At 45.1% G+C, this 144,179-nt stretch overlaps 2 protein-coding genes across 2 annotated transcripts; one reads left to right on the plus strand and one right to left on the minus strand.

Annotated features, from left to right (window-relative positions):
* Positions 1-2,880: 2,880 nt before the first annotated feature.
* Serinc5 (serine incorporator 5) lies at positions 2,881-96,968 on the minus strand. Its single transcript, XM_038323473.1, has 12 exons — positions 96,784-96,968; positions 53,793-53,960; positions 35,880-36,058; positions 35,415-35,497; positions 33,642-33,735; positions 27,599-27,810; positions 25,388-25,483; positions 22,626-22,752; positions 13,749-13,815; positions 10,220-10,259; positions 9,483-9,627; positions 2,881-7,012 (listed from the first exon to the last, which is right to left on the minus strand). The coding sequence occupies exons 1-12, from the start codon at positions 96,808-96,810 to the stop codon at positions 6,865-6,867; spliced, it is 1,386 nt and encodes a 461-aa protein (XP_038179401.1). The 5' UTR covers positions 96,811-96,968; the 3' UTR covers positions 2,881-6,864.
* A 44,505-nt stretch (positions 96,969-141,473) lies between these two features.
* On the plus strand, positions 141,474-142,243 carry LOC119809224 (transmembrane protein 160-like). The gene has a single exon (XM_038322087.1). The coding sequence runs from the start codon at positions 141,474-141,476 to the stop codon at positions 142,050-142,052; it is 579 nt and encodes a 192-aa protein (XP_038178015.1). The 3' UTR covers positions 142,053-142,243.
* Positions 142,244-144,179: the final 1,936 nt, after the last annotated feature.

Here is a 144,179-nt window from a genome sequence, read left to right on the forward strand (position 1 = left end):
GGAACTGGAGTTACAGATACTTGTGAGCCACCATGTGGGAGCTGGAAATTGAACTTGGGTCCTTTGCAAGAACAAGTGCTCTTAACCACTAGACAATCTCTCCAGCCCCTATTGTATTTTTCAAACTGACTTACAAGGGCATATTAGTTACTAAATATACAGATACTCCATGATACTCTTCATATTTTCCTGGCTTGTCGTAACTTTGGTGTGTTTATATGTCTATATGCTAAGTACCAGCAGTTCCACCAAGCCATGTCCCTAGTCCTCAATAGGATCTAGGTCTCAACACTTATGTATCTGTGCTCTCCGGCACCTACTGCTATACATGCCTAAGGATACCATTCATCCCTTCCTATGACCACATTTCATACCACACCACGAAAGAGTTCAGCCATTTCAATGCCATGAAAAGCCCTCTAGAGTGCCAAAGCCTCACCAGCCTTGTCTTCCACCTTCATCATTCACTAATTTTCCCGTCACCCCTCCCTGAGCACCAGAACATGCCCAGGATCATCAGAGAAGCATAAAGCATGGGAGATGTATGTCCCAGTGTGGAAGAGAAGGTGAATAAGCAAAATATGAACAGTAGTGGGTGCTGGGTGCCTTAATGGGAATGGACACCATAGACTGTTTGAATATTTAGCCCCCAGGCATTAGAACTATTTGGAAGAGACCAGGAGGTGTGGCCTTGTTGAGGAAGTGTATCACTGGGGGAGTAAGAGGGCTCACAAGACTAGCTCCAATACCAGTGTGCTCTCTCTACCTCCTGAGTGTGGATCAAGATGTGAGCTTAATTGTTCCTGCCACCATGCCTTTGCTCCACCATCGTGGACTCTAACACTCCGACACCATAAGTCCAATTAAACACCTTCCCTGAGAAGCAGCGTTTTCTCTGTGTCCCCATGGCTGTCCTGGAACTCGCTCTGTAGACCCGGCTGGTCTTGAAACTCAGAGATCCACCTGCCTCTTCCTCCTGAGGGCTGCGATTAAAGGTGTGTGCCACCACTGCTAGGTGCCTTCTTCTGTAAGTTGTCTTGGTCATGTTTGGTGCTTCAAGTTCTACAACAACAGAAAAACAACTACGACAGAAGGTGACGGTTCTATGTAAGCTGACAGTGGAGGAGGGGGTCCAGGAGGTCACTGGAAAGGCAGTGTGGGAGTGTAAGATTGGGAAGAATGGCCCACGCAATTCTAGGGAGGGCTCTTTCAGAAGACAGCGTGTATATCTGATGACCTTAAACAATCTGGAAGCCAAGGATGCTGGAGCAGACTGGCCATGGAGAAAGTGACAGAGGTACCGTCAGCAAGGTAACTGGAGCAAAGGCAACAGGTCACGCAGGCTTTTACACACCACTACAAAGGCTGGCTTCAACTTTGAATGAGACAGCAAGCCATTAGATAGCATGACGAACTGTTTCCCAAGACAGATGCTAAAGCACATAACTCGGTGTTTTACAAGATGATCTTGCTACCCTCCTTTGCAGAGAAAATACACAAAGAATATGTGGTATACATGCAGCAGAATGCTACCCAGCCTTTAACATGAAGGGACTCCTGCAATGTACACTACCTGAAAGAACTTGCAGAACCTTGGTACATAAAAGTGGAGGTGTAGGCATACGAATCAGGCCCTCTAAGTGCTGGGACTGTCCTCCAACCCAAGCGTCCACCATCTTGGGCAGTTCAGTGGCACCCCTTTCTTGTTGACTGTCTACTCCTCGTCCCAGAGGAATGGAGAGGGTCACAGAACCCTTATCTGACTATCCAGACACTCCACCTTAATTTCATGTGGCCCTGGCATGGGCAGTAGGCTCTGCAGGTAGATAACTGGAGGAAGAGGCCCCATCTTTGTGGGGGGAAGGAGCACCTATACCCCTTACATCACCACTCCCAGTGCTCTCTGAAGCCTAATAAATTGTTTCCCTAGAGTGAACTTTGACAGGATCATGCCTGTTTGTGTCTGGGACCTTAGGAGAAGGGAAAAGTGTTTATGATCTTCAAAGAAGGAATTTTAGTAACAGCAGGCTACAATGAGACAGGGTGGCTGGAGCTGGAGTTCAGTGCTACAGTACCTGCCTACCCTGCATGAGTACCCGAAACACAAATAGGCAAGGTAAACTCAGACACAGATCATAAAGCTGTGGTTACCAAGGACTTTGGGGTCATGTTAGAGAACTCAGAATTTCACCTAAGAATAAGAAGTCCAAGAGAAATGTTGTAAACCATGGTGACTCCACTTACCAGTGTATGTAAAATTGCTACAAGGGGGAACTATGCGTTCTTACCATAAGAAAGAAGTAATGCTTGTTAATTAGCTTGCTTTAGCCCGTCTATGCTGTGTAACAATCTTGGCACACTGTAAATATGCATTACTCACACTGGTTAATAACAAACTGACTGGTCCATAGCTGGACAGGAAGAGATTGGGTAGGAGAGCCAGACTAGGAGGATGCTGGGAAGAAGGGCGGAGTCTGAGGAGTCCTGAGCAAGATGATGAGGAAGCAGGAGATGTGCATGCTGTACTGAGAAAAGGTACTGCCACGTGGTAGAACACAGATAAAATGTGGGTTAATTTAAGTTGTAAGAGCTAGTTAGTAACAAGTCTAAACTATCAGCTGAACACTTATTATTAATATTAAGTCTCTGTGTAGTTATTTGGGAGATGCTGGTGGGACAGAGAAACTCCATCTACAATTCTATTTGTAGTTCAAGGCCTTAAACTTGATACCATAAATAATACATTTCATTTGTTAAGTATAAACTATCTGCATAGTTGTCAAGATGTTTGATCCTTGATTGACATGTAAAGGCACAAACCCTGCCACAGGCTAACTGGAGGCTTTAGTCATGTGTCTAACAGAAAGAAAACAAACAACATGGTTTTTAGGTTTAAATTTTATTAAAGTACAGAGTTAACAAGTTTGAGTTTTTTTTTACATAGGAAAAGGCCAGTCAATTTCAGGTAGTTCATAGAAAAATTAGCATTCAAAAAAAAGGTACAAATCCAAATCCATAATTGGCATTGTGGCAAAAAAACAGCAATTTTAAAAGGTAGCAAAATCTAACCATGTCAGAAACTGTATAAACCAACAGTAGACTTACCATACTAATTGCATTCAAACTCCAATATAGAAAAAAAGTAACCACAAAATTTGGCTACAGCTAATTGTTTCCAAAAAAAATCTTTTTAAAAAATTAACAGATATGACTATAAAAGTTTTTGTACTTTTTCTTTGCAAAGTAAAAAAAGTTTAAATCTTTAATAAACGAAGACAAAATGATCCTCTTAAAATTTTTATAAATAGCTCTCAAGACATATATTACTCATCTGCTGCAATCTTTCTTTACCTGAGAGTTTCCCAGGAGCCTTTCTCCCAAAGGATTACCTTAACGAGTTCTTCCAGCATTTTGCTCATGTGAATGTGGTTACACTTTTGCCAAAGTCTTTTTGGGCAAATGCATTCCTGATTTACCTGCCCTATCCCAACTAAAACAAAATCAAATACACCTCTTTGGTAAAAGTCAAGTATCTTGGCCTTTCAAAATAACTGTCTCTGAATGATTCACTGATGGACAGCATAAAAGAGCGAGCTAAAGACCTTGTGAGCTGCTCTCCTGTCTGCTGATGTTACCACGACACTAGAGAGCCCATCTCTGTAAGAAATGAAAATGTTTACTAATTAAATTCCACACACACACACAAAAAAAAAAACCCTTCAGATTCTAGGCCCAGGTGCCAACCTCATCTCTGATGAAGGAGGAGGGCCCAGCATCCTTTCTGGGCATTCAGTCTCATCTCTGAGTATAAGTGGTAGGTATTGGTATACACCAAAACAAGATCCTGCTTAGAAAGACAACAGAAGAAGAAAAGCCCAGCAAGTTTAAATATAGGCTCTGGAGCTCCCTTCCAGAGAAACGTGAAGCACCAATGATGGGCCATCTGGCAAAACTTAAATAAGTACATCGTCTGAAAAAGGCAGAGGGTGACAGTTTGGGAAGGGGGCAATTAACACTACAGTGACGTCATCTGTGAAACTGGAAACATTGCCGTCATGTGGAAACTCCTGCTGGCCATTCCTTATGGGAATCAGAACCCCAAAGTCTCAATACCCTACACTCCCTCCAATTCCTTCCCCACCACAGTTACCCAGATATAAAACTTCCCCAAACCTCTGGAAAACAACTCCTCTGCTGACTTCCCAAGAAGCCTGGAGCAGCTACCCAGAAATACAAAAGCTTGACTCAGCAATGATTGGCAGGCTTTCCAAGGGCGAACACGGGGACAGTCTCTAGTCTCTAACCAGGCGCTGTGTCTAAGCACGACTGCCAGGAGAATCCCCTCCTGGCTCAAGTGTTTTACTCATAAGACGAGAGGGAGGGGACACTACAGTGTCTAGCGCTCTGCTGCCAGGTCTGCCACAGTAGAGGGTCAGATCCACAGCTTCCAGGAGTGGAGCTTTATGGTCCTGTGAGCGTGGCAAGAAGCAAAGGGCGCTACCTTTAAAAGTTACTGGTAGATAAGGCAAGTTAACACCGCCGTTGTTAATTCAAAGCAATTGGCACACTTTCCAGTTTCTCAAGTGCAAAAAGCTATAACAGGGTCTTAAACCCACACACGGACTACCACCTGAGTAGTTTCTAATCACGAGTGTCAGCTTGCCATTTTGAGACAGGGTCTAGCTGCCTAGGACTCACAGAGATCCCCTTGCTTCTGCTGAGATTAAAGGTTTAATTCTTAATGTCTATCTTACTAGGTAGCCCACAAAACTCAAGTGTAGCCATCTCACTTATGACTGTCAGCGGAACCCTAGCAGCTGAGAGTAAAGTTGGGCGTGGTCAACCCTTCTCGCGGGAGACCTAGCTTCTGAAGGGGAGGGCACGTACCCCACTACCACTTGGGCAGCTGGAAAATAAGTGGGGCCTGGCCAGCTGACGGAGAAGCCACAGGGAGCTGCCGCTGGCACTATCCTGTGTCTCCCTGAGCTGTTTTCTGCAGAGGAAAGGGGACTGACAAGGACCAGCCCAGGAATGTGTGGCTTTGTCAGCTTGACCTTGATCCGCTATGAGGGCCAATTCAAAACTCAGATCCGGCCGCCAGACTCAACAGAGAAGACAGACCTTAGCAGGAGGAAAACATTAAACATCACTGCTCCACCCCTACCTCAGTTCCCCTCTGCTTCTTCTCACAGGATGGGTCCTTCAGGCTGCCATGGAGCTGGCTCACACCGCCCATTTTCTGAACCGGTCCCCGTTGATGGGGCTCCCATTCCCATGGTATTCACTAGACTTGTTTAGAGTTAGTGTGTAGCTATATCGTTTGTGATTTTCAAGTGTATTTAAACTGCTGATCTTAAAGAGTCCCTGACCTATACAAGGAATTAAGATGATATTTACAAACAAGGAAGGCATCCTTATTTGTGTACCCTTTAAGACTAGATCTCAAACACTGTCAACCAGGCAAGTTCTTCAGAGAATCCTCCCATATTTACTCCCCCGTGGCACTTAGTAGGTGGACACAGGAATGAGGAGAAACAATAATCCACATTTTGGCACATGGGAACCGGGCTTAGGTGGGTCCCAATTCTGCCGGACTTGTTCAGATAGGCACAGAAAAGAACAGCTAGACTGAGCCCTTCTGAGAGGTCTAGAGAGTATCTCTACTCTACATGAAAGCAGAATATGCCTCCACCAGCATCTTCGGCAGACTTGGCACTGGGGAATCTCCTAGACTACGAACATCAGCACTGAAAACGCATACCTGTGAGCACTACTTTCCACAAGTGTATCTGGCAAATGTCTGTGGATGGAATCCTAGGAGATGCCCTCAGCTACCCACCTCTGCATCTCAGTCCAGTTCCTCACTCCCACAGCCTGTCTAGCTCTGCCTGGTTGGCTCTGCTGAAGCTCCTCACCCCAGCCCTACTACTTCTACGATGCTAGCACTGGGGCACACTGCAAGTGGGGAAGGCCTCGTGGTAGAGGAGGATGGGCAGGGGCTGCCCGTAACACTCTGAGAAGGGTGTGACGAGCTGCAGCCAAGAAGCAGTGTTTCTGTTAAGATCCTTAAAGCATTACTGTTAATAACAAGTAAGAGCTGTAGTCCTCTGCTGCTCGGGCAAAGAAAATAACATTGACTACAATCATATGAACACCACCATAAATAAGAGCCACAGTTATTGCAGACTCAGACTGGGTAGGCATAAAATGGTGGAGAATTCAATGGAGGTGAGATCAACTTGTGCTTTTCACATTATTACAAAGATTACCCCAAAAAGAATGAAGAACCTCTGCCAAGGGCAGAGGGGAAAGGCCCTAACTCCCAGCATCAGGACCTCACAGGAAAATGCTGCGGCAGGGACACAGGGCCGTAGTCTGAGGGTGGAGGACCTTCCTCTTGTCCTCTACAAACAGGGAGCCGTGAGGGCTCCAGGAGGCAAACGTGAGTGACAGAGGTCAAGACCCATCTGAGGGCTAGGGCCTCAGGGGGTTTGTTTTTGCTTCTTTATACCTGGTATGAGAATGGCAGGCTATACAAGGCCATTTTCATCCCTGTGATGGGTGCTGCGCCCCGAGTTCTGTTCTGGTTAAAACACAAGAAAAACAGTGACAGAACTTTAGCTACCACATAGGGGGTGGCGTAAAGAACTGCACCTATGGGCTTGGCTGAAGATTTCAATTCTGGCAGGTCAGACTGAGGAGCTGACTGGGAGACTTTGCTTGTTTCTGAGAGTGTTGTCAGACCCGGGGAAGATAGCCAGAGAGCATCAGCTTTTCACAGGGCATCAGCTGCTGCTCACACCCTGATGCACATGCTCCAGAGCGGGGCGCAGGCCTGCTTAGCCGAGGGGCACTTGGGCATCCTCACACCAAGAACTGCCTGGAGGGACAGCAAAGAGGGGCCACCAGGGTCCACAGGTACAGTACCACACACATCCAGCAGGAGGCCATCTTGACCCAGAAGGTGGACCAGCTCCCAGTGAAGAAGGTCTCAATGGTGGCATTTTCGTAACTGTTGAGGAGAGGACACAGGTGTGGTGAGAGCGGAAGAGAGCTCCTCTGCTAGGCACTTCCTGCCCCAAGCAGCCGCCAACTCTCTTAGCAATTAATGGGGTTGTAACTCATATACATTTTAAATGTATCATTTGGTGACTTTTCAAAGACTCACAGGCTTGTAGAGTCATTGCTACAATCAGTTCAAGAACATCGCCATCTCCCCAGACATCCTGTATCCCTTAGCTGCCCCCCCCCCCATTCCCACTGTCCCCTATTACCTGCATTCGTTAACTATTTCCTGTCGGTAGGATTTGCCCTTTCTAAGCCAATTCAGGTAAATGCAGTCACGTGGTCTCTTATAATTGGCTTTTTAAATATAGCAGAATTGTTTCCAAAGTTCTTGGTGCTATACCATGTACCAGCACTGACTGAGTCCTTATCTGAGATGCCTAGGACCAGATTCCAGAGTTTTTCACCCTGGGATATTTACATGGATGTTAGCAGTTGAACAAGTGCAAAACTGGAAATGGGAACTCTCCCATGTCATGTTAGATTTGAGAAGATACTGGATTTCTGGGTTGGGGATACTCAACTGTATGTCACTCCTTTTTATTGATATGCAGTATTTCATTGTTTGAGACTACCACACTCTGTTATCTCATCAGGTATGGACATTTGAGCTATCCCAGACTTCTGTGTTGTTATGAATTACTATGACATGAGCATTTGCCTATAATTTTTTGGTGTTTTTTCCTTTTTGTCTTGGATCTTAGGAGGGAAATTGCTGGATTATACTATGATCTTTGTTGAACCATGCAAAGAACTGCCAAACTATTTTTCAAACTATTGCCAAACTTTATCTTCCAATGTGGCTTCTGTTGTAGGATATCTGTACACTGTGCGAAGATGCACTGCTGTGGTTGGCTTAGTGAAGAGTTGAATGGACAACAGCTAGGCAGGAAGAGGTTACTCAGGACTTCTGCGGACAGAGAGGAGTCTGGGAAGGAGCGAGGCGTGGTGCGGGAGAATTGTCTGTAATCTGTCAATCATGTTTTAAATAAACGCTGATTGGCCAGGCAGAAAATATAGATGGGAAAACCACACAGGAAGTAAAAATGATGTAATGAGAACAGGAGAATTCTGGGAAGGAGGAAGTTGATTCCTCCCACTCTCTTGCCCAGATCACCGAAGCAGCAGGATGTGATCTGCAACCACTGAAAAAGGTACTGAGCCACATGGCTAACATAGATCAGAAAAATGGGTCAATCAAGATGTGAGAGTTAGCCAGTGAGAGGCTAGAGCTAATGGGCCAATCAGCTTTGTAACTTATAGAGATGTAGGTGTGATTTTCTTTGGGGCTTAATGGCTGTGGGGTACCTGGTGGGACAGAAACCCAAACAAGCAGGCCTGGCCCCCTCATGTTACAGAGGCGGAGACAAGCCAGTGAGACTCTGAAGAAGTCAGACATATGGTACAGAGTAGAGGTAACAAAGATTAATAAAAACAGATTAATCTGAGTTATAAAAACTAGTTAGTGAGAAGCCTAAGCTACAGGTCAAACTTTCATAATTAATAGTAAGTCTCCATGTCTTTATTTGGAGGCTGGCAATCTAAAGATAGCCCAACAAGAAAGCTTGCTACAGGCTTCATTTTACATTCTGAGCAAGATGGAAGGAGAGCTCTGGTTTCTCCCTAGCTTCTCCTTTCTCAGATGTTCCAAGTCAAAAATTCCTCCAGGAGTTTTCAAATGATCACTCGGAAACATCAAAGTCTACCCCTCCCTCAGAAGAATGTCCTCCAGGGAGTGTTCTGACCCTAGGTTCCAGACCGTGACTCCTGGTCCACGGTACCCACCACCTGACACAGTGCACAAGTGTGGGTCAAGGTCTGTCTCCTACTGGAGTACAATCTCTGGTGCTTACATCAGTACGGTACATGAGAGCCACACAACACCTATTAACAAACACATGGATGCAAGCGGAAGTCTGGGTCTGTACAAAAAGTATGAATCTCCATGTAGGAATCAGATCCATTAGGCATGGGCAAATTAAAAACTGGAAATAAAACATACGTATTTTGAAGTAGGAAAAACCCCACTATATTAATCTTTCTTAAGACAACCTTTCATCTATTACGGCTAAGGTTCTCCAGACTTGCCAAGTGGAATTAGCCCTTCCCGTTTTGTGTGCTTTCTTTCCTGGTACAGAGATGGGACTCAAGGCCTCTCACACGGAGCTCATGCTCTGCCTGAGCACCCCCAGCACCTGCTACTTCTTAACTGCAGTGAGCAGTGGGTGCAGGAAAGGTGCTGTTCCACCAGGAAGAGCGGTGAGAGCTGGACAAGAGTGGACTCCACACTTTGAGAACCACACTGAACTTGGGGTTCGTTTGTTTGGTTTGGTTTTGTTGCTTCTCAGACAACTATTTAACTCGATAGATATATTTACTCTGAGTTTGGCTTTAAGGAATTCAAATGGGACACTCACTGGAACCAGCTGGTCAAGGTCATCATCACATAGAGGGAAGCCAGCAAGAAGACAAAGTGGAAATAGGAGTAGCTGTAGACGGTGCCTTTCTTCTCGTCATAGATGACCCGGGGCCCCTCCTTGACATTCTGCTGCTCTTCAGTGTCTGCAGATGACAAAGGGTGCCAAGGGCAGCGGTGAGCCTTAGGGGGAGCCAGCAGCTCCTGCTTGTACCTTTCCATCCTAGGTGCTGCTATGTGGAAACAATACAAACTCCACCTGCACCTCCGTCACCCTAGGAGATTCCTTGACTAGACAGGTCAGCAAATATGTTAATTCAGTAAGGCAGAAGAAAGCGTTCTTAAAGACACAGAGACTATTAGAAGCGTAGCAGGAGGGTGACCCATGCGCTTTCAAGCCCCCAGGACTTTCCCTTTTATGAAGAAAAGCAAGCAGATGAAAAGAAATGGTACCCAAAGGAGGTGTAGGGGCCTCTTGACATTTTCTTATCATTCTTTTAAAAAAGTACACATGTTGTACTTTTTTCTCTTACTTAAATTAGACATGAACCAGAATGCCAAAAACAAAATGCAGCGGCCCTTGAGGAAGGCGTAAGAAGTATCTAAACAGTGAGCCAGCTTCGGATGAAGCATGGTTTAGGTACCAACATAGTGCCCGAATTTCAGATGCTTACAGGGAGAAATCCCAGTCTGCAAGGCTACGGTCAGGCATAGAAAAGAAATGCTGACTGAACTTACCCTCTCCATCTGGGCCGAAGCAAAAACAGCACCGGGCTACCTGTGAGAACAAAGACAATGGAGTCAGACGCCTGTGTTTATGTCCCTAGCACTGAAGGCTGCCACATGGCAAAACTGCTATCAGAAGCACATGCTGGCATCTCAAAAGGTTTGGCTAAGTATTTGTCCCAAGATACACTGGGTACAGTAAGAGGGAATACCGTCCTGGGCATGGGGATGTCCTAGCTAGGTACCCTGGAAACAAAGCCTGTGTACCAGCTCCTTCAGGCATATCTTCTGTTGCAGAACTGCTTTGTCCTGTAGCAGCCCTTTCTGGGCATCCTCTATGGAAGAAATGATCATGGAAGGCATATAAAGACCCAGTTAACAGGCCAACTAGGACACTCTGGGGCACTATATATGCTTGGGAACATGCCCTGGGGCTAATCCAGCTTATACTGTCCTTTAACTTAATTTATACGCTGTCTAATTTGTCACCTTCCTCTCTTTCTCCCTTCTACGTGTGCTGACCCCTAATAAATTACCCACTTGAGCCACTCTGCCTCGGTTTCTACTTCTGGATGGCTGCACATGCAGCAAACAAGCCGAGGACCTTACTTGTCTCAGACTTCCTAGTGCTCATTCCGCATGCTCCCCATCAGTTCTGCGCATGCTACCCATCAGTTCTGCTCCTGCCTTGGGCTGGGACTGGGATCCCAGCTGAAGATGCTGAAATGGGGCAGGTGAAACAGTTTCATGACAGAGCTGGGATGAATGCAGAATGGAGACCTTGGGATCTGTGAGTCACAATAACAGCTGGCATGTGGTATTCAGGGGGCCAAAGCTAAAGAGCGTGACTTGGGAAAGGGAGAAAGCTGAAGAGCAGGGCTCAGGCAGCTGCTGGGCAGGGGCGCTGCTGATCCTGACCCAGCACTCAGGAGGCAGAAGAATCCCAAGTTCAAGGCTGGCTTGAGCAACGTGGTGAACTCAAGGATAGCCTGGGTGGCACAGCAGATTCAAACCAGCTTGGGCTACACTGCACGATCCAGGCCAGCCTGTGTTATGTAGTGAGTTTTTTTTTTTTATAAAAATAGAAACAAAACAATAAAAATAAACAAATCAGACTGCTGAGCTGACTGCAGATACAAATAGCTGGGACACTAGCTTTTTCAGAACAATTTGAATTTTATATCTTTTTTCTTACTTGTTCAGAACAAGAAGCTCAAAGAAAAAGAAATGAAATTATCTAAGCTTTATTACATAATCACAGAGAGACTGATAAACAGAGTAAGAAGCACAGAACATGCCAAGACTGCCTGGGAAGCCAGGGCCCTTGCTGTCTCTAGTGGAAGACAGCTGAACTACAGAAACCTGAGCGTCAGCCTTCATCCCCAGTGCTCCCACTCAAGGTCAAGCCCTTGCCTCCCCCCACCCCAACTCCACACCATGTGGATCATGTGAGGCGGTCTACAATTCACCAACAGCAGTGGGCTCTCTTTAGTCATGCTGAGGTCCTGTTTCTCTTGAAGCTTAAGTTACCACAGAAAACACCAGCTCGGATTTTCGAAGGTATATCCCAGGCAACTCTACGTGGGAGCATGAGCCCACTGCTTAGAGGCAAAGGGTGGGCAGCTTCCCTCTCTCAGGAAAAGAACAACATTCTCTCTTAAACCTAACCTGGGACTCGCTGCTGTTTGAGCTTGAGCTGTATACAATGGGGACATTGAAACCTTAATATCCACCCCCTCAGCAGGTGGCCACCCAGTCAGTGTGAGAACAAAGGAACAAAGGCTTCTGGAGGACACTCTGCTCTGTAAGGGACAGCAGCAACCTATTCAACCCGCACAGTCTTCTCCTGTAAGTGACAGAAAGCGCTGGTGGAGTAACAAGCCCTCATTATGGCTCCCTATCTCCAGGTCAGGCGCTGGAAGGGGCATCCTAGACAGCCAGCTGCAGAGCAAAGTGCCCAGTAAACGTTATTCAAATGGAGCCAGTGGCCAGATGCCAGGCAAGGCCAGCAGCAGGGACCAGGGACAGCAGCTGTGCTCCTACGCAATGTGCTGTCAAGAACATTTACCCTGGGGCCACATCCTGGAAAATGGAAATCTCTTTTCTGTAAAGTGCAAAGAACAGCCCCTTACTGGGCTTCTGTGAGGACTTAAATGACACACAGAAAGCTCAGAACAGCACCTGGCCAGTGCTAAACAGCTTAGCCAATCACTGGACTGCCAGGTCCTTACCAATCCTGGGTCAGGGCTGTCTTGTCTTAACTACCCTGCAAGTTTGAGTCTTCTGACTATGGTTTATGGTTCATCAAGAGCTCCAGATAAAAACCTTCTGCACAGGAAAGGAAACAACAGGGCTTTGTTGACTGATGGTCGGCTGCTGGCTCCATCCTCACATCGACATGCTGTGAATGGCCTCATTGGTGTGTTTACAGTTCTGAGGTCTTTGCTGCAGGACACATGTGTGAAGGCACTGGTGTACAACTGAGGTGTCAGTGTCTGCAGGGCACGTGCAGTCCTCTCCCTGCCTTCTCTGTCTTCCTACAGAACTGCACGGCTACGCTCTCTATGGAGAATACCAATGGGTGTCAGACAGGTGAGCGGTTTAAAACAAAAGGAACATCTGTATCCTGTTACAACCAAAGAGAGCAAACAAGGAGGAGCTGAACAAGCTTCGGCTCAGACTGGGGGTGGGTGCCAGGGTAATGGGCAAGAGGCCAACACTGGTGATGGAAAATTTAAGAATTCTTTCATTTTAATACACAGGACAAAAATCTTATTCTTTTTCAGACAGAATAGAACCATGAATGCCGGGGGGGAAAAAAAACAGCACAATGCAAAGTAAAAATGAGTTTTCTTACTGGCTTACTGAAGCCATATCAAGGGCAGGTCCCATGCCCTGCAGTAGATGGCCAACACAAAGCAAACTCAGTGGTGTCTTTGGAGATGTGCTGGCTTATAAGGCTTTGCTTGGGCATTTTCTACCTTACTTGTCTTTTGCTTAACTGTTATGGTTTCTGATTTTATGTTTGTATGGGTTTTATGTGTGTGTGTGTCTGTTTGAACACATGTGTGTGTGCATGTGTGTCTCTGAGTATGTGTATGTGTGCCTGTGTGTGTCTCTCTCTTTGAGTATGTGTTTTGTGTTTTGTGCTTTGTTTTGTTTTGGTTTTAAATTGGCCTGTTGCTTTCTAAGGAGAGGGAGAAAGAAGAATGGAGTTGGATGGACGGGGGTGGGCTCTGGGAGGAGAAACTATGGACAGAATCTACTGTACCAAAAAATTTATTTTTTGTTCTTTAGTTTGGTTGGTTTTTGTTTGTTTGGTTTGGTTTTTTGATACACAGAGGGTTTCTCTGTGTATCCATGGCTATCCTGGACCTTGATCTGTAGACCAGCCTGGACTAAAACACAAGAGTCCTCTGCCTCCTGGGTGTTAGTATTAAAGGTAAACACCACCACTGCCTGACAAAATTGATAAAAAAAAAAAAAGACACTAGCGCACAAAGGCTGTCCTATGGAGCAGGGGAAGGAGGGAGGAACTTACTTCCAGTTCAGGAGCTCCGTATCGCCTCTGCAGAGCGTCCGAGCTTGACCTCGTGGTTGATGTCAAACTAGGAAGAAAAGTCAGAGAGCACAGTGAGAAGCTGTCATCTGGAATGGAGGGGGCGCTGCCTGGCTGAGGCTTACTGTGCCCACAGCTCCGGCGTCTTCGTGCAAGCACATCTGCCCCCCTTGTCTCCATCTGGGGGTTTAACTTTGCATAAAGTTATCTGGGAGGCAAAGGTATGTCTGAAAAGATGTGCTGAACATGAACGCATCTTCCTCCCTCGCTCTTATTTTCTAAGTAATGATATCTTACATAATTTACGCTGTATCAGACATGCCATCTAGAGGATGTATGCAGATCTTTCGTAAAAATAATACTTACACCATTTTATATGCAAGGAACTTGATTTGGTATCTGGGGGAGGAGGGCACTCCTGGAACCAACCCCGCACCAGACACCGAGGAGGAACACAAGCTACTGTGATATTTCATTTGTTATCCAAGCTTGTTGGCTGATTCTACAATGACCTTTTTATGTCCACGGTATTAGATCATTTCATCCAGACACAAGTTTGCTGATATCTCTGGTCTTCTATCTTGGTATTCAGCATGGGTTCCTGCTGCTCCTTGCTCAAATGCTAGAATCACTTTGTAATTTCACCCCCCCCCTCTCCCTCCCCCTCCGCCTCCCCCACTTCTCTCTCTCTGGTGAGTGTGAGTCTCACTTAGAGATCACAGTTACGGGAGGACCGGGAGGAGATGAGAGAAAAGCAAAGGGCAGCAGAGCGACACTTTCCCTCTGAAGTTTGTTAGAGGAATTACTGGCCTGTATTTTTATTTTTGCTTTTTTCCCCTTTAAATCCAGGCGATGCAGCTCAGTTAGCAGAGTGCCTGCATAGCATGGTCGAATTTTTTGGTTCAGTTCCCAGCACCACATGAACTGGGGGAGATCATACAGACCTGTAACCCCAGATTTGAGGGAGTGGCTTGAAGATCTGGCATTCAATTCAAGGTCATCCTTGACTACACAGTGAATCTGAGACCAGACAGTAGACCCTGCTGCCACACGTTCCCCTCCTTCCCTCCACATGAAAAGGTAAAATGATATGTAGGACTGACTTGCAAAGGTAAAATTGTCCACTTCTCCTCACGTAAGAGCATGGAAACACTTTAGACAAACCAAGACGCTCAGCATCTAGCCTGACTTTATGCACTTATTTCGATAATTCCTGAAGGCCCTAAGTGCTGTATGCGGCAAACCTTGTTCTGAGTGCTAGGAGCTCCTCCCTGAGAATGGAGCTACCCTGCCTCACACAGAACCAAACTTACAAGGACACAGAGGTTGACTGCCGCTGCTCAGGAAGCTAGGCTCCTAGGAGACAGGCAGGAATCAAGATTCGTGTCACCAAACCAATCCCAGGAGGTGGCAGGGTCTTGTGTGCTTGCTCTCAGACAGAACAGAGATCAATGAACTGCGGAGAAGCAATAGACCCCTAGCAAAGAGGTCCTCTGGGACCCAGTCCCTAACCCTCCATGCCTCCACTCTACTTCCCGACTCAAGACAAACCCCACCAGTGCACTTTCAACTGCTGCATGCCAAGTATGCTTTAGTACAGCAGGAAGTTTCGGTAGGGAAACCCAAATTGTAATTCTAGTGTGACATCAGTATCTGAAGTTGTCAACTGAAAACTAAAGAAGAGTCTTTGGAGCATTGTTAATAAATACTTCATTTTATAAATTCTTTGAAATAAAAATTTCAGAAAGACAAAACTTTTGATTCAAGGGCCTTTGCCACCTCATTTACCCTCAGGCAGCACTAAACCAGGAAAGGCTTGGCTTCTCTGTCTAAAACTCCTTACACCCAGACCAGCCCTAGGGACGGTGTCTTCCTATATGCAGAGAAGATACAGCTGCAGTATGAGCCTTTTCCATAAAACTCTTGAAAATTGCCAGGCGGTGGTGGCACATGCCTTTAATCCTGGTACTTGGGAGGCAGAGGCAGGCAGATCTCTGTGAGTTTGAGGTCAGCCTGGTCTACAGAGTGAGTTCCAGCACAACCAGGGCTGTTACACAGAGAAATCCTGGCTCAACAAACAACAAAACCCAAATAAAACTTCTTGAAAATTAATGAAAACAATGGTTATGCAAGCTCTTAAAGCCTAGAATATTCTCTCTCTCCCTCCTCTTCCCATCTGTGTCTGTGTGTGATGTGTGTGTCGCTGTGTGCATGTGAAGGTCACAGGACATTTTGGGTATAAGTCCTCATCTGTCACACTTTGAGACAAGGTCTCATGTTCCAGGTCTCTTGTTGAGCTTCTAGAAATTCTCCTATCTTCTCCTATTCCCCATCTCACTGGAGAAGCACTGGGGTTATAGACACACGCTGCGTCTGGTTTTAGGAATTTGAACTCAGTACCTATCTCCCCAGCTCTTCAATTTTGTTTCTTTGAGGCACAGTCTTACTATGCAGCCCTTGCTGGTCTGAAACTCACTATGCAGTCCATACTACCCTGGAGCTTATAGAAATCCTCCTGCCGCAACCTCTTGAGTGATGGGAACACAGGTGCCCACCACTCTACCCTGGAGCGGAGCAAGGGTGAGAAGACGGGCAGCAGTACCGAGTGATGTGATTTTTCGCCATTGAGAGAATAGCTAATGCAGCACAGCTTATTTAGGGTCTCTGGATCCCACCCACAAAAACCCAAGTTCCTTGTAATCATTCACACATTCACCAAAATGTTGCCTTCCTTTCCTCCTCACGAGAAGCCATCGCAATACTCCAAACTCTGCCATATTGTCAGAACAACACACAGTGCACATTCCTCCTGAGTACCTGCTTCAGTTCTCGCCGGAGAGAGCCGAGGTCCCGTGGGTCCCAGAAATCCCAGGAAAATCCCAGACTTTACTATTAGAGACCCCAGAGCTCTACTCACCCTAGGAAACTGACAGGCAGACCGAGGACATGCCCAGGCCTCTGCCCAGACTCTGAGTGACAAGCCTATGGCGCTCCCATGGTGCTGCAATCACTGATACGTGGCTACCAAAGACCAGCATTCGGTGGGAGCCAGGGAAGGCTGCCCCGGGCTCCTGGTGCACCGCCGTGCAGAGTCTGGCTGGCTGCTGAGGCAGTGGCAGGATTTCGGAAATTAAAAAGCAAACCACGACCATTCCTTCCTTCTTAAATCAGAGTGGCAGGCCCAGAACAAACAGAAATAACACTCCTCTGCAATTTGCCATTTTTCTCAGCTGAAGTCAGCCTTCTTCACCAAACATCATACCAACCTCCTTCCACATGGCGTGCTGGGCTGCTGTGAACAACCAGGAAGTTGCTTAGCTCTTAATATAGTCTTAGCTTCCCCACTTTTATATTCAGTGGGCATTTCCCTAGATGGCTTAAATACTAAAGGGTTATTTTTTTTCTCTTAATCATAACTAACATGAGAATAACTAAGTCTAACTGTGCAGGTCACCCAGCTCAGGACCCGCCTTAGCAATACCATCCCAGGCCATGGCTGGGGCAATTTCTGTCACATCCATAGAGAGCAACTATAGTGGGCTATTGCTGACCGTGCTTTTCTAGGGATGGTGGGGAAGCATTTGGAACTTTGGGCTGGAAAGGCCATTAGTTCTCAAAGCTTAGCTGGTTAGCATAAGAGGGCCCAGCCCATTGTGGGTGGGGTCATCCTGGGCACCTGGGTCTGGGTGGTACCAGAAAGAAGGCTGAGCAAGTCATGAGGATCAGGTCCGTAAGCAGCGTTAGTCCACGGTCTCTGTTTCAGTTTCTACCTCCACAGCCCTTCCTTGAATTCCTGCCCTTTATGGTGGATTATAAGCTGTAGATAAAATAAACCTGTTTCTCCATGCATTTGGTCACTGTCTTAAGTTATGGCTTCCATTGCTGTGATAAAACACCACAACCCAAAGCAAATTCAGGAGGAAAGGGTTTACTTCAGCTTACAGTTCCTCATCACGGTACACTCAGACAGGGCAGGAGCCTGCAGGCAACAGCACATGCAGAGGCCATGGAGGGCAGCTGCTTGCCACCTCGTTCTTGGCTTGCTCATTTGCCTGCACAGGAGTGGTTCAGCCCACAGTAAGCTGGGCCCTCCCATATCATTATCAATCAAGAAGGTGCACCACAGGCTTGCCCCAGGCCAGGCTGGTGGGGACATTTTTTTCAGTTGAGGTTCCCTCTTCCTAGATGACTATCTCCATCTAGGTAGAATGGCCATATTATCTATTAATAGTAATAGAAAGCAAGCCAGCACATTTGGAAATCAGGAGCCAAATACATCTCTTTTTTTTTGTCATGGTAATAATAAAAATAGTAACATCTATCTATCTATCTATCTATCTATCTATCTATCTATCTATCTATCTATCTACCTATCGATCGATCTATACTATATAACTATCAATCTCTCCACATAATCTAGCAAAGGAGGCTCAAGCCAATGGCTCGTAAAGCTGAGGCAGAGTTGCAGATGATATTCCATTCTTTACAAGTACAAAGGACTCCAGGATCCTCCCCAGGCTGAGAACTTTAGCTGAACATAACAAAACAGCATTCTGACTCTGAAGACCAAGGATGACGTTAAGGACTTTCCAGTTGTGTCCAGTGGAAGCTAGACTTTGTCACACATTTCAGGAGAGGGTGGGAAGGCTGGACTAACCGAGCAAACTCTTAGGGAACCCTGGCAAAAGGGCCATGGTGAAAGTCATCCTGGAGTCCTGGCTGAGGTGATTCTCCACAGAGGTAACTCCTTGGTACCAGGAAGGGACTCTAGAGAGAACATGGCCCAGGAAGCAAGGTTTGGACAACACAACATAGAGCAAATTCTCAGGAAGAGCCCTGGCAGTAGGACCTGGGCAGACACAGTGCCTGAGGAAGCATTTGGCAGTGAAACAAGGGACCCCCAGAGACCACAGACGAGGTAAGCAGGCCATAATTTCTAAGACCAAAATGTAACCCCAGACAATCCTGGGTCTTACACTGAACACTTCTTTAATTTCTTATTTCTTTTCTTTTAATCTGCACACTACCTAGTATTCTAGCCTATATAATTTCCACCAAGAATTTAACTATCCCTGTAATCATGTTCAGACAACAGCTTCTACCCAGACAGTGTGGCCTCACTTGAGAGCGTCCTCCAAACCCCCATGCTTCATCAGTGTGAGCCCTGGAGACAGATGAAACCTCCATGGCACCGGTGCCTTCCCTTAGCAGCAGGGCCTTTCTTCAAGGCCCTGTGAAGTCTGAGTTCAGTCCCCTTGACCTAGAAGCTAACCCATTTGTTTATAACATCCTACAAGCTGACTCCTGGCGCTGCAGTGGTGACTACAGCAAGCATCTGATCTCCAGACTTACAGGAAACTGAGCCAACTCCTGAGAGTGTTCGTGCTGAGTGTGACGGAAGCATCCCCTGCACGCTGCTGCGCTGGGTCTTCATTCCAAGCCCCTATAGTTCTGTGGTTTAATTACCAGCACTAATACCAATGTTTGCTGCTGGCATTTAAACAGGATAAATAGCAGCTGTCAGCTTTGAAAATTGACATCTTTGGGGAACATCAAACTACCCTCTGCTACCTCCACTGTGACGGCTCAATTCTCAAAGAGACTCTCTCACTCAAAAGTGATCTTTCTGGTTTTTCTTGTTGCTACAGTGCTAGGGAATAAATCTAGGATTTATACATATAGAATGGCAGGCAGATTCACTTCCACTTAAGCCCCAAATTAAAAGTGATGGGGGCAGTTTCAAACCCAGATCCTTGCAAAGGCTGAGAGTTAAGAATTATTATGCTAAGTCGTGGGGCCATTACACCCTCATGGGAAATGGACTTGAGTCCATCTTATTAGTGTGTTTGTGTTTGTGTGTTTGTGTGTATGTGTGTGTCTATGTTTATACAAATGTTTCTGCCACTGAGCCATACTCCCAGTCCTAAAAGTGACTTCAAAACAAAACAAAACTGGGTTTTGCTAAATTGCTGAGGTTAGCCTCAAACTTGTAATCCTCCAGTCTCAGCCTCCCATATTAGCTGGGATTACAGTCACACACCAACATACCCAGTTGTAAAAGTGAGTCTTTACAACTGGAGAAGCAGGGGGAAAATGTGAGTGGGGGAAAAATTCATACTGTGAGACGCCCCAATGACTGTCAATCTATGCAGTGTACCCAGGAGGACTCTGCTCTTTCCACGGATGGTCAAACCAAAGCTACACCTCTGGGCTAGCCTAGGAACACCCACTTCCCCACCCCAGCTTTATTAGACACTGACTAACCTTCAAAAAATACAGTATTTTATTCTGTTAAGTACCCTTACAATTCCTTCTGATAATATCAAAACAGATAAAAAGAAATTCTATTTCACTACAAATAAACACAAACCGAAACACCAAAAAACTAAAATAAAGGAAAACACTTATTTCTAATGCTACTACGACAAGTTTCATCTCTCTTCCTGTGAGTTTCTGGTTTTTTTTAATTTGTTTTGTTTTTAAATATTTATGAGTATGAGCATTTTACCTGCAATTATGTCTGTGCACCACATGTGTGCCTGATGGCCAGAGTGAAACCGGAACTAGGGTCCGAGGAGACTGTAAGCTGTTATGTGTGCTGGGAACTAAACCTGCATCCTCCGCAAGAGCATCAAGTGCTCTTAACCACTGAGACTCTCCAAGCCCTCTTCCTGAGAATGTTTATAAACACAACTGGACTTGATATTTTGTAAAAGAGAATGAGCTATAAGCAGCTTAGTAACCTACTTCTCTCTTGACCTACCGATATTCTTGAGATTTTTGTTCATTTTTATTAAATATGTCTGAATGTTTTGCTCGCATGTATCTCTGTACAGCATGTGTGTGCAATGTCCTAGAGCCCAGAGGACTTCAGATCCCCTAGACCTGGAGTTACTACAGCTGTTAGCTGCCAACTCACTGAATGGAAGAGCTCTGGAGGAACAGGCCGTGTGACCTGCTGGCCACCACACCAGCCCTGCTCACCAATGTTCTCACACGCTGGCCACCACACCAGCCCTGCTCACCAACGTTCTCACACGCTGGCTACCACACCAGCCCTGCTCACCAACGTTCTCACATGCTGACTACCACACCAGCCCTGCTCACCAACGTTCTCACATGCTGGCTTTCTTTCTGCTGCTTGATGTGATAAACACTGTAACATAAAGCAACTTGGGGAGAAAAGGGTTTATTTCATCTTTACACTCTGACATCAGACAGAGCCCATCACTAAGGGAAGTCAGGACCAGAATTCAAGGCAGGAGCTGCAGCAGAGACCATGGAGGATTGCTGCTGACTAGCTCCTCATGGCTTGTTGGGCCTGCTTTCTAATACAACCGCCAGCACAGAGGTGGGATCACCTCCAGAGGGCAGGGCCCTCCCACATCAATCCTTAATCAAGAAAATGCACCCCAGGCTTTCCCACAGGCCAACCCGATGGGGTCTCATTTTCTCAGTTAAAGCTCTTTTCCCCAGATTACTCTGGCTTTGGCAAACAACTAGCCAGCACATAGCCAGTAAGGAAAGTGGATGCATGAGGTATGGGCTCACCAGAAATGTAAAAAGACTTGAATCTCCTCGCTGTTTAATTTTGTGTGTCTGTGCGCACATGCAGAGACCAGCACATCCTTACTCTGTGAGGTAGGGTCCCTCACTGAACCTGGAGCTCACTGACTAGACTGCCTGGCCAGCAAGTCGGGATCCATCTGCCCACATTCCCAGCACCAGGCTAGCAGTGTGGGTCACGAGCACTGGAGATGCGAATGTGAACTTAGGTCCTTCCTCATGCTTGCGTGCCTTCCCTTTACTGACTGGGCTATCTCCCCAGCCTCAGCCCTCCGTTTCAGTGCAACAGGCACTAGGAAGACAGTGGATGGAAGTGAATGTCAGAGGGCTGCCTCAGACACAAGGAAAAGACTGTCACGTAGCACAGGCGACTGCGGGTCAGTGCTGGTTAGAGAACCACCGCTTTAACTACATGGCAGACATCCAAGCATTTCCTGGCTGGTCACAGCTCTGAGCAAACACATTCTGCATGATCCTTGCTGGCCCCTTCCTCTCAGAGAATCTGTAGAGAGTGTGTCAATGTACTCAGACATTTTCTTCACCCAGGCTGTCACCACCAGGATTGTTCAGTTTCAGCAAGAGGAAAATTATAATGTGCCCATGACAAGCTGAGTTTCTTACACACGGAAACCAAACACAAAACATGCTGAAGTAAAACCTCATTCTGAAAAGGCTCCCACCGAAAGGAAGCTTCATTACCAGTGAAGTGCATGCCCAGAATAGGTAACCAACCACTTACTTCTGTTCTTGACTTTTCTCTCCAGCAACCTCTGAAGTGTTTTTACAGTAGAGGCTACTTGGCAAGGGATGGGAGACACCCTGCCTATATTACATATTTCTCACAGACCCTGGGAGATGCTGCCTGGCCAACTTCATAGCACTGATGGTCTCAGCACAGGAGAGGAGGGACAATCCTGTCTTTACTCGACCATGCATAGAACAACCAGGCTTTCTCTCCACCAATAATAAAACAAAATGCTATTTCCCTTGGATCAGAGTTTTGCCAGAATATTCTGGCATATACTATGTTTTTGTCTTCCTCACTATGTGTTCCCTTACTCTTCAAGGATGCCACAGTAATTAATCTTCAAGCATCTTTTAAACAAAGCATTGCTTCTATTTAATTTGCCCCATATAATGTAGTAAAGCATACACAGATTTCACGTAGGAGGCCACACAGCAACATCACTCTGTCACTTGTGGCTATTTTTCTCTTATGGGCAGGAGCTGAAACAACCTTTTCCCTGTAACATTAAAGCCTGTAAGCAGAACTTCAGTACCCCTAGAACTTACCATGAATACGCGATGCACACAATCAAAAGAAAGGTGCCCAGCCAGGTCACCATGTTTTCATCTCTATGCAGGTCTTGGCCGAAGTCAGGCACACATATGGTGACATTCTTCCCATGTTCATCTTGAACTTGAAAATACAAAGCAAACACAGTCGTCACATTAGGAAGGTTGACTGTAACCTATAACGATCACCTGGGAAGATCTGGATTGCTCTGGCATGACTCCTCTCAATACTGAGACCTTCACTCTGGGTCTTCCACTCTTCCCTCTGATTCTGCATGGCTGCACTTTTGCTAGTTCAGAACACTGCTCTCCCACATCTGCACACATGTGAACACCCTACACCCTTTGTGTTCCAGTTATGTGTTCAAGGATGCGATGACTCAGGAATCAGTCACTCTTGCTCTTTTCCTATTTTAAGCAGAAAACAGTAAAAGTGAAGCCAGATCCATTTAAAAAATATTATTATGCTTTCTTTTCAACTGGATCCACAGGCTCTGAAGAAAGGGCTAGAGCACAGGCCTCCTGGCGTGAACAACCCACTTAGAGACAGGGTCATTGGGTGCCTGAAACTGGGGCTCCTACGCCAAAGAAGACAGGTTACTACAGTTGCAACTGGCATTCTTTTAAAACACTGAGCTTCAATTATAAATATCCAGCTGGATCTGATTGTCAACTTGACCCCAAAACAGAAAAGTATACAAATCATTCTGCAAACACACATTCTAAATGGGAATTATCACAGGAGTTCACCTCAAAAGAGTAAATATAACCGTGTCAGCTGTGGTTTTCAAACCCTTGATTTTGGAGGCCAGTGCGGGCAATGATTTTTGTGAGATTGAACAAAGTTTAAATTCAGGTAGTACTATTTAAAAGTATTTTACTGTTTGGGGAAAATATTTGCTATTTAAAAAACCACTGTGAACAAAATCTCCATTAAGTTAAAAGAAGAGACTAATACGTAAGCAACCAGAAGAGGAAGTTTTAAGAACCCGGGGTAAACAAAGTCAGGACTGAGCTTTTATTGTGTACAATTAAACTCAGGATAAGCTATACTTACTATAAGACCTCCAATTACTACTTCCTACCATCACTATGAAGGCAAGACCCAAGTTGAGCATGGTGGCATGTGCCTATAATTCCAGCACTTGAGAGGCTGAGGCAGGAAAAGAGCAAGCTCAAGGCTAGCCTGAGCTATGTAGTGAGTTCCATGTCAACTTGATTTTATAGTAAGGCTATACAGATAAGTGCCTGTATCTAAGTAATTTGTTTTCTAAATTTAGCAACTATTTTCTATCCGATTAAGACTAAATTTACTTGATTTATAGAAAATCAAATATCCCTAAACATTCACACATTCATGCATCTGTATGTATATGCATATGTATATATGTGTATATGTATACTTATGTATGACAAAAGTGATAGATACAAAATATAATGATCTAGAAAATCGGTATGAAAATTTTGTTCATAAGGTTGGGGGCTCATAATATTTTATTAGAATATAATACTACTTATATAGGTTAAAATCTTACTTTTGGCACATGCACTTGGTCCCAACACTTAGGAGGCAAGACAGGTGGATTTCTGTGGATTTGAGGCCAACCTGGTCTACAGAGGGATTCTAGGTCCACCAGGATTATGTAACCTGCCTTTAAAAGCTTTCAAAATAATCACTATAACCACTTTTCGCTAGTAACAGGTAACACACACAGAACTTGCTGTCTGTCAGCCACTGTTCTGAGTAATGCACACATCTGAACATTTTCACTGAGCTCTTAAAACCACACATAGAACAGCGCCCCAACAGTCACACTCCTTGCTCTGTGTTCTGTTGTCTCTGTAAAGGAATGCTGTCTAGGACACGCTTTGAGCTTCCCTGCCAGCCAGACAGATCCAGGTCCAAACTGTGGTTTTTGGCTCCCTCACCTTCACACTTTGTCCACCCCTCTCACTGTCAGAGAATAACTTGACATGGGAAAAATTAATAACTAAAAAAAAAAAATAGAAACAAATGAAGCAAAATAAAACAAAAGACAACAGAATAAAATGAAGTGGTTCTTGACAAAGCAGAATCACAGAATGCAGAGGAGGCCCAAACACAGCTGGGAAGGTGAGCTGCTGATCTCTGGTCATGTCTTTTCTGCACAACAGGAAGACTCAAAAGATGCTGGTGGGTTGGAGAGGGGCTCAGTGGTTATTGGCCTGGTGGTTCTTGTTCCCATGCCAGGTGCCTCACAGTGGCCTGAAATTTAGCTTCAGTGGATCATATGTCCCTTTCTGGGCTCCTGGAGCACCTGTACTCACACATACATGTGCGTATGCACACGCATGTGTGTACACACACGCGTGTGCATGCACACACATACACGCACAATGGAAAAGAACCAAATTTTTTTTAATGATTTATTTATTTATTATGTATACAACATTCCTTCCCTGTATGCTTGCAGGCCAGAAGAGAGCACCAGATCTCATTACAGATGGTTGTGAGCCACCATGTGGTTGCTGGGAATTGAACTCAGGACCTCTAGAAGAGCAGTCAGTGCTCTTAACCTCTGAGCCATCTCTCCAGCCCCAAGAACCAAAATTTTTAAGAGAAAAAACTTCGTTTTTGCAGTTAATAGCTTTATTTCATTAAAAAGCCAAGATGATCTTGATTCACTGACTTACAGACTCCTGGATAGCTCAGGCATTTCCTGCTCTAGGGAAATGAAGTCACGTGTACCATTGGCACACTCCTTAACAATGTTCCTTACCTTGCTCTTCAGGCTTGCTGGTCAGTGCTGAGAAAGTGAGGTATGTGACATAGCAGCTTATCAGCCCCGACTGCAACAGCCCGGAGTGTGGCTGTCCTGGAACAAGGCACAAAGGCAGGCTTGAAGGCCCAGCAGCAAGACACAGGACATTAAACAGGTTCCCTTCCTCACCAATGAAGCTCCTTAAACTTGTACACCCACCTTTACCAGCGAAAAGAAGAATCTAATGATGTGTTTGTCTCAGAAAAAAAAATTGGGTAAGGATATGCCTACTGATATACTATTATTTTAAAAACACCAACATCTCCATAAATAATGCTTCAAAACCTATAGCTATGCAACACAATACCCAGACCCGTGGAGGTTTTTAATTGTATGTATGTATGTGTGTATGCATGGAAGGATGGATGGATGGATGGATGGATGGATGGATGGATGCAGGCATGCAGGCGCACAAGCGCCATAGCATGTGTGGACGTGGGGAGGTCAGAGGACAACTTGCAGGAGTCGGTTCTCTTCTTCTACCTTGTAGGTTCAGGGATTAAATTCAGGTTCTCAAACTTAGCAGGAAATGTCAAACGCTGAACCATCTCTCAGGCCTCCTCTCCCCCTGAAGTTTGTAACATTAGTTCATAAACCACAAGATCAGAAGAGAATCAGCATCACTGCTTGGCTTAGCACGATAGACAGACAAATTTCACAGACCATGCACAGGTGCAAGAGGATTAGACAATCCACGAAGCACAATCACTTAGCTGTCGAGAAAACAAAACAAAACAACGACAAAATACTCTCGGCTACACTAAGTACAAGGCCTAGCCTAAGCTAAAAAATAAAAGCTATGGGAAGTGGCATTCACTGGAAAAGGAACTTTTAAAGTTACAATATTTAAGTTACAACTTAGTATTGGAATCATTTAGGGTAACTACAGAATCTGAACACATGACCTCTCCTTGCTGAAAATTCCAACCATCTACTAACATGAAAGGATTCAGGCTTCCTTCTGGTTAAAATTCCTTCTTAAATTACTGTTATTCAATTATAATTATCAATAGAAGTACTGTAATAGGCTCTCACAATATTGCTTTTTGGAATAAGACAGCCTTAGAACTAATGCGCTAAGCAAAATAGTTCAAAATGCTCTGCCTGTTTCAGAAGGTAGGACTGAGCCCAAAGAAGCTTTCAGCCAGATTACTGATAGCTTGTTTCAGAAAACTCTTTACTGATCAGTTGCAGATATTGGGAGAATAATCACCTCAATTTCTGTAATGCAGTAGAAAACTTAATACAGATAATATCTTAGTCTTGTTATAATTATTTGCTACTCCTTAGCTGTTTCCTCTTTCCTTGAAGGGGATGAGTCTCAGAAGCCCAGACTGGCCTCAAACACCCCTATGCAGTAAAGGCTGGCTTTAAATTTCTGATCATCTCGCTTCCATCTCTTAAGTACTGTGATTACAGGCATGTGCAAACATGCCTGGCTTTTCAAACCCACAGTGTGGAAAGGTTTAAAGGGGCTATACAGCTACTGTCCGTATTTCATTTTCCTATCCATAAATCTGAATAACATGTGTAGACTAGTCACTTATAGAGACTGGGTACACGTTTGTAACTCTGAAGGCAGTATGGCTTCAACACACAAGGTTAAGGTGTGAGAGGTACTTTATTGATTTCACACCTCCACTTTCTAATGTGCTGTCAACTCTGTCTCCTCTGTGGCTCTGAAACAGCCTGAGCAAGGCCAGGCTCACACAGTTCTGCTCACTTCACTTGAGTAGACTCTGGTCATAAGACAAAACAACCGGGTAAGATTTTCTATTCCAGACTCATGAGCCAGGGTGTCCTCGGTTCATAGTTACCTGCCTAAGACAATCCCAGAAACAATTCCTTTTGGGCCCCATCATTTAAATTTCACCAGGACACAACAAGTCAAATTTAAAACTCTCTTGCTTCACAAAGACTTAGCCCATTCCCAGGGAAAGGCTCCCCATAGTGCACCGTCTATCTTCCGACGTATTGCCTTAAGTTCAGATCTTTCTGGACACAAAGTAAACCTGGCCATCACTTCCAAATAACCATAGAGACTATGAAGACGAGACTTTAACATCCACAGGAGGTTAAAGAATGACTTGGGCTTAAAAAAGGCACCACTGTGTGTGTTCAAAATCACAAAGGAAAAATACATACAGAAAAAAAGAAAACCACACTTACGATTCTGGACACAGGGTGAGATGGCTGCCAGGGAGATCAGCAGGCACAGGCCGCCGTGCGCTCCCAGGAGGATCTTGTTGTCAGTGCAGCCATCCTTCTGTGTGTAAAACACCGCCATCAGAACCAAGCCTCCAACAGCGACAGAATACATGATGAGCGTCGCCAGGGACAGCGAGGCGTACCACAGCTTATTATTGGCAGTGCCTGCATTCCTGTTTCTCCGGGAAGGTGGTAGAGGAGGTAGGAGAGAGAGAGAGATCAAGTCAGTGAAGGCTCCCATTCTCCAGAGATAAAAACATCCCTCAGACACTGACTGACAGGATCAGGCCACATCAGGGAAACAGGAACCACGGATCAGAAGACACCTTCAGCAATGATGACACTCTACCCCAGCTAGAAAGTTCTCACAATTATGCAGACTTGTTGACTCAGGCTTAGAGCTATCTCTAAACATGAGTTTCTTCTCCTGACCCAAGTGTGTTCAACACCTAAAATGAACATCCTCCAGCTTTACCCTGGCGCTCTCCATGCTGAATGCTAGCAGTGCTGGGGAAGGCGGCAGCAGCACTGGGGCATGAAGTGGGACTGGAAACAGCTCCACTCCCAGAAGCCTGGGCAGCCCCAGTTCTTTTCCCCATGTACTGAGAAGGGCCTGTATCAGGACCATTCTCCGAAATACCACGAGGAAATATTACAGTAAATAAAATCAGGGAAAGAGGGGCTGGAGAGATGGCCCGATGGTTAAAAGCACTGACTGCTCTTGCAAAAGTTCTGAGCTCAATTCCCAGCATCCATATCAGGCTCACAATTTCCTGTAGCTCCAGCCCCCGGGAGGCCGAAGCCTCCAGGGGTAGCTGCACTTGCATGCACACACTCCCAGAGAGACAATGCTCACATGGCACAACTTAATAAATCTCTACATCAGGAGAGAAAAGCTGTCCTGGGGCTGGGGAGGTAGCGCATTCAGGAAAAGTGCCTGTCTTACAAGCATGAGACCCTGAGCTCCCTATCTAAAAACTGGGCACAGTGACATTTACTTGTAACAGAGTACTGGGGAGGTGCAAACAGCTCGATTCCTGGTGTTCTCTGGACATCTGCAAGTCCAGTCTACATGGAGAGTACCAGACCAAAGGGTGGACAGCATCTGAAGAAAGATAGCTCACATTGTCCTTTGGCGTCCACATACACATATGTTCACCCCAGAAACATGAATGTGCGCACAAATATGCACACAAAAGAAGGAAAGGCAAGGGAAAGGAAAGAAAGAGGAGAGGAGGTGAGAGGAGGGAAGGGATGGTTTACTGGGATATACCATAAAGAAACTAAGAGAAAAAGTTTTTATAGATATTAATAAAGGTATAAGTAAGATTAGTGGTGACAGAATTCTGTAGAAATTATTCAGAATGAAGAGGAGGGTTTTATAAAAGCTAAGCAAAGAGGACAGAGCAAAGGGAGACTGGATGACTGGCTGTCATCCACCTCATGATTTGGCTGCTCTTGGTGTCAGCATCACACCCCCACAACCTTCAGAGAAGGCAGTTTGCCTAATGTTCCCACAGAGCTGGAAAGGGTTCAAGAAGCACAGCTAAAATGCTTTCACAACAGAAAGGTCACTCTTGCCAGAGACAGAGAAAATAGGAAGGAAGGCTGAGATAATGGCCATCGCAGTCCTGACACTAGGTCGGGCACTCTGATGACCTCAGAGTTACTCCATAAGAAAGACACACAAAGAAAATGAGAGAGAATAAGACACTGGGGGTGGGGGGCAACAAAATATACCGAATGACAAGGAGACAAGGTGAAGTACACACCGAAAGGTGAGCACTGCACTGAAGGGAGGGGCAGGGCCCTGCTTGCTCCTCCTCTGGTCTTTGGGCTGTTAGCATGTGAGGGATTTCCGGTTTCATTGGTTGCCCAGGTTAAGAGTTTGGCCCTAGCCTCTCCAGAATTCCACCTCGGAGGTTGGCCCCATGTGAACCTTGGCAGATCACAATAACTCTGTTCACTTCCCTCCCCTCTAGCCTACGAAAATGGCAACCATAATCTTATTGTTGGGAGAAGAGAGCACAAGGACCACAGGTGATCTCCTCAGATCCACATTTTCACCTCACCACGGGATCCACCCACACTTGAACCCTGGTCAGACCCGGCTCCACCCCCAGTGCAGGAGCACCCCACACCAGGAGCACCCCACACCAGTCTCCTTAGCATGCACCCGGCCCTCTCTAATCTTTGTCTTTTTAAGAATGATTCAGTTACGTTCTTCCCTTCCAGACTCTACTCTCCCAGCATTTCATTTAAACCAAAGCTGTAAGTCTGGAAATGCAGCACAGTGGTGAAGTTCTTGCCTAGCAGGTGCAACGCCCTGGGTAAAAAACAACTTTTAAAAAAGTCTTTATACTAGCCCTCAAAGGCACTATGATCTGGCCCAGGGCCATCTCTGATATCATCTTCCCCACTCTTCCCACGCCACTGGGCCCCAGACACACAGATGTCCCTCTGTTCCTTAAACAAGTCCAGCAAGCTTAAGTCTGAGCAGGGTCCTCCCAAAGGACAGCCTGCTCTCCTGCACCAGTTATGGTGTAGTTTGCACGTATGAGCCCTTTATAGAATTGTGCGGTTCTGCGTTGGGGATCTACCTCTCCATTACAACACTATCAGCTTTGCAGAGCAGGCTGGGCTGTCCCCTGCCTCACTGCTACCTTGTAGAACGGTGCCTGAGAAGTGAGCCACACTCCCTGAGAATGCCCTAAGGAAATAGCACAGTACAGCACCACGGTTAGCAAGGAGGCTGTCACGCTTGCTGCTCCAGCTTCACCTGTGCTCCTGCTGGCATCCTGCCGGAGGCCATCCCAGTCAGTACTGTGACTAATCACCTTTCCATTTCCGTGCCCATCAAAGTGTTGTCTGGACCACAACTGTCCAAAAGATATTGACCATATGAGGAGTAAGAAGCCCCGGGACAGAGACCAGAAGAGTACCACACTGACTGACTGGCAGAGTCTAAGCACACAATAGAAAGAGGGCCCAGGCTCAATGAGAGGCAGGAACAAACTAAACCTAACAAGGGGAATTTAAAATCTCCAATGCTTTTAACATCAGCTCTCATTAGCAACGCCTGACTATACTAGCTAACTTCTGTTATTTCATCAGTTATTTGTATGGAGGGGCATGTGGGCAGGTGGCACGCATGTACCGTGGCACATGTGTGGAAGTCAGACGGTGATTTATGGACGTTCTCTCCTTCTAACACATGGGCTCAGATGTTTAGTGCCACCAACTGAACCATCTGGCCAGCACCTGTATCTTCCATTAGTTCAACTGTAATATAGAGCTGACCTTTCAAATTGGGAATGTGACCTAGACAGTAAAACATAAAACAAACCATAACTATTAAGCATCCAATCCAACCAACCACAACATTTTATAGTACAGAAATTGGTGTCGGAGATGCCAACGAACATTCCTCAAAGTGACATTCCAGAATGGGAGAGGGAGCAGAAGATCTGTGTTTACTGGTTTGCAGATCCATGGCATGTCTACCTTGTAGTTTTGGGGGTCTTCTCTTTTGATAGATTTATAAAGGAAATAAAAGAGAAAGAAAACAGTGGCATCTAGTAAGCTGTTCCCATAAAACCAGCAATCACATTTTCTGGGTTAGCCCTGAATCAAGTCTATTCAAATCAAAGAAAAACAGAAATAAAGAGGGGCATAAAAGTTAAAAGAAAGAAAACAATTCTAGTGAGCTCCCCAGCTTACTATTACTTTTAGGCTGACAGTCAACTGCAGGTGTGCTGTCAAAGGTTTTGTTGGCATTCTAGCCTCAAAGCAACATTACTGTCTGCAACGGTCTTTATATTTTTAAGATTTGATTTTGTGTAAGTATACAACTGTATAAATATATTCCATATGTGTGCGGTGTCCAAGGGGTCTAAACGTGATGTAGGGTTCCCTGAAGCTGGAGGTGCAGGTGTTACCAGCAGCTGCAAGCTGCCCTGAATGGGTACTGAAACTGAACGTGGCAGGGGGTGGGGGTGGGGGGGTGAGTGGTGTCTTTGTAAGTGCAGTGAGTGCTCTTAAGTGCTGAACCACCATCTCTCTACTGAGTAATTTCTAGAAAGTTTCAAAGTGACCAAACTCTTCCAAAGGGCCCATTAAACTTTGGCATTACTAATCAGCCCCAGAAGAACCGGCCCATGGATCAGTTAAAGCACTCAAGGAGAGGCAGAAGCACAAACGTGCCCAGGGGAACGTGCTGTGTGACATACAAGTCAGGACTCGGTGTCCAAGACACTAATATCTCAGCATAAAGCACGCATGTGTAATAGATCTGCAGAACTTTAGAGGAAAGCTTGCTTCTGTCCATAGAAAGACGGTATATGTAGCACTGTCAGTTAAGACGCATTTCTACCTGGTTATGGGTACTTCTGCACAAAGAACAGAGGGCCAAACAAAACCCCTTGGCTGATCTTTAAGAAAACACTACTGCCTCAAAGCGTGACCTAGAAGATGTGATAGCACAAATCACTAAATTTTAAAAGTGATTCAAAATGTGGACAGCATGCAATAACTAACTCTTACAAGGGTACAAGTCAACTGAAATATGTAATGGAAGAAGTAAGACTTTATAAAATATCAAAATGTACCAGAGATACTTCTGTGTGACCAATCACTATGCTGTAAACATTTAATATGTATTTTCATATGTGTATGTATGTGTGCACACGCGTGTATGTCTGTGTGTGCCTCTAGGAAGGAGGAGTCCGATCCCCTGGAGCTGGAGTTACAGGCAGTTGTGAGCTGCCTGATATGGGTGCTGGGAACCAAGCTTGGATCCTCCAGAGGAGCAGCCAGTGCTCTTAACAACTGAGCCATCTCTCCAGCCCCGACATCTGACGTCTGGTCCTACTGGGCTGTGCTAACCTACTAGCCACTAAGTAGCACAATGGCTGGCACTGCACTGTCTTCACTGATGTGCCTCACTGCCATGTCATTTCATCATCAAGTTTAGGAAACAAAAGCAGAGCAATGTCCAAGCTGAAGACTATGTTCAAGACAGAAAGTACTGAGAAAGTCTGGACAGTGTGCTTTGTCTTATTCAACGTAAAAATAAAATGCACACTCATGTGGCACTGTTGTTATTTGTTGTTGTTGTTCTGTCAAAATTCAGTATTAAAAAGTGATGCCTACAAAAATCTGTAAGAGAGCAGCCATAGTTCATACACTCCTAGGATCCTGGTACTCAGGAGGCAGAGGCAGGAGGATCATGAATTCACAACCAGCCTGAGTTATAGAGGCAGACAGACATAAATAAAGCAATAGCTTTATTGAGTATAAAAGAGAATTATTTTATAAGCAAAGACGTTAGCTCAGTGGTGAACACCTGCCCAGAGTTGATCGCCAACAACACCAAGACAGACACCAAGTCAGAGCCATGGAGCACCCTGTTCTGAACCCCAGCATCAACGTGGCCTCAGTACAAGGACAGGACCCGTGTCTGACTGCCACTTCCTCCGTGTAGCCCAACAAGAAAGAAAGCTATTAATAGGATTTCCCCCGTGGCCTGGGATGCGAACTGTTTTCAAGGTACAGGCACTAAAGAGTCTATCATTTTGCAGGCAAGACAGCTTCCTACAGCAGGACAGCAAGTTTTCCCGACAAGGGGATGTTGTGTGTCTTGGAAAGTGGAGACAACAATTTTTTTTTTTTATAAAAAAAAGAGAATGAGTCCATCTCATTCTTCACAGAAGAATCTCAGGCTCCAAAGGATTTGTGGCTTTTTCTGCTTCTTAACCTTGTAAGACTGGGGTCCTAGATGTAGCATATCCAAGTTACAGATGCACATGTTCCACACAGCTAGACAATCATGATCCACACAGCCAGTCACAAAAGGCACAAGCAAGATGGGAAGGCAGAGAGGATAGAGAACAGTGTCAGAGAAGAGAAAATGGAGAGATCCAAATGGACTGGAACCCAGAGTAACCCTTTCTCAGCTGTGGCAGTTTGACTCCATGAGGGAGAGCGTCCCACAAAAAGCACATACCAGTTCTTGTTCCATTTATGTGCAAACTCGACAATCAGGAGGAGCTGAATGCCAATGAATAAGAAGCTCCCCGCAGTTCCCACGTAGCGCCAGGCTGCAAAAGAGCATGGCCCAAAGGGCAGAGAGGTGAGCACTGAATGCATTGAACTCTAAAGAAAACAAACTTTTGATTCATGGTCATTATACCTCTGATACATTTCATTCCCACACAACCATACAAGGTCGACACTAATCTCATACTCACTTGTTAAGCAGGAGATAAAAGATGTGAGTTGGTAAGATGGTGTCTTTGACAGAATCTAGAATCACTAGAGAAATGGGCCTCTAGATGCACCTGCAGGGGTTTATCTATGTTAACTGAGACTGGAGGATCCATCTTATTGTCAGAACCATTCCTTGGGCAGAGGAGTCTGACTGTGTAAACTGGGAAGCGACCTGAGCACAGGAGCAGGCATTTGCTGCTTTTCTTCCCTGCTTGTGACCAGCTACTTCAGACACTGCCTTGATCCCTACTCTGAACCACACTCTTGAATGTGTCCTTTCTCCTTTAAGTTGCTTTTGTCTGGGTATTTCATCACAGCCACAGAAAGCGTAGTAACAAGGCATAAAGGGCATGGCTGAGACTTAGACATCAGTCTGGCCCTGGAGCACCCAGCTGAACCTCATGTTGAACTGACAGCTGTCTCAATAAATGCAGGAGTTCACAAAGTCCACAGTGGTCCCTAATTCACAAGCAAAAGGAAATATGGCTAGAAAGATCAAGAGTTGAAACCTTATAGGGCAGTGAGTCTTGACTATTCAGTATGGAAATGAGGGGACAAGGGCTCGGGTCTTTCGGGCTCTGCTCTAAAGTGACTATGATGTCGGATGAACCGTGCCATGTGGGTTGCAGACTGTCTATAAAAAGACTGAGCTAGAGCTGGCCTGAGGACTTTAGGTCACCTCTCACTCTAGATTTCTATCTCCAATATGCTAAAATATACACAAAAGGTTTCTCTGTGGAGAATAAAAACTAGTTAACAGCGTTATAGCTAGAAGGAAGACTTGGACACACCATTCTAAAATATATGAACTGACACATCCCTAAAGATGGAGCTGAACCCTAATATCTAGGGCATCTAAGGAAGTATGGCTGGTGCCTATGAACTGCCATCTCCATTAGAAAAGTGAATCGATTTGGGTTGAATGAAGTGTTTAATCCACTTTAATTCCTACCTGATCCTTTCCTAGGAAGAGGCTCTGTTTCAGCTATGATTAGTGCCTTCATATTAAATACAAATAAGGAGTATAACTCAAGGTTGCATAACTCCACATACACTGTGCCTAGAAGGAGCCTGGAGGATGCCTTCCTTGCCCAGTTCTCACAGCTAACGACTGTTTCATGCTGCCAGCTCTATGGGGTACCTGGCGAGAGGAGGGTCCCCTCACGGCAGAGGCATGATCTGATGTGCCACATCTGTTTGCAAGCAGACCTGCTTTACTCTCCAGGCCGATAAGTTCATCATTCCAATTCCTTAGCAGAGGAACAGGGGACAGGGTGTGGAGGCAGGTAAAGCTGCCGTTAAAACGCTCCCACATGCTGCTGGAGCCAAAGCCAGGGTACCGCACTCGCTAGACAGGCACGCTACCGCTGAACTAAATCCCTAACACCTCGACAGTCTTTAACCCAGAAAACAATCAGTAGTTCACAATATAAGACACTGGACCACACTTTTGAAGAATTTTACAGGTGTAAAAACAGAATAACCAGGTGCCCGGAATAGCCATGCGTACCGTTCAGGAAGGTGTCCTGATCCGGAATGAAGAATGCCCCTGAGCACATGGCCCCCAGCAGCAGAAGCTTAAAGAACCAGAAGCTGGGAAGAGAAAAACAGGAAATATATTTAAATGATATTCAAAGTTGGACAAAAGACCTCTCTGACTGTAGCACGCCAGCCACGCTGCTGCCCTTGGCAGTGATGAAGTGACTGCAGAATGCCCTCTCCCATAATTAGGCACACTTGGCACGGCTCTGATTGTACAAAACACCACTTCAGGGCAGGGTGGAAATGACCTGAAATGGCCCCGGTAGAAACAATACTCTCTGTGCACACTGAATTTCTTATCACGCACCAGGCACTACAAACAGCACCACTGCTCTTGGGCTATCAGAGTCATACAACCCATCTTTGTTCTCCAGATCAGTCAGTGCTGTGAGCAGAGGGGTCCTGAACACCCCTGGGAGGACAGAAGACTCACCCGTTGTGGATATAGGCCCGGCAACCTTTGCTGTTGTTGACCTTTAAGGTCAGCAAGCAAAACACAAAGAAGAAGCAAGCCATTCCAAAGCAGACTCGATACACTGCAGAATATCCCACCAGGTTTTCGCAGGTGTCACCAGCTTTAATGCCTTTACAGAAATCTTCAAAAAAAGGAATCTGAGGGAGAAGGAGATACAAAAGTTGCCTGTTAGAACTGGGCTAGAGAGGTGTGTCTGTGACTGTCCAGCCTTAAGTCAAAAACCAAAAATAGCTATGTGCACAACAAAACCGAAACTGAACACAAAACTACATACCCTCTAAAGACTTTAAAGCTAGAGAGCGGGCTCGGCGGTGAGGAGCATTGGCTGCTCTTCCAAAGGACCACAGTTCAATCCTCAGCACCTCTATGGTGGCTCACAGGCTCTGTAACCCCCTTCCAGGAGAACTGATGCTTTCTTCTGACCTCTAGCAGCACCAGGCACACTCATACAGGCAAAACACCCTTACACATAAAATCAAAGACATTTCTAAAGTATAAAGACTTGTTCTTAATTTTATTAAACCCCTTTTCAAAAACACAATCCCAATAACAGTACTGTTCAATCTTTAGGGACTCCAGTGATTTTCATTATCAGAATTTCCATTGCATTTATAGGGTATAGGTGGGTACTTCTTGAAATACACACTATATAACATATATATTATGAGGTGAGAAACTGCCTACAGTCACTCCGAGTGTCCCTCCTTCCTGCAGAAGAGTCAACAACTTAGTTGGTGGTGAACTTTTACTCACCTACAAATAGAAATGTGTGCACACACATTTATACAACACACATATACACATACACACACCTATACACACTCATGTAGTACTATACACATTATGTATACAATTTTTTTTAAGATTTAGAGCTGTGGACTTGGCGTAATTGGTAGAGTACTCATCTAGTATACATGAAGCCCTGGGCTCAACCCGAGGTGTAACATAAAAACTAGGTAAGGTACAGCTATAATGCCAGCAATCAGGAGGTATATCCCTCCAGTCCCAGAAAGGGAGGGTGGGAGGGAGGAAGGAAGGGAGGGAGGGAGGGAGGAAGAGAGGGAGGAAGGGAGGGAGGGAGGGAGAGAGGGAGAGAGAGGGAGAGAGGGAGAGAGAGGGAGAGAGAGAGAGAGAGAGAGAGAGAGAGAGAGAGAGAGAGAGAGAGAGAGCGCAGAGAGGAAGAATCTTTCTTGAATGTGCTGCTGTCTGAATGGAAGGAAAGCATAGCCACAAAAGTTCAAGCAGAAAGACAAAGACAGCACACATTTGATTTTCTTCACAAACATAACTCGAGGCCCTGGAGAGCATCCGCCTGAGCCGTCCCAAAGAGAACCCTTTACTATTTCGGAGTAGAGATGAAAAGTGAGCACAAAGACATGGGAGGCACCCAACGGAGGACACGAGGAAGCCATGTGAGCGTCTGCTGCAGGATCTTATCTATTTATTTTTAGCTGGACTGTAGTATGAATGAGCATCTAGGTTAGAATGATGTGACGGTGAATCTTGACCATCGACTGCATCAGGCTGAGAAACTCCTAGGCGAGCGGAGGAGCACACTGGGTGGGTGGGTGTGGCCCTCCAGTGACCGTCTGCTCATGAGAACGATGTGTGACTGGGAGGAGCTGAAGAGTAGGACATGGAGCATAACTGGAGAAAGGCAGCAACTGGGCAATATCTCAGGCTATATCTTGTTTATTTATCTTTGAGAATTTCATACATTTTAATCATATTCTCTCCATTTCTCTAACTCCTCCCAGATCCTTACCTCCTTCTCTTACCCAATCAATTACCTGTTATCTCTTTCCCCCAAACAAACAAAAAACATCAAGTCCAATTTGTGTTGCCAGTTATTCCAGAACTGAGCCTGCCTTGGAGTGTGGTTGATACACTCAGTGTTACTCCATTGAAGAAAACTGATTTTTCTGTCTCCCAACAACTATCAGTTGCAAACAGCCTCTTGGCTAGATGTGGGACTTTGTCCCCACTTGCCCGTCTCCGTGCTGGAGTTCTGCTTGTGTTAAGTTTCTGCGTCAGTCTGCAAGTTCATACTGGGCACCAGTCTCCCTGCTCGTTTCCTTGGGGTCGTCCACCACCTCTGGCCCTTTACAATCTTTCCAGCTCCTTTCCTGGGCTATATCATGCCCTGGCTTCTTTCTGTGTGTTCCTTTTTCCTACTTTCTGTGCCATGCACCACCACAAATTCCCACAACAGGCCCAGAAATGCTGAGTTAAGGGACCACAAATCCTCAGAAACCATGAGCCAAAATAATTAATTTCTCCTGTAAGTTGGATCTTTTAGTACGCAGTTGAATAACAAAAAGTTCATCAATATAAATGGGGCCCAGAAACAAAATGACTTTCAGAGTTCCAACTTGCCCCAAAGAAAGTCACTCTATATGAATAGTATTGGTGACAATGAATATTGCTTTAAACAGTAAAAATTATATTTACAAAGAAGAAACTTGACAACCTCACTTATTAGACTATTTCATTTATATATACTTTTTTAAAAACTATGTTTATGTGTGTTGGTGTTTTGCTTGCATGTGTATCTGTATGTCATATGAATGCAGTGCATGCAGAAGGGGCATCAGAAACCATGAAACTGGGTATCAGCTGCCATGGGTCCCAGGAACTGACCCCATCTCTGCATGAGCAACCAAGCTCTTAACCACTGAGCCATTGCTCCAGCCTGTAGACTGACCTGCCCAGCACACCCACTGTGGTCTGCCTTTGTTTCCTCTTCCTCTCCCTTCCTTTTTTTTCATCTTTTTTTTCTAAAGATAGGATCTCACCACGCAGCCCGGGGTAACCTTGGACTAACAACAACCCACTTGCCTCCCAAGTGCCGGCTTACAAAACTTGACTTTTTTTTCTTTGAGCACACAACCTCCTGGACCCCCAAACACACCATTATACATGCACACTGGCATGTTCCAACTACACCGGTCCATCCTTCACCTTTACTCCCACCCCTTTCCTTCCTTTTGTTCTCCCCCGGAACACTGGCAGGTAAGACTTCTGCTACCGTTCCCAATAAAGCCATCCTCTGTTCACCCCAGTCCAGCTCTGCTGTGGCCACAGCCCGAGGCGCATCCAAGGGTGAGTGTGTGGCACTGCAAATGTGATCCAAGCTAGAAGTGGGCAAACAGCCCCTGCTCCACATCCTAACCAAGCCTCCTTTATGCTCTGTGGGTGACTTAGCACATTTAGCCCTCAGTAAGTGCTGAGTATTTTTAGGCAATAACCTCCAAGCTGAACAAACCAACACAATTTTAACAAGAGGAATTTGCTCTGATTAAATATTTGCTGTTCCAAACTCTATTCCAGTTTTGGGAAAAGAAAACATGCATCACACACAGAATTCATACTCGAGGGTGTTACCTCTTAAGTCTGCTCTGGGCATCTGAGGACATCACACACTGAGTCTATGTTGTTCTGTGCCAGCCTCTGGGAACAAGGACTTTCTCCAGCCCCATAGAGAAATCAAACTCAAAGCCAAAACCGTCAAGTAAAAATAAATAGTTTGCAGGGAATTACAAACCTGACTCTGCTGCTCGCTTGGGCAAGTCTTGCCTCCTTCACTCCCAATTTCCCTAACTTTAAAATGAAATAATCTCATAGTGCTGCTCAGAACACTCCTCTGGCTAATCCCTGAAGGGCTAACTACAGTCCCTTGCCCACAGCAGTCATTACACTTGGGCACTAACACATAAAGGAGCTTTCTGGAGAGGGAATCAGACATACTGCAAGGATCGCTGGTGGGTACGTCTGATCTAAACGAGGTAGGGTGAGCATCTTGGAACTCTATTTTACTGCAGAGCCACACCAATGACAATGACAGCCGGATTCTGTAAGAACTGAGTTCCAGCAAGGCACAATGGCATCCACTCCAGTCCTAGTATTTAAGAGGCTGATGCAGGAGTAACACAGGTTAGAAGCCAGGCTGGGACACACGTACAAAGCTTAGGGCTAGGCTGAGCTTCAAGGGAAGACCCTATCTCAAAACACGAGGGCTAGAGATGGAGACCATTGGTAGGACGCTTAACAAGCGTGTGTAAGGCCCTGGAATTGATCTGCAGAACTTAACAAAATAAACAAAGTTCCAAAAACATAAACAGAACTCTCAGACCTGGTCACCTCCTAAACAAAGTCCATCTGGGAAATATGTCCAAGGCAGGAGCAGAAGTAACAGCCTCAGGCGAAGGAGATGGCAGCAGCAGCACCAATTACCCGGCCTGCAAAGGTGAGAGGCCAGCAATGGCCTTACCATCTTCAAGTTCGGGTAAGTTCATATCAAACATTACGGCAAGAGGAGCTGAGAAGACGGCTCAATTGCTAAAGTGCTCACTGTGGTAACTTGAGTACCCAAGTTTGGACCCCCAGCACACATGTAAAAGCCAGGTACTGAGAAACCCGTCTTTAATCCCATCACTGAGGAGGCAGAATGGGGGAATCCCTGAGCTTTGCTGGACAGGCAGTCTGGATGATTCACTGAGTTGATGGGTCAGTGAGAGATCCAATAGGAAACCAAATGAGGACACCCAACAGCAACCCCTGGCCTCCATAAGTACACACAAGCACAGGCACCAGCACAATGAACATGTACACACATGGTAAACACACACACACACAGCTACAGAACGGTCTATTGATCTTATCGACTAGGGTTCCAGAAGATACAAACTTAGGAAAAAATAGATTCTTTGGGAGGGCTCTCACAGAAACAGAAGGGAAGGTGGTAGTCACATGGCTCAGAAACAGTATGACGTCAGACAAGAAAATGTGATATTAGCAAAGCAAATTAGTCTTACATTTGATTCTACCAAATTTCTGGAGTTTCCAATTAAATCATACTGCTGACACAGCTCTGGGCATCTCGGCATGAGTGATAAGTTAACTCACAGAAGCAAAAGAACAATATCTAAGAATTCCTCATCAGCTCTCACTTGAGAAGAATGTTCGTGGGGGTGGGGGGGTCTCCCTACTCCCTTAGATTTTCTGAAGAAATTCTGAGAGCAGTATTAGGCTGTCACCAGCCAGGGTGCAAGAGCTGTGAGACAGGAACACTGAGCCAGTCTCCACCCTGTCCTGGACAAAGTGAACACCAGGGTTCTTTCCTTGGTATGGTAGCATCCTCAGCCCTTCAAGGAACCTAAAAGTATTTAAAAACAGCAACACCAACTAGGGCTTGCCTCTCTTTGGGTTAGTCATCTAGCCATATTTGTGTGTGCGTGTGTGTGTGTGTGTGTACACGTGCGCGCGTGCTATCCTTATTAAAAGCTAAAAGTGGGGGGGATTAACAATCCATGGTCTGATTTTACCTGATGCTACCACCTCTCAAACCTGTTCAGAGACCAAATGCACATAGGCAGACTGACAGTACAGTCCACACCCGTCCTCTGTTTGTGGCTAGTGTGGCCACACAGCCAGACAACAGCTCTAGCTGAAGAGCTAAATAAAAACAAGCTTCAGTCTCAATCAGAAAACTCACAGAAGACTAAGCAGGGCTGGAGGAGGGGCTCTGCCAGACACAGAATGGAGTCAGCGAAATTCACCCTCCATTGGCAGAGAATTCCGTTAAAATGAAGGTAGACTACACGAGGCTGAACCACGTGCGTCACAACTCTGAAGGAGAAGCAGGAGTGACTCCCAGTGAAGAACAGTGAGGGCAGGGCCATGAAAGAGGCTGTCCTGATGGACGCAGGGCCCTGGGGGGAGACTTCCCAGTTTTGCAGCTGACAGGCAATCCCAGAAGTGAATCACAGCAACAGTGGGGCAGCAAGTCATACTGACGGCTCGTCCTGCAGGCGCCTGTATCAAGAGGAAGTGGGGGTGGACAGTCCCACAAGGGGGCTCCAGAAAGACAGCTGGAATAGAGACAAGGGGCATGTTGGTACAAGCCTGGAATTCTAGCACTGGGAAGTAGACAGGAGAGATAAGTTTAAGACCAGCTTGGTCTGCATAGCATGTTCCAGGCTAGGCAAAAAAGGGGTGAGGATTTTGGGGGTAGTCAGTATACACATGGTGAAGGAGGCAATCTATGGGTGTTGGTAAAGGAGCAGAGGAAGGTCAGTCCTAAGCCCAGAGAAAGGAACACTTAGGGAGTACTAAGGGCCTTGGAGACAAAGCTCTCTGAGCTAACCAAATCAGCTAAGATACTCTTAAATGTGTGAAACATTGTAACAGATACAACTGTATGCATGGTCGTTTTCTGGGGAAATTTGAAACTCAGTCAAATTGGTTGGTACAGGTGCTCTTTATCCCTTACTACACACGACATGACACGACACGACATGTAATACAGACAGGATTTGATCATTCACTCTTCCTCACCTACTATGTGTGAGTATTTTTCAGGTCACCGGGATATAAGCATCAAATAAAACAGGTGTAAGATCCCCCACTCCAAGGCTAGGGTGTAGCTAGCCCAGCCAGTAGGCTACTTGCCCGGCATAAAGAGCCTTAGGTTTGATCCCACTGCCGTAGAATCAATTGAAATCCAGGCTAAGAAGGAGCTAACCTTCTTGAGAATGGCTGTGCAGGTAGCCATGGCAATATACATACATTGACCATGAGTGTATTTTATGTATACTTCAAGGATTTTCATCTATTAATTTGAATTATTTATGATGGGGGGGGGTTGAGACAGGGTTTCTCTGTGTAACAGCCCTAGCTGTCCTGGAACTAGTTCTTATAGACCAGGCTGGCCTCGAACTCACAGACTCACAGAGATCTGCCTGCCTCTGCCTCCCAAGTGCTAGGATTAAAGGCGTGTGCCACCATCACCTGGTTATTTATGATTTTTTTAAACCTTGGTAGGACATGAGAATCAACTGTCTTCTGTAAGACAGGACACCAAGATACTAAGCAACTAGTAATTCTGAAAGCCCGGATGACTTGCTTCTCAAACCCCTTCCTGAGACCCATGCACAGTGGACATTCAGTGGTGGTTCCAGCATCTCTCTCTCTTACATCAGATTGGGATGCCCACATCCTCATTTTTCCACAGCTCACTACTCCTTCATCCCTAAGGTGTTTAAAATGGATGCATACAAATAAATCATTTTCCCTGTAAATTATTTCCATTTATTCCACGATTCCATATAGAATAAAAGACATGAATTATGCTTGCCTGAATGGCAACTTACCTGAACTTAACCAAGCTGTGGTTGGCTGAGCATAAAGTTTAGGCCACTGAAGTTTGTCCCTCAGAGAAAAAGGGACCGACTGTGACCTACATGGGGCCACTCAGGGTCTAAAACAGGAGCCAGAGAAACTACAGCCCATCGGTCAGAGCCAGCCAGTCTCCCATTTACGTAAATAAAGTTTTACTAGAAGGGGCCATGCTTATTTGTTGGTATTGTTTGGGCCACTCTTGTACTACAGTGGAAGCCCAGAGCCTACAGACTTCACTAGCTGACTTTAGGGGAAGAGACTGCTCACTAATACTGAACATAAACTGCTTAAGTTTGCATTTATATTTCAAAAGCCAAGTGGCAACTGTGACAACTCCCTCCACTTGTCAGAAGCCAATGGAGCGGGAGCTGAGAGGGGCACAGCACAGCTTCTGGCCACGGCCTTTCCCCTTAGGCCCTCACAGGATCTGCTTCAAACAGAAGCTGGCCTTAGTCAATCAAATGGTAGAACCTTCTGCAAGTTGTTTTTTAGCCAACAAAGAGGATGTGTGCTTATTTTTTGATGGACAGGTGAACTGGGTAGAGATGCCCAGTGTATAGAAGCAGCATTAGCAGAAACCTCACATCTGTTCCATGTGTTCCAGAACCACAGCCTCTACAACCAAAAGTAAATCACACTGAGGGGCGCCTTCAGACTGGTGTGCTGACTGCAGACAGCTGTTTCCCTGAACTGCACCCCTTGAGGTCCTGGTTTCCCCAGCCAGAGGGAGCAAGTAGCCTAAGGTCCCCTTCTGAGTCTCTCCAGATATGCCCATGAGGAGTTCAGTGGAGTGTACATGCTTCCACAACTGTGCACATCCTCATGCCTCCGCCTATCAAGTGCTGAGATTACAGACGTGCACCACAAAAGCCAGCTACCAAACTACTGCTGTCCCCTACATGAGGTTCAGTGCTCTGCAACAACCATATGTTGGTTATACTTTATCCCCAGTGCAATCTTTTTGATACCTACACTTACATGAATGGGCAAATCAACAAAAGCAGCAGCAGATTTGAGAAGTTTTTCAACAGTGCAATCAGAAACTGGGCATCATGGTGCTTGTTCATAACCCATACTCTCCAGAGGTTAAGGGACAGAAGAATCACTTGAGTTCAAAGGTAACCTGGGCTACAAGCAAGTTCCAGGCTAGCCTGTTCTACACTACAAAACAAAATAAACACCCTCTCTCCTCGCTTTCTGTGTGTGTGTGTGTGTGTGTGTGTGTGTGTGTGTGTGTGTGTATATACATAATATATGTATATGTATATATATACACACACACAGAATGTACTGGGTAGCTGGTGGTGCGTGCCTGTGGCAGGGCAGAAAGGTCCCCGTTCTTGTACACCTGAGCTACTACAAATCACATTCTGCTGTTCTGTGCACAGTTAGGCCCTGTTTCAAAGTTCCACACTCCAAAAAGAATGTACTGAGATTACAGTTTACCCAAAGTAATATCCCTTTTATTATACTTTGTGAAGAACATCAGAAGAGCATCAAAATTAGACTACATTTGCTCACTTTATTTGCAGGTACAGCAGTGCACACCTGTAATGCCAGTAAATCCCAGAATGTAGAAGGGAGAGACAAAAGGGAGGGAGTTCAAGGTTATCTTCCACTAGGTAGGGAGTTTGAGGCCAGAATGAGCTACATGAAATCCTGTCTTGAAAAACAGAAACAAAAACAATGGATTCCTAAAACTATGGGCAAATCAGCTGAGTAATATAACACAATTCCTATGATATAATAATATCATAGGATATAATATTATATAATAATAATATAATAGGATATTATTATATTGATATATTAATATATTAATGAGATAATAATAGTAACACATTGTAATGAACAGCCAGCATCACTACTTGGAGCTGTATAAAATGAGAATCACTTGAGTTGAGTATAGTGGTACATTCCTAAAAGCCCACCATTTGGGAAGCTAAGACAAGTTTAAGGACAGCCTAGGACAATTAGAGAGACCCTACCTTAAAAGAGAGAAGAGGAGGCTAGTTACAACTTATTTGGTAGAGTAATTATTCAGCATGTACAAGGCCCTGGGTTCAATCCCCAGAACCAATAAACAAGCAAGCAAATAAACAAACAAAATAAGGATTGCTTGAACAAAAGTACCAGCACCACAACAGCAGATCTGATAACCAAGAAGGCCACTGAGTGACAGCTGGTGGCATAAAGGGATAATTCATATCCTAAGCAGCATAGAGTAAGGCAGTGCTGCATAATTTAAAGATATCAATTATTTATTTCTGGAATTTTCCATGTAATATTTTCAGATGTTAGTTGACCCCAGATAATCAATGCCACAGAAACAACACCAGGGTTGGGGTGTTGTTGTGCTCACAGCATTTATATGCTTATTCCCGTTCCATCAACCTGCAGCTGCTTCATTCTAGTTCATTTTGCGATGTGGTGTTTGCTCCTTCAGGCTCCATCTTTATAGCAAACGATGGTGCTCATCCTAACTGTAAGCACTTCTCTGGTCTCTTTATCTGCAAGTGCTTTGATGGCCACAGGGAAAGGACTAAGACAAAAGTCACATTCTCATGTCATCATTCTCTCCCTCTTATGGCCAGGGCGACCTTAAAAAGGGTCCAGCTAACATCCGGTGCCTCCAGGAGTTCTGAGTAAGGGATCTGACAGTCAAGGACAATGACAGTTGCCTATTGCTTTATGGCTCTTGGCAAGCTCGTGGTTACTAGACAAGAGTCAATCTCAGTTCTTGAGTCTGAATCTAACAAAAGCGTCTCAGCACAGTACAAAGGGCGGCCTCCTCAAGTACAGAACAATTTTCCAGCACCACTCACTGTGTGGAGGACGGACCCAGCAGAGAGGAGCCAAAGTTGTGACTTGCAGGGACTATTTGCTTCTGGTTTAGATGACCTCAGACCAAAGATGACATTGCTTTCAAACCTGTGTCCCTCAGACACTGACTGAGAAAGGATGGGACCCAGGAAAATATAAGAGGTGGAGCCTCACTGCCAGCTCCCCTAACCCTCAATCCAGTGAAACTATGATCTACATGAATTGTGTTCACCGCAATTCTACCCAATTGACCCATAAGGCACACTGACATGGAATTCAATTGATGTTCAGGAAGAAAATTTTTGAAAGCCATTTCATTTCAGTTGGGTTAAAATAATAAACTTGAAAATTCTCCAGATTCAAAGAACTGCACTAGCAGGATTTCTCTTTATTTGATATTATTCTCTCCCTCCCTCCCCCCCTCTCTCTCATACACAAACACACACACACACACACACACACAATTAACAATAATAAAGATTTAAAAACCTAACAGGCAGTTTCTGATAATGGAGAGCTCTGCCTGGGGTTTTGACTCAAACAACCCCAGAGCCTGGATTCCAGCACTCTGAACACTCAACCAATAGAAACCACACTCACAATTAGAGCCAGACATTTGTGCTTTAGCATGAACTCCTGCCATTCTGAGCCAGGCAAACCACATGGTGTCTTGCAAAGTGAAGTATTCTTCACCAGTGCTGTTTGCTTGCTTTAAAAAGACAGGCACAGGAGCACACCCCGAGGGCAGGGTCCACTTTCCGAGCAGCACCAAATGAGCACTTCTTTTGTGGCTACTCCACTTCAGACCAACAGCCCTTCTCTGAGCCCTTTTGGCTGTAGGCAGGGAAGGAGGCAGCTGGGAAGGTGACCTTTCCAGAAGGTCACCAGATACTTCTTCCTGCCACTGTGTCCAGAGAACACCCAGGAGTTAAGGAAAGCTCTGCTTACTAAATGGATGTCACCTCCTAGATAGGCTACTTCTCCCTGTCCCTGTATCCAGAGTGTTTAGGAGACATGAGAAGCAAGACTTGCTTTAGGCTAGGACTGCTGTTTTTGTGAGTTTTGCAGGTTATCTGGCCAACAAGCAAACCTAGTTATAAGAGCAAGAAATCACTGGCCAAGCACCCAGGGACCCTGAATTTCAGTCTCTGCTGTAACTAGTGTGTTCAGCCTTGGACAAGACATTTCACTTCATGGGCCATGTCATCTGTCAGACAACTAGATGTGTAAAACAATCCCTTAGGTTTCTTCCATTTTCCAATCTCCTTTATTCTTCTACCAACTGATTCAAACTATACCCTTTAAAAAGCAACCCTGCTTTTTCTGTATAACACTAAACAGGCCCCTGTTTACCATCACCTATTATAGATGTGAGCTGCATTCTATTTTTGTTCATTTCTTTAATTAGATGCTTTAGCTGCAGATCTTAGTTCTTAGGATCACAGAGACTAGCCCAGGAAGGCCAGCCATATACAACATGACAATCATGTCATCATAGTCCTCTTAGTTCTTCGTGCTGATGACAGGAAAGGAAGCAGCTTATCTGCCAATCTGCAGTCTTAAGTATATTACACGGCATTGTCAACTCTAAGAACCACCAAAGTAGTGCAACATGTCATACAAACTAACTAGACAATTAGATGCTGTACTTAGGAAGCCTCTTCAAAACCCAAGCAATGGAGCCTCTGCGGCTGACAGTTAAGGCCATGGGTGATTCCAATGGGGAACTAAAGTAGCAAGGGTGTCCTCACCCGTGGGATCAATTATCTGGAGAAGGAAGGCTGAGAGCAAAAGTCCAGTGTGGCCAACTCATTTGTGACTGAGTAGAACACACAGCACAAACAAGTATTTCCATGGCCTGTCCATGATCAGTACTGACTGTGGTCAGTACTGGACAAAGGGAAGAGAAGGAAGAGGCTAAGAACATCCCCAGTTCTGTTCTGAGCGAAGGTACCTCTACCCTCAATTCTTCATAGAAGATAGCCAGAGGCACAGATGAATGAGCTGCCCCAGGGGAACCACAGTGGTCAGGGTAGCTTCAAGACACCAGCAAAGAGATCCTAACACCACAGACACACCAGGATGGGAAACAGAAAGGCTAATAATAAGGTTGGCAAGGGTACAAGAAACATGAACCTTTACACTTCACTTACTATGAATGCTTCTCATGATGGTGGGGATGCTAATGGTGTAATTACTTTGGAAAACAGTACGGCAGCTCCTCGAAGATTAAGCAAGGTATTTTCATCTAGTACAGAAATTCTACTGTATATACCCAGAAAATAATTATTCACACAAACATGGTGACATTATCATTAAGAGTCAAAAAGTACAAATAACATAAGTGTTCATCAACCGAGGAATTGACAAATAAAATATGGAGTATTCATAAAGTAGAATACTATTCAGCCAACGTACTGACATATGCTACAACATACCTTTAAAAACATGCTAAGTGAAAAACACCAGACACAAAATAGTACAAGTATGTATTAGTCCATTAGCTATTATTATAATAAAATACCTAAGACAAGGTAATTAGTTTAAAGAAAACAGAATTTTGTTTAGCTCATGGTTCATGAGGTATCCATTTTGACACTTACGACTCTATCAGAAACACAATGCTATTCCAAGAGTTGCTAATACTTGTTATGAACTCTGAGATACAAGCATAGTCCAGGGTTGGGGTCTCCCTACAGCATGACAGCTTCTCTCAAGGGAGACAACAAGGGAACTTCCCAACCAAATAAAAGCTAATCTATACACCTGGCCAAATTTTCCAGGCATTTGTCTATACTTCTGAACTGTATGAATGTGGCCCTGGCCAGGAGTCAGAGCAGGCAGAGCCACCATCAGCCTAAGTGCTTTCACCAAAGCCAGGGGAAGAGGACAAGACACTGCTTTATGATGTCAATGGAGCCATGAGCAGAAGCCCCTCTCATCCAGAAGAAAAAGAATAGCAGACTTGTGGCCTGCTGGGGTGTGTCACAGCTTCCCACCCTGCACTCTTGCTCTTAGGAGGGCCCTGTCAGGGTCACAAGGCCTGTGGTGTGTGGGCTAAGAACAGTAGGTTCTTTCAGGTTTCAGAATGCTGCCTGTGTATCTTCTCGAGAAGGAACTTGGAAGAGATGCTAAGGCAGCTTTGCCCTACTTTTGCACGAGGGAAACCCCTCTTCCCATGAGACCACTGGCTCAGAAAAGGGTCTCCTGTATGTTGAGTCACAATGTGGTTTCTGCCTTCTTGAAGCATTTTTTCCTGTGTCAGAATACAGGAGCCATTTTAAGCAAGCTGTTCTTCCCAGTCACTGTAGCGTTTAAGCAAGTACAGAACTTGGGCTGGTTGATGCCTGGGGGCTTTAGTGGACTTCAGAATGTGGATCACAAGAGGAGAAGCAGGTGAGAGAATAGGGCTCCAGATCTTCACTGATAAAATAAGATCTGCCTTCCTGGAGATAAAGGTGACAGTTGAGAGCCCCAGAAGCTAGTCATTTGGAAGGGAGAACAAAGGAAGGTTCTTGTGTGCTCACTGGCAGATGTGGGAAGAGCCTTCAGGGCTCCAATCTTACGTCTTAGGTCCACATTCTCCCTGTATTCCACTTGGTATTGCACTGCTCTGATTGGGGGAGATGTCTGACGTGGTGAATTACATTTTAAAACCCAAATATATGATAATCAGTGTTGGGAACTCATTTGTTTGGTATATAGAGTATGGAACATGACATTGTAATACATTTGTTTTAGATTTGAGTTGTAAAGAAGTATTCATTTTGCTGTGAACTGTCTACTATGATCTTTGTTGTCTTTCTGTTGTTCTTCATTCCTTTTTAGATGGGTTTGCTTGTCTGTGCCATAAGATCTCTCTGCAAACATTTTATTTTGCACATTATTTCCAGAGGGAAGTCTGGGCAGTTCTGAGTGGTAGTGACTTGGAAGATGGTCAACTTTGACTAGTGTCCTCCCGAGGTGACAAGGGTTCTGTGCTTGTTTTCAGCATAAGTCGGTAACACCACAGTGTATGGAGGGTCTCCAAGGAACACAGCACAAGACACACCCCGTGCAGGCCACAAGCTTGCAGTTCTTTTTCCTCTGCCACTCTCACCTCTCAACTCCCACAGGCCAACAAAGGGCAGGCAAGTACCCGCAGGGGACCAGTCTGTGCACTACAAGGAGACCTTTCAGGACCCACCCTCAAGTGCCGCCTGGGCATGAGGTCAACCTGATTCTAGCACAAAACAAGCCAACTTTGTGGCCAGATAGCTGTCCCCTGAAGAGAAAAGGATTTATTCCACCCAGAGTGACCTCACTCCCTATGCGGGAAGCCTGGCCAAGGCAGTTTTAAATAGGTGCTTCAGAGGCAGGCTCCAGAGTTGCACCTCCCCCACTCCATCTGATCTCTGATCCCAAGTCACCCCAGTGTGCTCATGTCCCTCAGGTGCTCCCTATTCCATGATGATCACCTCTGCTTGGGTATCTACAATGGCTCCTCCTTTACCCATGGACCTGTGGGTTCTGGTTATGTGACCCACAGTCTTTCTCCTGCCCCTCTTGTCCTTGCTCTTCTCTGCGTTCCCAGCTACACAGCGCAGTAGCTAAGCACATATTCACACAGTTCAAACCCCAACTCTACCTCTCGGTGGCTGTTAAGACCGGACATAAACTAGTTAAATGACTCATTGCTTCCTCCCTGTAGAAGGGGATGTCAACAGCACCTGCTGTATGGGCAAGGGCAGTGGTGATAAAGGACAAAGACACAGGTAAAACGCTCAAACTAAAATAGTATTATGGTATTAGCCTATAAAAAGCAGCTCTTAAAATACTTTTCCTTATATATGCTACTTCCTCCATGAAGCCTTCCTGGGCAACACCAGGCCACATCTTCCTGTTGAAGGTTCTGTCAGGAAGCACAGACAGCAGATGGAGTTGTTAGTGGGTGCTGCACGTAGCAGGAGCAGGACACCGAACAGGAATCAGGGGTGTGATTATAAAATTCATGCCTGAAGCACACACCTTGGGCTTCTACACCACACATACAATTGCAATTGCAGTGCTTCACTCCCAGAGATGTCACATACTGGCATAGTTGAAAGTTTTGTCTCTTGGACCTAACGCTTCCTTCCATTCTACTTGTACCGAAAGCTTAAGAGCAGGGCTCACACCACAGCCGGCTAAGATACCGACTTCTTACCACAGGACCACGACAGGTCATCAGGCAGCTGCTCAGGCACAGAACTTAAGAAGAGAGCATCGCACTACTAGAAAAATAAAAGTAGGAAATGGTGTGCTGGGGTGTTGCTCAATAGTAGAGGGCTCACTGAGCCTTTTTGAGTTTCTTTTCAAATGAATGAATGTAAAGGGAAGAATGTAACTCAGCAGAAGAGTTAAAATCTATCCTTCTAGCCTTGTAGCTCTTAAAACTTTTTTAATTTAAAAAGTTTTAATTTTAAAATATATACATTGTATATATGTGTGCATGCATGTGAGTGCAGCTGCCTGCAGAGGCCAGAAGAGGGTGCCAGATCCCATGGAGCTGAAGCTATAGGTAGGTGCCAGCTGTATGAAGAGGGTTCTGGGAACCAAATTCAGTCCTCTGTAAGTGCAATATGTGCTCCTAACTGCTGAGCCATATTTCCAGGCCCCATAGGCCCAAACTTCTTTCCCCCAACACACCAAGTTAAACCATGATGCCAGTAGGGCTGGGTGGTAAATATATCAACAGCACAAAGCAAATCTGTCAGAGACTCCTCAAAGTAGCCAAGCCCTTCGTCTCTACCTCCAAACTTTTACACAGAACCTATTTACCTTGTTTTAGGCCTCAGAAAAGTTCACATCTTTTCTTCTGAGAGACAAACCGTGCCCTTCATCTAAGCGTACTACGTCGCCCATTGGGGCACCTTAACTGGAGGCTCTACAGTGGCTTATATTATAATCAAAACCATACGGCTACATTAGAAATGCATTAGCCAACAGGAAGCTCCAACAGGCCTATCCTAACAAGAGGATAAACAGGATAAAAACAGACCAAGAGCTTTTCAGGGCAATGTGGTGGGGCTGGGGGTGTAGGTCAGTAGAGAGATCGCCTAGTTCATAAACAGAAGGGAAATGATTGTTTTATAGCAGAGCGCAATTAAATGGCCACAGTGCAGCACAGGATTGGGGCTCAGTTTGCTTAGGAGCTGCCCCAGCTGAGGCTATCACCACTACAGCAGAGAACAGCTCCATTATAGACTGATGAAGGGCTGAGTGGTGTACGAGAGGGAAAAGGGCCTCGACAGCTCCGCTTTCATTCACCACCTCCCCTGGGATGAGAGCTGCCCTCAACATGCTGCTGCCCTCTCTTCCTGGCTGCTGAGCCCTAGAATCATGCCAGCGAAGCACGGGTAAGTGAGCTGCTGGCTTAGGAGCTCAGGAGAAAGCCCGCCTCCCTGCAAACACAGCTGCATGAGTTCACGTGCCTTGTTGAGTAATGAGCATGGTATCTGGTCCCTACTTGCGGACATTTTAGCCTCTCTTTTCTCCCCCAGAACCTGGGACAGGAAGAGTTGTGTTGTTTATTGGGGTTTCTTGTACCACAGCACGCTGCACTCTGATACAGCTAGTCAAGAGGCCTGCTATGGGGAAACAGGAAAAGGTCCCACATCCGTCTCCATACACGTCACACTCCAGGCATCCCTGAGTAGACTGCCCAAAAAATGGTTGACCTCTTGCCCTAAGTCCCAGAGGCAACACCGTCCAAGTGGTCCGTCTAGAAAAAAAGCTAAAAGCCTCAAAAACCACTTCCTGGTATCTATGGTACTGTCTAAGCTACCTCATCCTTTCCATCAGCCTAAATTACGTCTTCATAACAAGCTGTGACTTGAAACACTGGCAGTCATCCTTACGACAGAGACGGGCAGAGTTCTACAAGCAAAGACTGTGTTTATCAGTAACGGCTAAACAAAACAAAGACCAAACACGATCCTCTGACATCAGTGTTCTCTACCAACAGCATCCAACTATGCCTACCCTACCACTAAGGACAAAGCTACCAGGGGCTGGAAAGATGGCCCAGTAGCTAAGTACTTGCTGCCCGAGTTGGATCCTAGCACCTTGTAAAAAGCTGAGCGTGCCTACCCATGCTTATAACCCCAGCAGTGCAGGGATGGGGAAGACTCACTGAGGCCTGCTGGCCTCCAACCACCTACCCAGCTCTAGGTTCAGTGAGAGACCCAGCCTCAAAGAAACAAGGCAGAGAACGAGAGAAGAACACCTGGTGCTCTCCTCTGATCTTCATGAGTGCTCAGACACACAGCATACCTCATCACATCCACAGACATACCTAGACATCATACCAAACATTAATCGGTTGATTAATTAAAGATCAAGCTGTTGAATGGCTTGCCTGCTTGGCCTGGACGCAGTAGACAAGCTCTCAGACAGTTCAGAGACCAAGTAAAGTGGTTTGAAGGAGAGAAGTGTCCTCCATCGCCTCAGGCATTTGGATGCTTGGTCTCCAGTTGGTTGGTGGTGTTGTTTCGGGGGAGACTGAGGTGGTGCAGCCTTACTGAAGAAGTATGTCATGAGGAAAGAGGGGGCCACAAGCTAATTAAAAAGCCTTGTCAACTTCCATTCTATCTCTGCTTTGTGTGTGCTATGGTTCAAAATGTGAGTTTTCAACTTACTGCGGCCATGCTTACCATGTGCTGTCACACCAACCCACCACAATGAACCCTTATCCGTCTGGAACCGTAAGCACTTCCTTCTATAAGTTGCCTTGGTCGTGATGTTTTATCTCAGCAACAGGCATGTAACAAACCCCAAATTACAGTGGTATGGCACCCGGCCCTCTAAATCGTGCTTCTCACACAACTCCATCAAGAATCGCAAGCTTACATGCTCCTTCATCTGCTTAGTCACGGAGGATGACATCATCACACAGCAGAGGCCGATGACCAGGAGGAAGTACAGTAGATACATGAAGCGGGTGGTCCGAGACTGCCGGATCTTAGGGCAGCAGCCGCAGCAGAGGGAGCATCCAGCAGAACCGCAACAGCAGGCCAGCTAGGGAAGACACAAACATCCTCTCAGAGTGTGTCATTGTGACTTAGCAAGAAACACAAGACTGTTCTTCAGGGTCATGGAACGTACGGCTCTGAAATCGCTGGAATTTCAAGGGTGGATGAGAAGTATCTTGTTATTCATAAGCCCCATAAGCCACACCTGAGTCTATGCTCAACGGCACGACTCTTGGTAAGCCCCTCTCCCCAGTCATTTTAGGACCTGGCTGTCAGAAGTCAGCCACGTGACATTGAAGATTAGAAATTTCAGCTCCCCACTCTCTCCTCTCAGGAAGAGAAGGGGTGATTGAGTTAAATGATCCATGGTTGATGATTGTGACTCAGTTGTGATACACATTGACATCTCTACAAAAACCCTCACCAGTGGATTCAAAACGTCTGTGTCAATAAAAGTATCCATGTGCACTGGAGATGTATCCCATCACTGTGGAAACAGATACTACTAGGGTTCACACTTATGGGGCTCCTCACCCTGTACATCTGGCTGTGTATTTTTAACATTTATGGTAAGCAGGGATAAATAAGTACAGAGTTTTTCCTAAACTCTGTGATAGGTTCAGCAAATTACTGAACCCTAGAAGGAAAGGGTAGAAACTCAGGCTTTTACCCAATCAGATAGGCTATGGGATGTTCAGATTATGAGTGGCCTGAGAAGTTGGGACAACTTTGTGAAACTATATACCAAACCTTGGTAGTGTCAGTTTGAACTAAATTATAGGAGACCCAGCTGGCATCCCACACAGGCCCACTGCTTTACAAACATTTGCCCTTTCAGGTTAAAGGATGACTACTCTCTTGGTCATCATGACCACAGGACATAAGAAGAGCGTGTGGCAGAGCTTTGGCTAGAAGCAGTCTGTCTGGAAAGATGAGCACTAACGGCTTGGGAGATCGCCAGGAATAAGCAGGAAAGGAACTTCCTCAGAAGTACACAGTCATTATTACACGTAAGAGAAAACAAAGGTTTCTAGGATCAGCTAAAAGCAAAAACAGCAGCTAAAAACTAGAAAAGGCGCTACATGAAAGAGTGCATGGGAAGGAAGACATGGGAAACAAGAAGCTGGACCCAGCTATCAAGAGTCAAAATCTAGAATCTAAGTACAAACTGTGTCACCTAGGAACATGTTGGGAGGACATGGATGTGCTTGTAGAGGGGAGCCTGCAACTTGAAACCCCAAAGACAAGTTCATAAGTACCTCTTACACACGTGCTGTTTCTCAGCCTCGTGCCCCATCAGGGGCCATCTTTCTAAGCTAATAAGTGAGGAATGGGCTCAGTGAGCTCAGATCTCCTGCAGTACCACTAACAGTATACAAGGCTTTCACTTGGGAAAACTAGATCTTTGTGCCACATGACCCTGTGTATTGCACATATGAGTAAATGTATGTGGAAGCTAGAAGTCTATACAGGGTGTCACTCCTCAGCCATGTGTCCACTTTATTTTTCAAGACAGAGTCTTACACTGAATATGGGTCTCATCAATTCAGCCAGATGATCTGGCCAGCAGACCCAGTGCCGGGATCATAGAGGTGGGGTGCCACACTCAGTTTGTTACATGGGACCTAGAAATCAAACCAGTTCCTTGTGCTTGTACAGTCAGTACTTTTCCAATTCAACGTCCTCTCTGTTATTTGGAAAACTAGGTCTTTGATAAGACACAAGGCAGCAGGGTGGTGGAGAGCAGTTCAGGCTAGAAGTCAGTCTCTGTGGAGGGGGTTAGGCTCTGCCACCTAGAGATAAAGCCACTTACTTCTTCAAGACTAGATATACTCACTTACAAAGTAACAATGGTAACAGGACATAAGCCACACGACCCTTATACACTGCTGTGGGAAGCCTCCCCAGGTACATTTGACTTGGGGGAGGAGCTGTTACCCAACAGGGCTTCTCTGAAAGGAATTACAAAAACTGCAAATTACATCTGAATATGTGAGTATGAACACTGCTCTATACTGAACCTAAGCCCTAATAATTCAATTTCTTAATAATGATCTGGAAGGAAGTTTGGGACTTTGCAAAGCTTCAAAACAAACACCAGTCACAAGAGTACACTGTAAACACCATGCACAATGAGACTAGTCAACAGGTCTGTAGTTAGGACAGCAAATTATAATGCTATGGCGGATCCCAGAAGTCGGGTCACATCTCAAGCTACCTCCCTTACTCCGTGAAGGCGCCAGTGTTAGAGCCTCTGTCTCTCTGCGCTGTAACATCACTTCAAATTCTTGCTAACGTCTTTTATGCGCCTTACATTACTCTCCGCACATCTACTCAAAAGGCTCATAAACCTAGGTCATCACTATAAAAGAATCAATTCTCCTTAGGCTGAGCCAACAGGTCGTGCTGCGGTACTACTGCTGCTGCATGCGCTTTTTTTTACCAGCCACACTTCCATTTTCTTTACAATTCATTCATCTTTTCTGCTTGTATCTTGTTTGGGCCTCAGGCTCCTCCCACATGCTGGGATTCTAGGCATGCACAACCACACTGGGTTTATAACATGCTAGGACTGAACACAATGTGTTCTTCCCCTCTGCTCCCAAACTAACTGGATTCTCTAGGCTCTCCCTCTTCTTTCCTAGCTTTTGATTAAGTCACACTGTCTCAGATAACCAGATTTGCTGCACTCCAAGTTCAAATGTGATAATAAATACTTAACCCATAAAACTCCTTTAGAAGCAGTTTTCTATAGTTGGGACCTTAAGCATCACTTAATGACCACATAGTAAAACACTGGTGATGTGAGATGTCCTGTATAGTGTTGCTTTTATTGGTTGACGAATAAAGCTGTTTGGGCCAATGGCTTAGCAGAGTAAAGCTAGGCAGGAAGTCCAAACAAAGATACAGAGAGAGTAGGCAGAGTCAAAAAAACACCATGTAGCCACCCAAGAAGTAAGATATGAGGTAATAAGCCATAAGCCTCATGGTAAAATATAAACTAATAGAAATGGGTTAATTTTAGAGATAGCTAGCCAGAAATAGCCTAAGTCACTGGCCAGATATTAAACCTCTGAGTAATTATTTGGGAACAGAGAGAAACCAGTCTAGGGGGACCAGTGGAACAGAGAAGAGCCTTCTGTTTACATATGGTGCCCAAGGAATTTCCACATAAACCTGAGCGAGCTTTTAAAAAGGTTCTAAAATTGAGCCAAGAATGGCTTCCTAATTCATGTCTCTCATTGCAGGTCACAGTACAGAACCACGTCCCCTGGTAACAGCAGGCCTCAGCTAAACATGGCAGACTCCCTCTCTCACTGGCCGCGCATAGTATAAAGAGGCTTCTCCCAGCTGCTATGTGCACACTTGAGAGCACAGCCTCAGACTTGAGAGCACAGCCATGTGCTGCATGGCAGATTGAGGCTTTTACTCAGATGAAAAAGGTTTATGTGCTGCATACTGATCCCCAGAGTTGGGAGGTGAGTGCAGCTCCCACCCAGTGGTCCCATGGCTGGTGGTGAGCATGTTTCTGCCATGTTAGAGGGCTGAGCACAGAGCCAACAGTCAAAGCCATGGCTGTGATATTAGCCATGCCCTCTTAACACATTTAAAACGCTCCTGATCAGAAAAGGATTACAGATACACAGCAGGACAGATTTCAGATAAAAAAGACCTATAAATGTGTCACAATGTGTTTGATAAATATGCATAGGATGGGAAGAGAAGAAGAGGAGAAGGGGAAGGGGAAGGAGAAGAAGAGGAGGAAGAGGAGGAAGAGGAGGAGGAGGAAAACAGTCAGATTAAAATAATTTAAAAATCCTTAAAAATAGTATAAAATATGTATATTAAGCAATGTAAAGATAGAAAGTACACAAAGAGTCTAAATTATGTGTATTGTGTTATCTAAATTTTTTGACTGCAGAGAGACATTGATTCTGGGGGCTGCTAAGCTAAACCAACATACATATTTTAAAGGTATCTTAACTTCAAAATTTGAGTCTAAGGATATGTTACTTTAGAAAAGAAGTTCTGCTTTTGTTTCCACAGAAGATGAGAACCTATTGATTTCATCCAGGCTAATGTGGTTTGATGGAACAAAATCCCCCAAAAGGACTCTGTGAATCCTAAAAATATTTTGCCCAACAAACAGCAGGAAGCAGTTTGGAGAAAACTATACCAAAATTTCCAAAATGATTGTTTATAAGTGTTTATTTTCATTTAAAAGGGGTTGGGTATTGTAAGCAGAGACTGCATGTTCATTTTCCGGCCACCAGACTGGTAAAGTTCTGGCATCTGTCTCCTTCTGCAGCTACATGGTGTCTCCTTGACCCTGCCTTCTTTCTATATTCCGTTTAGTTTTCTCATCTAGCTCTATTCTTCCCTGCCATAGGCCAAAGTAGTTTGTTTACTAAGCAATGGTAATAAAACATATTCACAGCATACAGATTATGGAAGACACTACAATGAGGCAAGCAGTTCAGTCCTACACTGTCACTAAAGCCATGTACCAATGTATGCGCCATATTTGTCAAAAGCTACTCTTTACTTACTGAGCGACAGTCCAGTGGTAGAATTTGCCTAGCAGATGCAGCACAATTGGTCTAAACATAGTATTGCCCAAACCCAGACATATGTACATTCATATGTATGTACATATTGAACAAAAATTCTAAAAAATATTGCAATTCAACAGGAGCCTTTCTCTGCTATACCAAGAGTCACTCTTCAGAGCAAACCATACCAATAAACAAGGGAATACACGCATGGCCTTATGCTGAATTCTGACAAATGCACCAGGAGGAACTGCAGACCGTGTCTCTGAAAGGAACACTACAGTTCCAGGAAACTGTACTCCATCTGGGCTGACTGGCCATGGTTTTGGAGAACAGAGCTTGCTCATCCTGTTTTTACCTCAGACGAACCTTGGCTGGTCCAGCTCCACAATGTCACAAGCTTGAAGAGAAGAAAGAGCTCGTGTACTGTGTTTGTCTCTAGAGGGCATAAGCCTTTGCCAAACAAGCCAGGCTTATAAAACAAGTATCTGTAGGGTTTGTGGCACCAAGACTGACTAGGGATTTGGGAGGCAAAGAGGAGATAGAGTGTCATCAGATAAAGCAAACGACCACTGCGCTGGGGATGCTGTGAGGGAGGGTGATCATGGGAAGAGTCTGATGTCACTGGGGAAGCTGATCCTGGAAGGATGCTCATCAGCACTGGGGAGATGAACTTCTGTGGCGACAGGGTGTGTGTAAAATGTTTTGTGTTCTCTACTCAGTTTTGCTGTGAGCTTAAAATTACTCTTTTAAAGCTTTTTGTTTAAAAATAAAAAATGAACAAAGCAGTGCTGTCCATTCTTGCCTCAGCAATGGATGCTGAAGGAGTAATGTGTGGTGATGAAGCCATGTGGGTGGTAAACTCCTCCAGCCAAAAGCACCAGCATTCCCAGTCCCTGGGGCCAAACTCACAAATCACATGCTAAACTCTTGAATTTCTTACTAGCATTATATCACAGAGCACTATATATATATATATATATATATATATATATATATATATATATATATATATTTGGTTTTTCGAGACAGGGTTTCCCTGTAGTTTCTAGAGCCTGTCCTGGAGCTAGCTCTTGTAGACCAGGCTGGCCTCGAACTCAGAGATCCGCCTGCCTCTGCCTCCCGAGTGCTGGGATTAAAGGCGTGTGCCACCACTGCCCAGCTATAATTTTTATTTTACTTCTTTTATTTTTTGTGGAGAATATAATTACATCATTTCACTCTTCCCTTGCCTCTCTCTCCCTCCCCCAACCCTCCTTACTCTTTCAAATTCATGACCTCTGATTTCATTATTGTTGTTACATTTATATGTCTGTACGTATGTGTGTGTTTATATATACAGATGTATATTCCTAAAGATATAAAAAACAACCTGCTCATTCTGTATAGTGTTATTTGTATGTATGGTTTCAGGGCTGACCACTGGTATTGGATAACCACTCAGTGTGCTCTTCCATAGGGAAGAGTCTTTCTCCTGCTCTTGGTATTCCTTAGTTGCTGTACAGTTGAGACCTTGTGAACTCTTCTCTGTATAATTTTTAAACTCTCCAGAGGACAATGCTTACAATTCTTCAAAGTTCATTCTTGTGGGTAAACACCTACAAGTATTCAACGACTTAGTTACAGACGTTGAGGAAGCCATATAATCCATTTACACAGGCCTAGTGTTAATTATGGGCTATGTACCCAAAGGGATACTGTTTTAAAATGAGTATGTTAACATTACTGAGCCTGTGTCTCTTCCAAAGTTCATGTGTTGAAGTACTGCGCTCCAACACCTGAAACTGTGATTCTGTTTGGTCTTTAGAGGCTTATGTTTTTGAGCAACATCCCTGGAATAGTCCCTATCCCAGTGGTGTGTGTCCTCATCGGGAGAGATGAGAACACAGTCACAGTGACTGCCCTGGGAGAAGATGCTAAGGGGCCATTTATAAGACAGACTGCCAAAACCCTGCTCTGGAGCTGTTAGCCGCTGGAAACGACACTGAACTGTTGTTTGAGTCATGTGGTTGGAGAGCTTGAGTGTGGCCGCCCCCCAACACAGCCCGCATGGCTGACATAAACTACTGTGCAGAGAGGTACACAGAGCCATGTGGGAAGACACAAGGTTATAAACAGACTCCCAGAGCTGGAGAGATGGCTCAGTGGTTAAGAACACTGGCTGCTCTTCCAGAGGACCTGGGTTCAATTCCCAGCACCCACATGGCAGCACACAACTGTCTGTAATACCAGTTGCAGGAGATCTGGCATCCTCACATAGACACACATGCAGACAAAACATCAGTGAACAGACTCCCAGGGGAATGACTTAGATATGGGGAGGGAAAAGCAACATCTACTTCTTAACACTCAGGCTTTTACTATGTGTGTGTTACTTTTGTTTTGCTTTGTTTGGGGACAGGGTCTTACGAAGTCCATGTTGGCCACAAACTCTCTATGCATCTGAGGCGGGTCTTGTACTCTGGATTCTCCTTCCAAGTACTAAGATTACAGGCATGTGGCACGGTACTTGACAAGTTGTCCTATTTCTTTTCTTTTTAAAGAGTAGCACATGAACACTGGGCTGTATGTGATCCTGTCAAAGGGGAAGGAAGGAGGGAGGAAGGGAAATCTATGTATTTTAAAACAGCAATGAGGTTTGAAGATGTTCCTGCAAATGAGTGTGTGAACACAGTATGGACTTAAGTGGTTCTCTTCCCTTCTGAAGAGCCTTCTGTCCCTCAAACACATCACAAAGAGGAATGTGTCACTCCTAGAGTCCTCCCACTGCGCAGCTCATTTCTGAGCATGCTCAACACAGGCTTTCAGAAGTAAAAGGTGCTTTGTCCCTGCCTGGGAAAGGGTCAAAATGAAGTCAGGCCAGCTGTTCTCACTGCTCCCCCTTTTTCGAAGAAGCCAAAACACATCCCACAAAAAGTGAATACCATCTCCACTCTCCCTTCCCGGCCTTGCCCACCAGCCCTGGGAAGTCATCATCCCACGGACTGATGGGAGGCCTATGAGGAAATGTACCAGGAAACATGCACTAGGATTGGGAGTAGCTTCAGGTGCTTCTATTAAGTCAAAACACAATATCCTCATTACCTGGAAGCCCATGCCAGCAGTCCAAACTGAAAATAGCAACGCAGCAGGAAGTCCACAAGTGTCTCTGTATAGGTGCAAACGCAAACATACAGGGGCACCTAACTCACACAAAAGTCCTCTCTGCAGCTCAATCTTCTTTCAGGTTCTGAAGCTCACAGCAGGTAGCTGTGAAATGGAGCAGGAGTGGGTGCGGGTGATCAGGGATGGTGGGGTCCTTGAGCGTGAAGCTTAACCCAAGGGTTTGGGTGCCAATGCTCATGATCACACCAAACTTCCATTCTGGGTCCTTTTCTCATGTCCCTGCCTGGGACATGAAAGTCATGGTCAAGGATGAGATTTAAAAGAAACTTCTATTACAGAGAGAAAAAAAAATAAAAGCAGAATGATCAAAGCTCTGTTGCAGAAAATAGAGCTCTGGGAGGCAAGCAAAGCCCCCAAAGGGACCCAACAGGGGCTGCCACAGAGGTTCATTTGCTCCTGTAGGGAGGGGGTATGCTGAAATGTTTGTCTATGGGCTCTTAACATGACTTAGGGCAGAAACTCAGAAGAGACTGAGGCAAATTTTATTAAGACTGATTAATTCTCTGAGCATAGTGAAGTTGAGTCAATAGCGACCCACATGTTCTATACACCCTACCGGTTCAAGCAGGGAGATTGTGCATGTTCACACTCTTACTTAGAGTGGCCATGCTCCATGCTTTGATACCCTCTCCCACACATCTCTAACTTGTTGCTATGTAACGCCATGGCCAACATTACTACTCACGTTTGTGAGGTCTGCTAGCTGTTAAGACTATGCTGTCTTTGTTCGCGCGTTTACATAACCAGCTAGAACTTTATCACGGGCCTTTTTCTTTTGCTGTCTGTGGATAGTTAAGTCTTATCATAGTTTACCAAAAGCTAACTGTAGTTTCTCTTGGCTACCTCAGGTTTAACTCCTGCCTACAGGTCGGTCTGTGGTGTTCACCTTTTTGAAATAGGCAAAATAAATAGACGGAAAGGAACAGAAACTTTCCCGACTTAAAACTTAGCCTAGTATAACTGCCAGCAAAAGAATGCATGAAAACACAATAGCGTCTTGTGTGTATTTTCCGGGGGCTTCAACTGACCAGCACTAGCTCGGAGCCTGCCTTTCGTCTTCCCTGGTCACCTCAGCCATGTCACGCCCAGCTGCAAGCCCTTTCACTTCTCCTGCATAGTGTTCTGGATCTCGGCATCTTAATCTCACCTCACACTCCTTAATACTAACTTGTTTCTGTTATTGCTGCATAACAGAAGGACTTGTGTAGCCCAGATCTGAAAACTAGAAAGTCAGAGTTTAAACTGGGCAGCCCTAGGACCTGAGATAGATCCTGGACCGCACAACCAGTACTTTGCAGCACCCTCTATGTGTTTATGCAGGGCTCATCCTACGGCACAAGGGTTAGGGAGAGGAGTACCGGTGCCTCCATGGTGCCGGGTGGTGCATGCTGGGTAATATATGCCGGGCAGTGCATGCCGGATAGTCCATGCTGGGCTCTGCCCTTTACAAACACCTATGAAATACTGAAATGGGGTTAAAGAAGGAGTCCTTCTGCTGAGATAGTGTGTACCATGTGCCAGGAGATGGAGAATGGAGAACTTTTCTATTCCACACTGTAGGGAGGACACTACAGTTACACACCATTAATGAGCTATTGGTTCTGGGTTAACTTTCCAGGCCAGGCGGCACTTGGGGAGCCAGCAGACACTGGCCAGACACAGTAGTCCAAGACGTGCCTGAGACAGCCAGAAAGAGGAGGGGAAAGTATGAATGGTGGTCACCTGACCAGGGGGAGCATGGCTAAGCTCTGGGATGATAAATAGCCTTTGTTCCCCCTCTTTGCTAAAGCTTGTGAGCTAAAGATGAGATGGTAGAGTGTTTCTACAAGGAGGGTAACTTATCACCTCCTCAGATCACCGGACCCCTAGCTAAAGCACAACTTAGAGATTTAGCATCCATTTCTGCTCACTGACATGTAGGATAGCAAACAACTCAAGCTCAGGTAGGACGGTTACAACTGTAGCTAGTCCTCCAGTTACAGCTGTCGCTCGTCCCAGACTCACAGACATGCATTAGGAACGTTATTTATCCCACACAGACAAAGCTTACTTATCTGTGTTAGCTAACACCTGCCAATCAGTTACTCTCTGCGAGGGACAACGATTACTGTTACTGCTGCCATGGCTGTCATCTCTGTGAAAGAGCGGAGGCCAGGACTCAGGGATGTGATGCAACTTAAGGTGAGAGCTGGTGAGGAAAGAGCCAGGTTTGCAGCTGGTGAACTGTGCCCACTTCCTCCTTGCTTAAGTGCTAATGGGACAGATCACACTGGCCAAGCCTTGGTTTTCTCTAAAAGGAAGACGGAGTTAGAAGGGATAAGCAAGGAAGAAGCAGTTTTTCTTTTCTGCTCTACAGAATAAGGAGCCAACAAGTCACCCCCTTTCTCTGCTCATCTTCTGTGGCAGCAGGGGACCCGGAAGTGTTCTCTGCGCCTTCTGTCAAGCAGATCAATTACCAAGGCACCATACTCCTTACCTCCTCCCCAAATCCTGCCCTGTACTAAAATAACCAGTTCCTACCTCTGCAGAAATAACCAGGCCGTCCATCCACTCCGCCAGCATTTGTTTATGCATGGTTATTAAGAGCAGCATTTGCAGCACATGCCTTTAATTCCAGCACTTGGGAGGCAGAGGCAGGAGGATCTCTGTGACTTTGATGCCAGCCTGGTCTACAAGAGCTAGTTCCAAGACAGTTAGGGCTGTTACACAGAGAAACCCTGTCTGTCCCCCCCCCCACCACCACCACTACCACCACCACACAAAGAAGAAGTAGGAGAAGGAGAAAAGGAGAAGGAGAAGGAGAAGGAGAAGGAGAAAGAAAAGAAAACAGAACAGCATTTGCTCCTGGGAGTGTAGCAGTGAACATGGAATTTCATTCCTATCACTGGGAAGAAAAGAAAGATATTTGTAAAAATGACTAACTACATGTTTAAGAAAAAAAAAGATGTCAGGCACTTGGTGGCTCAAGTCTACAATCTCAGCACTTGGAAGGCTAAGGCAGGGGAATTGCAGGAAGTCTGAGGCCAATCTGACCTGAGCTACAGAACTATAACCTGTCTACAAAAACAAATAAGATACAGAAAGAGAAGGAGTAACAAGAAAAGAAAACTGACTAAGGGGAAAGATGAAAAGGAAGGAAATTTGAATGTTCGATGACTGGAGTATTGATCAGCTGATCACGTTTCAGCAGATTCACATTTAGACCATTCACATTTAGATATAGCTAGGCAGGAAAGCCAAACACTACTGGGAGGAAGAAGGCAGAGTTGGGCTCCCATAAAAGATATGAGGTAACAAGACATGAACCTCGTGGTGTAAACTATTAGAAATGGGCTAATTTAATTGTAAGAGCTAGTTAATAATAAGCCTGAGTTAGTAGGCCAAATAGTTTGTAATTAATATTAAGCCTCAGAGTGGTTATTCGAGAATTGGCAGGTGGGAGAGAAAGCTCCAGTTATAATATGTAAAGTTGGTACTTGTCCATGGTTGCAGGTATCTACTGTGGGTTTTGACCGTATGCCCTATAATGACTATGTATTCCAGTTGGTTGGAAAAGGGGATTCTATAGGGCTTAAGGTTAAAGGTAAACAAACTTTACCTTTCTCTGAGTTGAAAAAAAACAGGCCTTCCTAAGAGGTAGAACACTGAGAGTAAGCTTCGTCGAGTTCAGCATTACTGATGCTGGGGTGAGGGTGGGAGTTTTAATTGTTGTAGAAGATGACCTGTGCTCTCTCTATGCCACATTCTGCCATGTTCCTGATCTCCTTCGTGGTCTCATCAGCTAGACACAGTAGCAGTGCTCCCTCTCCTTCACAACTCAATCATCAATGCCTCCAGACAACTGCTCCTTGGCTGAGAACCACAGATTTACGAGCCAAGAGCAAGAGTAATGGATTCAGATGGGGTTCATATGCTGTAGTCTGAACCCAGAAGAATATCCCAGCAACATGGGAAAGGTGATTCTGTGCACATAACCACACCCGCATGGGCTCCAACCAAAGCTATCTCCATCCTTTCATTATTAGTGAGGAGAAAGTATGGATGCAAAAGCATCATGTGTGCCCATCAAGGGGCAAAAGCATCGTGTGTGCCCATCAAAGGGCAAAAGCATCGTGTGTGCCCATCAAGGGGCAAAAGCATCGTGTGTGCCCATCAAGGGGCAAAAGCATCGTGTGTGCCCATCAAGGGGCAAAAGCATCGTGTGTGCCCATCAAGGGGCAAAAGCATCGTGTGTGCCCATCAAGGGGCAAAAGCATCGTGTGTGCCCATCAAGGGGCAAAAGCATCGTGTGTGCCCATCAAGGGGCAAGTATCTATGGTAAAATAGACAAAGACGTGGGGGTGGAGGGGGCGGGAAGAAAACCTCAAGTTCTAGAAGAAAATGTTGCCAAGAAATGAATCCATGGAATTCAAAATGGAAAAGTCTGGAGAACGGGAGAAAACACTCATTGAGTTTAAATCACTATTGCAAATTAGTTTTAAACACTCTCCTCAAAAGTGGAAAGAGAATCTTGCTTATCTTACTTTATAAATAACAGCTTATCAACTGGCAATTACCGAAACTCTAAACCCCAAATCTGCCTCCTGTGTCATGGGGATTATGCGGCAATGGAGAGATCTGGTGAGCCCTTTCCAAGAGCCACTGAGTGCCAGCTCAGTTCCCAAGGCCTGCCAAGCCACAAAGCACTCTCCAGGCTGGAGACCAGGTCAGAGAGCCAAGGAGATGGGGAAGTATGCTCTGGTATGGGAACGGCAGTGAGTTCATTTCACTGCTCTGGGAGAGCCGGGCCAGGAGGGCCTGGAGCTCAGGAGTGCCAGTGTGAAGGGCTTCAAGGGGTAAGACACTTGGATGCACCATAAAGCTACAAACAATTCAACATTCGCATGACAAATGTCCGCCAGTGCTGACCCAGGACCTGACATACGATCTCTGCCCTCAGGAAGCTCACGTTCTAGTAAATACATTTTACCCACTTGACATCCTTGGAAAGCCAACCCAACCTCGGACATATCTGCAATGTAGGTGGAAAGCCTTGGATGTAATCCAGTCCTCTCATCTTCCTGAAGTGAGACTGGATGTCCAGAAAGGCTGTGGGTTCAAGAACAAATTTAGTGATGGACAGTGAACAAATAACAACTCGGCATTCAGGTTCAGCCAGTAACTTGGCCTCTGGGCTCCGCGTTTCAGGCTCTGCAGTGCAGCAGACTACGAGACGCTTGAAACTGCTGCACGAAGTCATGGCAGACAAACTGGAGCAGCACTCTGCTCATCCCAGCAAACGGGCAATAAGAGTCTAGTGCACTTTGAAAGGTTTCCATCACAACCAGAAAAAACCAAAGATGGAGAACAATGTCCTAACCCCAGGGTGGCCACAAAACTGAGTGGCTTCCCACAGCTACAGCTGTGTCCTCATCAATGCCTAGCCTTAATGAACCTCCTCCCCCCACCTTCTGAGAAGCAAAGAACAGGAAATTCCCTATGCACCCCTCCTCCATGCAGAGTCACATCCCCTGCCCACACCATAGAAAAGCTGGTACTCAAGTAAAGCCTTGGGACCGTCCAGGGAGAAGGGTTTCTCTTTGTGGTCTGTTTTTGAAGCAGGATCTCATATAGTACAGGCCTTGAGCTCATTACACAGTTGAGGATGACCTTGAACTTCTGATCCTCCTGCCTCCACCTCCACTATGCCTGGTTTTCCTGGTGATGGAGATTGATCCCGTGCTTCATGCATGCTGGGGAAGTACTCTAAGGAACTGAACTCCATCCCTAGCCCCAAGACGGTTCTAAATTTGTCTCACAATGAGAGCTCTGCCCATACTTTACCAACCTTAGATTGCTTAGGGTAGTCGGGATTTCATATACTACTCTCCACAAAATGCTCAATAAACAAGTAAAATGTTCATGTAAATAAACATGTAAATCAGAAAATGAGGTGTCAGGCAACTAGGCTCTGGTTTGAAAATCAACCACTGTGCCATGATGCCAAAGGCAAGAGCCGAGTCAAGAGACAGCCAGGGGAGGAAAGGAAATGCCCACACTAACCCCACAGGCCACCCTCACCCTTCCAAGGCACCCTGCTCTGGATAAAGGGTTGCAGGGACGTGAGAGGGCTTACTGGACAGCTTTCCCTTGTAGCTGGGACAGCAACTGCATTCATTTTCTACAGCCGAGAAAATACTCCTCATGGTTAACCTTACCATCCGTCAATCCCCAAAACATTAGGAAGCCTCATCCTCGCTCTCTTCTCCTCTCATCATGGAAATCCAGCTCCTCTTTCCTCTTCCAACATGAAATGCAAAGAATCAGCGTTGGCTCGGCCCCATAAAAGGTATCACAAGTTCATTACCTTTCCCAGGGGCAGCACTGTTCGGTCACCTAGAAGGCTGTCCCAGGACCATTCACTCCCTTCTGAGCAGTCCTCTTTCCGAGGCTGGGACCCAACACTAAACAGCTGGTGTTGGGATGCTTGCCATCAGGGTGTACTGCCTTACCGGCAACAGTTGGTAGACAACTGTCACATACATGCAACTCCCCCTGTATGACCAACCTGAGAAGTGGCCTATTTAAAATGCACCTACAAAGGAACCACGGCCCAGATGAAAATGCAGTTCAATGGCATAGCACTTGCGTGCCTGGGGTTCCTGTATTCAATCCCCAAAATACAGTATGTCAGTAGGTGAAACTAAGTAAAAGTCACTTCTACCAAAATACCAGTAGAAATAAAAATAGTCATAAGTAGGGCCTCCTGCTTCAACCTTTATCTTCTTTATTCATTAGGCATTGGGGGATCTAAAGAGAGGTTCCCCAGATCACTTTCATGAAATAGATCATTGTTCACACTGGAAGCAGTGTCCCCTCTACCTTTAAAGGCAGAACCCTTTTATCCTCCCTAGATTAAGAAGGCCAGCACTCCAGCATCAAAGTCAACTGTGAGGAGCTCAAGGCCAGGCGGAAACATACAATGTGAGCTGTTAATTGGGCTGGGAGGTAAACCCACCCAAGGGAGAGGCAGTTCAGGAAATGAATCTTAATTATTGTTATTTGCACAGTTAAACCCAGTATTTCTCCAGTCAGCTGGTGGGACGAATGTGGACTGAGAAGAGGGGTACCTTTGAAGACTCTGCACCTGACCTGCCTCATTCCTTCCTTCTTGAAGGAAACAACCCAGGGTTGTTGGTTTTCAGGGAGGCCAAGGAGGGAGCCAGGTTGGGCTAAGTCATAATGCCTCTGAAAAGGAGCTACCACCATCCATGGAGAAGAGGATAGGGGCACCTGACCTGAGCTCCCAGACAGAAGCTGGTGGGGTGAAGGCAACAGAATAGGACATTACTGACAAAACACTGTGTTTCTGATTTGGTGGTGATACGAGGGTGTTAGACTAGGAGAGATTAGCCTGCTGGGTCAGCAGGGCAAAGTCAGGGTGGCAACGAGGGTATGTGCCAGGCACAGCTGGGAAGAGCCAGAGCTCTTCAGCAGCCTTTGTAAGAAATGGAACAGTGAGGTAGAAGGCAGTCATCATGCAGATCAGCCCAGAGCAGAAGAAAAGCAAGAACTGCTTCCCTACATAAGGCAGGAGTGCCTCTGCTTGTGACACTCCTAATGGCTCATGGGCCAGCAGCACGGGCATGCTGGGAGTTTCTAGGTTCCATCCTAACCCACAGAATCACACCCGGAGCCTGTACTGTTAAGATCACTTCTCCAAGTGACCATCAGGAACCAGTCCAACAGCTGTGCAGACTTCAGTTCAACCTGTGATTAAATTACACCACACCACATGCCTGACAGCAGTGTCCCCATATTTATTCAAAAGACCCCTCAATGATGGTGAGCACGGCAGGGAGGTCTCCAGGAAGATCAAATGTAAGTTTGGTGTAATAAGATGATGCAGACAGACTAGGAGGTCATCTTGAAGAAGTCTTTAGTACAGAAATATGCTATCAGACATTCTTGGGAAAGAAAACACCACTCGGGGCTGAGGGATGTAGGAGCCAGCCATGATAAGCTAAATAGAAACAGACCACCCAAAGGAAGTTCTTTACTTTCAACCATTATCACCTGCCAGTGTAGGACTCAGCCATCCATAAGTTTAATGGAGGCCTGAGTCTCAGCAGTTTACCCCCTGAAGCAATACCTGGTTGCAGGAAGAACCACAAACTGAGATTACCTGAGCACCACCCAAGAACAGACCATCCAAAGGAAATGCCTTAAGTTCCAACCCCTGTAGATGGGATCACCTGCCAGCACACACTCACCAGGACACCCCTAGACAAATGTCTGCCAATCAGGGGTCCTGAACCTCAGAAATCCCTAACCCCCACCTTTACTACCATAAAAAACCAACTCTAACTGATCTCGGGGCTATCCAATTATTCCAATACGTTAGATACATGGAAAGACCAAGTTTGCAAACTTGTATAAAATAAAGGCTCTTTGCTTTTACATATGGGACTCGGTCTCCTTGTTGGTTTTTAGGGTACTTCATAGATCTGGGCATAACAGTGACCTTTAATTCTCTGTCACAGTCTGGCTTTCCAGGTTTTCAACACTAAGCTTGAATTTATAAGTTTTATTTCCTTGGGCTTCAGTGTTTGTTTGGGTTTTTGTTTTGTCTTAATAGTTATTTTTTGTAGAACTAGGAATAGAACCCAGAGTTTTGCCAAGCTAAGGAAGTACTACTCTACACTAAGCTACATTCCTAGTCTGCCGAATTTTTTAATTAGATGACTATGTAATTTTTAGTAAATAAAGAATCAAATAATAGAAATTTATAAACCAAAAAATTAAGTCAACTTAATTTGTTAAATTCTACATAAAATATGACTTTTATTTATAAAATACATTCTATCAGTATAAATTAAAGATAACATGGCAGACAATGAGGGCTGCTGAGAAGCCAAGGACAATGACACTGGATTCGGATCCTACTATGCATACTGGCTTTGGGGGGCCTGGCCTGTTTGGATGCTCACCTTCCTGGACCTGGATGGAGGGGGAAGGAACTTGAACTTCCCACAGGGCAGGAACCCTTACTGTTCTCTGGACAGGAGAGGGAGGAGGAGTGGAGGGGGGGAGGGGGACAAATGGGAGGCGGGGAGGAGGCAGAAATTTTTAATAAAAATAAAAAAAATAATGACCCTAACAAAATCAACAATTATCAGAAGAAAAATACCGTGAAGTGAGATTCAAGTAATAGCTTTGATAAAATAGTCCAAACCTCACTCTTGGCTGCTGTTGTAAGCAGACACCGCCCTGCCACTGGGAACGTCCAACTGTGCTGTCCCAAAGACTCACACACATGAGTGGACAGGCCACTGTCCCAAGTGACTTCCAAGGGGAAGATGACAGGTATGGTGTCTGTAAAGACACATAAGAATCCGCAGCTTTCAGTTCCACTGAGAGCAAAATAGAGCCGTGTGGACCCAGTCCTGAAACATGGCCTCTCTCTCTCGTACCTGGACTTCACACCCAGCTCCTTAGACCATTTATGCTTCACATGCCATCCCACGAGGCTAAAACTCCATTGTGATTTCCTCCTACTCTACAAGAACAGAACATAATAGACTTCCTTTCAGATTTTCTGTATTTCCAATGCCCAGGTCTCTGAGGTCTTGCTGACCCAGGAGGGGCTGCCCAATACAGGGCAAGTTAATGCCTAGAAATAGCAAGCTATTTCCCTGATAGCACAGCTTCAAATCAACCAAGCAAAAGCTCCCCCTCCACGCTTTCCTCCCCCCGGCCCTGCATTCTAGAAAGGAACAGCCCTCTACCAATTACCCCAGGTTCTGAGTCAGACTAACACCTAGAGCCCACTGAAATTACCCCGCCACCCCACCTCAGCACGTACACACTGGCCTTATGGGCCTGTCTCAAGGAAGCCACATCAAAGGAACAAGTTCAGCCTGCCTCTGTGGCTTCCCAGGTAGCTGAATGGTGTGCATTCCCTTTCCCCTTGACAGCTCTCACCATTATTTGTGCATTGTAGTTGTCCCCTGGCCTGTTGACCTCACCCACCTGAATAGTAACAGGCATTACATTTCAACACACACACACACACACACACAAAGTTTAATTTTTATTTCTTAATTCCATAAATTTTCCTTAAGCCTTCACCACCTGCTCCCAATTATATATGGGCAGATGGCAAGCAGAAAGAACACAGCACAAACACTAATGGGAAATTGGGGATTCTATGGTATTTAGCTTGCTGTTTTATGTACAAATACACTTGGGGTTTGGGAGAACAGATACGTCATATTGCTGAAGTCATATCTGATGCTTATCTCTAGCTTTCTCACTGGACACAGTACAAGAAACATGCTTTGCAAAGAGCAACACACCCCGAGAACGGGATTTTCAGTGACAGTCAATGCTCTGATGAAATAAAAATAAACTGCACTGTTACACATCAAATTCTGGAAAGCGTCAAGCATCCAGAATGGACTAAAAGGAAGCACAGCTGTCAATGTGGCCAGAAATAGGTGAAAATGAGAGCCACAGAGGCTTTCTGCCCAGCACCCACTATACAGAACGGGGGCCTCCACTCTTGATCATTCCTCCTGTTTCAAGTCCACCCTCACCTCACCCCCACCCTAACCCTCCCCTCACCCCCTCCTACCTCATCCCCACCCCCGTTAAAGGGCTTTCACTTAATATTAACAAGACTATTGTGAATCACAATCCCTTTTCAGAAACCCGAGTCACTGAAAGGTCAGCTACTACAGAAACCTCTTTAGGAATGACCGAAACCCTGATCTCTGGCCCCAAAGTCCATCTGACTTCAGAAGTCAGTTTTCCCTTACCAAATCGGAGATATCTAGAATATACTATTTTGGTCTCTATTCCACCTGACCCCCATAAAAAAAGTCTAAAGTCAAGGAGACCTTACAGGCCGTACCTGCAATGAGGCCAGTGCAGCGGCATGCTGGAGGTTAGCTTCCCTCACCTGCCCCCACTGAGTGCCAACAGGGAACTCACTCTGCAGACATAGCCACCGCCACGGTGTTCAGAAAAGCATTCTTAAAATGTTCTTAAATAATGGAAAATGCATGTGTCAGATAGGGTCCACTTAATCCTCCCAATAACCCTGTTCTACAATGAATCTTGAGTGTCCCCACAAGGCCATGTGTAGCATGCCAGACTATGGGCTAAGAAGAGGAAACAGAACCTTCAAGCAGTGGAACCCAGTGGGAAAACTGTTACGGGGTGGGATACCCTTGAAGGGGTTTGGGGGACCTCAACCTCTTCCATGTCTTCTTGGTATGGTCACATGAGATGAGCCAAACTCTTTCTTATGTATTCCCCTATGACGTATCATGTCATTGTAGGCCCACAGCAACTGAGCAAGAGAGACTGAGGACTGAGCCTCTGAAGCCAAGAGAAAAAATCCTCCTCCCATCTTGGGCATTTGTTAAAAAAAAACTAGGACACACACTAATAGAGAGGGTGGATTCATTTAATCCTTCCACAGCCCACAACACAAATACTCTCAAATACGTCTTACGAATGAGAAAGTATCCCTTTAAAATACTTCGCATGAATATGTGCTACTTTTAAAATCATAACAAAAGTAAAAATACATGACAGTCTTGAAGAATTCAGGAAAATGTAAAATAAGCAGAAGACACGTGACAGGAGAGAGAAATTGGAGCAATGCCAAGTCCATTCACCCATAAACAAGAAAAACCCAGATGGGTGTCTACCTTGCACTCTCCCCTGCACAGCTGTGCAAAGCTCCTCCAGCACAGCGCAGCCGCTTACAAGTAACTAACCTGACAAAAGCGCCTTAAGAGAGGCAGAGTTTATTGTGGGTCCAGCTCGAGGGTCCAGGCCACCACGGCAGGGAAGTCACAGTCAGGAAGCAGGACACTCACACTCAGCTGCAGCAAACGGTGGCTGTTCTCAGTGCAGGGCTTTCCAATTGCTCTGCATGGATCTTGGTGCTGTTGACAAGGAAGCTACAGAGCATCCCAGCCTAGGCTTCCAAGGACTCGAGTCTCATCTCTTCAAACTCAACTTGTTGGTGACACTTGCTCACAGTGGCTTCTGGTGGCTTCTCTTTCCACTGCTTAAGGAAATCCCAGGGGACATGAAAACAAAGATGCCCTTCCTCTGAGGGACAGTCTGCTCTCTGGGAAACTGCAGCAGCTTCATGACTCAAACTTTGTATGTGAGCCCCACAAAAAGAAAAACAATCAATCTATTCCTCCTTGCATTTCTGCTTTCCAACTCCTCGAATATCCTTTTTCAGGGCGCCTGAGGAGGTTTCTAACCACGCAGAACAAAGAACAAACATCAACAAAGACAACTGCTCATTATGCAGTGCTTGCTGCCAAGGCCCGGGACAGATGCTACCCCGTGTGGACAGTTTCTCCCAGCTGGCGACGCAGTCACTGTCATTACCTTCACTGCGGCTGTGGGAAGCTTAGACTCTTAGCAATGAGATGGTCGCAGCTATAGCTCTGCAGAGGTGACGACAGGACCAACTTAGGAGCAAACTTAAACTGTCCTACCAAACTTACCAAAGTGGAAAAGAACAGGAAAATCACACTTTATATGAATACATGTGTACAGGCATACATATGCGTCCATACAAGATCTCCCAGTGGCCTGGAACTGGCCAAGCAGTGTGGTCTGGCTGGCAAGGGAACCTGACGATCTACATGCCTGGCCAGGACTGCGATCACAAGCATGAGCTTTTCTTACATGGGTTCTCAGGTTGGAATTGGGTCTCATGCTTACAAAGCAAATACTTTGTTAACTGGCCTCTCCCTTCTAGACTTAGAACCACACTTAAAAAAAAGAAATCAATAATTATTTGTTACAACCCAATCAAAATGTATTTTTTGTTTAATAAATGACTGTATCAGACTAGAAGCTGACGATGATCCCTATGGCAGGGAAGTGTGCTTCTGATGACTCTAGGGCTCAGGGCAGTCTTACTGACAGATGGACGGTCCAGTAACAACTGCTACAGTAGATGTGTGTAAACAGAACCATCTCTCAGGTTTCCACCAGAATCTATTGCAAGCCTGTGCCAATAACAATCAGATCTCTATGAACATTTGAAGTTATTATTATTCACAGAGATGAGTCAACCACTCAGAAAAACCAGTTGCCAGTCCCCAGAGTAAGTCCCTAGCTAGGTGACAGCAGTTTCACCACACTGAAACCTCAAATGAGTTCTTCTATAGGACATGTTTTAAATAAAAAGAGACATGGCCTGGTGGCTATGAACCCTCTTTGCTCTTGCAGAGGACCTGAGTTTGGTTCCCAGCACCCATGTCAGATGGCTCACAAGCACCTGTAATTCCAGCTTCAGGAGATGTGACACTTCTGGCCTCCATGGGCACTGCACTCAAGTGCACAGACCCACATTCAATATCCTAGTTAGTTTTCTACTGCTCAAATAAAATACCATGACCCAAAGCTTGGGAGAAGATGAGGTTTACTTCACCTCTCAACTCTCAGGTCACAGTCTGTCACTAAGGGAAGGAGGGCAGGAGCTGAAACGGACACCATGAGGAGCACTGATTACTGGCTCAATCTCATGGCTTACCCAGGGTAACGAGGACCACTGCCCAGGGGTAGCACTGCCCCCAGTTGGCAAGAAAATGACCCAAAGACTTAACTACAGGCCAGTCTGAAGGAGCAACTCTCAATTGAGATTCCCTTTTCTTAAATGTCTAGGTTTGTGTCAAGTTGACAAGAACCAACTACCATATGCACACACACACACACACACACACACACACACATACACCATTAAAAAATAATAAAAACTGGAGTATGGTGGTACATGTCTAGCACTTGGGAGGTAAATGCAGACAGATCTCTGTGATTTTGAGGCCAGCCTGGTCTAAATAGAAAGTTCCAGGTCAGCCAAGGCTACTTCAAACAAACAAATAAACAAAAGACAGCAATAACAACAACAATAATAATTGTTTGAGTAAGAAATCTGAGCATTCAGAACTAAACCCGATCATTTGCAGACAGCTGATCTTGTCAACATAATGGAATGAGGGGAAGAAAAGTTATTTCAACCAATGTGACTAGACCTGAGTATCTAAATTCAGAAGAATAAAGTTGGACATCTTCTTGAGTATACAAAACTAAGGTCTACATGTAAGATCTAAAATGGTGTAAGTCTTAAGAGAAAATAAGATTTAACCCTTTATTTGGGCAAAAGGATTTTAGATAAAAGACCTATAGCACAACTCAAAACAGAGGTTTTTAAGCATACTTCACCAAAATTAGTAACTTTTCTGTTATAAGCAGTAGATCAAAAAGGACAATTCACAGAATAAAAGTATTTGCAAATTATCCGCCTCAGAAGGGACATACCTAGAATCCAAAATATATTAAGATATCTTAAAACTCAGAACTGGGAAAGGATCCACATGGGCATGTCTCCAGAAGAGGTGCAAACAGCCACTAGGCTCCTGAAAAGACACTTAGCATCCTGAGTCATGAGTGCTGTGCAGGGACTGTGCAGTGACAGGCTGGCGACACATAGGTTGTGAATGAATTCACAGACCGGAGCGAAGCTGCAGTTGGAGTGTTCTCTGGGAGGGGTGGCTCTGCTGGGAGGCAGGGGAGCCCTTTTCACAGTGGTTAAGAGGAAAGTGGGTAGGTCTTACGGGGCAGACATCTGTGTAGACCCATGTCTGGATGGCTAGCCAGACATCTAACTACTCCGCTAAGATGGAAGCTCTCCAGTGTGGCTTCTCCCTTCTTATGAACAACTATCTGCACAACACAGCACAGTACTCCAACTCCTAATGGTCTGAGTCTGCTCACAAAAGTCTGGAATCCTCCCCAGTGTTGTCTGCACAGACTGCAGCCAGGCTTGTGAGGTCAACTCCTCTGACCATGAGAATGAAAGGAGTTAGCAGGGAACAGGCAATCAGGGAAGAGGCCACGAAAGCAGAGACCATGAAGAATTCTGTTTATTGGCTTAATCTCATAGCTTGCTCAGGACAACCAGGCGTACCTGCTCACATACCACCTAAACCACAAAGAGAGCTAACACCCCCACTCTGCAGCTGGGAGGCCGGCTCTCTTGCCTTTGTCACGCTCCTGAGCCAAGGACCACCTGAACCAGCTAGGAGATGAAGTAATGGGAGGGGCAGGAGAAAATTAATAAAGAAAAAGGGGAAGATCAAAGAGGAGGGAGAGCTCAGGGGCCCTAGAAGAGACTAGCTCAGGGCCTGCTAGATAGCTCTGGTGCTTTCGGCTTCTGCTTCAATAAACATGTCTTCGCCTCTCCAGAGTCCTTACTTTCTTTGTGCCTCCGTTTCAATTCTTTATTGTCCTCTAGGAAGACCCTAGATACCTGGGCAGTCAGCCCGCAGCACCAATATTCTAGGATCCATACTCCTGTTACAAGAACAGCCTGACTTAAGGCAAAAGCAACCTTGTTGTGAGGTTAGAATAGCCCAAGATGGCCCTCATCCTAGAATGGGGTTTATAGTTAGGAAAGAGCAGAGCCAGCTCACACCACCAGGATGCCCTTTCTCTTTAAGAGCACGTGGGACAAGGGTATGTAGAAGTTAGAGGCCTGGGACACTGGTGGTGAGTCAGGAAAGGCAGCAGTTCCTTTCCGGCTTGATGGCACCCAAAGGGTTAAATCTGATGACTCAGCATTTCTACTCCTACATACACACTTGAAAAAAAATGAACGCACATTATTTTGGATTTTTTGAGTGGGCGATTCTCTGTGTAACAGCTCTGGCTGTCCCGGAACTCACTCTGTAGACCAGGCTGACCATGAACTCATAGACCCACCCGACTCTGCCTCTTGAGTGCTGAGATTAAAGGCATGTGCCACCACAGCCCAGCAAATATTTATGTTTATTGTTATGTATGTTTTGTCTGTATCGCCTTTGTGAATGTATGTCCGCACATAGGCCAATTCCCCAGGTAAGTTAAAGGAGGGCCAGATGCCCAGAGCTGGAGTTACCGGTGGTTGTGAGGGGCCTGACCTGGATATGAGGAACCAGAGCTGAACTCTGGCCTGCTGGAAGATCAGGAAGGTCTCTAAACCACTCAACCACCTCTCTGGCCACCTCCCTCACATCTCTAAAAATTAAAACCTAATCTGTTATCATTCTTTTAGGATTAAAAAAAAAGTTTTACACTTTCAAATAATGTTGAAAAAAATTGGCTTGTGGCCAGCAAGATGGCCCTTTCGTCTCTGTAAGTCCTTTAATATTAATGTTTTGGATCATGATCGTTTTTTGTCAGTGATGAAAATTGCATGCTCTGCAACCCTGACAGTTTGCATCCGAGTGAGTCCCCAAAACCCACAGCAAGTAGGAAACCAACTCCCAAAAGCTGTTCTCTAACCTGCACCTGCGCAGCACGGCGCACGCACACCTGCTCTCTAACCTGCACCTGCGCAGCACAGCGCACGCACACCTGCTCTCTCATGCATGGACTCACACCTGCACCACTCACTCTACCAACAACAACAATAAAACAAAAAAGATTCTTAAATTATTTGGTCGGGCGTGTCTGCCCAAGAGTGAAGTAGAGGTTAGGCGTTTGTCCAGCTCCACTTTACGAATAAGAAGGGTCTCTGAACACCTGTTAGTTTAAGCGTGAACCAAGTGCCCCCAAGGGCGAATTCACAGCACTTTGGGGCTAAAAGTGCTTATGTCCCTGAAGTTGTAAGCCTGCTGTAAAATGTTTTATAAAGTTTACATGAAGTGTTTTATGGATCTTTCGACGTTTAGTTTTCTTAAGAGCGCACATATGAAATGGCTCAGTCTTAGCACTGGGACTCCCGTCTCTGTTTTCTTGTCCTGCACCAAAACAGCCCTGGGAATGATACTTGCTGGCAACCCACAGCCCAGCTGGAACGGAGACAAAGCAATGTGACAGCTTAGTTATTATCTTAGCACCCACTACTCTAGGTGGCACACTCAGCTCTATTTATGCCTCAGTGCTTGGGGGGGGGGAAGACTCCATTTACATATGTAAATTGTGGGCACACAGATAAGAATAAGTGGCACCACACAGTCACACCAGAGGTGCAGCCAGACTGGCATCTCGGTTTCTATCGTAGGCAAAAGTGGGCTGACTGTGGCACCACACCCTCCAGCCCTTGACTCTCCCGGGCAGGAATACTAAAATCACTATCAAAACCAAATCCATGCTGGGAAATGCAATTATGTAAGATGCCAGTTTTTACACATTTGGCTTTGCTGAAATAAGGTTTGAAATTTTAAAAAGCAACAGACATGTGTCAAGATAAACCTTGACAGCACAATGAACTGTCAGATGAAAACCTAATGTCCAGACATGGCCGCCTACCCTCCAACCTCCTGAGTGGATCCTCTATAGTGATCCTGCTGCCAGATAACTCTCGGAAACAATCACGCTTGCACAAGGGTCTACACACAGAAGCACGCATGTGCTGTTCTTTGAAAACCAGATACATGGATTCACCATGTTCTGTCCTCCAACCCCTCCCACAGGGGAAAATCTTATTCAACATTGTCACAGTAACCGCTTCCTCTCCATGCGCCCAAAGTCACCTCATTTAAAAAGAAAAAAGTCACCTGAGCCACATTTATGCTTGTAGTCCATAAGCGTTAAGTACATTCACTATGCTTAGTCAACACAGGTGTACCCTTTTGCTTCCTGCCCTCCAACCTTTAGGAAGCCCAATTCTGTTGTTTTGGTTTTTGATTTGTTTATTTGGTTTTTATTTGTTTTCATGTGTATTTATTTGTTTCTGTATTTGTTTTTGTTTGTTTGTTTCGGTTTTTTGAGACAGGGTTTCTCTGTGTAGCCTTGGCTGTGTTGGAACTCGCTTTGTAGACCAGGTTGGTCTTGAACTCACAGAGATCCACCTGCCTCTGCCTGGGATTAAAGGTGTGCACCACCACTGCCAGGCTGTCACTGTTTTTAACTACCTCAGATACTTCATTTGAATGGGGTCATACGAGAATTGTCCTTTTATAAGAGGCTTGTTTTGTTGAACATAACGTCCTTGAGGCTAAAGTAAGCCGGTACTAAAGCACAACCATGTGCCTCAGACACATAAGCATGTCCAAGTGTCAACCACCTTTCTTATTTTTGTCCTTTAATTTTCTAGCTGTCCAGGACTAGGAGCAGGGCAAGTCTGTTCTACAGATCGAAGCTGTAAGAAGAGATCAGGATGCCCAAAGCCCTGAGTGACTAACTGAGCAGCTGAAGCAGTGTTCTACAAAGAACATGCCTGCATGGACCTCCTAGGAAGGACCTGCCCAGGATAGAGAGATGGCTCAGTGGTTTACAGCTCTTATTGCTCTTGTAGAGGACCTGGGTTCAATTCCCAGCCCACCTGGGAGCTCAGTTCCAGAGGATCAAACAGCCTCTTCTGACCGCCATGGGCACTCACCATGCACATACATGGTACACATACACACACATAGGCAAAACATTATAAACATAAAATAATTTTTAAAAAAGGACTACTCTCCAGCAAGACCCTCACCAGCAATGCTCACCTCTAGTTTCTCAGCTCAGAGAATGACATCACAGCTTTTCTTTACTGTGTCTTAGCAATACCTAACAGGCTCTATATAACACATTATGTTAGGTACTATACACAGATATTACACGTTACATACGTCAAAGGGGTGCTACACAGACAGTGAACTGTTCTTTAGACCTTTTACTGTATCACCGAGGCTGGTTAAGACTTCAACCTATCAGCCTCAGCAGTAGTGGGGATGCTCTGCTTTGGTGTTTTTTGTTGTTGGTTTGTGTTGGGTTGGGGTTTACTGGGACATCATCTTGCTATATAGCTCTGGCTAGCTGGAATTTGCTAGGTATAACCATACTGTGTGAACTTGCACTGATCCTGTTTCTGCCTGGGCCTTCTGAGTACTGGGATTCAGGGGCTGGACCTCTGCATCTTGCCTCTGCCTTTCGAGTACTGGGGTACGGACTATACCATTAATCTGACTTAGAATAGATATGTTTTCCATCAGGAGCTCTAGACTTCGCATGCAAGTTGCTAATTTTCATACTCTTCCAGACGTTTTTTTTTTTTTTTTTTTTTTTTTTTGGTTTTTCGAGACAGGGTTTCTCTGCAGCTTTTTTAGAGCCTGGCCTGGAACTAGCTCTTGTAGACCAGGCTGGCCTCGAACTCACAGAGATCCGCCTGCCTCTGCCTCCCGAGTGCTGGGATTAAAGGCGTGCGCCACCACCGCCCAGTTCTTACAGATGTTTTTAAAAGGACACTCATTGAGTGAAAGAGAAAGACCTCTTCCCACTGGGAACAGCTCCAGTCCCGTGTGAGAAAGCTGAAGGAGCAGCAAATCCCACCGGCCTGCGCACAGCAGCTCAACTTCTGCCACTCCACCCTGGGGAGATAAAAAGGGTTCGAGACAGGTCCACTGGACCTCTTGTTTGCACAAAACTTCCATGTGCAGCGGCCCTCACCCCACCCTCCACCCCAGCCACCATAAGGAAATCATTTACTGCTTCAAGCTTTTCAAAGCCTCCAGCCAGAAGCCACTACTGGGCAGAATGATTTGCATAAGGTTCCTCATTGGTTAGCCAGTGCTGTTGAAGTGGCCTAATTCCCCTTACTCAGCAACCTGCAACTTTCCCAGAGTACTTCTTAGGGCAGGACAGCATTGGAAAGGCTGTTTTCTGTTAAATCTTGTGATCCACATACAGGGTAGAATTTTCTGGAACAATAACAACAAAATAAGCAACTGCCTGGGAGTTTACGAGACACAAAAAGACAAAAAGATTAAACCAAATTTATCACATAAAAAAAGGTGAATATGAGATTTAAACCACAAGATTATGTTTACAATTTATAGCCATGAGCTTCGCTGGGTTGCTCTGAAAAAAACCCAATACCAGTCACTGCCTCGCAAGATGTATGTGTCTATTTTATGCTGCACGCTGGTGTGAGTGCAGGAAAGGGGGGCAGGGAGCAGGGCAGCTGTCCATGCAGCAAGCTGCTTAGCAGCAGCAATGTGTACCCTTGACAGAGCCCCATGCTAGGAGTCTGTTTCCCTAGTTACTAGAGAAGGGTGCACATCTTTCTGGCTCCAGAAGACTTGTGGCCTCCCGGACTCTCAGGCTTCTAGAGAGCACCTGGAGGCATGGGCAGCATGCCCACAAAAACCTGGGCGGTTACGGGCTTCCCTGTGAAGGCTCTCAACTCCCGATCTTGTTTAAGGATCAGGTGGACACTAAAACTGCTCACGCAGCAGGACTAACGGCCAGACTGGGAGTTTTTGTGACTTGGACGCTGAGACTCTGAAGGAAATTCCTGGAAAGAAGCTGTGTGTACAGGGCTGACTACAAGTGCGGCGATGTGGAGCGGCTGCAGCAGCGCGGCTCTGATTACGTCATTGCCATGGGGCTAGCTTCAGCTCCGGTAGCCACTGCTCACCCACTCTGCCAGTGATTAATAGATAAAAAAAAAAAAACCTTTCAAATATAGTATTAATTTAGCAGACCACTAACTTCCACCAACCCCAAAGCTAAAATGCCATCAGATAGCATCTGAGGCCGGAGGGAAAGCCCCCTCCGCCTTGCTGTAACCAGCCCCTAGCTCAGGACTTCCTTCCCTCCGTGAACTATAAAAACTGTTTCCATGTCGCAACATGGAACTTGGAGTGTCTGAGTTACTGCTCTTTTGCTGTGAAAAAAATTATGACCAATGCAACTTTTGATTTGTTTTGGTTTTTTGTGTTTTGTTTTGTTTTTTTCAAGACAGGGTTTCTCTGTAGCTTTGGTGCCTGTCCTGGAGCTAGCTAGACCAGGCTGGCCTTGAACTCAGAGAGATCCACCTGCCTCCGCCTCCCCAGTGCTGGGATTAAAGGCGTGCGCCACCACTGCCCAGCAACCAATGCGACTTTTAAAGAAAGCATTTAATTGGAGGCTTGCTTACAGTTCTGGGGAGTTAGTCCACTGTGATTGTAGTGCGGAGTCTGGCAGCAGGCATACTGACATGGACAAGCAGTAGCTGAGAGCTCACAAGATCTTCAAGTTGCAGACAGGAAGGAAAGACTGGATTGGCATGGGTTCTTTGAAACCCCAAAGCTCACCACCAGTGACACACCTCCTCCAAAAAGGCTACACATACTAACCCTTCCTAAACAGTCCACTAACTAGGGACCACGCATTCAAACCTATGGGGGGATATTTTCATTCCCACCACCACATGGGGTAACCTAACCTGTGGTTCCAGGCCATGGCCACTCAGAAGGATCCCAGAAAACAACAACAAAACAAACAAACAAAAAACTATCTCTTATTCTCTTTAAGATGAAATCTGTGTCGTCCATTGACAAGACCACGCTGCCCCTTCTGACTCTATGATACAGTAATGCCTGTGTCCCTCTGCAGGACATAGCCAAGTTCTTTCGGTCCTGGGCAGCTAGCAGGAAGAAGGATTGCGTCAGAGGTCGCTGACAATGAAGAAAAGCTGACTCCAGACAGGAAGATCCTGCCTCTGGAGCTGTTTGCTTAGTACAGTAAAAGAAAGCAACACAGAGATGGGTCAGAAGGGCAGATCCTTCCAGCACTAAATTTCTGGGAGCAGATCCAAAGGGAGCCTGCTGGACCGATACCAGACCTCGCAGCTCAACAGAAGTATGACTTGAGGACATCCTTCATGAAGAAAGCTGAAAGTTCAGGGCTTCTTGGCTGAAAGTTCAGGCCTCACATCTCAACAGGAATGTGCCCGGGTCATCCTCCTTGAAGAAATCCTGCAAGTCCAGAAGTTCTCGGCTATTCTTCCGATACTTACTTTGAAAGTACACACGTTCCAACAGGATCTGTGCGTTAGGGATGATCTGAGCTCAACAGGCAGTTTTCCCTGAGATAGCAGAGAACTGGACCCAGGTGAACTGAGCTGCATAATACTTAAGATACGCACAAGTCAAGTGGTGTTGAGTCACACCAGAGCACACCTGGGCACCAGCCTCCATCCATGGCTCCATCCCCCCCTCCTCCACAGCACCCTGAGGCTGGAACTGCCAACACCTATTTCAACAAGCACACCAAGTCTTTTCAAAGTAAAGTGACAAGTTTATCACAGTTTAAGTATTTTTTTAGCAACCTTGGATTTATAAAAATATCTTTAATACTATTTTCACCCGGTTCTTTTTTTGTAATTAATTTACTCTATGCCTGCATGTTTGTCTGTGCACCACTTGCATGCCTGGTACACACAAAGGCCAGAAGAGAGTGTCAGACCCACAGAGACAGGAATGGCACTTGGTTGTGAGCCACCATGTGGGTGCTGGGAATCAAAACCAGGTCCTCTGGAAAAGCTCACAGTGCTCTTAACTGATGAGCCATCTCTTCAGCCTCAAACATCCTTTTTCTTAAAAAGGTGTTAGCGACAAAGTGCTACTGTTTAATGCTGTGCCCCAGGTTAGCTTCTCCCCATGAGGCCTGTGGCTTCGCTTGCACCGCTCTGCCTGCAGAGTGTGAGCGCACAGTGCACTCTGCGCATTGCTTGCTGAAGCACCACCGCTTCCAGGGCGCTAAGCCTGGGATAAGAGATATTACTTATGACCTTTATTAATGCACTAAATGTCTAAAAGAAAAACAGTGCAATAGATGTTCGTGCTATTTATTAAATATTAATCCTAACTAATTAAATATGCCATAAACCTATGTGAGGTTGCGTGAGCACGTGTGTGAGCAGGCTGGTGGAGGCTCTAAGTTGATATCAGCTGACTTCCTGATCACTTCTCACTTTAGTCACCGAGGCAGGATCCCTCCATCGAGTGCAGCGCTCTAATTGGCCAGTCTAGTTGTTAGCCAGCTTCCCTGCTACCTCGGCTTCTACCTTCCCCATCTTCTCCACTGAGCCATCTCCCCTGCCTAATGGTTGGCTTTTGAAGACAGACTGAAAATATTCCCTCCTGTATCAGAGTAAATTATAACAACACAGAGTACGGTCCAGTTTGTTGTAGCCCTAGAATGAAATACAACCAAGTACTCACAGGGCTTGCTTTTTCTGTGAGTGAAAGTTGTAACTGGAGACTGCTCGTTCTTTTCCTGGCTTTCCAGACCCAAATAATCACACAAAAACTATATCAATTACAACATTGTTTGGCCAGCAGTTTAGGCAGATTCCTAGCTAGCTCTTACATCTTAAATTAACCCATATCTATTAATCTGTGTATCACTAGTCCTTGTGTAAGGCTGGTCCTTCTGCTTCAGCAGCTACATGGCATCTCCCTGACTCTGCCTACTCTCCCTATATATCTCTGTTCAGATTTCCTGCCTGGCTTTATTCTGCCCTGCCTTAGGCCGAAGCAGTTTCTTTATTAGCCAATGGTAATAAATCATATTCACAGCATACAGAGGGGAATCCCAGATCAAAGTTATATTTTTTCTTTATAATCGTATTGCCTAAATGCTTATACTAACCATATGTTTTTAAAGCATAAAGTGCTGAGGTTTTTGTCTGTGCTTGATTTGGGGAGGGAGAAGATTTCATTCACATTTGTGTGTGTGTGTGTGTGTGTGTGTGTGTGTGTGTGTGTGCGCGCGCACACGCAGCATATGTGGGTATCCTTGGAGTCCAGAAGAGGGCATCAAATTCCCTTAATCTGGAGTTACAGGTAGCTGCCAGCCACCTGGCACTGGGTGCTGGAACTGAACTCAGGTTCTCGGGAAGAGCAGCAAGTGCTCAAGCTCTGGACACCTCTCCAGGCACTTGAGTGCTGTTTTAAAGTTAATTTCCAAGTAATATTACTTTAACATTTTAAGAGTCAGGTGGCTGGGGCTAACATGCGCAGCTCAGCAGCATTGGGCTTGCGTGGCATGTCACAAAGCACTGTGCCTTGGTAGTCATCCCCAGCAAGGAAAACAATGTCCCTCTGATATGTACTGTTTTAGAGGCCGACTCCCCACTTAGGTTTGCAGATGCCCAATGGGTAATGGGAAACAGGATGCGTGCTTACTACGCCTGCCTTCATTTTATACCCGCCTCCTTTGCTAGCCCAAATTCTGGGCAGAATCTGGAGGCAAACACATGGATCGTTCAGAGTACTCCTCTGAAGATGGGACTCCTCCCCTCCAAGACTACATACATCAATATGTGATTAAGGCACTTCCGGGATTTGCAGGGCATCATAAACGAGAGTTGCTAACTCTCCACTTTCCAGTGTCCAGCTCCAGACCACAGCCTGCCCTAGTGCAGCCACCATGGTCTGACAGAGAAGCCTCCGGTGGTGGGAACTTCTTGCCACTGTTGCTGCTGCTGGTCAGTACTGAACTCCCAACCAAACAGCCTACATTAAGAATATGACGGCTTGACCATGCCTGCTCCCCCACCTCACCCCACCCCACTCTTTTGGCCCTTCCCTACAGGACCCAAAGCTCTTTATTAGCTCTCTGAAGGCAGGCATGTGTTGGCTGATCCAGCAGCCATCTCAATAAATTGCTTTCCTACTTCGCCATTACTTTTGCTGTTTGTGCTTTGGAGTGGACGGCTGACCCTGTCTATTGGTGATGGTATACACAGCCAGATACGAGCAGTGACATTTTACTGTGGGTGTCCTAGGTGCTTGGGCCCTCCTTTCTTACTAAAACTACTTGCAGGAATAAAACCAAAACTTTAAAAAAAGCAATTCTTAAAATCCATATTTAAGCCCAATTAAGGAACGGACTTCAGCTAGACCTGGACGCTGACCAACAGTAACCTAAAGCTCACTGTATCAACCGTATCACTTGCATTGACACTGGGAGCCTCTCAATGACTTTTCAAGTAACTTCTAGGCAGCCGCATGCTCAGTGCGCAGCAGCTTACATAGGTCTTTGAGTTATCAATCAAATTTCAAACCTCAAAAATTTAGAATAAAAAAACTGTTCACCCTAGGGACTTCTGGGTTCATAAACTGTCCCCTGTCCAGACTTGACAGTGAATTCCATTTCCTGTCAATACATTTTTATTTCTGCTACTGTCCATGTGTTGCTTGAATTCTTTCCCGTGATAGCACAAGAACGGTGACCCAACTTGCCAGGTGCCAATGCCCGCCTGCTGCCAAAGCAAGGCTTCTGGGCCTCTGGTAACATTCCTAGCATGCTGATTGCCCTACCTGCTGCATCCGTGCTTCTTAGAAAACATCTAAAAGAACAGAAAGACATGGGAAATACCTAACCAACTGCCTCCTTGATAACTCAGATGTAAAGGGCTGGCGAGATGGCTTGTCATGTAAAGCAGCGGCTGGCAGTACTACTGTTTCCATCCTTAGATGTTGCACAATGGAAAAAGACAATCTAGTAGGTTGTTCTCTAAATCACGCACACACACACACACACGCACACACGCACGCACACACGCATGTGTGAGTGCATAAATAAACCATAGCTCTAAACTCAAGAACAGGAATTTTTAGATCAATTTAGCCAGTGGTGGTGGCACACGCCTTTAATCCCACAGCACTCTGGAGACAGAGGCAGGCAAACCCTTGAATTCAAGGCCAGCCTGATCTACAGAATGAGTTCCAGGACAGCCAGGACTACACAGAGAAACCCTGTCTTGAAAAAAAAAAAAAAAAAGAGCCTGTCTCAAATAAATAAAGGCAAGGAGTGAAGTTTAATGTTAGAAGATTTGTCTAGAGTATGCAGGGCCCTGGGTTTCCATTTCCAGCACCACAATAATAATAATGGTAATAATAACAATAAGTCATAAAAATCAACAAACACCCTAGCCCTAGCCATTAATTAACAGACATGACTACATATATGTATTGAGCAACCTGACATTTAGAATCATGAACTAATAGGAGAGATTCTTTTCTTGGAAGAAAATAAAAAGCTTATCTTTATTTGTGTGTGCCATGTATTCTCACATATACAGGTAGCCCTGGAGACCAGAGGAGGGCATCAGACCTCCTGGGAGCTGGAGTGACAGGCAGCTGTAAAGGCACCTGATGCAGTGCTGGAGCCAAGCTCGAGCCCTTTGGAAGAGGAAGGGCTCTTTACCACAGACCCATCTTCCCAGTCCCTAGAAGAGACATTTAAAAGCACGTGCACTTAGGAAATCCATCACATTCACTTCCTGTCAGTTCAACAAATCGGGCAGGATGGCATGATGAGAACCCACCTTGGCTTAGACGCCATGATTAGGACAGCACCATCACCAGCAGCAGCACAGTGCTGGGTGTCTGCATCCTAGCCACGCTCATGGCGTGCAACTTTTCACTTGCACCTCCACGTCCAATTCTGCTTACCAGTGCTGAAGAACCTGTCAACTCAAGCTGCATTTCCCAGACTCTGACCTAGAACCTTGACAATGAATATTGGATGGCGACAAATATCTACTCATCTTCCTCTGTGGCCTCTGTGGCAGCCAAAGTCCTGGGGCAGGTCCAATCCTGACTACTAGGTAAACTGCAGTCAAGGAAACTGGCAAACCTTGTGCATTTATTGTTAGTTAACTAATTCTAGCACAGTAAAAAGACACGTGGTATTTATTTCTGGCATAATGGGCTCAGAACACTGAGGTAGTAGGATTGCAAATTTGAGGCCATCCTGGGGTACAGAGTGAGTTTCAGGCCAGACTGGGCTGTTTTTCTAGTTCTAAGTCTGTCACAGACTTTTTGGTTTGGGTGATAGCTAAGTACATAAAAATAAATTCGATAATGAAAAGTGTAAGATCCAGTGTGAAGTGCCCCAGCTTCATAATGGCTATTCTAACTGTATGGGAGCTCAGTGAGATGTATATAGACATTTTGTGCATGGAGTGGGGAAATAATATGCATGTGGGGGTGAGAGGACAAATGCAGGAGTCAGTTCTCTCCTGCAACCACACAGGTCCCAGGGATTGAACATGGCTCACCAGGCTTGGCTACCAGCGTCTTTAACCAGCTGAGCCATCTCATGAGCTCTTGCAGACATAGCTGTGTGTACAACTGCAGGGATACATGGGTAACGTGTTTAGGGTACACAGACATAGCTGTGCGTATAAGTACAGAGCTACATGGGATAGATACCTCTAGTCCTCCATGTGTGTCCCACCCTACACAACCCCATCCACTCTCCTTCCCCAGAGAGTGAAGCTTCTGAGCTGAGGGGCACAGCCCTCAGTGAGCTCTGAAGAAAGCCACCTGAAGAGAGATATTACCCTAAGAAACTAAGTACTGATTCACAAGTCTTTCGTTTGTATTATCCTGCGTACCCGGTGAAGACGTGTAAGTGACCATGCTGCTTTAAGGGCTTTGTCAGCTCTTACAAAAAATCAACAGTAAGTCAGTAATGATCCAGGTCCTCAGGCAGAACATTTGCAAAGCTGAAGAACACGCAGATGCGGAATCCTATGTCAGAAGTTTCATTGCTATGGTTACAAAGCACTGCCATTGTTTCTGAGAACACCACTGCAGATTGGGGCATGAAGTCAAGAACAAAAGACCGAATTCCTCCTTGGTTCCTGTGAACCAAGATCAGAGCAAATCAAGAGAGCCAGCCCTCCACTAAAGTACTAACAGAGTCCAAGAACAAAAGGCTGGGGAAAAATTCCACACAGACTTCCCAAGCTTTGTTTCAAAATGCAATTAGCCAGTCTACAAAAATGTTGTGTAAACAGAAGTCTGATGTTCCTTCCACTCCTCATCTTCTCATAAACAAGACTGGCGGGTGTAGATGAGCTTGCTCCACTTTTCTAGAACTCTATCTAATCACTTCGTGCTGTAACATGACTTCAAACCCACAGTGCTTCCAAACTTGCTCTGTGATACAAACCCAATCCAACCGAAGTTTTCCACAGCAGCTGCTTTCCAAACACTTCAACCTCACAAGGCAAGCTACAGAAGAAAGGTCAAGAGCAAAAGCCTCCTTCCCTTCAAGAGCAGGCAGATGGTTTACAAAATCAAACCAAACCACCGTTTGAATTTCCTATACACACCACACTGATTCACAGGCTATACGGTAAAAATTGCTTTAAATTATCACTAATAAGAAAAATGACCATTAATATACAAGTTAGAAGATGTATGAAATATTATAAAATATTTTTTTACTAGGGCCACAGAGGGTCACTTTTGAATATTTAGAGAGCCTAGAATTTAAGGACAATCACAGTGGTTTAGTTTGGTAACTTGACCAATACTGCTCTCAACATTCATCATAACACTAAACTCAAATGAAAACAGCTATCTGAAATGGAAACTCACTAGAAAAGCTGCCTGCCTCGGGATGATGAGGGGGTCCATGAGCTTCAGTCATCAGGTGAGTGGGACCTCACTTCTCAGCCTCTGAGTAAGGTCAAGGGGACTGGAGCAAGGACATTTTAGGCAAGTTTTATCACCTTTTCAAAGAACTGGAAACAGCTTAGTCCAAGAAGGAAAAGCAATTGTGTGTAATGCTAGTGCTACAGACCTACCAGCTCGCATAAGAACTCCTCTTAGCTGAGCAGAGTGGTGCACACCTCGAATTCCAACATTTGAGAACCTGAAGAAAGAATGCAGTGAGTTCAAGACCAGCCTGGTCTATAAGTACACAGTTCCAGGCCAAACTAGGATACAGGTAAGACCCTGTCTGGGAGGAAAATGAAAAAGAAAAAAAAAAAGAATTCCTTTCATTCCAGCACTAAAAAGGTAGAGGTAGGAAGATTCCCACAAATTCATAGTCAGTTTGGCCTAACAGCAAGTAACAGGCTGTCTTAGTCACTGTCCTACTGCTATGAAGAGACTCCATGATCAAGGAAACTCTTATCAAAGAAAGCATTTAATTGGGGGCTTGTTACAGTTTAAGGGTTAGTCCATTGTCATCATGGCAAGGAACATGGTGGCACATGTCCACTGGAGCAGTAGCTGAGAGCTACATCCTGGTCCAAAGGCTGAGATGACACTGGGTCTGGCTTAGGCTTTTAAAACCCCAAAACCCACCTCCAGTGACACACTTCCTCCAGCAAGGCCATACCTCTTAACCCTTCTAATCTTTTTAAATAGTGCTACTCCCTGGTGACTAAGCATTCAGATGAACCTATGGGGGCCAATCTTATTCAAACCACCACACAGGCCAACCAGGGCTACATAGCAAGACCGTGTGTGTGTGTGTGTGTGTGTGTGTGTGTGTGTGTGTGTGTGTGTATGTTTGTGAAAATGTATCAAAAGATCCAGACAACTGGACTTAGACAGCTCTAAAATATAAGCAGCCATGCCATGATAATCATTGCTTTATCCTCTTTTAGGTTTTCAGAATGATTACATTACTACACTTGGGCAACTACTAACAAAGTTGATGAGACTCACTCTACTCACTGCCAGATACCCAGTATCAGTGGGAAATCTTCTGCCAGTATTTACATGGAAAATAGCAGTCAAGGAACTAGCAATAGGACAGGAATGTGACTCTATCTCTTTAGCCCAAAGATGAGTCAGAATCGGCTTTCCATTTCCTACACACCAGTGGCTCCCCAGCCTCCCCAGCACTCCTCCCTTTCTGCTCTGCCACAAAGACCTGGCCCAAAACCATTTGTCAGCTCGCCCTGGGCAGCTATCATGAATCCTAAGAAAACGCATGAGGGAGCCATCTACATGCCAACTACCCAGCTCACCCAGCAACCCTCACTGGATTTACTGTGCCAGTGAAGACCAGGGCAGAGACTTAGCTCTCTAACACTGGAACGTGGCTGATCCCTGCCACGATACTGCTTGGCCGCCGCTCCAGTATCAGCTCTCTGTGAGCTGTGCCAGCCCACAGCTCCATCAACAGGATAACTGCCTGCCAGCAGGGTTTAGGCGGTATACGACATCCACTGTATTCTGCCATCATTTTATACACTAAAAAAAAGTAAATGACTTGAAAACTGAAAGTGATCCACACTATTGATAAATGTAGGACTCAAATTTATTGCAGCCAAAACAAAACTAGGCGTAATAGAACAGGAAAAAAGTCAAAACTGTGACTCAATTCATTAGGACAATGGTATATATACTAAACGATAAAGAAAAAGCTCAAAGTTAAAGACTTAAAATTACTGAAATGATCCAGTTTTACAAAATCAGATTACATATAAAGTAGAAATGACTGGATATATTAAATATCAAAACATGGCTCTCTCTCTAGGTAATAGTGATTTTTTTTCTTTTCCTCACAATACTGCAACATAATTTCAAACGAGTATCCGTCTTGGAAAGAATAAATCTGTGCCTAGATCCCTTTCAAAGGTGGGAGCACCTGCTATGAGGACTCAGTAAAGAACGGGGGGACAAGAGCTTTGCGACCAAAGCCTTCGTTAAGGTATTCAGCTAGGTTATGGCACATGCTCTGCACACAGATGCAACACGCCGTACCAGTCAGGCCACACGGCCAGTGCACTAGTAGGATACTCTTGGGGGTGTCAGCAATACTTTGTGGTACGTAGCCTATATTTTTTATTTGTGTATGTCTCTCTCTGTGCATGTGTATGGATGTCTGTATATATGTGCACATATGTGTGCATGTATGTGCAAATGCATGTGTGTGTATGTGTGAGTGTGTGTGTGTGTGTGTACATACGTGTGTGTGTGCGCGCATGTGTTTTCCATGTGTGTGTTTGCCATGGAAGCCTGGCAACCTGAGTTCAATTCCCCATCCAACATAAAGGTAAAAGTAGAAAGGCTGCTCCACAAGGTTGTTTTCAGACTCCCACAGGCATGCACGTGGCAGCCACGCCTCCACACACGTCTTATACAAATGATAATTAAAAATGCCTTAAATTACTCTGCAAGAGGAGAGAAGGCTGTAGTAAGCAAATTCTTTGAGTGGGTGGGGAGTGGAGGGGACGAGGGGGAGGGAGAGGGAGAGAGGGATGGAGGGAGAGGGACAGAGGGGGGGAGGGAGGGAGAGGGAAAGAGAGAGGGGGGGGAGGGAGGAGGAGAGAGAGAGAGAGAGCATTCTTTTATGATAAAAACCAACAAGACTGGGGCTCCAGCTCTGGGGAGGACAGAAGCTAACACTGCCAGAGCCAGCTAGCAGGCAGAGCTGACAGACACATGTATCTAACTTCTCTCTACCCAAATGGGACTTGGGCCACTACTATCCCCTTTCCTAGTTCCCCTAAGAAGTTGACTCTACAGGTGGCCCACACTTGTAGTTCAACACTTGGGATGCTGAGGCAGGAGGATCTTCTCAAACTCAGTACAGCCTGGGCCAATCAGAGCTACACAGTGAGGCCCAGTCAGAACAAATAAGCAGCTCACGCAGCACAAAATGGAAGTCCAGTTCTTTACCCAATTCTTGCCAAATGAAATACTATGCTTTAATAAATGTCCTGGGTATTTTTGTTTTTTAACCTTCGACAATGGATGATAGTCCCTGGTAGCATTAAAGGTTTTATGAATTAACATAATAGACATTAGAGTGGGTTTTCATTAAGAAAAACCTCAATGATCAAAAAATATGATCTTGGCTGGGCAATGGTGGCACATACCTTTAATCCCAGCACTCAGGAGGCAGAGGCAGGCAAATCTCTGAATACAAGGCCAGCCCAGCCTACAGAGCAAGTTCCAGGACATCAGGGCTACACAAAGAAACAATGTCTCAAGAGGAAAAAGAAAAAAGAAAGAAAAGGAAGGAAGGAAGGAAGGAAGGAAGGAAAGAAGGAAGGAAAAAAAGAAAGAAATATGATGTCACCAGGCATGGTGACACATGCCTTTAATCCCAGTACTAAGGAGGCAGAGCCAAAGTCTTCAGTTTGAGGCTCAGGTCAGTCAGAATTACATGATGAGATGTGTCTCAAAAACAAGAACAAAAACAAGGCATAAGCCACACACCTGCAACTCCATCACTGGAGAGCTAGAGGCAGGAAAATCAGAATTTAGGGTCACCCTCAAGTTGAAAGCCAGTGTGGATTACATTAGACTGTCTCAAGAAAAAAGGGGAAGGAGGGGAGGGAGAGAGAGATGGGGAGAGGATGTAGAGACCTGTCTGTAAGCATCTGGGTGCATCCACCTTTGCATGAAACTGCTGATGAGATAGATGGACAGAGTCTTTACTTTGTCGACGGCAATCATAGGCTGGACCTGTCCACAAAGCCCCGCTCATGGGGCAGTCATGGCTGCCTGAGCCCATGCAGAAGCTAGCCAAGTCCTGCCCACTAGAAGGTGCTCACATCTGCCCCAGTGAACTTTTTGTTCAATATGCAGACCACAGCATCAAGAAGGCAAAGAGCTACAACTTCCCAGAGCTTAAGGAAAAGCTGCAAGATCAGCAAATGATTGCATGTTTGGCATAACTTAAATCTGTTAAGTGAGTGTTTGTGACTTGGACCAGGTATGAGGAAGAAACTAAACCTCATTGGCCCTACTGGTAGCCGCATCAACCAAAACAAGGGGCAACTGTCAAGCTGAGAAGTCAGCCAACTGGAACCTGGAAAACCAGTATCCAGAGGTCTGGATCAGGCTGCAGATCTGTTTGTTTGTTTGTTTTCCTTTTTCTTTCGTACTTCAGTTGTCTCACCTGTGAAAGACAGGGCTGTTACCTAAGAGGACGATATATTTGTGAAACCAGACAGTACAGTAAACACAGAAATAAAGTTCTGCTATGGCCTTCATCACCACAATTATCGTGAATGCTTACATTTGCCTGCAGGAAGCCCTGACAATTCTCACTCTCAAATTGTCTTGGAAAGGCTGTCTACATTGTTTCTTAAAGCATGCATATCATCTCAATCTAACAGTGTGCCACTGTTCCCTGACACCTTCATTCCCAGCCATGCCCTAAATCAGAAGAGCAAGGAAGCTTTCTGCTTATCCCTAGAGGCCCGCGTCAGGGTGCTCTCACCCAGGAGGTAATGTGGGGCTCTCCCCTGGGATCTCTGCCTCCATTAGCATCCATTAGCCAGCGAGGAGGCAAAATCTGAGTATCAGAGTGGATAGAGCAACCAGAGAAAGATGACTGGCAGATTGTGCAATGGCAGGCAGGTAATGACAAGTGATATCTTGGAGCTAGGTCTGGTGGCACATGGCTACAATCTCAGGAGGTTGAGGCAGGGGGATCACCATGATTTCAAGAGCAGCCTAGGCTACAGGCTGAGTTCCCAGTCAGTCTGGACTAAAAAGTAAGGAAAGAGGAGGGTATGTCTCGTTGTGTGGGATGATAGGCTGACAATCTCCACCTGGCCCAGCCGGTTCTCTCACTCTGAGCTAGTCCAGCCCCCCTGCTCCCTCCACAGCATCTCGCTTCTAGAGGTATCTTCTCAGGCAAGCTTCTCACCCAGCCCTCCCAGGGCGGTTTTACTACGCAGTCCTGTTACAGAACTACTGGACACGGTGTTGTCTACACGCTGATGAAAAGCCCCACACTCATGCACACACACAGGTCATTGCCGGCAGAGATGTTTGGTTTCACACACCATATCCTCCTCCTAGCACTCAGCAGGCGTTTTTAAGTCAATAAGGATACAACTGGCAGACTTAAATTTCTGGTGATGCTGTGAGGTTTGAGGGGTTCATTGTGTACAAAGCTAGGGGCTAAACTCAGCCAAGTGCATGCTAGACAAGCACTCAGACATTTTGCTTCTTCCCCATACCCTCATATATACTCCTGCTAGGGGGGGGCGATAGTCCCGCCCAATTATATAAAATCGTGGTGTGATTGGCTGCTCACTATATTGGAACCACAGTGAGGCCTCTGGCAGCACAGAGAAAGCAGAAGTTATTATCCTGTGGGGAATGGCCAGGACTTGGTTCTTTCCAAAGTCCTAAGAGGGGAGTTTTAGAAACAAGTCATGAATCCTGGCAAAATATTACTCATACCCATTAAAAAAAATCATTTACTGACAATAATTTCAGAGCCTGAATTCCGGCACCTGTCCTGAAAGAGCTTCAAGGGGCTTCCAAAGAAGCAGGAGCAGACGTTCCCAAATAGACGCAATTTCTATACATTGAAAAGTGTTGTGCTAAATTGAAGAATACCACTTAGAAAAGAACAAGACTAATGAATCTGGATGCTGCTCAAGATAGAGCACTTGCCTAGCATGCACAGGCACGAGACTCTGTTCCATTTCAGCACCACGTGAAAAAAAAAGAATTTGCATTTTTTAAAAGCCATCTTTTCTGGCCCCTCTGGGTCTCAAAAGCCCTCATAAAATGGAGGACACGGATGGGACACATGCCTTTGCTCTCTCCTTTTCGGAGTGGGGGGAGAGATATCATTTACCTCAAATCAAAATGCCTCAATTTCCTCATCTAAGAAAAAGCTAGCATGACTGCATGCCAAGCACAGTATTAGACCTCAGAAACCAAGATGACTCTCCACACGGCCACCTCAAAGAGGACAGGCCACTACAACCGGTGGGTCCAGAGACTCAGCTTAACCCCTACAGCACTTACAGATGGCCTCCATTGTCCTAACGCTCAAAGTAAACAAGACCAGTCCCGCACCTCAATGCCCACCCACCGCGATCGGATGGGGGTTTGTTTTCATTTTTAGTAACCCATTAAAACCGAACAAAAAGACATAATCAACGTGGGGGGGGACCATCCAGATGGCTTTACCTAGTTCGCTGTTGTTTTTCTAACCCTGTCGAAAGAAGGGAAATTAGCATTAAAGGGCTAAAACCTAATAATTCTCTCCTATTAGGAGACGCGTATAGCTTGGATAACGAGAATTTAACTAGCAAGATTACAAAACAGGTTCCAGCAAGATGAACTGCCAAGGAGGTTATGAAGGCTCGTGCCCAGTCAGGGCTGGGTCGGGTCCGGTCGGTAAACCCAGGAAGCAGGGTTGACCCTTCCCTGCGCCCAGACTTGTGCCCGGGAATTTGCCAATCAGGTTTCCAGGCGTTCTCACGACTACAGAGCCCACGTTCTAGACTTGGAGATGCCAACGCTCTCTGCCTGGACTGACTCGAGTTGTATTCGGAGCGTGGAAGCATATCTTGTCCGACCCCACGTTTTTCCTCCGGTTCATCCCACAGGCAGTGCAGTGGCAGCAGAGCTGCGGCGCTCACTCGAAGCTCCGGAGGTGACACGTCCCGGGAACCGATGGAATTCTCGGCTCCAGCCAGGCTCGCCCCGCCAGCCGGGAATCCCGGAGGCCTGACGCCGAGGTCGCGGGGAAGGGGGTGGGGGTTGCCTCTCGGGCTTCCCCCGCGTCCCTTCCCGCCCACGGGCTTTCCTGAACCCGAGCCCGGCGCGCCGCTCGTTCACGGTTCTGACAACCCGCGAGGCAGCCCGTCTCGCTCACCTGGCCAGCACAGCACCGTGCAGACATCGCCGCGGCCGACGACCTCAGGGACGCTGCCCTCTGAGCCGCCACTCGGGCCCTCTCGGCTCCGTCCGCGAGCGCACGTCTCGGAAGCGAGACTCTCCTACAAGCCGCGAGCCGAGCAGCCCCAGCTGAGATCAGCCTACGGCGGCCTGAAAACAACCGCCGCCAAGCCCCGCCCCGCGCCACAGGCCCCGCCCCGGGACCGCCCTCGCCTGCAGATGCCGCCCATCGCTTAAGCTCCGCCCCCTTTCCAGACCCCGCCCCTCTCCGGGCGGCGCAGCGGGCTTTTTCCTCCCTGGCACTTCCGTCCCTCCGGGTTTTACCGACCCGCCCGGTCGTCGCGTCGTCCCTCCGCCCTGGCTCCGATGAGCGAAAACCACTTGCCTTCGTTAGTAAAGCATGGAGCCCTAGTGAGATATCCCCCTCCCGACTCTTCTGCCCGGGTCCCACTACAGGGACACCGCTGGTCCTGGGCTGCAATCGCCTCTCGCTCTTCAGAGGCGTCCACCGGTTCGTCTTGCCCCCCAAGGCCCCTCTTTTGCGGGTCCGCCCAGCCTCAGATCCCCAGGCGCCTGACTGGTCCACCTGCTGTTCGGCGGAACTCTGGGGGCTCTGATAAGAGCTCTGCCCCGAGTGTCGGTCTCGGAATCCAGGGACTCGGTTGGCGTCCTCGCTTCCTCTCACCTGACCCACGCTCAAAGGAGGATCTAACAATTCTCCTTTTTGTTGGATGCCAAGGGAGCGCCGAGTTTTTCCCTCTACCTGAATCTCTCCTCACAGTCACTTCAAATGTAAAGCTATTTCTGTTAGTATGAATTTTACACCAGCCCCCTTTTTACTGAAAGAGTATCTCAGATAAACTTTACGGAGGAAAGTGAGAGGGGAGCCCGAGCACCTCAAATAGTTTGCCTTAGAGTCTCGGGAAGTGAAAAGGCAAAGTTGGGAACCCTGGTGTCTGGTCCTCAGGCACACAACCCAGGGCTTGACTGGTCTTGGGAAGTTTAGGAGGGAGAGGCTAACGGAAAGTTTTTTGACAATTAGCGCCTAATCTCCCAGCGTCATAGATCCAGGAGCTTAGAGTAACATCCACGCGAAGCAGGCCCTGCTTGGAGGCCAGAAAAGTTAGGAAGACAGCGGCTGTAACTAAACCTAAAGGGGTGTGGGCGATGGCACACCAAATCAAGGCAGCCCTTGCTGGGTGGTGGCCTGTGACTCAGAGCCAGGACCTCTGCGGGGCTTTACAGTGAACCTCATTGTTTGCTGCAGGAAGGCCGCTTGACTTAGAAACTCAGCCCCTGGGGAAACCGGTTGGACACCAAGAGTTTCTGTCTTTGTGGAAACCGCCCCAACAGGTGTAGGCGAGGTAAAAACCCACAGCCCTTTGAGCTGGGACGTCTCCACACCTTTTGGAGAATTCTCATCAAACACCCTTGGGTTAGGATCAGGGACTTCCTACCAGAGTCCTTGTTTTGTTTCGGTTTTGTTTGTTTCTTTGTTTGCCAAACCTACGCTAGGATCCGGATCCGTAGCGTGGGAGTCAGTGTCTTGTAGAGAAAGCACGAATGGAGGTAGGGCTGGGATTGGAGCTGGATGGTAGAGCATTTGCCCAGCCTGCAGGAGTTCCTTCCCAGCACGCCAACAATAATAAACAGCCTGCGGGCATGTCAGATGTATACCGTGGTACCAAAAAGCATTAAGAAAAACCTGAGTTTCCTAAAGGAAGTTACAAATTCTAGCTTGACTAAGAACAGGCTGGATAACATGACCTCTTTGAAGCTCTGACTTACCATCACTTGTATTAATGAGTATGTTTGAGTGAAATGAAGAGGTAATTTGTGATTTTCTCTTCTGGCCCCAGCCCTTTCAAGATCTATGTGGATTGTGATACAAACGCCATGTCGTGCACAGCCATTTTTACAAATGGCATCAAGAAAGCTGGTTGCAGGCTGGAATGTCACTCAGTGGAAGAAGCCTTGCCATGCCTGGTGTGAACCGAAGCTTTCAGTAGATACTATTGCTTTCTGTTCCTTAACACACTGGTGTTGAAGTCTGGCAGACTAGCCTGGACCTTCATGATTGTGGAAAGAGAGAATGTTATCTCGGGCTGTCTCACTGGGCACTTACTGCCCACCTCCAGAATCTGACCTAACATGTTCATAACTATTAGGTAAAGCCTTCGGAATGTGCTGCTTAGCAGAGTGCTGGCTTCCAACCATGAAGCTGAGTGTTATAAACATGTCTGAAACCTGTAGCTATTTCCCCATTCTGCTTTATCTTCCTATCTAATAGCCCCACCAAAGTGTTTGGTAAATGCATTCCTTTATGAGGTTTTTTTTTTCCCCCGAGACTATAAAAGTTCATGTACCCTCTTCTGCAATAGAATGTCGTTCAAGTCAACCTGAAATTATGTTCCCAAGCCGTGGGTATTCATAGTTGGCCCAGAATCAACAATCTCTTATTCCCTTGAGAGTAAGAGCTGTTTCACATCAGCACTGACAGGCCTTGCGTCCCAGGTTCCATTCCCAAAAATACGGAAAGAAACATAGAAACCCCAGCAACAGAGAGGAGGATTTGGAGTCCAAGTTTCCGAAGGAAACTGTCGAGAAGCACAGTCTAAGAGCTTAGAGTCTGAGAGTGGAGCTCAGCGATACGGCACTTGCCAGCACACAGGAGGCTCTGGGTCCAGGATGCCAAAGCCGTCCCTGTGGTTGCTGAGGTTACTAAGGCCTTCATGAAGCCCAAGGAGGACAAACCTTTTGTTTTCAGAAGTAAGTCCTCTGCATGTTCAGCAGACTTCTGACATCCATGCCCAGCCCAGGAAGAGTGCGTGTGCTACTCTATGGCCAAGACTAGCTCAGAATGCCAAAGTTCTAGGCTAACCCTCTAGCCAAGGCAGGCTGCAACTCTAAGCTCAAACTCCCAAGGGTGCCCAGCCCCTCCAGTCTCCTTAATATAGATTTCTGTGCTGAAGGCCTGGACTGACCCGTGGGCTGCTGTAGGCCTGTTTGCTACTTGTACAAAGAAACTCTACACCAGGACTTGTCAGCAGGAAAAAGGAGAAAATCTGTGTACACTCTTCTTTTGATCAAAGATCTCAAATGTGTGGGCAGGCACAGAGGTTTCCCACTTCCCCACTCTGAGGACCCATCAGGTTGTAGGCACCCTTGATATGTACGATTCCCTAACAAGAATAGAGGAACTGCTAGGAGACCAACAGAAACAGTGGCACCTTAATTTACTATTATTATTACTATTTTTAAGTAGTCTGCATACTTTTCGAAGCGATACAGTGTTCCTAACTCAAAGGTAGTTGTACAGACAGGCCCTTTTGATGTGGCTTTTTCAGGAACAAGCAGTTACAGATCTATTTTAGTAAGATTGTAGTTCTTGGCAGACCAGGTAAAATATTCTCCCCACAAAAATTTTCTTAAATTAACTAAACTAGCTTCAGTTTGTTTATAATTATATATGTGTGTTACATATAAAATTAGAAATAAGTAGCTTATAATTTGCTCTTTTCCCCTCCTTGAATTAGGTTCTTTTTTTGATAGAGGTAATATTTAAAAATACCACATACTGAACTGAAAATAGTGAGATAAATATGTATGTGTTATTAAAATCAAAATGTAAAATAGACAACACCCTTTCCCCTTTTTAGAGACGACATCTTAGTAGGTAGCCCTGGATGGTCCAAAACTCAACATGTAGACCAGGCTGGCCAAAAAACTCGCAGAAACCCACAGCGATCACAGTCCTGGCGTCTAGACCACCACAGCTATCACAGTCCTGGCGTCTAGACCACCACAGCGATCACAGTCCTGGCGTCGAGACCACCACAGCGATCACAGTCCTGGCGTCGAGACCACCACAGCGATCACAGTCCTGGCGTCGAGACCACCACAGCGATCACAGTCCTGGCATCGCGACCACCACACCCAGCAACAACCTCTCTTTAGAAATTTTTTTTCAGAAATCTTTTTACAAATTTCATTTCCAATTCAAGAATTGACTAAAGGCAAATAAAAAATGTAGCCCCTAAAACTTTAACAACTTTGAGGAAGAAATTTAATGATACATTCTGTTGATTTTTAATGTTGCTGTCAGAGTGAGGGACTGACCCCTGGGCCTGGTGCTTTTTAAGTAAGTGCTTTACCACTGAGCTATACCCCATCCCCTCTGCTGACTTTTTCTTTTTGGTTTTTGGAGACAGAGTTTCTCTGTATAGTCCTGACTGTCCTGGAATTAATTCTGAAAATCAGGCTGGCCTCAAACTTAGAGATCCGCCTGCCTCTGCCTCTGCCTCTGCCTCTGCCTCTGCCTCCCGAGTGCTGGCATTAAAGGTATGCACTACCACCTCCAGGCTCCAACTGGTGAGTTTTAAATATTACATTTTTTTCTATGGTCTTCCTGTATGAAGTCTCTTGGGCCTGTGGTCATTCAGTTTTTGTCAACTTGACACAAACCTAGACATATCTGGGATGAGGGAATCTTAATTAAGAAAATGCCTCATCACATTGGCCTGTAGGCAAATCTGTGGAGATGCGTTCCTCTTTCGTGATTCATGAAGGAGAACTCAGGCCGTTGTGGGCAGTGCTACCTCTCTGCAGATGGCCCTGAATTATATGAGAAAGCAGGCTGAGCACGCTGTAGGGAGCAAGCAGTAAGTGATCCTCCGCGATGTCTGCCTCAGTTCCTGCCTGCAGTTCCTACCTCCACAAGCTGCCTTTGGTCATGATGTTTTATCACAGCAATAGAAGAACGAAGGCAAAAATTGGTGCTAAAACATGGACTATTACCGTGACAGGCCCGACCATGTTGTCTGGAGGATTATGAAGGATTTGGAACTTTGCTCTGAAAAAGCCATTGAATAATCAGCTCAGAATGAGCAGCTGTGGGAGTGTGGACGCGCAGGTAGCGCTAAGAGCGGTGCTGCTGATGGAGGCCTGACTTGTGAAGGTTCACAGGGAAGTTTGAGAGCCCTTGTAAGACTATCAGAGTCTATGGCTCTGGTCAACTGAGGCTAAAGAATTGGCTGTAATGAAGAAGAGTACAGAACCACTAAAGCAAATTCTTTGCTTGAACAATCAATACTGGTCACCTGGGGTCAAGGAATCAGCTACTTTTAAGAAGAAATGTGTATCATTAAGGCAGACTCTAGATCAACACACAGCAGCTGTGATCTAGAGAAGGCCAAGGCTATACCTGGTGCTGGTAACTGAACTTACTAATGTTCATGAGTCCCTCGGGTAGTACTGGTTGGGAAGGTGTAAAGGGGTTATGGGGAACAGCTGATCTTGGTGCTGGGGCAGGGCTTCAGAAAAGACCATTGGTGAAGAGGCGGGCTCAGTTACAATAGAAGCCCAGTGTTGAAGGATTCATGGAGAGAAGCTGAGGCTTGGTGACATGTAGCAGGGTCAGAGTCCCCCAGGAAAGCAGCAACTGAGGCTGCTGGTGAGGGTACAGCCCAGTAGTGTGGAGACCCCAGCTTCTTAGAGATGCCAGTACCATAGAATGACCACCAAGGACAGCAGCAAGTGTGGAGTGGAGCTGGCCAAGCCTACAGGACAAACAGTGTGAGCTATGGATGGCAGAGCCAGAGGGGTGGCACTGTTCCAAGCTTTCCCGATCTTGTGAGTCCAGCACTGATCTTTGCACTGTTGGGCGTCGATGTTTGCTTTGATCTGATTGTAGCTATGCCCTGGCTTTCCCGTTTCAAAATAAGAAAGAGCTAACTTTTACAGGGAGCTAACTTTTACACTTAAGAGAGTCTGGGATTTGAGAGAGACTTTGAATGTTTCAGCGAGAGTGAACATTTTAAAGAGAAAGACTGGACTCTTAAAGCACTTGAATCTTCAAAGCCTGTGGGACTTCTAGGAGTTGGAATGTTTTATGCTGTGATATTAACATGACAATTGAGGAAGGAAACGTAGCTGAACAGTGATGTTGTCTGTGCCTCTAGCTGACAAGGGGTCAGTTGTGCTGGCTAGTTTTTTGTCAGTTTGACAAGCCAGTCATTTAGGAAGAGAGAACCTCAGCTGAGGAAATACCTCATCAGACTGGCCTGTAAGCGAACCTGTGGAGCATTCTCTTGATAGATGATTGGTGTGGAAAGCCCAGATCACTGTGGGCAGAACGGCCCTTGGGCATGTGGTCCTGAGTTGCACTCTGAACGAGACCTAGGGAGCGAGCCAGTAAGCAGCATCCCTCCAGGGCCTCTGCTTCGAGTCCTGCCTCCAGGTTCCTGCCTTGAGTTCCACCCTGACTCCCCTCAGTGATGGAGTGTGACCTGACAGTTGTCAGCTAAAAGAAGCCCTTTCTACCCTAAGCTGGTTTTGGTCCTGCTGTTTTATCACAGCAATGGAAATCCTAAGTAAGGACTGAATTAGTGGTTGGAGTTTAATATTGGTTCAAAACAAACCACTACCAGATATGGTGGCACATGCCTTTAATTGCAGCACTCGGAAAGCTGAGGCAGGTGGATCTCAACGTGGTTGAGGTCAGCCTGGTCTTCATATCAAGTTTCAGGTCAGCCAGAGCTACCTAGTGAGACCTTGTCTCAAAAAAAATCATTTATAAATATACCCAGCATAATGGTACATTCCTGTAATTCCAGTATTTAGGAAGTAGAGGCAGGATATCATGAATTGGGATTAGAATGGGCTACATAATGAGTTTCAGAATGTCCTTGGCTACATAGACTCTTGCTAATTAACATTCTAACTAAGAGCTAATTAAATAGATAGCCTGTAAGTTTGGGGATTCCAGGCAAAAAGAGAACCTCATGATGTCTCTACCCGACCCGTCTAATAACTTTATTTCTATTAAACCAATGAATTAAACCATGAAGAAGTTTTAAAACGCAATAATATTCTAAAACAATGAAATGAAAAATAGCATCTGTCTCAATCCCCAACCTTCCAGTTCTCTTCCCAGAAGCACTTCTCCCCTGTGTACCACCGTACGTCTAGACAATACCCTCGCGCTGTTCCATGTGGGGTGAACTCTCAACAGAGACTGCCTCCCCCTACCTGCCTTTGTAGATCATAGTCTTCAGAAAGTCAGCAACCAACAGCTGTATAGGTATGGCTAGTAAGAAGTGCCCACTATATAACCACATACTAGATAAAGATACGATTTCTTTCCTGTTTATTTTTCAGTCCTCACCCCGCCAGCCTTTCTTGGAGTCAGTCTACCCTTTCAGTATATTCTAACCCCACAGCAAGACCCAGGGCAAGCTCGGCTTGGTGTCTCATTTGGTCTCGGGTTCTGAGGAAGATGTCATGCTAGGACCCTGATGACAACCCAGAGATATGGGGTAAGACCATTTCCCATGCCAGAACAGAGACAGAAAAGAGTCAAAGGACAGACAGAAACACAGCAGGCGGTTTCTCAGATAGAGACTCATCCCTAGAAAAAACAGAAGTTCTTTGAGAGCAGGGGAAGGGAAGTTACTGGTCCTATCTCTTGTCTGTGGTCTATATTGAACAGATACGCAATCACCTCACTCTTGTGTTAAAAGGTAAATTTTACAACACCTGTTATCTCTTCTGAGGTTGTCCATTTAGGTAAGGCCCTACCCTCATTAGCCTCCACTATCAGCTGGACACAGCCTAGAGACATCTGAAGATCTCAACTGAGGGACTGCCCAGACCCCACTGTCTGGAGGCCTGTGGCCATATCTGTGAGAGTGTCTTATCTGATGACTGACCTGCCCCAGCACCAGGAAAGGAAACTAGAAGTGACATTGGGCCACTGGGAGTTAGCTTTAGGCATAGGAATTGGGCATCAAAAGCTACTGGGGCAGAGCTCTGGCAGTCAGGGGCTTATTGTGAAAGTACCGTATTTTTACTTTATTTTTGACCTTTTTGTTTCTGTGCACCTCAGTTTCCTTCTGTATAAAATTGGAGGCCTGGGAAGTTCATACACGGTAAGTCCTTAGACCAGGATCTATCCTGTAACAAATGTTTGGCCGTGCTTTAAACTGCATGGCTTTCCTTGAACCCATCCTTCATCTTCCTCAACTTGTACATCTACTCTGTCATTATTACGTTTTAAACTTTATTAATTTCTTTGTTTGTGTGTGTGTGTGTACATATGCACATGCATGTGTACAGGCTTGCACATGCCTTTGGCACACATGTGGAGGTCAGAGGACAACCTTCAGGAATCTGTTCTCACCGTCTACCCCTTTGAAGCAGAGTCTCTCTCATAGATTCTGCTGCTGCCATGCCTAGTCCAGGTTACCTGGCCTGCAGGCTTCAGAACCGTTTCTGCCTCTGCCTTCTGTCTCCCTGGAGGAGTCCCGGGATGCCAGGTGAATGCTAAACCATCTCCCATTTCCTGATCTCCCATTCTTATTTCCCAGATGATCAACCATGTCAGTTCCATCTTCTCCAACAGCCTTCTCTTTCCCTCAGAGCCCTGTACACCGTTTTAATGTGGGTCCCTTCCAGCTCCCGTCCTGAGTCATAAGGGATGCAGAGTTCGTTTTGCTGGTTCTTAGTCTGGTTGATAAAGAAGGGAACCTGAGGACAATTTTATTGGAATTCGAAAGAAAACCAAATAAACAGAGTAGGTAAGCTGCTCAGAGGAGGATGTGCACACTGAAGAAAGCTAACACTTTGGGGTTAGAAGCCAAGAAAGCAGCGGCCTTAGCGGCAGATCTATGAGGTTCTGTGCTGGGTGTGAATGCTGGGAGAAAGGACTGGGAAGGTTAGGGCAAACAGGTGATGGGTTTAGGATTTGAGCTGGGATCCAGAAGAGGGAGATGTAAAAAGAGGAAAGAGGAAAGAAGAAAAAGTTAGACCTTCTGAGCTACAGCTCAGACAGTGGGTAGGCTCAGTAGTAACTCTTGAAGCAGCTGCCCAGAGGGAGGGGCTTAGAGGAATGTTTGAGTACACCCCCATGTGAAGGATAGCTACTTCTCCTGTGTGTGTGTGTGGGGGGGGAAGGCTCTCAGAACGGACCCCTTGTTAGGCAGGTGCACTCTCCGGGAACTATATTCCAGCTCTACCAGGGAGCTACACTCCAGCTGTCCTCCCATTTGCTTACCCCGACTTCAGATGGCTCTTGTTTTGAAGAGTCCAAGAATAAAAAAATAAAAATGTAGATTTCAAAAATAAAAATATAGAAATAAAAAAATATAAAGTTATAAGCCTAAAAGAATAAAAACAGACTATCAGCAGCTTTCTCAGCAGATCAAGGATCATTCATTCACAGTGAGCTATTTTCTCAGATGCTTGGGAAGTTTAGGTCATTTCACAACTAACTGTTTTATTTACAAGGCCAGAGCTTCTCCCTGCAAATTGAGAGTAGTGTCCTGGCCATCCTTGATAAACAACCGATGTGAACTGGGTTAACCTTTAGGAGACAGAGATATGAGACCTTTGGGTTAGACACTGTCTCCGTTATGAAAAATTGGTGCCACCAGAGGAGAGGCATAAGACTGCAGTTTACACCTGGAGGTACCAGGAGACAGTGGACAAATACAATGGTTTAATTGATGAGCTCTGATAATGGAGGTTGTAAAGTATGGCAGTCAGTATCTGAGTTTTACCTTGAGATAATGTGACAAGCTTTCCACTATCTTCTAAGTATCTGGCCTAAAAACCAGTTAATCCTAATTTATTAACCTTCTAGTATTACTGGCAGTCCCTTTCTGACTAATTGCTAAAGACATCTGTTTTCTTGCAATTAGTGACTTTCGTTGTAATCTCCTCTGAAACATACTTCATAATGGCTGCCTATTTACCCATTGACATTAGCACTCACTCCCCTCTTTATGGTCTCTGCTGACCAACCCAAGGGTCAGGGCAAGGTTGTAAAAATTCCTTTGTTCAGGGCTAATGCTTGGTGCCCCTACTATAAAAAATGAGTTCAAAAACAGGCCTTTTGCCGCAGCCTAACAAACCATCTCTGGCTGTGTCTCAGCTAGCTGATAAGCTTCTGTGCCCCGCAATGTTTTATTTTTATTTTTTATTTTTAAGTTTGCTTCTGGGTTTCCTAGGATCTGGTTTCTGGAATAAAGTTTGCTTCTGGTTTATTAGACTTGGTGGTGTTCTCATCTTTGCACAACCCCTCTGGACCCAACAGTTTCTCTCTACCTTCCTGCTTCAGGCATGTTTTCTTTAGGCCGTGAAGGAAAACTGTCTATTTAACACCCAAGGGCTCCTCTGTGTCTGACAAGAGACACCCCACCTTTCTCATCAAGCCCTGAGGAATCCAGTCCACCGGAAAAGGCGGTGACTCCCCATCGCTCTCTGTGTTAGAGGATATCACGTTATTCTGTGGCCCACAGGAATTTCCAGCATGGGAAGCACCTACTGTCCGTGTCGGGACAGATGAATTCTGGACTTGGGTCAGGCCCCTTATACTACAGGAAGTTGGCATAGATAACGTGGTCCAAATGGGGTCTGGAGAAGAGCTGCCTGCAAATCCCTTCTCCTTTTCTTCTTGCCTAGCCTCCCCGTCGTGGGGACCTGTTTCTCAGTCCCTTCTGTTTCACACTGGTTTTCTGGAGGTCACGTCACCTTTCTTAGTTAACTCTCTGCATTTGATGAGAGGCATCAGCAGCTCCATCCAGAAGCCCTTCTTAAGCATCGGCCTTCCTTGAGCTGCTGGAGTTAAGAACATGTTCCTTTTACCAGACCTCTCTTGGGCCCTGAGTCTCCTCCCAGTGACTCGTTTCCTTTCCCGTTTCTCAGACGACTCAATGGTTAAGAGTTCTTGCTGCTCTTGCAGAGAACCTGGGTTCAGGTCTCAGCACCCACATGGGGTAGCTCACAGCCACCGTAACTGCAGCTCCACGGAATCCCACACCATCTTCTGCCTCACGTGCACACACCCACCACACACACACCCACACACACACACACACCCACACACACATACACACAAAATTAAAAATAAAATAAATCTTTAAAAAATTTCAAGTTATAAACATGATTAAATGTTTCCTTAATTATACAATAACTGTAAATCTCACTTTGGTACAGCTTCCAACTTTTTCATTTTTTTGCTCTTAAAATGTCTAGAAAGCAAAGGGGGGGCCCCTTGGCCTGTCTTCTGTATCTCAGGAGCCACCCCTGAGTGCTCGCTGCAGCCTCATGCTCATGTTTGACCAGAGGGCTGACTCCTCCTTCACACGGTGTGCTCTTTATATACAAAGAGAAAGAAAATCGAATGTAATCCCACTAGTTCCTATGGAGAGAACTTGTCGAAGAACTTTGATTTTCAAGTCCAGTTAATGACTACACATAGGTCACCGCAGTGCTGCCTGGTTATAGCTTAGAGAGCTAGAATACAGCAGGGAAGAAATGGTTCCTCTGTGCGACCACCACAGAGTGCTGACGGTCTGGGGCTCTAAAATAGCGCTTTAAAATTCCGCCTTCATGTTGTAAAGGTTCTCCCTTTAATCCCACCACATTGTTAATTTGCTTGGTGAGCCACCTGAGTATAGACCATGCAAAGGAAAGGACTGTTGGGCAACCCTCCAGGGGACCCAGATTCCACACTAATGAAGGGGGAGGGAGTTGCTCAACAGGCTTTTCAGCCCTGTGCAGTCTTCTGGGAGCAAATTAATTTCAATTTTTTAGTCCTCTCTGATTATAGGTAGACCTTGTCCTGATGCCAACGATAAGAAGACATGTCCCCCATCTATAAGATGTATCGGGTACACTCAGGTTTTTAGGATGCACGGAAGCTTTTACCGAATCCTTTTGAAGGGATCCAATGATGGACCAGACTCCATTTTGCTTCTGTGATCCTCCCCTTTCTGAGTTGTTCTTGCACTCAGTTTATCTGCAATCACGGGCCTGTGAAAAACTGACACCCTGTGAGGCAAAGGGAGGTTTCCCAAGCAGCAGCAATTTCCTTGACATTTGCAAGACTGTGAGAACCGTCCTGAGATAAAGAGTGTGACCTGGCCAAGACCTTTCACCATAAATTGCCCCAACTCTGCCTTGGTTAAGTGCCTACGTAGAGAACAAAGAGCCTTGTGCACACAGCTAAGTGCCGGAGAAGCCAGGCAAGTTAAACACACAGCTTACATCTTCAAGGGGAAGAGGTGCGAAGCCGCTCTCCGGGAATGCCAGCAATGATGTCGCTTTCCAGCCTGGTGATCCTTTGCTGTCTGATAAGACGGGCTCTGCCTTATCTCCCAGAATTTATGTGTTCACTTAGCCAAACCTTTCCCCCTAAATATTGAGCATTAATTTTAAATCATAAACCCACTCTGAGAAGTGAGGTCACTTGTGCTTTCAACAGCCTAAGTGACTTCTATGTTTTCTTAAGGCCAGGCCAGTCCTGACCCCGCAGACATTATGTTTACCTTAGTCAAACCCTATAGACCCTAAACCTTGGGCACTATCTCAGCTTGATTCCCAGCCTGTGACTCTGGTAAATAATCATCACAGTGCAGATACTACACACATTTACTATGAAATGCTAAAAGCATTCCTAAAGATGGTTCATTTCTGTTCTTCTACAGAGCGGGGAAAATTATTCTATCTTCTTTGATTTTACAATTCAATCGTCCAAATGTTTGCTATCCTGATTCCAAGGTAACACAGCTTATAGCTGAGACTGACAGAAGAGCAAGGGAGACAAAGGCAGTTTACACCAGCCCCCAATTCCCCTGTGCCCCGCGGTGAGCACAGCCTGTGGGCTGTGGGGAGCTCGGCAATTCGGATGTCCACACAAGATCTGTCCTTCGAATATGCTTGGTTTATTCACACAAACATTCCTTACAATATTGTGCTAACATAAAAGTTAAGCAGCCATCTCCCGAAGCAGGGAATGGTGGTTTGGGCAGAAATGCCACTGCAGGGTTCCACCGGGGAATCTTCTCTGGTGAGGATGCTTCGGGCGCTTACAGACCTAACCTGAGCCCGCTGGGAAGTCTCTTAGCTGTGGCAGCCTGGAGGATGGCAGTGATGGAGGTCCAGGAGGTCCTAGAGAGCATAAGCCAATGGCTAGGGCTGTCAGCCAGGTCTGTGTGGGGCAGTGACAGTTCAGGGGTCGCTGAAGCCAGGGCCATGCACAAAGTCTCAAGTCCTCTTACTGATGAATGTCACGAGCTAGAGATGAGGCATCTGGGGAGCATGGCAGTGAAATCCTAGAGAATGTTCCCAAAGTACCAATTTTTATGTCACTTCATTGGGTACTCCCAGGGCTCACAGCTCGGGACTGATTCACATCACACCATGTTGGAGTTAGCTCATTAGAATAACAAGGCCTGTCCTAGACTAGGCATATGTGAGCTGCCCTGTGGCCTACCAGGGGCTTGCTCCTGAGGCCTAGCTCTTACCAGAGCTGTCTAGTGACAAACTTCTATCTCCACATTCCAAGCCACACAAAATGGCTTTTGAGTCACACAAAATGGTTTTAAAATTATGTTCCTTACACCCCCTCAATCCCCCTCAGCTCTCCTCATTAATCTACTCTCATTTCCTAAAAGTTCTAGAGGTGAGAGCATTGGTTTAAATAGTATTATGCTGGCCTATCTTTTCAGTTTGTATTTAAACGCCAGTGTCTCTTTGAGTCATTATACCCAGAGCACCTTTGAAGTATAAGCTCTTTGAAGGTGATTGCTAGATCAGAACCACAGCTAGTTAACTGCCTTAAGAACCCTGTAGCTTCGCCGGGCGGTGGTGGCGCACGCCTTTAATCCCAGCACTCGGGAGGCAGAGGCAGGCGGATCTCTGTGAGTTCGAGACCAGCCTGGTCTACAAGAGCTAGTTCCAGGACAGGCTCCAAAGCCACAGAGAAACCCTGTCTCGAAAAACCAAAAAAAAAAAAAAAAAAAAAAAAAAAAAAAAAACTCTGTAGCTTCATGAAATCAGTAACAGGCTTTCTCTGAGGATTTCTCTTGAAAGATGTCTACCTGGCTCTGGGCAGGACAAAAGGCAGAATTTCCTCCCTGGGATAGCACAGGAAGAGAATCCCACGAATCCTGTCTGCTTATTCACAATGGGATTCCAGTTGCACAAGAGCGGGCCTTTTCTTTAGAAATGCTTTTCAAGTGGATTCAACTGGAGAATCTGTTTGTTTAGAGACGGGGCCTCACGTAGCTTGAAGTTTATGTAGCCAAGGGCAACTTTGGACTCCTACTCTGTTCATCCGGTACCACGCCTAGCCCAGAGTATTTATATTAAACTGTTGAAGAAACAGAAAACGTTTGACTAGAGATGTAGTTCATTTCATAGCGTGCTCGCCTCTGAGCATGGTGTCTTGGGTTCTGTTCCCAGCACTGAACGAAACCTAGTATGGTGGTCCACGGGTCTGTAATCCTATCAGTAGGGAAGCGGAGGCGAAGAGGATCATGAGTTCAAAGTCATCTTCAGTTACAGAGCAAGTTCAAGTCAAGTTTGAGTCAAAACTGGGCTGCATGAGACCTTGTCTAGAAAAGAAAAAAATGGTAAAAACAAAACCAAAAAGTAGTTCTTTTTTTAATCCTTGCTTTTCTTTCGAACCATTTCATTGCTATTTCTCTGTAATCTCGATCATCCTTAGCAGGTTAGACAAGCAGCTTAGTTTCAGTCTGGCCATGGAGACCATGTGTGTGACTCCACGGCCATTGAAGGAATTGACTGAGTCAAGCTGTGGCCTGTGTGAGCCACACTGACTGAGGAGGACAATTTAGTATACTTTATCCCGTTTATTTTATAAGCTTTAAAACCTTTTTAAATACACTTTTAAAAGCTCTTTGGATAGTGTAACATTTTTGGGTGGTAAAAAAAAAAAAAGATTGTCACAGCTTAATTGGCAACGTTTCTTCTTTCTTATGAGCCTATAAAATAGTGGAGCCCCTACAATTACAGTGTTTTAGACTCAGAGACTACAACAGTGCTTCTTACATCTTATATAAGAATTCCCTCGGTCAGTCTGCTCTTCCTCATGATTCAGTGCCCTGCTGAGTTTTCAAAGATGCTGGAAAATTTCCTTTCATGATTAATCCATGCATATAAACCTACCCAAGCCTTTTGCAAGCCACCATGTGCATGATGAGAATCGAACCCAGGTCCTCTGCAAGAGCAACATGTGTCCTTAGCCACTGAGCCATCTCTCCAACCTCAGCACGTTTCTATTCATAGTGAAAGGCTGGGCTGGGGAGGTGGTTCGGCGTTAAAGAGCGAGGATGAGAGTTTAGATGCCCCGCACTCACACAAAAGTCGTTCAGGCACAGGGGCAGAGACTGGAAGGGGATTCCCAGGATGTGATGGGGCCGGACTAGGTGACAAGGGAGCTCTGTTCAACCAAGATACCCTGCCTCAGTAAATAAAGTAGGGCGCAATCAAGAATGGTATCAGTGCCAACTTTGGGCCTCTGCACACACATGTACTGGTACACACATATGCATGCACACAAGTGAACATGAGAACATACACTCTCACACACACAAGAATGAAATGTTATAGTAACGGTGGAAATTTAGAGGGGTTAGAAAGGTGGCTAAGTGGCTAAGAGCACAATCTACATTTCTAGGGGACCTCAGTGGGTTCCTAGCTCCTATGTCATATGGCTCACAACCTCCTAGAACTGTACTATAACTCTGGTTTCAAGAATCAGCCACTTTTGGCCTCAGAGGGTACATTACACACACACACACACACACACACACACACACACACACACATTTAAAAATTAAAAAAAAACAATAAAACAAAATTGAGAATGTAGGGCCAGAAAGATGGCTCAGCAGGTCAATGTGCCTGTCATCAAGTTTGATAACCCAAGTTTGAGCCCAGAACCCACCTGTTGGAAGAGGACAGCCCACGCGTGAATTTTGTCCTCTGACCTCACTGCTTGCCATGCATGGTGCCTTCACAACATGCACAGAGAGGACGGAGAAGGATTTGATAAGAAGTGTTATGGGGTGAAAGTGAAGTGGTTTGGTTTATTTTTGCTGCTGCAAACTTTATTTTTGTTAAAAAAAAAAAGTTCTTTGGTGTTTGTTAAAGCCCGTTGACCTTGATTTGCTGTCTTCAGGTAGAACAACCATGTTTTTCATACCATAGATAACTTGTGTGATAAAACTCAGCCTAGAATTTTTCAAAAGCGACTTCATTTGGGATGGAAGGCATTATTTAATAAGATACTCGAAACATTTAATCAAGCCTTATCTTTAAGTGTTTGTTCCAATTATACTCAAGGCTCATCTCATATAACAATGTTTAATGTTTTCTATCTCATCTCAAAAGCTGAAGTCATTAGTTGTTTAATGCATACATATCATTGTCACTTTTAAATACACAAAGAAATTTTGATGCTAGCAGTTAATGCAATTAATGGTATTATATCTGAACACTTCACATTTTAACTTAATTACTTCTAAAAAGTAGCACCAGAATCTAATGCACACATTCACAGTATCTGATCATTGATAATTTTCACTGCAAATAATATATTATAAATTAATGAAATGAAAAATTGCATACAGGCTTGCTCTTATTCTAATGATTTCTACAAAAAATAGATTAAATATTAACATATTTATTATAATGTTAACGAGACGGAATTTCATATCCTACTTTTTCAAATAAATTTTGTAATTTATTTCTCTGCATTTCACATTATTCTGTGAAATGTATAACACAATTATTCACACAGCACATTATTTTTTTCTGGCAGACGCTAAGCCTGGTTGGATGACTGCTCAGGGAAGACCAGTTTTGCTAATTATGTTCTAAGGTATTTTACATAAATGAGTAAAATACAGTTCCATCATTTTAACAAATAGCAAGAAATAGCTTGAGTATTTTAATAGGCTATTTATATTAATTCTTTGAGAATTTTAGGCAAGCATACGATGTAGTTTGACTATATTCGCCCCTCATACCTTCCCTCACAAGAGTATTTTATTAAAATATGTTAGTGTTGTGCTGGCAACAATGAGATCAAAGTATAGAGAAAAAGTATCTACCATGCCAGAACTGATACAAAAATTTTAGTGAAGAATAGATACTGCAGACAGAAACGCAGTGGGCTAATTCTCAGAACGGCTGCCTGCCCCACCCCAGCTCTAACAGTCCCCAAGGAAAGGAGGCCCTTTTAGCTGTCAAGAGAAGTCTCCTGATCTTATCTCCTGGGCCATTAGTGTGAGGTCTTTTAAAACAGAGGTCACCAGCTGGAGGCAGCCCAGCCGGACACAGTTGTCTTCCTGAGATGAGCCATGAGGGGGGTGGGGGGTTGGGATGTCAGTAACCATCAGGAGTTAGGTTCTAACTGTGTGCCAGCACAAGCCACTGGGTTGACTCCAGACAAGTAGGGCTCTTGGTCCTTTTATTTTGGAGCTTCTATTCCTACAGTTGGCAAAACTGCACTTTTTAAATTCAGTTTAATAATTTCATTTTATTCCCAACCCTGTCTGAGTATGAGCATATTATAAGCAAAACACATCTAAATAACATGCACACTCCATATACATACATACATGTATACACACACTCAGACACATACATACACACTAAAATATACACATATACTCACACACATATAAACACATATGCATTCACGCATATACACACTCACTTATACATGTACACTTATGCACACACACATTTAAACATATGTGCATGGTCATACACTCGCACACATATACTCATGTACACTCGCACATTCACGCACTTACACACACATTTAGACATATGTGCATGGTCATACACTTGCACACATGCACACATGCACACATGTACACTCACTCGTGTGCACATACATACACACATTCGTACACACTCACACATCTCTCATACACATACTCTCTCATACATTCCTTTCTGAGTAACTCCTCAACTTCCCCCTCGTGCATAGAAAGCTCTAGATTCCTTTGGAATAAAGACAAACATGATTCACACTTTTCCTCTGCATCCCACCATTGACTATGTTTTTACTGCACACATCTTGGGTCAAAGGGGTTGGGACCTTCTTTAGAGAGCCCTTCATGTGACAGAGTGTTTCTGTGACTCTGCGGTAAAGACTTTGACTGCCTGCTCCAATTCCTTTCTCTCTCTGATCACTCAAGCCAGAAATGAACATTAAAAACCATTATTTACTGACAGAATCTCATTCATGAGTTAGGAACAGAAGGATCAGATTTCATTCTTGACTAGGTAGTGAGTTTGAAGCCAGCCTGAGTAACATGAAACCCTGTCTGAAGAGGAGGAGAAGGAGGAACAGGAGGAAGGAGAAGAATCCATTTCGCACATGGAAAAGTCCAAAATGAAACATAGGAAGTACAACTACTTACATCCCATTGGTCAGAAATATGTAGTCACTGAGACCACACCTATTTACAAAGATGAGACATTTATTCTGGGCCACTCTGGGCTCAAATAAAAATGGGTTTTAAACTTTCGAGGGAGACATTTCCCCTCATGCTCAGCGTGAAGGTCAGCATAAGCCAGTTTCCTTACTGTTGTCTGCATGGATTTCGAGTTTTCGCCAAGCCTGGGCTTGTCTTCCTAGACCAGCTTTGCAGGGACTGAAGTGGGCTCTGCAGTGAACTTCCTCCCCTCCCCACCTGAAACAGACTTAGCCAGCAAAGACAAGATTCCAGTTCATTGGGATTGAGCTAGAATTTGGAGATACCCCCAGGAAGAATCTGGTTTCTTGCTTCTTCAGAATTTCTAATTTCGCTGGCCTTTTTATTTACTTTTTTTTTAGCCAGCTCAGCAAAACATTTGCATAATTTAAACAAGATTCACTTGAGCATGTGTAGTTGTTTTACTAAATTTGTCAGGGTGTCTAGACACCATCCGGTCCATGCAGAAGTTCACACTGGAAGTTTCAGCAATTTCTTTAGTAAACTTCAAGGGACAGTGAATCTTTGTATGACAAAACTTTTTCAGAGACTAGAAATAAGGGAAGTTACACAAAGCATTGTACAAGACCTATTTGAGCCTGATGAGAAACCCAGACAGGGTTAGCACACATAGACACACACTTCTTTTTATTTCTTTTTTAGTTGTTTGTTTCTTTCGTTCTTATTTAATTTACTCATGTTTTCAAGACACAACCTTATGTATCCCAGGTTAGCCTCAGATGCAATATGTAGCAGCTGATAACCTTGAATTCCCAGTCTTCTGTTTGTTTCCTAGATACTGGAACTGCAGGTGTGCACCACTATGCCTGGATTATGCAGGGCTGGCTTTGAACCCTGGCCTTCATGTAAACTAGGTGAGTGTTCTGTCAACTGAGCTACATCCCCAGCCCCTTGTTTTCTTTTTAACTAATTCCGTTATGTATATTCAAAATGTACAACATGTTGCTTTAGATTATAGAGACAGTGAAATAGTTTCTGTAGTGAAACAAATGACTACAGTTATAAGCTTGTATTGTTAACTTTGAGGGACAGGAACAATTATTATTGTTACATAAGTGTGTGTACACACATATATAACTACAACCTGATGAGTCCGTTCTTGTTGTTTGTGTGTATATGACTTCAGGGCTGACCACTTTGTACTGGATAATCCATTACAGTAATTAATGAGTTCTGTAATTAAGAGACACTTAATTTGCCCTCCCTCAGCAAACCTAAACTGCCTGTGATTTTTTTGTCTACAGGTGAAATTCCATGAGCTTTCTCCCATTTCTCTTAGCCTGTCTAATGATACTGTCTTTGTTCAGATCTCATTCGAACAACCATTTTTAGGAGACTTCCTGGTCTTCTGGCTCTTATAACCTTTCCACCACCTCTACTTCAATGTTCCCTGGGCCCTCAGTGCAGGAGTTGTGTTGTAGATTAGCCCTTGAGGCTGAGCTTGCCATGTGGTTCTCCATTCACTGTTGGTGGGAAGGGCTAGAAAGTCAGTATGAGGAATCTTCAAAGAGCTAAAGCTAAACCTGTAATACAGCCAACTATACCACTCTTAGCACATCCTGGAAGGACTCATACTCTGCCGACGCTTGTTCAGCCATGTTCACTGCACCTCCATATCCTCAAAGGACTCAGCATCTTACTCCACTGACACATGTTTAGACATGTTCACTGCACCTCCATTCACAATAGCCAGCAAACGGAAACAACCTAAACGCCCTGCAGCAAATGGATGGATAATGACAATGTGGTACATAGATACAACGGGATACTATTCATTCTGTAAAGGAAATGAAGTCAAAAAACCATCTCAGAGGTTGAAGGTAGGTCCCTAATGCTGGAAGACACTGCCCACTTAAGACACGACTTGGAAGATTTGAGCTGTATTTAACCTGAAGCCTTCTTTTCTGCAAACTAACTTCCATAGTACATAAGTACTAAGTTGCTGCCAAGGGAGACTCGGCCATAGTCCCTATCCAGCTGTGATGCCTATGAACCACAGCAATGGCCAGCATGCAGGGGACAGCCCTAAAAATGCACTCCAATGCTGGCAGTTACGAACAGCTGGCTAATGGGGGTTAAAGTCCACTCCACAAGAAGAAATCTTGCCTTGCCTGTTTTCTTTCTCTCAAATGCCAACAAAATTGTCCTCAAGTTCTTTCTGGATCCATTTTCAAATTATTTTGTCAATAAGACTAAGAGTCTGCCAGAAGGATCCTGTGTCCCCTCTGACAACTGTTGATTAATGCATTTTACATCCCCCGTGACAACTGTTGATGAGTACATTTTGTGGTCCAGTGCTTGGGGAAGGTAACAGCAAAGTATTCTGGAAAGAGCAAAACCTTTTGAAGAAAAGGGCTTATGATGTAATCAAAGGGCTGGAAGGAAGAACTCATGTTTATCTATGGCAGATCCAAGTATTGGAAAGCAGAGACAGGGTAGGGCTGGGAACGTAGCTCAGTTACTGAGTTCTTGCCTCAAATGCATGAAGCTCTGGGTTCAAACCCCGGCACTTCATAAAACTGGACATTGAGATGCACAGCTAGAATCCCAGCACTTCAGAGGTGGAGGCAGGTGGATCAGAAGTTCTAGGTCATACTTGGTTGGCTACATGTCATGTGTGAACTTTAGGCAAGCTCCAGCTAGTAACACTTTGTCTCAAAACAACAAAAACTGTAGTAGGGGGTATTGCTAGATTTTACAAAGATTTCTGAGAAAGTTCAGAAGGAAAAGCTCCCTTAGTGGAGTTCATCCAGGAGACAAAAAAAATCTCAACCTCACAGGAGGCAGTGGCAGGTGGATCTCTGTGAGATCGTGGCCAGCCTGGTCTGTGAAGCGAGTTCCAGAATAGCCAGAACTATTACACAAAGAAACCCTGTTTCAAAAAATGAACGAACAAACAAACAAACAAAAATCTCAACTCCAAAGGGTTAAAAATGTACCAAAGTGAAGCTACTTGAGTGTTTCACCCTACTTTCCTTGCCTCCCCACCGACGACTTTGAGCTCAGCTTGTACACTCCTGTTCTAGTTTCCTGATGCATGGAGTATACAGTTAGGTTGTTTGTTTGACAGTAATTTTATTTTTATTTTTATTGACAGTAATTTTATTTTTATTTTTATTGACAGTAATTTTATTTTTATTTTTAGCATGTGTGTGCGTTTGGTGTGAGTGTAGCTATGTGAGCTGTGTCAGGGCAGAGGCTAACTTATTAGTCAGAATTCTCCTTCCTGTGGGTTCTGGGGCTCAAACTCAGGTCATCGAGCTCACACAGCGGCATCTTCACCCTCCTAGCCATCTCAACCAAGTTGCTTGAGATTCTCTCTTTCCTTCGTCAAAACAGGGTCTCATTTATTTATTTATTTATTTATTTATTTATTTATTTATTTACTTACTTACTTACTTACTTACTTACTTATTACTGATTTTATTGAGCTCTACATTTTTCTCTGCTTCCCTCCCTGCCTCTCCCCTCCCCTTCAACCCTCTCCCATGGTCCCCATGCTCCAAATTTACTCAGGAGATCTTGTCTTTTTATACTTCCCATGTGGATTAGATCCATGTATGTCTCTCTCAGGGTCATCATTGTTGTCTAGGTTCTCTGGGATTGTGATTTGTAGGCTGGTTTTCTTTGCTTTATGTTTAAAAGCCACTTATGAGTGAGTACATGTGATAATTGTCTTTCTGTGTCTGTGTTACCTCACTCAATATGATGTTTTCTAGCTCCATCCATTTGCCTGCAAATTTCAAAATGTCATTTTTTTTTTTTTTTGCTGTGTAGTACACCATTGTGTAAATGTGCCACATTTTCCTTATCCATTTTTCAGTTGAGGGGCTTTTAGGTTGTTTCTAGGTTCTGGCTATGACAAACAATGCTGCTATGAACATAGTTGAGCACATGTCCTTGTGGCATGATTGAGCATCCTTTGAATACATACCCAAGGGTGGTATTGCTGGGTCTTGAGAAAGGTTGTTTCCTAATTTTCTTGAGAAATAGCCATACTGATAATCAAAGGGGCTGTACCAGCTTGCACTCCCACCAGCAATGCAGGAGTGTTCCCTTTATACCCACATCCTCTCCAGCATAAGTTGTCATCAGTGAAAAACAGAGTCTCCTTATGAAGCCCAGCCTGACCTCCTGAATACTCTTATTTGCCTGTGGCCCTTCTGTCTTAGCCCCTGTGTGCTCATCTCATTTTCCATGGTACACTTCTGGAAACTTCTGTGAGCAAACGCTTCGCTGCATCTCATCACACTGACATAGTATACATTCTTTCTTGGCTCAAGATTACTTTTTTTTTCTTCCAATGGTTAGGATCCAACCCGGGGCCTGACAATTGCTAAGCAAGTTTTACTATCATTAATTGCATCAGCCTGGGTTTTTTAGAGAAAGGCTTTGCCTGTCACTGGGGAAGCTGGGCTTCCATCTTGGGGGTCTTAGTCTGTTAACAAATGAATTTAGAGACAGACTTTTGACTTAGGGTCCACGACAACCAGCACATTCAGAAAACTGGAGGTGGGGGAGCAGCTTTGTGGTAGAAATGGCTGAGAAGCTTCCAAGAACAAATGAGAAAGCCCAGAGGTTAGGGAAAGCATGCTAGGCATTTGGCCAGTATCTGTAAGAAAAAGACAAGAAAACGGTAAGGGGAAAACTGTAGTCTTTTGACTTAGATTCAGAGAAGCAGACAGGTTGAGCAGTGCTGTATGATGGGAACGCTGAAAGCAGCTGCCTGAGAGAAATACATTCTCTTATTAAAGGAATAAATATTTCTCTATCAGCCTGAGCACATCCTAGGGTGAGTCGGTTTTTCCTGTGAGCCAGTCTCCTGTCCCATGTGTATTAGCAGGCACAGCTGGGATAATTCATTTTTTCTCTTTTGAAAGGGGTTTCTTCATGCTAGATCAGGCTGCCCTAGAACTCACTCTGTAGACAAGGCTAGCATTGAACTCACAGAAATCCACCTGACTCTGCCTCCTGAGTGCTGGGATTAAAGGCTGTACCACCACCGCCCAACTTGGAATGATTATTTTTTGTTGTTTGTTTTGTCTTTTTTTTTGTTTGTTTTTTAAATAATTCTCAAGCGAGGAGGACACTGGTATGTAATGTTTGCATCTTTGTGGCAGATTGGAATTCCATGTCTCTACCCAAGCCAGAAGTAGAGTTTGATACTTTTGACCAGGAGGAAGTAGTTTTCCATTGAGGAGTCCCAACAGGCCCTAATCCTTAAATGGTCAAAGCTGAAATTTACTTTCTAGTGTTTCAAGGAAATGGAGGCGGGGTCCAAAGCCAACCATGAGGGAGGGGAGAGACCTTGATGGCCCTCTAGACCTGCGAATCTCTGTCACATTTTGATTTGAAATCCTAAAGCCATTTGGGGCACAGAAGGTTTCCTTAGTCACTGTTCTAATGCTGTGAAGAGACACCAAGACCAACTTTTATAAGAAAAGGGCATTTGATTGGGGGTTTCAGTGGTTCCGTCCATTATCATCGCGAGGGGAGTGTGGCAGCCTGCAGGCAGGCACCATGCTGGAGAAGTAGTTGAGAACTAAATCCTAATCCTTAGGCAGAGAGATGGGAAGACTGGGTTTAACACAGATTTTTCAAATCTTGAAACTCATGCCCAGTGGCAAACTTTCTCCAACAAGGCCACATCATGTAATCCTTCTAATCCTTTAAACTAGTGTCACTCCCTGGTAGCTAATCATTCAAAATATGAGTCTATGGAGAACATTCTATTTAAATGACCACATTCTAGTCCCTGGTCCCCATAAGCATGTAGCCATATTATAATGCAAAATGCATCCAGTTTAACTTCCAAAGTCCCCGTGGTCTATCATAGTCTCAACACTGTATAAAAAGCCCAAAGTTCAGTCTCATCTGGGGCTCATGGCAATCTCTTAACTATCGCATTCTTCCAACATACAAGGGCACAGAATATACATTACCATTATAAAACGGAAGAAAAGGATCATAGTGAGGAAATACTACACTAAGGCAAGACCAAAACCCAGCAGGGCAAACTCCCAAATTCTGCATTTCCATGTCTTACCTTCAGATCGACAACTTCTTTCAGCTTGTCGACTGCAGCATACTTCTCCCCTTTGGGCTTGTTCCACACCTAGTCCAGAGCTCTCCTTGGAGGTATCCCATGACTCTGGCCTCTCCAACATCTTGGGATCTCCAACACAATGCAGGCTTAACCTTCCCAACTTCATGCAATGGCCTCTCTGGGCCTCCATGCAGGAACACCCTTGCCGCAAGTCTGGATTCAGCATCCTTCCTTACCTGTGGAGGGAGACTGCACAACCCCTTTCTTGTGTCCTTGATCCTAAGGCCAGAACCCAGTGACCAAGGCTGCCAAGGACTGCTGCATGATGGGACTGAACTTGGCCCCTCTGTTCGATTACAGTTTGACACCCAGTTTTCTGCCGCTGATGGTCTCCTTACTGTTTAAGCATTTTTAGAATTCATTTTCACAAGTTAGAAGCTTAGCTGGGTGGTGTCTTGCCCTGAAGTTATCACTTCTTTTATTCCATTTAGCGTCAGGCTTTTCTTTAAACCTTTGTCTCCTTGAGCACTGGACTTAGCCCCATTATGCTTCCTGGTGCTTGCTTTCTCCTGAAATGGTACATTTTGTATTTCCTTTTGTCCAACTTGCTCCTTTTCATTATAGACCCTGCACGAGAGTGATTACTAATACACCACACTGCAACAAAGTCAATACTAGGCTGTCTTGAAATCTCCTTTACCAATACCTTTAATCTAAAAACTCTTCATATTTAGTCCCAGGAAAAAGCTTTAGGACAAGGGTCAAAGGCAGCCTTATTCTTTGCCAAACACCACAATAAGGGTCTCTAAACAATTTACTATTATCCTTTCCCCACTGAACCTCTTGAGCTGGGTCGCAATAATTTACAATGCTTCAGCATTGCTAGTGCCCGTGCTCCTACTAACGTGGCCCATTAAACCCTGCTTAAAGTATTCAAGCACTCCTCCAATCCAAAATTCCAAGTCTTCCATAATTCCTACAACAAACAGTATTGTCAGGACTGTCACAACAATACCTGGATTCCTGACACCAACTTCTTAGTCACTGTTCGAAGGATGCTGTGAGGACACACCATGATGAAGGCAACTCATAGAAGAGAAAGAATTAATTGGGGCTTCTTACAATTTCAGAGGTTTAGTCCATTATCATCATGGCAGGGAGCATGGTGGCATTAAGGCAGGTACTAGAACAGCTTCATTCCTGAACCACGGGCAGAAAGAAAAACATAGGGGTGGACTTGGCATGGTCATGGTGTCTCTTCATGGCAATAGAACAGTGACTAAGACAGAAGGGTTTGGAGTCTTCATTCTTGCTAACTTTCATGCCCTTGGGAGGGTGATCAAGGAAGACAGACAGACTTAGATGCCAGTAGGATCATCTATGTGCAGCTTGAATGTGAATAAGAGGAGATAAAATTAAAGCACCAGCTGAGAACAAGGTCCAGAGTTTGCAGCATCTCTATTAGATTGTCACATCCTCTCAATGTACTGCTCCTTTTAGTATTTAATAAAAATTTACAATTAGTATTTTCTGTGTAGGGGTGTTTTGGCTGAATGTAACATCTGTGCATCGTATGCATGCCTGATATCTTTGGAGGCCAGAAGATACAGATCCCCTGGGCCTGGACTTACAGATGGATCCTGGAATTGACCCAGGTCCACTGGCAGAGCAGTCAGTGCTCTTAAGTACTGAGCCGTTTCTCCAGCCCCTGCTCATATCACTTTATAGTAGCCTTTTGTCTGGGGGGAGGGGTTAAGTGTGGCACTCCTGCTCCTTTCTGAGTGCCACTTATAAGAACTCCTTTCTCATCCATTCGACTCTCAGCTGTCCTCAAGGCTGAAGTGTGCCTCTCCAAGGCAACATTTTGTTGGAACTTGCTTTTTAAAAATATGTATTTAGGTACCGAGTGTCTGATTAGATATTCAGCTCATTTATGTTTAAAGTAATACTATTTAGTCATTTTTGAGGTGGTAGAGGTCACTTGATGTGATTATTGATAGATAAGGCTTACCGTTGTCATTCGTTAATGACTTACAGGTTTGTAGCCTTTTGCTCCAGTCTCACTGTCTTCCCTTGTGGTTTGTTTAATTTTTGTGGTGACTGCTTTGGCTCTTTTCTCTCTGCCTTTTGTATACCTATCCCGATTCCTTGTGTGTTACCAAGCAGCTAACATCCTAATTTAGGCTTATAATAACTTCAATTCATATAAAAACTCTATGGTTTTATTTCCCACATAAGCATCCTTTAACACTCACAATGAGCTAACTGAAAAAAAAAATTAAGAAAACGAAATCATTTTTTAGAATATCAAAAATAATAAAATAAGGGGCTGGAGAGATGGCTCAGAGGTTAAGACCTCTTCCAGAGGTCTTGAATTTAATTCCCAGCAACCACATGGTGGCTCACAACCACCTGTAGTGGGATCTGATGCCCTCTTTTGGTGTTAGGGTGTACATGCAGGAGGAGCATTCATACATACATACAATAAATAAATAAATCGAAAAAATAATAAAATAAATAGGAATATATTTAATGATAGGTGAGCTGTCTGTGCAAACTATAAGAATGTTGTTAAAGAAGGTAAAAATCAATGGAAATTTAAATGGATTAAAGAATCAATCTTGTTTTGTATATGCTACCCACATTATCTATAAGATTCAAGACAATCTCTATCAAAATTACAACAGTTTTTTTCAGAAATCAAAAATAATCTTAAAATTTATGTGGAACTACAAAAGAATCTAAACATCCAAAGAAATTGTTTGATTTTTTTTTAAAAAAAATGAGCTTTGGTGTTTTACCTGCATGTATGTCTGTGTGGTGGTGCCCAGTCTTGGAATTCAGACAGTTGTAAATTGTTATATGGGTGCTGAGAATCAAACCCAGATCCTTTGGAAGAGCAGTCGGTGCTCTTAAATGCTGAGCCATCTCTCCAGCCCCCAAAACAATCTTGAGAAAGAGGAAAGATGAAGTTGGAATCATTACATTGTATTACAAGGCTATTGTAGTCAGAACAGAATGGTACTAAAGCAAACAGAGACCAATGGAAGAGAATAGGCAACCAAGAAATAAACTCATACTTGTAATCAACTAATCTTAATAATTAGGCCACAAGAATGGACTAAGAATGGATATGGGGAAAGTCTTGAAACAACAATACCAAAAACAACAAACCTAAACACAAAAATATGAGGGTTGCATGTTCTCATATGTGAATTCTAGCTTCGAATCTTTTGTGTGTTTTGCCTGGAGTATGTGTGAAGCCCGAAAACTGGAAACTTGTCCACAGAAAAGAGGGACTTTTAAGGAGGAAGGATAGAAAACACAGTTGACACAGAATATAAGAATATTGAGGGAAAGGCAGAAGATGAAGATCTGGCCTGAGAAGTTTCAGAAGGAAGTTTGAAGACTCTATTTGGACTATTGAATATTTTGAGTTGAGACTCTGTGGTTCTGGTCAGCTGGGGTGAAGAATAGGCTGTGATTTACAGGAGACCAGAACCTTTGCTTTGCTGGGCAGTGGGTGCTGGTCAGCAGGAGCTGAGATTCAGCTGTGATGAAGAGACCAGCATTGTTGAGGTGAAGTCTTCTGGAAAGTGTTTCGTCAGAGTCAGCACACAGATGCTGTGTTCCAGAGGTGGCCAGGGCTGTCGCTCATGCAGGCAGCAGAACTTGGCCACGTGTAAGAGTCTCCCAGGTGGTACTGGTTTTGACGATATAAAAGAGTCATGGACCCTTTTGTCTGGGCTGCGACCCTGGGCTGCCTGGAATCCTTGATCCTGTGCCCTGACATTCCATCTGAACTGGTGAGTGAAGGCGGACCCGGGGGCAACCTGCCCTGGAAGAGAGCACAGACCCCCTACCCCCACTTCCCTTTGCAGGCTTGTGTCTCCCAAGCTTTCCCTAGTGTTCTCAGGTGTCCTGCTCCTGTTCTAAGGCCATCCACCCAAGGGGTCAGACTCTGGCCTCCAGGCAGGTCTGAGGATTCCTGCGGAGGGGTGCTGGCTCCTTCAGATTGTGCTGCCAGGTTTGCTGTGTGGTATTCCCATCCCGCCCTGCCCCACCTTGGCCCTTTTGTCTGGGCTGCGACCCTGGCTGCCTGGAATCCTTGATTCCTGTGCCCTGACATTCCATCTGAACTGGGAGTGAATGCGGACCCTGGGCAACCTGCCCTGGAAGAGAGCACAGACCCCTACCCCCCACTTCCCTCTGCAGGCTTGTGTCCAATTTCTCCCATCCCGTGTCTCCCAAGATTCCCTAGTGTTCTCAGGTGTCCTGCTCCTGTTCTAAGGCCATCCACCCAGAGGAGTCAGACTCTGGCCTCCAGGCAGGTCTGAGGATTCCTGCAAGGGAGTGCGGGCTTCTTCAGATTGTGACGCAAGGAATAGGTCCTCCTCTGGCACTGGGGAGATCCAACCAGTTTCAGTCACAGCAAAGATTGGTCTAGGACACCAAACGCCTCCGGGCTCCTTTTGAAGGAAGAGATGGGCAGGCGCCAATGCAGGAGCTCTCCACAACATGAAATGCAACATGACATCACCACAAGCCAGGACATCCCAAAACAACAAGAATTGAACACCCTACCCCAGAAGATAGAGAAGAAAACCGACCTTAAACAGTACTTTATGAAAATAATAGAGGACCATTAAACAGGAGGTAAAAAACTGCCATAAAGAAATGGAGATGACAACAAAAAGGTAGAGGAAATAAATGAAATCTCTCAAAGATACCCAAGAAAAACAAGAAAAACAAGAAAAAAGCAATCAAACAGGTAAGGGAAACAGTACAAGACCTGATAAATGAAATGGAGGTATTGAAGAAAACACAATCTGAGGACGACTGGAAATGGAAACTCTGAGTAAACGAACAGAAACTTCAGAGGACAAGTATTTCCAACCGAATACAAGAGCTGGAAGAAAGAATCTCGGACTCTGAAGATACTATAGAGGAAATAAACTCACAGATTAAAGAACTAAACAAATCTAACAAATTCTTAACACAAAACATTCAGGAAATCTGGGACACCATGAAAGACCAAACCTAAGAATAATTGGGGTAGAAGAGGAGAAGAATTACAACTCAAAGGCCCAGAAAACATATTCACACAAAATTATAGAAGAAAACTTCCCCAACCTAAAGAAGGAGGTTCCTATGAGGTACAAGAAGCCTACAGAACACCAAAATAGACTGATCAAAGAAAGCATCCCCACGCCATATAATAATCAAAACACAAAACATACAGAATAAAGAACAGATATTAAGAGCTGCAAAGGAAAAAGGTCAAGTAACATATAAAGGGAAACCTATCAGAATTACACCTGATTTCTCAATGGAAACCATGAAAGCCAGAAGAGCTTGGATAGATGTGCTACAGACACTAAGGGAACATGGATGCAAGCCTAGACTATTATACCCAGCAAAGCTTGCATTCACCATTGATGGAGAAAACAAGATATTCCAGGACAAAAACAGATTTAAACAATACGCAGCCACAAATCCAGCCTTGCAGAAAGTAATAGAAGGAAAATCACAAACCAAGGAGTCCAACAACGCCCACAATAACTCAGGCATCTAGCGACCCTTCGCTAGCACAACTAGAAGAAGGAAAACACACAAACTCTACTACTAAAAATGACTGAAGTTAACAACCACTGGTCATTAATATCACTTAATATCAATGGACTCAATTCACCTATAAAAAGGCACAGGCTAAGAGACTGGATACAAAAACAGAATCCAACATTTTGCTGTTTACAAGAAACACACCTCAACCACAAAGACAGACACCTACTCAGAGTAAAGGGTTGGGAAAAGGTTTATCAAGCAAATGGCCTAAGAAACAAGCGGGTGTGGCCATACTAATTCCAACAAAGTGACTTCAAACTAAAATCAATCAGAAGAGATGGAAGGGACACTTTATACTCATAACAGAAATCATCAGAAGGAAGTCTCAATCCTGAATATCTATGCCCCTAATATAAGAGCTCCCACTATGTAAAAGAAACACTTCTAGAACTCAAGGCAGCCATCAAACCACACACACTAATAGTTGGAGACTTCAACACTCCTCTCTCACCAATGGACAGGTCAATCAGACAGAACCTAACAGAGATTGAAGACTTAATAGAGGTAATGAACCAAATGGACTTAACAGACATCTATAAACATTCCACCCAAATAGAAAGAATATACCTTCTTCTCTGCGGCTCATGGAACCTTTTCGAAATTGACCATATACTTGGTAACAAGCAAACTTCCATAATTACAAAAAAATATTAGTAACCACCTGTGTCTTATCGGATCACCATGGACTAAAATAGAATTCAACAACAATGCTACCCCCCGAAAGCCCACAAACTCATGGAAACTGAACAGTCAACTACTGACCCACACCTGGGTCAAGGAAGAAATAAAGAAAGAAATTAAAGTCTTTCTTGAATTTAATGAAAACAAAGACACAACTTACTCAAACCTATGGGACACAATGAAAGCAGTGCTAAGAGGAAAGTTCATAGCACTAAGTGCCCACTTAAAGAAAAACGGAGAAAGCACTCATGGTGACTTAACAGCACACCTGAAAGCTCTGGAAAAAAAAGAAGCAGACTCACTAGGAGAAGTAGAAGACTGGAAATAATCAAACTGAGGGCAGAAATCAACAAATAAGAAACACAGAAAACAATCCAAAGAATCAATGAAACAAGAAGCTGGTTCTTGGAGAAAATCACAAGATTGACAAACCCTTAGCCAAACTAATCAAAGGCAGAGGGAGAACACGCAAATTAATAAGATCAAAAATGAAAAGGGCGACATAACCACAGACACAGAGGAAATTCAGAGAATCATTAGATCTTACTACAAAAGCCTGTATGCCACAAAATTGGAAAATGTAAAAGAAATGGACAGTTTTTAGATAAATACCATATACCAAAGTTAAACCAGGACCAGGTAAATGCTCTAAATCGTCCTGTTAGTCGCGAAGAATTAGAAACTGTTATCAGAAACCTCCCTACCAAAAAGAGCCCAGGACCAGATGGTTTCAATGCGGAATTCTACCAGAACTTCCAAGAAGAACCTAATACCTAGACTCCTTAAGGTATTTCATAATATAGAAACACAAGAGTCACTGCCAAATTCCTTCTATGAAGCTACAGTTACCCTGATACCTAAAACCACACAAAGACTCAACCAAGAAAGAGAATACAGGCCAATCTCACTCATGCACATTGACGCAAAAATTCTCAATAAATACTGGCAAACCGAATCCAAGAACACATTAGAAAATTATCCATTACGATCAAGGAGGCTTCATCCCAGAGATGCCGGGCTTGGTTCAACATACGAAAATCTATTAATGTAATCCATCATATAAACAAACTGAAGGAAAAAAACCATATGGTCATCTCATATAGATGCTGAAAAAGCATTGACAAAATTCCGCACCCTTTTATGATAAAGGTCTTGGAGAGATTAGGGATACAAGGGTCATTCCTAAATATAATAAAGCTATTTACAGCAAGCCGACAGCTAACATCAATTAAACGGAGAGAAACTCAAGGCTATCCCACTAAATTCAGGAACACGACAAGGTGTCCACTCTCTCCTTATCTCTTCAATATAGTGCTTGAAGTTCTAGCAATAGCAATAAGACAACATAAGGGAATCAAGGGGATTCAATTTGGAAAGGAAGAAGTTAAACTTTCATTATTTGCAGATGATATGATAGTATACATAAGCAACCCAAAAACTTCCACCAAAGAACTCCTACAGCTGATAAACTCCTTCAGTAACGTGGCAGGATACAAGATCAACTCCAAAAAAATCAGGTCGCCCTCCTCTACACAAAGGATAAGGAAGCAGAGAGGGGGAAATCAGAGAAGTATCACCTTTCACAATAGCCACAAATAGCATAAGATATCTGGGAGTATCGCTAACCAAGGAAGTGAAGGATTTATTTGACAAGAACTTAAGTCCTTTGAAGAAAGAAATTAAGAGGATACCAGAAAATGGAAGGATCTCCCCTGCGCGTGGATTGGGAGGATCAACATAGTAAAAAATGGCAATTCTACCAAAAGCAATCTATAGATTCAATGCAGATCCCAATCAAGGTCCCATTAAAATTCTTCACAGAGATGAGAGGACAATAATCAACTTTATATGGAAAACAAGAAACCCAGGATAGCCAAAAAAATCTTATACAATAAGGTTCTTCTGGAGGCAATTACCATCCCTGACTTCAAAACTCTATTACAAAGCTACAGTATTGAAAAACGCTTGGTATTGGCATAAAACAGAGAAGTTGACCAATGGAATCGTATAGAAGACCCGGATCTTAAACCACAAACCTATGAACACCTGATTTTTGATAAAGGAGCCAAAAGTACACAATGGAAGAAAGAGGGCATCTTCAACAAATGGTGCTGGCATAACTGGATGTCAACCTGTAGAAGAATGAAAGTAGATCCATATCTATCACCATGCACAAAACTCAAGTCCAAATGGGTTAAAGACCTCAATATTAATTTGAACACATTGAGCTCGATAGAGGAGAAAGTGGGAAGGTACTCTACAACAAATGGGCACAGGGAACCGTTTCCTATGCATAACCCCAGCTGCACAGACTTTAAGGGCAACATTGAATAAATGGGACCTCCTGAAGTTGAGCAGCTTCTGTAAAGCAAAGGACATTGTCACTAAGACACAAAGGCAGCCTACTGACTGGGAAAAGATCTTCACCAACCCTGCAACTGACAAAGGTCTGATCTCTAAAATATATAAGGAACTCAAGAGACTAGACGGTAAAATGCCAATTAACCCAATTAAAAAATGGGGCGCTGAACTGAACAGAGAATTCTCAACAGAAGAAGTTCGAATGGCCAAAAGACACTTAAGGTCATGCTCAACCTCCTTAGCTATCAGGGAAATGCAAATCAAAACAACTTTGAGATATCATCTTACATCTGTCAGATTGGCTAAAATCCAAAACACCAATAATAACCTTTGCTGGAGAGGTTGTGGGGTAAGGGGTACACTCATCCATTGCTGGTGGGAATGCACACTTGTGCAACCACTTTGGAAAGCAGTGTGGCGGTTTCTCAGGAAATTCGGGATCAACCTACCCCAGGACCCAGCAATTCCACTATTGGGAATCTACCCAAGAGATGCCCAATCATACAACAAAAGCATATGCTCATCTATGTTCATAGCAGCATTATTTGTAATAGCCAGATCCTGGAAACAACCTAGATGCCCTTCAGTGGAAGAATGGATGAAGAAACTGTGGAATATATACATGCTAGAATACTACTCAGCGGTAAAAAAACAATGACATCGTGAATTTTGCAGGCAAATGGATGGAAATAGAAAACACTATTCTGAGTGAGGTAACCCAGGCCCAAAAAGATGAACATGGGATGTTACTCACTCATAATCGGTTTCTAGCCATAATTAAAGGACATCGAGCCTATAAATTTGGGATCCTTGAGAAGATAATAAGAAGGTTAACTCCCAAAAAAAGATATAGTAATCCTCCTGGATATTGGAAGTAGACACGATCGCCAGGCAAAATTGGGAACTTGAGGGTTGGGCAAGACTGGGCTAAGGGAAGATGGGGAGAGAAAAGTGTGAAGGGGAGAACGGGGGGAGCTCGGAGGAATGGGGTGCTTGGGATATAGGAAGGGTGGTTATGGGAGCAGGGAAGCATATATCTTAATTTAAAGAGCTACCTGAGGGTTGTCAAGAGACTTGACCCTAGAGGGGTTCCCAGGTTTCCAGGGAGACGCCCCCAGTTAGTTCCTTGGGCAGCTGAGGAGAGGGAGCCTGAAAAGGCCAGTTCCTATAGCCATACTGATGAATTTCTTGCATATCACCATAGAACCTCCACCTGACGATAGATGAAGAAAATGACAGAGCCCCACATTGGAGCACTGGACTGAGCTCCCAAGGTCCTGATGAGGAGCAGAAGGAGAGAGAACATGAGAAAGAAAGTCAGGACCGTGAGGGAACCTCCAGCTGGCGACAGATGGGGAAGGTGACTGAGCCCCACATTGGAGCACTGGACTGAGCTCCCAAGGTCCTGATGAGGAGCAGAAGGAGCGAGAACATGAGGGAGAAAGTCAGGAACGAGAGGGGTGCGTTCACTCATGGAGACGGTGGGACAGAACTAATGGGAGATCACCAACTCCAGTTGGAATGGGACTGATGGATCATGCGACCAAACCCGTCTCTCTGAATGTGGCCAACAGCGGGGGCTGACTGAGAAGCAAAGGACAATGGCTCTGGGCTCTGAGTCTTCTGCATGGACGGGCTCTGTGGGAGCCTTCTCAGCTTGGTCGATCACCTTCCTGGACCAGGGGGGAGTTGGGAGGACCCTGATCTTAGCATAGAGTGGGGAACCTGATGGCTCCTTGGCCTTGAGAGGGAGGGAGGGGAGGTTTGGGTGGAGAGGAGGGGAGGGAAGGAGGAGAAGGAGGGGAGGGAAGGGGGAAGGAGGAGGGAAGGAGATGGAAATTTTTTAAATATATAAAAAAAAAAATAAACCATGAGGAAAAAAATAAAAAAAAAAAAGAGTCATGGAGAATAGCTGAATCTCCTTGGCACTGGAGAGGACATTGGTGAAGGCGCGGCCTCAGTAGCAGTTGGATTGAAGGGGTCATGCAGAGAAGATGGGGCTTGGCCCAATGAAGAGTCTATGAGATGCTATTACAGCCCTGTTGGAGCAGAGACCCAAGTACTTTGGAGATGCAAGTACCGTGGGATGGCCACCACCACCAGCAGGAGTGGAATGGAGCCTAGAATACAACCTGTGTGTGCTGCAGAGGGTGGAACCAGAGCAGTGACCCAAGCCCTTTGGAGGAACCCAGAAGATCATGCATGAGTCACTGATACTGGACATTGATTTACTTACACTGTTGAGTTTGGTTTTCCTTTGTTCAGATTGTGACTGTGCCCTGGTTCTTCCTTCTTGAAGTAAAAAAGTATTTATTTTTGATTTTACATGAGCCCATAATGGAGAGACTAATTTTTTTCTAAGACAGGATCCTACTATGTAACCCTGGCAGCCTTCACAGGCCTACCTCTGCCTCCTGTGTGCTGGTATTAAAGGCATGTGTCCTCAAGCCTGGTTGAGGTATTTTGGAGTTTTACAGAGATTTTGGATTCTAAAAGAGACTGTGTATTTTTAGAGACAACTTTTAAAGCGTTTGAATTTGTAAGACTATGGAACTTATTGAGTTTGCAAAATGTTTTATATTGCTGTGTTTATATAAATATGTGATCTTGGGGATGAACAAGAAAGGAAAGGTTGTGGTCTACAGTGATGTGTGTAGAGTTGCCAAGGAGTCAATTGTGCGGGACAGTTTTATGTCAACCTGACATAAGCTAAAGTTATCTGAAAGGAGGGAGCCTCACATGAAAAAAAAATGCCTCTATGAAAAATGCCTCCATCATATCAGGCTGTAAGCCATTTTCTTAATTAGTGATTGATAAGAGGGCCCAGCCTGTTGTGGGTATTGCTAGCTCTAGGTTTGTAGATGGAAGTTTCTGTCCCGTCCAGTCTGCAGTTGGTCAGTCCCAAATAAACACACAGAGGCTTACATTAATTATAAACTTTTGGCCTATTGCTCAAACTTATTACTAACTAGTTCTTACAATTTAAATTAACCTTATCTATGTTTAGCTACGTGGCTTGGTACCTTTTTTCAGTAAAGCATTCTCATCTTGCTTCCTCTGCATCTGACTGGCGATTGCATCTGCCTTTCAACTTCCCAGAATTCTCCTAGGCTGGTCATTCCTTCCTACTTGGCTACTGGCCAATCAATGTTTTATTAAACCAATATGAGTGACAAATCTTTACAGTGTACAAGAGCATTATCCCACAGCATTTAGGTTGGTGGTCCTGAGTTCTAAAGAAAAGCAGGCTAAGTAAGCCACATGGAGCAAGTCAGTAAGCAGCACCCCTTCATGGTCTCTGCATTGCTCTTGCCTCCAGGTTCCTGTCCTGTGTCCTGACTTCCTTCAATGATGAACAATAATGCAGAAGCATAAGCCTAACAAAACTTTCCTCCCAAATTTGCTTTGGTCGTGGGGTTTCATCACAGCAATAGAAGCCCTAACTAAGACAATGACCAATATACATAAATACATATATAAAATTTAAAAGAAAAATTTAAAAAAGACTCCAGATATTCATATAAAAAGAATGAAAGTGAACCTTTGTTTTATGCCATATACAAAGATTAACTCAAAGCATATTAAATACTGAAATGAGAAACGGGAAATGCTAAATTCCTAGAAGAGAACCGAGAATACAGCTCAGTGGTCGAATACCTGCCTGTCAGGCATAATGCAATAGCCATCAAAACGAAACCTCTTAGAAGGAAAGATCTTGCTGCCTAGTGTGAGTGACTTGCAGTGCTCAGCGGAGGACAGGTCATCTGTATCCCTACCCCCTCATCCAAGGCTTGAGGACAGGTCATCTGTATCCCCACCCCCCCATCCAAGGCTTGAGGACAGGTCATTGTATTGCCCCCCCCATCCAAGGCTCAGGGAGCATCACTGAAGAGGCTGAGGGAAAAATGTAAGAGACTAGAAGATGAAGAAGCCAGCTGTGAAATGTTGTCCCCTGGACATAACAGGACTATTGGACACATGTTCCCACAGTGGCTGTGGTTATCTGTAAAAGATTATGCCAGTCAGAATTCCAGCATGGGCAGAGGACAGGCCCTCGAGGCCTCACCCTTAGCAGAGGGGTCCTTGGCATTTGGAGGCCCTTGGCATTGTAAGTTTTAAATGTGTGTATGTATATATGTATATACACGTGTATGTCATTGCTCATATGGAGGTCGGAGAACAACTTGAGAGAGTCAGTTCTTTTCTTCTACCATGTAGGTCCCCGGAACGGAACTTAGGTCACCAACTTGGTTGCAAACTCCTTTAACTACTGATCCATCTCACTACATAATCTTCATAGGAAATAAAATATACATTAAATATTTGTGCTGCACTGGGGATAGAGCTCAGTTTGTACAGTTGATAGAGTGCCTGCCTCTCATACAGGAAGCCCCAGCAGCACACAGAATAGGTCTGGGACACACTTACAATCCAAGCACTCAGAGGTGGGGGTGAGAGGACCAGAAGTCCAAGATCATCTTCAGCTATGTATGGGGTTTGAGGCTACAGGAGACCCTGTCTCAAAAACAAAACAAAACAAAGCAAAATAATTGTTTGCTGCTGTTGCTGCTCCTGCTGACTGAACCCAGGCCTTACACGTGCTAGGCAATGTTCTATCACCATGCTACAGTTGTGTGTGTGTGTGTGTGTGTGTGTGTGTTCATACACTTGTGCACGTGCAGAGTGTGCATGTGCATCTGTGTGTGTGTTTAAAGAGAGACTTGAATATTTATAACAAGCTGAAGACTGAAGTGACTGCAATGAGCCAAATTAGCGATGCCAGAAATTTCCAAAACATAACAAGCACTCTCACAGAAAATGGAATTCAGATCCTGAGCCACTGTGCTGTGCAGCTGAAGTTGTTGGCAGATGACCAAGCTCAGAAGGTAAAGGCAGATGATGGATGTCTCACAAAAGAGGGTTTTGTTAACCATGGCTGAAGACAGATGAAAGGCCGTTTCCAAACCAGACTGAATGGAAGTTGAGTTGATAGCTCAGCACAGGAAAGAAGTGCAACACAATCTTGCTCACTGTGCTAAGCCAAGACTTTGCAGGAAAATGAACACAAAACGTCGGAAGGCTGATATCCTTTATAAACTCCTCAGCAGAAAGTCTGCGTTCTTCCAATAAAGTTCTTCCAGGAAGAATAAAAAAGAAGAATCAGAAATTCCAGCTGGAGAAAAAAAAAACTCCTATGCACAGAGACTTCAGAGTGGAGGGTGAGGAATGGAAACCAGACCTTAGCTAGATTTCTCTTCCTGGTAAGCAAGGTCAGTCATGACAGCAGGCTGGACTGAGCGCTGGGCTCCAGCCAGTGGGAAGGCGCATGCTGTTGACCTGAGCCAGATACACATGCTTCAAAAGACAGTACCTGTTACAAAACACAGGGAATGTCAACAAACTTCAGGAAGACCAGGACAAGCCTTTCTGAGAAGCTTGCTATGAGATTTACTACGATAAAGTTGCTTGTTGGCCTGTCCTTTGAAGCTAGTGGAAGCCCTACAGTTATAGAGCCCGTCTTCACCTGGACTGTCTTCCTGTCTTTGTGGAAAGATGGGCTGAAGTGAGCCAGTATCTTTGGATGGCCTGTGCCCCGTCCTAGGTGGCCATTTAAAGTACTCTAAGCACACTATTTCCTTCTCCTCCTCCTCTTCTCCTTTTTCTCCTTGCCTCTTCCTCCTCCCTCCTCTTCCTCCTCTACTTTCTCTGATCTGAGACAGAGCCTCACACTATAGCCTAAGTTGACCCTGAACTCATGACAATCTATTTTTTATCTGAGGATGAGTCATCAGTAGGCTTTGCCTGGGCAACTCGCTAACATTTGTTTATCCACACCACAAGAGGTATATGTAATAGTAACTATCTTTTGTGTGAGTCATGAGTTTAATATGTTTAGAGAAACAACAGGAAATAAGACAAAGGTGTTGGCTTCGTGGAATTTATACTCTAATAGATCAGGGTTCTCAACCTTCCTAATGCTGTGACCCTTTAATACAGTTCCTCATGTTGTGGTGACCACAACCATGAAATTATTTTCTTTGCTACTTCATAACTGTAGTTTTGATACTGTTATGAGTCATAATGTAAGTACTGATATGCAGGATATCTGATATGTGACTTCTGAGAAACGGTCAGTAGACCCCTCAAGGGGTTGCAGCCATACATTGAGAATTGCAATGCTAGAGAAAACAAAGTAATAAACTGTCCAGAGCAGGATGTGGCTGTAATTCCACACATAGGAGGCTGAGGCAGGAGGATCATGAAGTCATGGCCAGCCTGGGCTCTATAGTGAGACCCTGTAATAGCACACAGTAATAATAATAATAACAAAAAGAAATTGACAATAATTATAATCTTGGTAGGATAAGGGTTGGAGAAAGCAAGTGATAAAAATAAGCTATGTTCTCGTGTATGAGAGAATAATGTTTCTAATGTCTCTGAGACACTGGGTAAGAGGGCAGGTTTCTCTAAATTGCACACTAATGTACCTTATGTCTGTCCCGTCAAAGATTTGGAACTTCAGTACAATACACTGTCATCTGTGGAGCGCTTACTACATGTCTATCAGGATAGTAAATTATTTTCTGCAGTCAGGGTGCTGAATGTCCTCCAGAGACCCATGTAGCAAAGGCCTGGGTTTAAGGAAGCAGCCTTAGAGGGTACAGCCTAGAGGGCTAGTAGATGGTCCTTGGATCACTAGGGGTATGTTCTTTATAATTTATATACATATGTATATATATATATGTTTGTATATGTATGTTGTGTGTTAGTGTGCACATGTGCATTGTGCTTGTGAGTGTGTGTGTGTGTGTGTATGCATGTGCATGTAGGTGTGCTCATCCTCAGAAGCTAGAAGCACCTGATCCTCCTGGAGCTGCAGTATCAGACAATAGTGAGCCCATGGCGTGTGTGCTGAAAACCAAATTATTCGGATCCTCTGGAAGAAAAGTATGCTAACTACTGAGCCATCTATCCAGACCCCAAAACAGATATGTTCTTTAAATGGATTATTTAAATAATAATAATAAAATCCCCCCCTTCCTTTCTTTGCTTCTTGGCCATGCTGGTTGGTATGCTGTGTATCTTCCGCTATTGCCTTTTGGCACTCCCATGAGAAATGGCTAGAATCTCCAATACTACAAACCACAGTCCTCTCTGTGTCTTTCTTCTTTCTTATTTCTTCTTTCTTCTTTCTTTCTTCCTTCCTTCCTTCCTTCCTTCCTTCCTTCCTTCCTTCCTTCCTTCCCTCCTTTTCCTTTTCTTTCTTCCTTCCTCCCTCCCTCCCTCCTTCTCTCTCCCCTCTCTCTTTTCCTTTCTCTTTCTTTCTTTCTTTCTTTTAGTTTTTTTTCGGTGTAGCTTGACTGTCCTGAAACTCACTCTGGAGACCAGGCTGGCTTCTAACTCAGAGATCTGCCTGTCTCTGCCTCCCAAGTGCTGGAATTAGGAATTTGCCACCACCACCCAGCCACATACACTGGACTTTATCACTTGGCCCTTTTAAATATTTTATGAACTAAAACTAATGTATTTCAAGATTTTTTTTGTGTTGACGTTGTTCTTGTTTAATTTTATTTTATGTATGAGAGCTTTATCTGCATGCATGTCTCTATGCCAGAAGAGGGCATCATCCCACTAGAGGTGGTTGTGAGCCACCATGTGTTGCTGGAATTGAACTCAGGATCTCTAGAAGAGCAGCCAGTGTTCCTAACTGCTGAGCCTTCTTTCCAAGTATTTCAGTTTTACCAATGAGAAATTGACTCACAGGATAGATGAGTCACTGTCCCCAAGGCTCCAGTGTAGTAAGCATCATGGCAGGCACGAGATCCCGTTAAATGCTAAGACTGAATTGTTACCTATTTTAAACAGGTGGTAATGTGAAAACACCAAATACCTCATTGTTTGCTTCCTGTGGCCTGTTTTAATATTATACTTGATGCTTTCTGGGAGACATTATGAACTTTAAATTGATATAGGTTCATTAATCCTACAAATTAAGAAGGAATTTGTAGGAAGTCATTTGTGAGTTTGGGAACTGAAAAATCTTTCTTACCTTTTTTTCCCTTTCTCATATTTTATTCTATCTATCTATCTATCTATCTATCTATCTATCTATCTATCTATCTACCTACCAACCTATCTACAGAGGGAGCCTTCCATTTAACCTCAAAGATGCCCATCACAAAGAAAGCTTTCTGTTGGTGACTCTCCACTCTCTCAATGCACGGCCTCTGTTCTAAGGCAGCTTCAGATAGGTTTTTATGTCTACCTACGATTATGACAAATTTGGTAGGCTCTTCCCATGTCTGCTTCTTAAAAAACTACACTCAACATGTATAGAACCCCCCCACATATATAGTCTGTTTTATATTACAAGGTTTGTATAAAACAGACAGATAAAATATGGTTTTTGGTTATGTTGTTAGTGCTGTTGTTTTTACCCAAACCTGTAGAAGGAGCAGCAGGCCGCTTCCCGCCACCCGGCTAGCTTTATCCAAAATAATTACACGGAAACTGTATTCATTTAAACACTGCCTGGCCCATTAGTTTCAGCCTCTTATTGGCTAATTCTCATATCTTGCTTTAACCCATATTTAGTAATATGTGTAGCACCACGAGGTGGTGTCTTACTGGGAAGGATCTTAGCCTGCATCCATCTCAGAGAGGAGAGCTATGGCATCTGCCTGACTCTGCTTTCTTTCTCCCACAATTCTGTTCTGTCTGCTCCGCCTACTTAATTTTTTGTCCTACTAACGGGCCAAGGCAGTTTCTTTATTAACCAATGAAAGTAACACATAGACAGATGACTCTCCTCCATCACAAACCCATATCTTGGAAAAGTCAACATGAAAGGCCATTTTACAAAGAAGTGGCAGAAGCAGGCAGACTTGCTTATTTCCAAAGAATATCTTACAGAATGTGAGTTATGGTGTACATATAGAAATTAGGCATTCAGATTGTTTTTTGGAACATATAGGAGGTCAGGTCTGAGCAAGAGTCAAGGCATGATTTACTCCAAGGCAAACTGACCAATGTTAACTTATAAAATAAAACATGTGACTTGCTCCAAAACACAGTGATGGGAGAGAAAGTACTATGGCCAAGGGAAGGATGGGAAGAAGAAAGGAATGAGTTCCATTCAAGCCCAAGGATTAGGGCTCAGACCTCAAAGCCTCCCCTCAGTCCTCCAGCCTCTCACCCGTTTGTATTTGTAAAGCATTACAGCCCCACGCTGAACAGTGGGGTAGCGCAGTGGTGGAGGAGCCCTTTAAACACAACCCACGCTGCAGGGTGGGGGAGCACAGTGGTGGGAGAGCCCTATAAACACACACACTCCCACGCTGCAGGTTGGGGGAGTGCAGTGGTGGGAGAGCCCTATAAACACACACATCCCCCACGCTGCAGGGTGGGGGAGTGCAGTGGTGGGAGAGCCCTATAAACACACACATCCCCCACGCTGCAGGGTGGGGGAGCGCAGTGGTGGGGGAAACCTATAAACACACCCCACGCTGCAGGGTAGAGGAGCACGGTGGTGGGGGAGCTCTATAAACACACCCTACGCTGCAGGGTTGGGGAGGGCAGTGGTGGGGGAGCCCTATAAAGGCAATGAGACTAAAGGGAAAGATGATGAGAGACTAGACTCTGATCATGGAGGAGGATGATATTGAAGGCGGGGCTGCAGAGAGGTGTAGGATATAGATTAGGATTTGGTTGGATCCAGGGAATGATGGACCTGGCGAGGAAGGGATTGAAAGATGTTCCCAAATTTCCTGTTGATGGAACTCTGTGGGGAACAGAAACCAAGCAAGATGTGTGGAGAAGTGGGGCAGTTTGTGACTTAGGAGCACATGGTGACGTCCCCCTCCTATTTTTGTTTAGTTTTTTAATAGAAGGCCCTAGTCTCGTGCCTCTCAGTGTGAAGTGCTGAGAGCATCCTCAGCACAATGCACAGACTTCCTGGACAAAGGTGGAGGGACATGACGGTCCAAGGCATCTTAGGAAGTCTCTGTGTGGTTACCAGCGGACTACTGAGCTGACCTAGCAAGGTTCTCATGGCTGCCCTGGACAAAAACCATGAAGGGCAACCATCAAAGAGCGACGGCAGCAAAGCAACAGAAGCAGTCACGGAGCAGGAGAGGAGCGGATCATCTTTAGAATAAATACAAATGAAAATGTCCAGCTTTCTGAGTCAGGAATGGTGGTCCTTCCAGCCCTGTGATCCAGCATTTGGGAGGCAGATGCATGCAGAACTTTAGTTCAAGGTGAACCTGACCCATGTGGGAAGAGAGAACTGGTCTCAAGTAACAAAACTCATAATTATTTAGTACCTACTGAATGCCAGACACATGATGTAATTACAACCTCAAAACCCATGGAACCAATGGGGAAACTGAGGCTCTGGGCAAGTAAGCAACTGGCCAAGGTTGCTGGACCAAGAAGTGGCAAAACCAGTCTAGGACAGGCTGTCTGCCTTAGGAGCTTGTTCCGAGCCTGCGTGTCTGGGCTAGTGCGCTGGTGAGGGGCAACAGAAAAATGCAGAGCTGCCTTCCGGGGTTATCAGCAAAGAGTCTTTGAGGAGCATCTTTTTCCAATGCTGGGGTGAGGAGGCATGTTCTAACCATTTGAGGCATGAGTCAGAGTGAGGACCAATGAAAGGTGTTTGAAGTTTGCCTGCAGAAAGTAGAGAGCTGGGAGTCAGGGTTGGAGCCGGGTGGGCGACACAGCAGGGCAGGTAAGTTTGTTATTTAGAACTTTGGTCACATGTAAGCAATAAAGTCTTTTAGAAAGTCATTTTGTGTGAGTGTGGTTGACTGTGGGTGTTACAGACACAAGTGTGTGTGTGTGTGTGTGTGTGTGTGAGTGTGGTTGACCGTGGGTGTTATAGACACAAGTATGTGTGTGAGTGTGGTTGACCGAGGGTGTTATAGACATGTGTGTGTGTGTGAGTGTGAGTGTGGTTGACTGTTGGTGTTATAGACACAAGTATGTGTGTGTGAGAGTGTGGTTGACCGTGGGTGTTATAGACACACGTACGTGTGTGAGAGTGTGTTGAGTGTGTGTGTGTGTAAGTGTGGTTGACCGCGGGTGTTATAGACACAAGTATGCATGCCCCGCCTGTGTGTGGATGCACACAGAGGGCAGAGGGGGGCAATCAGGTGTCCTCCTCTATTGCTCTCTGCCTTTGTCCTTTGAGACAGGGTCTCTCCCTGATCCTGGAGAGCATGCATGTTTTTCAGCTAGGCTGACAGCTGGTGAGCCTCACTTATCCTCTTGTCTCTACCCTCCGCAGTGCTGGGGACACAGACAAAACTACATCCAAATTGCTGGGATCCAAACTCAGGTCCTCATGGCTGTGATAGCAGCCTTTACCACCGAGACAGTTCTCCTGTATCAAGACATACTTGAGGATGTCAATAAATGTGGTGTTTTGAACCTTAAGAAAAGGAAGAATCCAGGCTTGCTGGTGCATAACCATAATCCCCATACTCAGGAGCCTGAGGCAGGAGGCTTGCTGCAAGTTCAAGGCCAGTTTGGGATTCATAACAAATACCAGGAAAGCAAGGGCTACACAACAAGACTTCATGTCAAATAAAATGAAGAAGAGGAGTAAAAATTGAAAAGAAGATGGAGGGAGAGATGGGGGAAGGAAGAGATGCCAGCTGTCGATGTCTGTTTGTTAAAAGAACAAGCCCTAGCTTCTGGGGGTCGCTGCTACCACCTCAGCTGCCCCGCAGAGGGGGAGCGCGTGGGTCCTTTGCCCCTCCCGGCCACAGCCCACGCACGGGGGCCTCACCACCCCCGGTGTCTGAGCTCAATCGCTGGGACGCTTGGCTCCTCCGCAAGGCGCATAAGACAGCTTTCCTCTCCTGGTTCCGAAATGGACTTCTGGCATCAGGCATTGGGGTCATCTTCTTCATGCAGAGTGACATGGGCCGAGAAGCTGCCTATGGCTTCTTCCTGCTGGGTGGCCTGTGCGTGGTGTGGGGTGGAGCCTCCTATGCAGTGGGCCTGGCAGCACTGCGGGGACCTATGCAGCTGTCTCTTGCCGGTGCTGCCGCTGGTGTGGAGGCAGTGTTGGCTGCCAGTCTGCTCTGGGCTTGCGCTGTAGGCCTCTACATGGGACAGTTGGAAATGGACGTGGAATTGGTGCCTGATGATGATGGGGCAGCCTCTACGGAAGGCCCAGATGAAGCAGGACGGCCACCACCCGAGTAAACAGCAGGGCTGTGGGGAATGGCTGGGTCAAGAACTGGGACATTAAACCTGACCCTTCAGCAGTTTGAGACTCTGAGTGATGGCTCCTGTTATCTGGGGAGGCCGGGAGGGGAGAGGCGGATGAAGGTGTCCAAGGAAGAGGCGAGATGGCTCATTGCATAGAGACATTTGCTCCCAAGCCTGACAACCTGAGTTTGATCCTCAGGACCCACAAGGTAGAAGGAGAGAGCTAATTACCACACTGTACCACCCCTACCCACACACAAACAGACAAATAAATGAATAATAAAAAAAAAGAACAAGCCCTGACATCCGGAGGTGAGCTTCGTAGTGTCTTCCTTTCTTCCTCCTCTTTTTGAGGCAATGCCTCTCTCTGTAGCTCAGGCTAGCTTGGAATTTGTAACCTAAGCTGGTTAAGGTTAAGAACTCGCAGCCATCCTCCTGCCTCAGCCGATTGAGCATGGGGATTAGAAGCAAGTGCCATTACACCTGACTTCACCTTCATGAAAAAAAAATATTCATTGCACGTCCTTTTAGCTCTAGCAAATGGAGCTTGTCATTAGAAATTAAGACAGAATTGATGAGCAAGAAGCAATGATTTTGGAAGGAAGATTAATTATTTCCCTGTTCAAACCTCCTGTCATTCTTACAGTGCAGCTCCGGATTTATTAGTCTTGTTTTCTTTGACAAGTCAATTTTGGAGAAAGGAGTTATTTGTGATTATGTAAGTTAATTCCATAAAAGTATGCTGATGTTATGCTGCTAGCAAGCCACCTTTGCCCACAAAGGCAATACTGGATATTTCTGACCCCCTGCCCAGCCCCCAGTCAAATGATCACAGAAAACAAAATTCTTCTTTGCAAAGGTAGCCACAGACACCTTGGAAGCCAGTCCTAAAACCTCAGAATGCTCCCATGACCTCCTGACTCCCCTGACCTCCCGACTCTACCTTTGTGTACTCAAGAGCTAGAACAGCTTCATTAGAGCCCCAAAATAAGGAAACAGGCTGTCCCTCCCCCGCCCCAAGCCTGTTCCCACCAGGTCACTCTCCTGCATCTAACCATATTCCTACAAAACCCTCTGCTCTCCGTGGACCCTCACATAAGAATGTAGATGTCACTGGACTCTGGGTCTGCAATCCTGAAAGTTCCGGTGTCCGATAAACTGTGGTAAAAATGAATCTGACCCCTCATCTGTTGCCTCTCTCTTTCATTAACTTGTCTTTTGTTACAAGAGTGTTTACTGGCTGGATGGTGGTGGAGGCAAAGGCAGGTGGTGCTCTGAGTTCAAGGCCAGCTTGGTCTACTGAAACCCTGTCTGTCTTGAAAAACAAAAACAACAATCAAATAAACAAACAAAAAAGGAGTGTTTACTGTGACCCTTCTGATGAGCGCGAGGAGGACTCACCCCTTTCCAACACAAGAGTGTTGAAGTCGCTTTTACCTGCATGGAGATGTCCTATGTGTCCAGTATCTGTGGCTGAGAAAGGCGCATCCTTTGAGCTGCTCTGTGTGTTTGCTGGCTCTTAAACGACTGGTGTGAGCTCTGTGTTGTTGCCTTGACTCCTTTATGTGGTCTTTCCTGACGCCATGCTGTCTTGACTGTCGCAGCTTTATGGCGAGTCTTGACGTTGAGGTAACGTGAGACATCTTACTTTATTTCTTTTCAAGACCACCGGGGTATCCTGGAGACTTGATTTTCCTCAGCATTTTGGGACCAGCTTGTTCATTTCTGCCCCCGAGACTTCAGTAAGGGCTGCGTTGAATCTAGACAATTGCCACCTGAAGTAGATGGAGCCACCTATCCATGGATATAACAGACTAACTCTTTTATGTCAATGTTTACTATCGTCCCATAATCTTACATAGCTTTCAGAACACATCTTGCTGAAATTTTTTAAAATTTAGTATGCCCCATAAAGTTGCCTTGAAGATTTAATTAGCAAATACTGTCATGCTGAGAAGGACCGGCCAAAACCCCTACCTCCCTTAGCAGGGAATAAAACTACTTACCAGACCAGAACTGCTATAAAAAGATTTTTGGGATATGTGCTACAAGAGACACATTGGGCTGATTCATAGATAGAGGTGATAGACAGATGGATAGACAGACAGATGATAGGATGGA

This window comes from Arvicola amphibius, chromosome 3 (assembly GCF_903992535.2).
Source record: "Arvicola amphibius chromosome 3, mArvAmp1.2, whole genome shotgun sequence".
Taxonomy (NCBI): domain Eukaryota; kingdom Metazoa; phylum Chordata; class Mammalia; order Rodentia; family Cricetidae; genus Arvicola; species Arvicola amphibius.

Coding starts and splice junctions, on each gene's coding strand:
- Serinc5 (XM_038323473.1), bottom strand. CDS start 96,810: ATGTCTGCACGGTGCTGTGCTGGCCAG. Junction 36,059..53,792: donor CTAAGCAGATGAAGGAGCAT/GTAAGCTTGCGA, acceptor CTTCTCCCTCAG/ATTCCTTTTTTTGAAGATTT. Junction 10,260..13,748: donor ACGGAGCTCCTGAACTGGAA/GTAAGTTCCTCC, acceptor TTGTTCTCACAG/GTAGCCCGGTGCTGTTTTTG.
- LOC119809224 (XM_038322087.1), top strand. CDS start 141,474: ATGGGGGAAGGAAGAGATGCCAGCTGTCGATGTCTGTTTGTTAAAAGA.